We start from the raw sequence: 144,179 nt of genomic DNA, 5'->3' as shown, positions 1-144,179 counted from the left end.
TTTTCTTGTACTTAAGTCGGCATTGTGCCTTTTGTTTTTAATTCCGATGCAATATCTGTGTTTCATCGTCAATATGAAGGTCAGAGGGATACAGTAAACCAGAAGTGAATCATCATAACCTATAACTAGTGTCACAGGAATGGTTCAAAACATAGATAGTAAGTAGAATCAGTTTTCATGTTCTTAAGTCGGCATTGTGCCTTTTCTAATTAATTCCGATGCAATTTCTGTGTTTCTTCGTCATTAAGAAGGTCAGAGGGATACATTAAACCTGAAGTGAAGCATCGGAATCTATAGCTAGTGTCACAGGAATGTTTCAAATCATAGTCAGTAGGAAGAGTGTGTCTTCTTGTACTTAAGTCGGCATTGTGCCTTTTGTATTTAATTCCGATGCAATTTCAGTGTTTCATCGTCAATAAGAAGGTCCAAGGGATACAGTAAACCTGGTGAGGCATCGGAATCTATGACTAGTGTCACAGGAATGGTTCAAAACATAGTCAGTAAGAAGAGTCAGTCTTCTTGTACTTAAGTCGGCTTGTGCCTTTTCTATTTAATTCCGAAGCAATTTATGTGTTTCATCGTCAATAAGAAGGCCCAAGGGATGCAGTACACCTGAAGTGAAGCATCGGAATCTATAACTAGTGTCACAGGAATGGTTCAAAACATAGACCGTAAGAAGAGTCAGTCTTCTTGTACTTAAGTCGGCATTGTGCCTTTTCTATTTAATTCCGATGCAATTTCTGTGTTTCATCGTCAATAAGAAGGTCAGAGGGATACAGTAAACCTGAAGTGAAGAATCGGAATCTATAACTAGTGTCACAGGAATGGTTCAAAGCAAAGTCAGTAAGAAGAGTCAGTCTTCTTGTACTTAAGTCGGCATTGTGCCTTTTCTATTTACTTCCGATGCAATTTCTGTGTTTCATCGTCAATAAGAAGGTCAGAGGAATACAGTAAACCTGAAGTGTAGCATCGGAATCTATAACTAGTGTCAGAGGAATGGTTCAAACATACACAGTAGGAAGAGTCAGTCTTCTTGAACTTAAGTCGGCATTGTGCCTTTCGTATTTAATTCCGATGCAATATCTGTGTTTCATCGTCAATAAGAAGGTCAGAGGGATACAGTAAACCTGAAGTGAAGCATCAGAATCTATACCTAGTGTCACAGGAATGGTTCAAAACATAGACAGTAGGAAGAGTTAGTCTACATGTACTAAAGTCGGCATTGTGCCTTTTGAATTTAATTCCGATGCAATTTCTGTGTTTCATCGTCAATAAGAAGGTCAGAGGGATACAGTAAACCTGAAGTGAAGCATCAGAATCTATAACTAGTGGCACATGAATGGTTTAAATCATAGACAGTATGAAGAGTCAGGCTTCTTGTACGTAAGTCAGCATTGTGCCTTTTCTCTTTAATTCCGATGCAATGGATGTGTTTCATCGTCAATAAGAAGGTCCAAGGGACGCAGTACACCTGAAGTGAAGCATCGGAATCTATAACTAGTGTCACAGGAATGGTTCAAAATATAGACAGTAAGAAGAGTCAGTCCTCTTGTACTTAAGTCGGCATTGTGCCTTTTCTATTTAATTCCGATGCAATTTCTGTGTTTCATCGTCAATACGAAGGTCAGAGGAATACAGTAAACCTGAAGTGAAGCATCGGAATCTATAACTAATGTCACATGAATGGTTCAAAGCATAGACAGTAAGAAGAGTCAGTTTTCTTGTACTTAAGTCGGCATTGTGCCTTTTGTATTTAATTCCGATGCAATATCTGTGTTCCATCGTCAATAAGAGGGTCAGAGGGATACAGTAAACCTGAAGTGAATAATCGGAATCTATAACTAGTGTCACAGGAATGGTTCAAATCATAGATAGTAAGAAGAATCAGTTTTAATGTACTTAAGTCGGCATTGTGCCTTTTCTATTTAAATCCGAGGCAATTTCTGTGTTTCATCGTCAATAAGAAGGTCAGAGGGATACACTAAACATAAAGTGAAGCATCAGAATCTATAACTAGTGTCACAGGAATGGTTCAAATCATAGTCAGTAGGAAGAGTCAGTCTTCTTGAACTTAAGTCGTCATTGTGCCTTTTCTATTTAATTCCGATGCAATTTTTGTGTCTGATCGTCAATAAGAAGGTCTGAGGGATAATGTAAACCTGAAGTGAAGCATCGGAATCTATAAGTGGTGTCACAGGAATGGTTCAAAACATAGTCAGTAAGAAGGTTCAGTCTTCTTGTACTTAAGTCGGCATTGTGCCTTTCGTATTTAATTCCGATGCAATTTCGGTGTTTGATCGTCAATGAGAAGGTCAGAGGGATACAGTAAACCTGAAGTGAAGCATCAGAATCTATAACTAGTGTCACAGGAATGGTTCAAAACATAGACAGTAAGAAGAGTCAGTCTACTTGCACTTAAGTCGGCATTGTGCCTTTTGTATTTAATTCCGATGCAATTTCTGTGTTTCATCGTCAATAAGAAGGTCCAAGGGATAGAGTACACCTGAAGTGAAGCATCGGAATCTATAATTCGAGTCACAGGAATGGTTCAAATCATAGACAGTATGAAGAATCAGGCTTCTTGTACGTAAGTCAGCATTGTGCCTTTTCTCTTTAATTCCGATGCAATGTATGTGTTTCATCGTCAATAACAAGGTCCAAGGGACGCAGTACACCTGAAGTGAACCATCGGAATCTATTACTAGTGTCACAGGAATGGTTCAAAATAGACAGTAAGAAGAGTCAGTCCTCTTGTACTTAAGTCGACATTGTGCCTTTTCTATTTAATTCCGATGCAATTTCTGTGTTTCCTCGTCAATAAGAAGGTCAGAGGGATACAGTAAACCTGAAGTGAAGCATCCGAATCTATAACTAGTGTCACATGAATTGTTCAAAGCATAGACAGTAAGAAGAGTCAGTTTTCTTGTACTTAAGTCGGCATTGTGCCTTTTGTATTTAATTCCGATGCAATATCTGTGTTCCATCGTCAATAAGAAGGTCAGAGGGACACAGCAAACCTGAAGTGAATAATCGGAATCTATAACTAGTGTCACAGGAATGGTTCAAAACATAGATAGTAAGAAGAATCAGTTTTCATGTACTTAAGTCGGCATTGTGCTTTTTCTGTTTAAATCCGATGCAATTTCTGTGTTTGATCGTCAATAAGAAGGTCTGAGGGATAATGTAAACCTGAAGTGAAGCATCGGAATCTATAAGTGGTGTCACAGGAATGGTTCAAAACATAGTCAGTAAGAAGGTTCAGTCTTCTTGTACTTAAGTCGGCATTATGCCTTTTGTATTTAATTCCGATGCAATTTCTGTGTTTCATAGTCAATAAGAAGGTCCAAGGGATACAGTATACCTGAAGTGAGAATTCGGAATCGATACCTAGTGTCACAGGACTGGTTCAAAGCATAGTCAGTAAGAAGAGTCAGTTTTCTTGTACTTAAGTCGGCATTGTGCCTTTTGTATTTAATTCCGATGCAATTTCTGTGTTTTATCGTCAATAAGAAGGTTAGAGGGATACAGTAAACCTGAAGTGAAGCACGGAATCTATAACTAGTGTCACAGGGATGGTTCAAATCATAGACAGTAGGAAGAGTCATTCTTCTTGTACTTAAGGCGGCATTATGCCTTTTGTATTTAATTCCGATGCAATTTCTGTGTTTCATCGTCAATAGGAAGGTCCAAGGGATACAGTAAACCTGAAGTGAGGCATCGGAATCTATAACTAGTGTCACAGGAATGGTTCAAAACAGAGAAAGTTAGAAGAGTCTGTCTTCTGATACTTAAGCCGGCATTGTGCATTTTCTATTTAATTCCGATGCAATTTTTGTCTTTCATCGTCAATAAGAAGGTCAGAGGGATATAGTAAACCTGAAGTTAAGCAGCGGAATCAATAAGTGGTGGCACAGGAATGCTTCAAAACATAGTCAGTAAGAAGAGTCAGTCTTCTTGTACTTAAGTCGGCATTGTGCATTTCGTATTCAATTCCGATGCAATTTCGGTGTTTCATCGTCAATAAGTAGGTCCAAGGGATACAGTAAACCTGAAATGAAGTATCGGAATCTATAACTAGTGTCACAGGAATGGTTCAAAACATAGACTGTAAGAAGAGTCAGTCTTCTTGTACTTAAGTCGGCATTGTGTCTTTTCTATTTAATTCCGATGCAATTTCTGTGTTTCATCGTCAATAACAAGGTCAGAGGGATACAGTAAACCTGAAGTGAAGAATCGGATTCTATTACTTGTGTCACAGGATTGGATCAAAACAAAGTCAGTAAGAAGAGTCAGGCTTCTTGTACTTAAGTCGGCATTGTGCATTTTCTATTTACTTCCGATGCAATTTCTGTGTTTCATCGTCAATAAGAAGGTCAGAGGGATACAGTAAACCTGAAGTGAAGCATCGGAATCTATAACTAGTGTCACAGGAGTGGTTCAAAACATAGACAGTAGGAAGAGTCAGTCTTCTTGTACTTAAGTCGGCATTGTGCCTTTCGTATTTCATTCCGATGCAATTTCTGTGTTTCATCGTCAATAAGAAGGTCAGAGGGATACAGGAAACCTGAAGTGAAGCATCGGAATCAATAAGTGGTGGCACAGGAATGCTTCAAAACATAGTCAGTAAGAAGAGTCAGTCTTCTTGTAGTTAAGTCGGCATTGTGAACTTCGTATTCAATTCCGATGCAATTTCGGTGTTTCATCGTCAATAAGTAGGTCCAAGGGATACAGTAACCCTGAAATGAAGTATCGGAATCTATAACTAGTGTCACAGGAATGGTTCAAAACATAGACAGTAAGAAGAGTCAGTCTTCTTGTACTTAAGTCGGCATTGTGCGTTTTCTATTTAATTCCGATGCAATTTCTGTGTTTCATCGTCAATAGCAAGGTCAGAGGGATACAGTAAACCTGAAGTGAAGAATCGGATTCTATTACTTGTGTCACAGGAATGGTTCAAAACAAAGTCGGTAAGAAGAGTCAGTCTTCCTGTACTTAAGTCGGCATTGTTCATTTTCTATTTACTTCCGATGCAATTTCTGTGTTTCACCGTCAACAAGAAGGTCAGAGGGATACAGTAAACCTGAAGTAAAGCATCGGAATCAATAACTAGTGTCACAGGAGTGGTTCAAAACATAGACAGTAGGAAGAGTCAGTCTTCTTGTACTTAAGTCGGCATTGTGCCTTTCGTATTTAATTCCGATGCAATATCTGTGTTTCATCGTCAATAAGAAGGTCAGAGGAATACAGTAAACCTGAATCTACAACTAGTGTCACAGGAATGGTTCAACACATAGACATTAGGAAGGGTCAGTCTACATGTACTTAAGTCGGCATTGTGCCTTTTGTATTTAATTCCGATGCAATTTCTGTGTTTCATCGTCAATAAGAAGGTCCAAGGGATATAGTACACCTGAAGTGAAGTATCGGAATCTATAATTAGTGTCACAGGAATGGTTCAAATCATAGACAGTAAGAAGAGTCAGGCTTCTTGTACTTAAGTCAGCATTGTGCCTTTTCTCTTTAATTCCGATGCAATTTATGTGTTTCATCGTCAATAAGAAGGTCCAAGGGATGCCGTACACCTGAAGTGAAGCATCGGAATCTATAACTAGTGTCACAGCAATGGTTTAAAACATAGACAGTAAGAAGAGTCAGTCCTCTTGTACTTAAGTCGGCATTGTGCCTTTTCTATTTAATTCCGATGCAATTTCTGTGTATCATCGTCAATAAGAGGGTCAGAGGGATACAGTTAACCTGAAATGAAGCATCGGAATCTATAACTAGTGTCACATGAATGGATCAAAGCATAGACAGTAAGAAGAGTCAGTTTTCTTGTACTTAAGTCGGCATTGTGCCTTTTGTTTTTAATTCCGATGCAATATCTGTGTTTCATCGTCAATAAGAAGGTCAGAGGGATACAGTAAACCTGAAGTGAATCATCATAACCTATAACTAGTGTCACAGGAATGGTTCAAAACATAGGTAGTAAGAAGAATCAGTTTTCATGTTCTTAAGTCGGCATTGTGCCTTTTCTAATTAATTCCGATGCAATTTCTGTGTTTCTTCGTCATTAAGAAGGTCAGAGGGATACATTAAACCTGAAGTGAAGCATCGGAATCTATAGCTAGTGTCACAGGAATGTTTCAAATCATAGTCAGTAGGATGAGTGAGTCTTCTTGTACTTAAGTCGGCATTGTGCCTTTTGTATTTAATTCCGATGCAATTTCAGTGTTTCATCGTCAATAAGAAGGTCCAAGGGATACAGTAAACCTGGTGAGGCATCGGAATCTATGACTAGTGTCACAGGAATGGTTCAAAACATAGTCAGTAAGAAGAGTCGGTCTTCTTGTACTTAAGTCGGCTTGTGCCTTTTCTATTTAATTCCGAAGCAATTTATGTGTTTCATCGTCAATAAGAAGGCCCAAGGGATGCAGTACACCTGAAGTGAAGCATCGGAATCTATAACTAGTGTCACAGGAATGGTTCAAAACATAGACTGTAAGAAGAGTCAGTCTTCTTGTACTTAAGTCGGCATTGTGCCTTTTCTATTTAATTCCGATGCAATTTCTGTGTTTCATCGTCAATAAGAAGGTCAGAGGGATACAGTAAACCTGAAGTGAAGAATCGGAATCTATAACTAGTGTCACAGGAATGGTTCAAAGCAAAGTCAGTAAGAAGAGTCAGTCTTCTTGTACTTAAGTCGGCATTGTGCCTTTTCTATTTACTTCCGATGCAATTTCTGTGTTTCATCGTCAATAAGAAGGTCAGAGGAATACAGTAAACCTGAAGTGTAGCATCGGAATCTATAACTAGTGTCAGAGGAATGGTTCAAAACATACACAGTAGGAAGAGTCAGTCTTCTTGAACTTAAGTCGGCATTGTGCCTTTCGTATTTAATTCCGATGCAATATCTGTGTTTCATCGTCAATAAGAAGGTCAGAGGGATACAGTAAACCTGAAGTGAAGCATCAGAATCAATACCTAGTGTCACAGGAATGGTTCAAAACATAGACAGTAGGAAGAGTTAGTCTACATGTACTAAAGTCGGCATTGTGCCTTTTGAATTTAATTCCGATGCAATTTCTGTGTTTCATCGTCAATAAGAAGGTCAGAGGGATACAGTAAACCTGAAGTTAAGCATCAGAATCTATAACTAGTGGCACATGAATGGTTTAAATCATAGACAGTATGAAGAGTCAGGCTTCTTGTACGTAAGTCAGCATTGTGCCTTTTCTCTTTAATTCCGATGCAATGGATGTGTTTCATCGTCAATAAGAAGGTCCAAGGGACGCAGTACACCTGAGGTGAAGCATCGGAATCTATAACTAGTGTCACAGGAATGGTTCAAAATATAGACAGTAAGAAGAGTCAGTCCTCTTGTACTTAAGTCGGCATTGTGCCTTTTCTATTTAATTCCGATGCAATTTCTGTGTTTCATCGTCAATAAGAAGGTCAGAGGGATACAGTAAACCTGAAGTGAAGCATCGGAATCTATAACTAATGTCACATGAATGGTTCAAAGCATAGACAGTAAGAAGAGTCAGTTTTCTTGTACTTAAGTCGGCATTGTGCCTTTTGTATTTAATTCCGATGCAATATCTGTGTTCCATCGTCAATAAGAAGGTCAGAGGGATACAGTAAACCTGAAGTGAATAATCGGAATCTATAACTAGTGTCACAGGAATGGTTCAAATCATAGATAGTAAGAAGAATCAGTTTTAATGTACTTAAGTCGGCATTGTGCCTTTTCTATTTAAATCCGAGGCAATTTCTGTGTTTCGTCGTCAATAAGAAGGTCAGAGGGATACACTAAACATAAAGTGAAGCATCAGAATCTATAACTAGTGTCACAGGAATGGTTCAAAACATAGACAGTAGGAAGAGTCAGTCTACTTGTACTTAAGTAGGCATTGTGCCTTCTGTATTTTATTCCTATGCAATTTCTGTCTTTCATCGTCAATAAGAAGGTCAGAGGAATACAGTAAACCTGAAGTGAAGCATCGGAATCTCTAACTAGTGTCACAGGATCGGTTCAAAATATAGACAGTAAGAAGAGTCAGTCTTCTTGTAGTTATGTCGGCATTGTGCCTTTTGTATTTAATTCCGATGCACTTTCTGTGTTTGATCGTCAATGAGAAGGTCAGAGGGATACAGTAAACCTGAAGTGAAGCATCAGAATCTATATCTAGTGTCACAGGAATGGTTCAAAACATAGACAGTAAGAAGAGTCAGTCTACTTGTACTTAAGTCGGCATTGTGCCTTTTGAATTTAATTCCGATGCAATTTCTGTGTTTCATCGTCAATAAGAGGGTCAGAGGGATACAGTAAACCTGAAGTGAATCATCGGAATCTATAACTAGTGTCACAGGAATCGTTCAAAACATAGACAGTAGGAAGAGTCAGTCTACATGTACTTAAGTCGGCATTGTGCCTTTTGTATTTAATTCCGATGCAATTTTTGTGTTTCATCGTCAATAAGAAGGTCCCAGGGATACAGTAAACCTGAAGTGAAGAATCGGAATCTATAACTAGTGTCACAGGAATGGTTCAAAGCAAAGTCAGTAAGAGGGTCAGTCTTCTTGTACTTAAGTCGGCATTGTGCCTTTTCTATTTACTTCCGATGCAATTTCTGTGTTTCATCGTCAATAAGAAGGTCAGAGGGATACAGTAAACCTGAAGTGTAGCATCGGAATCTTTAACTAGTGTCACAGGAATGGTTCAAAGCATACACAATAGGAAGAGTCAGTCTTCTTGTACTTAAGTCGGCATTGTGCTTTTCGTATTTAATTCCGATGTAATATCTGTGTTTCATCGTCAATAAGAAGGTCAGAGGGATACAGTAAACCTGAAGTAAAGCATCAGATTCTATAACAAGTGTCACAGGAATAGTTCAAAACATAGACAGTAGGAAGAGTCAGTCTACATGTACTTAAGTCGGCATTGTGCCTTCTGTATTTAATTCCGATGCTACTTTTGTGTTTCATCGTCAATAAGAAGGTCCAAGGGATACAGTAAACCTGAAGTGAAGAATCGGAATCTATAACTAGTGTCACTGGAATGGTTCAAAACATAGTCAGTAAGAAGAGTCAGTCGTCTTGTACTTAAGTCGCCATTGTGCCTTTTCTATTTACTTCCGATGCAATTTCTGTGTTTCATCGTCAATAAGAAGGTCAGAGGGATACAGTAAACCTGAAGTGAAGCATCGGAATCTATAACTAGTGTCACAGGAATGGTTCAAATCATAGACAGTAAGAAGATTCAGTCTTCTTGTACTTAAGTCGGCATAGTGCCTTTTGTATTTAATTCCGATGCAATTTCTGTGTTTCCTCGTCAATAAGAAGGTCCAAGGGATATAGTACACCTGAAGTGAAGCATCGAAATCTATAATTAGTGTCACAGGAATGGTTCAAATCATAGGCAGTAAGAAGAGTCAGGCTTCTTGTACTTAAGTCAGAATTGTGCCTTTTCTCTTTTATTCCGATGCAATTTATGTGTTTCATCGTCAATTAGAAGGTCCAAGGGATGCAGTACACCTGAAGTGAAGCATCAGAATCTATAACTAGTGTCACAGGAATGGTTCAAAACATAGACAGTAAGAAGAGTCAGTCCTCTTGTACTTCAGTCGGCATTAAGCCTTTTCTATTTAATTCCGCTGCAATTTCTGTGTTTCATCGTCAATAAGAAGGTCAGAGGGATACAGTAAACCTGAAGTGATGCATCGGAATCTATAACTAGTGTCAAATGAATGGTTCAAAACATAGACAGTAAGAAGAGTCAGTTTTCTTGTACTTAAGTCGGCATTGTGCCTTTAGTATTTAATTTCGATGCAATATCTGTGTTTCATCGTCAATCAGAAGGTCAGAGGGATACAGTAAACCTGAAGTGAAGCATCGGAATCTATAACTAGTGTCAAATGAATGGTTCAAAACATAGACAGTAAGAAGAGTCAGTTTTCTTGTACTTAAGTCGGTATTGTGCCTTTTGTATTTAATTCCGATGCAATTTCTGTGTTTTATCGTCAATCAGAAGGTCAGAGGGATACAGTAAACCTGAAGTGAAGCACGGAACCTATAACTAGTGTCACAGGGATGGTTCAAAACATAGTCTGTAAGAAGAGTCATTCTTCTTGTACTTAAGTCGGCATTATGCCTTTTGTATTTAATTCTGATGCAATTTCTGTGTTTCATCGTCAATAAGAAGGTCCAAGGGATACAGTAAACCTGAAGTGTGGCATCGGAATCTATAACTAGTGTCACAGGAATTGTTCAAAACAGAGACAGTTAGAAGAGTCAGTCTTCTCGTACTTAGGCCGGCATTTTGCCTTTTTTATTTAATTCTGATGCAATTTCTGTGTTTCATCGTCAATAAGAAGGTCAGAGGGACACAGTAAACCTGAAGTGAAGCATCGGAATCAATAAGTGGTGGCACAGGAATGGTTCAAAACATAGTCAGTAAGAAGAGTCAGTCTTCTTGTACTTAAGTCGGCATTGTGTATTTCGTATTCCATTCCGATGCAATTTCGGTGTTTCATCGTCAATAAGAAGGTCCAAGGGATACAGTAAACATGAAATGAAGTATCGGAATCTATAACTAGTGTCACAGTAATGGTTCAAAACATAGACAGTAAGAAGAGTCAGTCTTCTTGTACTTAAGTCGGCATTGTGCCTTTTCTATTTAATTCCGATGCAATTTCTGTGTTTCATCGTCAATAAGAAGGTCAGAGGGATACAGTAAACCTGAAGTGAAGAATCGGAATCTATAACTAGTGTCACAGGAATGGTTCAAACAAAGTCAGTAAGAAGAGTCAGTGTTCTTGTACGTAAGTCGGCATTGTGCCTTTTCTATTTACTTGCGATGCAATTTCTGTGTTTCATCATCAATAAGAAGGTCAGAGGGATACAGTAAACCTGAAGTGAAGCATCGGAATCTATAACTAGTGTCACAGGAATGGTTCAAAACATAGACAGTAGGAAGAGTCAGTCTTCTTGAACTTAAGTCGGCTTTGTGCCTTTCGTAGTTAATTCCGATGCAATATCTGTGTTTCATCGTCAATAAGAAGGTCAGAGGGATACAGTAAACCTGAAGTGAAGCATCAGAATCTATAACTAGTGTCCCAGGAATGGTTAAAATCATAGACAGAAGGAAGAGTCAGTCTACATGTACTTAAGTCGGCATTGTGCCTTTTGTATTTAATTTCGATGCAATTTTTGTGTTTTATCGTCAATAAGAATGTCAGAGGGATACAGTAAACCTGAAGTGAAGCATGGGAATCTATAACTAGTGTCACAGGAATGGTTAAAAACATTGACAGTAAGAAGAGTCAGTCTTCTTGTACTAAAGTCGGCATTGTGCCTTTTGTATTTAATTCCGATGCAATTTCTGTGTTTCATCGTCAATAAGAAGGTCCAAGGGATACACTAAACCTGAAGTGAAGCATCGGAACCTATAACTAGTGTCACAGGAATCGTTCAAAACATAGTCAGTAAGAAGAGTCAGTCTTCTTGTACTTAAGTCGGCATTGTGCCTTTTCTATTTAATTCCGAAGCAATTTATGTGTTTCATCGTCAATAAGAAGGTCCAAGGGATACAGTAAACCTGAAGTGAAGCATGGGAATCTATAACTAGTGTCACTGGAATGGTTCAAATTATAGTCAGTAAGAAGAGTCAGTCGTCTTGTACTTAAGTCGCCATTGTGCCTTTTCTATTTACTTCCGATGCAATTTCTGTGTTTCATCGTCAATAAGAAGGTCAGAGGGATACAGTAAACCTGAAGTAAAGCATGGGAATCTATAACTAGTGTCACAGGAATGGTTGAAAACATTGACAGTAAGAAGAGTCAGTCTTCTTGTACTAAAGTCGGCATTGTGCCTTTTGTATTTAATTCCGATGCAATTTCTGTGTTTCATCGTCAATAAGAAGGTCCAAGGGATACAGTAAACCTGAAGTGAGGCATCGGAATCTATAACTAGTGTCACAGGAATGGTTCAAAACATAGTCAGTAAGAAGAGTCAGTCGTCTTGTACTTAAGTCGGCATTGTGCCTTTTCTATTTAATTCCGAAGCAATTTATGTGTTTCATCGTCAATAAGATGGTCCAAGGGATGCAGTACACCTGAAGTGAAGCATCGGAATCTATAACGAGTGTCACAGGAATGGTTCAAAGCATAGACCCTAAGAAGAGTCAGTCTTCTTGTACTTAAGTCGGCATTGTGCCTTTTCTATTTAATTCCGATGCAATTTCTGTGTTTCATCGTCAATAAGAAGGTCAGAGGGATACAGTAAACCTGAAGTGAAGCATCGGAATCTATAAGTGGTGTCACAGGAATGGTTCAAAATATAGTCAGTAAGAAGGGTCAGTCTTCTTGTACTTAAGTCGGCATTGTGCCTTTCGTATTTAATTCCGATGCAATTTCGGTGTTTATCGTCAATAAGAAGGTCCAAGGGATACAGTAAACCTGAAGTGAAGCATCGGAATCTCTAACTAGTGACACAGGATCGGTTCAAAATATAGACAGTAAGAAGAGTCAGTCTTCTTGTACTTAAGTCGGCATTGTGCCTTTTCTATTTAATTCCGATGCAATTTCTGTGTTTCATCGTCAATAAGAAGGTCAGAGGGATACAGTAAACCTGAAGTGAAGAATCGGAATCTATAACTAGTGTCATTGGAATGGTTCAAAACAAAGTCAGTAAAAAAAGTCAGTCTTCCTGTACTTAAGTCGGCATTGTGCCTTTTCTATTTACTTCCGATGCAATATCTGTGTTTCATCATCAACAAGAAGGTCAGAGGGATACAGTATACCTGAAGTGAAGCATCGGAATCTATAACTAGTGTCACAGGAATGGTTCAAAACATAGACAGTAGGAAGAGTCAGTCTTCTTGAACTTAAGTCGGCATTGTGCCTTTCGTATTTCATTCCGATGCAATATCTGTGTTTCATCGTCAATAAGAAGGTCAGAGTGATACAGTAAACCTGAAGTGAAGCATCAGAATCTATAACTCGTGTCCCAGGAATGGTTAAAATCATAGACAGTAGGAAGAGTCAGTCTACATGTACTTAAGTCGGCATTGTGCCTTTTGTATTTAATTTCGATGCAGTTTTTGTGTTTTATCGTCAATAAGAAGGTCCAAGGGATACAATAAACCTGAAGTGAAGAATCGGAATCTATAACTAGTGTCACTGGAATGGTTCAAAAGCATAGTCAGTAAGAAGAGTCAGTCGTCTTGTATTTAAGTCGCCATTGTGCCTTTTCTATTTACTTCCGATGCAATTTCTGTGTTTCATCGTCAATAAGAAGGTCAGAGGGATACAGTAAACCTGAAGTGAAGCATGGGAATCTATAACTAGTGTCACAGGAATGGTTGAAAACATTGACAGTAAGAAGAGTCTGTCTACTTGTACTTAAGTCGGCATTGTGCCTTTTCTATTTAATTCCGATGCAATTTCTGTGTTTCATCGTCAATAAGAAGGCAAGAGGGATACAGTAAACCTGAAGTGAAGCATCGGAATCTATAAGTGGTGTCACAGGAATGGTTCAAAACATAGTCAGTAAGAAGGGTCAGTCTTCTTGTACTTAAGTCGGCATTGTGCCTTTCGTATTTAATTCCGATGCAATTTCGGTGTTTATCGTCAATAAGAAGGTCCAAGGGATACAGTAAACCTGAAGTGAAGCATCGGAATCTCTAACTAGTGTCACAGGATCGGTTCAAAATATAGACAGTAAGAAGAGTCAGTCTTCTTGTACTTAAGTCGGCATTGTGCCTTTTCTATTTAATTCCGATGCAATTTCTGTGTTTCATCGTCAATAAGAAGGTCAGAGTGATACAGTAAACCTGAAGTGAAGAATCGGAATCTATAACTAGTGTCATTGGAATGGTTCAAAACAAAGTCAGTAAAAAGAGTCAGTCTTCTTGTACTTAAGTCGGCATTGTGCCTTTTCTATTTACTTCCGATGCAATTTCTGTGTTTCATCATCAACAAGAAGGTCAGAGGGATACAGTATACCTGAAGTGAAGCATCGGAAACTATAACTAGTGTCAGAGGAATGGTTCAAAACATAGACAGTAGGAAGAGTCAGTCTTCTTGAACTTAAGTCGGCATTGTGCCTTTCGTATTTAATTCCGATGCAATATCTGTGTTTCATCGTCAATAAGAAGGTCAGAGGGATACAGTAAACCTGAAGTGAAGCATCAGAATCTATAACTAGTGTCCCAGGAATGGTTAAAATCATAGACAGTAGGAAGAGTCAGTCTACATGTACTTAAGTCGGCATTGTGCCTTTTGTATTTAATTTCGATGCAGTTTTTGTGTTTTATCGTCAATAAGAAGGTCCAAGGGATACAATAAACCTGAAGTGAAGAATCGGAATCTATAACTAGTGTCACTGGAATGGTTCAAAACATAGTCAGTAAGAAGAGTCAGTCGTCTTGTATTTAAGTCGCCATTGTGCCTTTTCTATTTACTTCCGATGCAATTTCTGTGTTTCATCGTCAATAAGAAGGTCAGAGGGATACAGTAAACCTGAAGTGAAGCATGGGAATCTATAACTAGTGTCACAGGAATGGTTGAAAACATTGACAGTAAGAAGAGTTAGTCTACTTGTACTTAAGTCGGCATTGTGCCTTTTCTATTTAATTCCGATGCAATTTCTGTGTTTCATCGTCAATAAGAAGGCCAGGGCGATACACTAAACCTGAAGTGAAGCATCGGAATCTATAACTAGTGTCACAGGAGTGGTTCAAAACATAGACAGTAGGAAGAGTCAGTCTTCTTGTACTTAAGTCGGCATTGTGCCTTTTCTCTTTACTCCGATGCAATATTTGTGTTTCATCGTCAATAAGAAGGTCCAAGGGATATAGTAAACCTGAAGTGAGGCATCGGAATCTATAACTAGTGTCACAGGATGTTTTCAAAACATAGTCAGTAAGAAGAGTCAGTCTTCTTGTACTTAAGTCGGCATTGTGCCTTTTCTATTTAATTCCGAAGCAATTTATGTGTTTCATCGTCAATAAGAAGGTCCAAGGGATGCAGTACACCTTAAGTGAAGCATCGGAATCTATAACTAGTGTCACAGGAATGGTTCAAATCATAGACAGTAAGAAGAGTCAGGCTTCTTGTACTTAAGTCAGCATTGTGCCTTTTCTCTTTAATTCCGATGCAATTTATGTGTTTCATCGTCAATAAGAAGGTCCAAGGGATGCAGTACACCTGAAGTGTAGCATCGGAATCTATAACTAGTGTCACAGGAATGGTTTAAAACATAGACAGTAAGAAGAGTCAGTCCTCTTGTACTTAAGTCGGCATTGTGCCTTTTCTGTTTAATTCCGATGCAATTTCTGTGTTTCATCGTCAATAAGAGGGTCAGAGGGATACAGTAAACCTGAAATGAAGCATCGGAATCTATAACTAGTGTCAGAGGAATGGTTCAAAACATAGATAGTAAGAAGAATCAGTTTTCATGTACTTAAGTCGGCATTGTGCCTTTTCTATGTAATTCCGATGCAATTTCTGTGTTTCATTGTCAATAAGATGGTCAGAGGGATACACTAAACCTGAAGTGAGGCATCGGAATCTAAAGCTAGTGACACAGGAATGGTTCAAATCATAGTCAGTAGGAAGAGTCAGTCTTCTTGTACTTAAGTCTGCATTGTGCCTTTTGTATTTAATTCCGATGCAATTTCTGTGTTTCATCGTCAATAAGAAGGTCTGAGGGATACAGTAAACCTGAAGTGAAGCATCGGAATCTATAAGTGGTGTCACAGGAATGGTTCAAAACATAGTCAGTAAGAAGGGTCAGTCTTCTTGTACTTAAGTCGGCAATGTGCCTTTCGTATTTAATTCCGATGTAATTTCGGTGTTTATCGTCAATAAGAAGGTCCAAGGGATACAGTAAACCTGAAGTGAAGCATCGGAATCTCTAACTAGTGTCACAGGATCGGTTCAAAATATAGACAGTAAGAAGAGTCAGTCTTCTTGTACTTAAGTCGGCTTTGTGCCTTTTCTATTTAATTCCGATGCAATTTCTGTGTTTCATCGTCAATAAGAAGGTCAGAGGGATACAGTAAACCTGAAGTGAAGAATCGGAATCTATAACTAGTGTCATTGGAATGGTTCAAAACAAAGTCAGTAAAAAGAGTCAGTCTTCCTGTACTTAAGTCGGCATTGTGCCTTTTCTATTTACTTCCGATGCAATTTCTGTGTTTCATCGTCAATAAGAAGGTCAGAGGGATACAGTAAACCTGAAGTGAAGCATGGGAATCTATAACTAGTGTCACAGGAATGGTTGAAAACATTGACAGTAAGAAGAGTCAGTCTACTTGTACTTAAGTCGGCATTGTGCCTTTTCTATTTAATTCCGATGCAATTTCTGTGTTTCATCGTCAATAAGAAGGCCAGAGGGATACAGTAAACCTGAAGTGAAGCATCGGAATCTATAAGTGGTGTCACAGGAATGGTTCAAAACATAGTCAGTAAGAAGGGTCAGTCTTCTTGTACTTAAGTCGGCATTGTGCCTTTCGTATTTAATTCCGATGCAATTTCGGTGTTTATCGTCAATAAGAAGGTCCAAGGGATACAGTAAACCTGAAGTGAAGCATCGGAATCTCTAACTAGTGTCACAGGATCTGTTCAAAATATAGACAGTAAGAAGAGTCAGTCTTCTTGTACTTAAGTCGGCATTGTGCCTTTTCTATTTAATTCCGATGCAATTTCTGTGTTTCATCGTCAATAAGAAGGTCAGAGGGATACAGTAAACCTGAAGTGAAGAATCGGAATCTATAACTAGTGTCATTGGAATGGTTCAAAACAAAGTCAGTAAAAAGAGTCAGTCTTCTTGTACTTAAGTCGGCATTGTGCCTTTTCTATTTACTTCCGATGCAATTTCTGTGTTTCATCATCAACAAGAAGGTCAGAGGGATACAGTATACCTGAAGTGAAGCATCGGAATCTATAACTAGTGTCAGAGGATTGGTTCAAAACATAGACAGTAGGAAGAGTCAGTCTTCTTGAACTTAAGTCGGCATTGTGCCTTTCGTATTTAATTCCGATGCAATATCTGTGTTTCATCGTCAATAAGAAGGTCAGAGGGATATAGTAAACCTGAAGTGAAGCATCAGAATTTATAACTAGTGTCCCAGGAATGGTTAAAATCATAGACAGTAGGAAGAGTCAGTCTACATGTACTTAAGTCGGCATTGTGCCTTTTGTATTTAATTTCGATGCAGTTTTTGTGTTTTATCGTCAATAAGAAGGTCCAAAGGATACAATAAACCTGAAGTGAAGAATCGGAATCTATAACTAGTGTCACTGGAATGGTTCAAAACATAGTCAGTAAGAAGAGTCAGTCGTCTTGTATTTAAGTCGCCATTGTGCCTTTTCTATTTACTTCCGATGCAATTTCTGTGTTTCATCGTCAATAAGAAGGTCAGAGGGATACAGTAAACCTGAAGAGAAGCATGGGAATCTATAACTAGTGTCACAGGAATGGTTGAAAACATTGACAGTAAGAAGATTCAGTCTACTTGTACTTAAGTCGGCATTGTGCCTTTTCTATTTAATTCCGATGCAATTTCTGTGTTTCATCGTCAATAAGAAGGCCAGGGGGATACACTAAACCTGAAGTGAAGCATCGGAATCTATAACTAGTGTCACAGGAGTGGTTCAAAACATAGACAGTAGGAAGAGTCAGTCTTCTTGTACTTAAGTCGGCATTGTGCCTTTTCTCTTTACTCCGATGCAATTTCTGTGTTTCATCGTCAATAAGAAGGTCCAAGGGATATAGTAAACCTGAAGTGAGGCATCGGAATCTATAACTAGTGTCACAGGATGTTTTCAAAACATAGTCAGTAAGAAGAGTCAGTCTTCTTGTACTTAAGTCGGCATTGTGCCTTTTCTATTTAATTCCGAAGCAATTTCTGTGTTTCATCGTCAATAAGAAGGTCCAAGGGATGCAGTACACCTTAAGTGAAGCATCGGAATCTATAACTAGTGTCACAGGAATGGTTCAAATCATAGACAGTAAGAAGAGTCAGGCTTCTTGTACTTAAGTCAGCATTGTGCCTTTTCTCTTTAATTCCGATGCAATTTATGTGTTTCATCGTCAATAAGATGGTCCAAGGGATGCAGTACACCTGAAGTGAAGTTTCGGAATCTATAACTAGTGTCACAGGAATGGTTTAAAACATAGACAGTAAGAAGAGTCAGTCCTCTTGTACTTAAGTCGGCATTGTGCCTTTTCTGTTTAATTCCGATGCAATTTCTGTGTTTCATCGTCAATAAGAGGGTCAGAGGGATACAGTAAACCTGAAATGAAGCATCGGAATCTATAACTAGTGTCACATGAATGGTTCAAAGCATAGACAGTAAGAAGAGTCAGTTTTCTTGTACTTAAGTCGGCAATGTGCCTTTTGTATTTAATTCCGATGCAATATCTGTGTTTCATCGTCAATAAGGAGGTCAGAGGGATACAGTAAACCTGAAGTGAATCATCAAAATCTATAACTAGTGTCACAGGAATGGTTCAAAACATAGATAGTAAGACGAATCAGTTTTCATGTACTTAGTCGGCATTGTGCCTTTTCTATGTAATTCCGATGCAATTTCTGTGTTTCATCGTCAATAAGAAGGTCAGAGGGATACACTAAACCTGAAGTGAGGCATCGGAATCTAAAGCTAGTGACACAGGAATGGTTCAAATCATAGTCAGTAGGAAGAGTCAGTCTTCTTGGACTAAAGTCGGCATTGTGCCTTTTGTATTTAATTCCGATGCAATTTCTGTGTTTCATCGTCAATAAGAAGGTCTGAGGGATACAGTAAACCTGAAGTGAAGCATCTGAATCTATAAGTGGTGTCACAGGAATGGTTCAAAACATAGTCAGTAAGAAGGGTCAGTCTTCTTGTACTTAAGTCGGCATTGTGCCTTTCGTATTTAATTCCGATGCAATTTCGGTGTTTATCGTCAATAAGAAGGTCCAAGGGATACAGTAAACCTGAAGTGAAGCATCGGAATCTCTAACTAGTGTCACAGGATCGTTTCAAAATATAGACAGTAAGAAGAGTCAGTCTTCTTGTACTTAAGTCGGCATTGTGCCTTTTCTATTTAATTCCGATGCAATTTCTGTGTTTCATCGTCAATAAGAAGGTCAGAGGGATACAGTAAACCTGAAGTGAAGAATCGGAATCTATAACTAGTGTCATTGGAATGGTTCAAAACAAAGTCAGTAAAAAGAGTCAGTCTTCCTGTACTTAAGTCGGCATTGTGCCTTTTCTATTTACTTCCGATGCAATTTCTGTGTTTCATCATCAACAAGAAGGTCAGAGGGATACAGTATACCTGAAGTGAAGCATCGGAATCTATAACAGGTGTCTCAGGAATGGTTCAAAACATAGACAGTAGGAAGAGTCAGTCTTCTTGAACTTAAGTCGGCATTGTGCCTTTCGTATTTAATTCCGATGCAATATCTGTGTTTCATCGTCAATAAGAAGGTCAGAGGGATACAGTAAACCTGAAGTGAAGCATCTGAATCTATAACTAGTGTCCCAGGAATGGTTAAAATCATAGACAGTAGGAAGAGTCAGTCTACATGTACTTAAGTCGGCATTGTGCCTTTTGTATTTAATTTCGATGCAGTTTTTGTGTTTTATCGTCAATAAGAAGGTCCAAGGGATACAATAAACCTGAAGTGAAGAATCGGAATCTATAACTAGTGTCACTGGAATGGTTCAAAACATAGTCAGTAAGAAGATTCAGTCGTCTTGTATTTAAGTCGCCATTGTGCCTTTTCTATTTACTTCCGATGCAATTTCTGTGTTTCATCGTCAATAAGAAGGTCAGAGGGATACAGTAAACCTGAAGTGAGGCATGGGAAACTATAACTAGTGTCACAGGAATGGTTGAAAACATTGACAGTGGGAAGAGTCAGTCTACTTGTACTTAAGTCGGCATTGTGCCTTTTCTATTTAATTCCGATGCAATTTCTGTGTTTCATCGTCAATAAGAAGGCCAGAGGGATACAGTAAACCTGAAGTGAAGAATCGGAATCTATAACTAGTGTCATTGGAATGGTTCAAAACAAAGTCAGTAATAAGAGTCAGTCTTCTTGTACTTAAGTCGGCATTGTGCCTTTTCTATTTACTTCCGATGCTATTTCTGTGTTTCATCATCAACAAGAAGGTCAGAGGGATACAGTATACCTGAAGTGAAGCATCGGAATCTATAACTAGTGTCACAGGAATGGTTCAAAACATAGACAGTAGGAAGAGTCAGTCTTCTTGAACTTAAGTCGGCATTGTGCCTTTCGTATTTAATTCCGATGCAATATCTGTGTTTCATCGTCAATAAGAAGGTCAGAGGGATACAGTAAACCTGAAGTGAAGCATCAGAATCTATAACTAGTGTCCCAGGAATGGTTAAAATCATAGACAGTAGGAAGAGTCAGTCTACATGTACTTATGTCGGCATTGTGCCTTTTGTATTTAATTTCGATGCAGTTTTTGTGTTTTATCGTCAATAAGAAGGTCCAAGGGATGCAATAAACCTGAAGTGAAGAATCGGAATCTATAACTAGTGTCACTGAAATGGTTCAAAACATAGTCAGTAAGAAGAGTCAGTCGTCTTGTATTTAAGTCGCCATTGTGCCTTTTCTATTTACTTCCGATGCAATTTCTGTGTTTCATCGTCAATAAGAAGGTCAGAGGGATACAGTAAACCTGAAGTGAAGCATGGGAATCTATAACTAGTGTCACAGGAATGGTTGAAAACATTGACAGTAAGAAGAGTCAGTCTACTTGTACTTAAGTCGGCATTGTGCCTTTTCTATTTAATTCCGATGCAATTTCTGTGTTTCATCGTCAATAAGAAGGCCAGAGGGATACACTAAACCTGAAGTGAAGCATCGGAATCTATAACTAGTGTCACAGGAGTGGTTCAAAACATAGACAGTAGGAAGAGTCAGTCTTCTTGTACTTAAGTCGGCATTGTGCCTTTTCTCTTTACTCCGATGCAATTTCTGTGTTTCATCGTCAATAAGAAGGTCCAAGGGATATAGTAAACCTGAAGTGAGGCATCGGAATCTATAACTAGTGTCACAGGATGTTTTCAAAACATAGTCAGTAAGAAGAGTCAGTCTTCTTGTACTTAAGTCGGCATTGTGCCTTTTCTATTTAATTCCGAAGCAATTTATGTGTTTCATCGTCATTAAGAAGGTCCAAGGGATGCAGTACACCTTAAGTGAAGCATCGGAATCTATAACTAGTGTCACAGGAATGGTTCAAATCATAGACAGTAAGAAGAGTCAGGCCTCTTGTACTTAAGTCAGCATTGTGCCTTTTCTCTTTATTTCCGATACAATTTATGTGTTTCATCGTCAATAAGAAGGTCCAAGGGATGCAGAACACCTGAAGTGAAGCATCGGAATCTATAACTAGTGTCACAGGAATGGTTTAAAACATAGACAGTAAGAAGAGTCAGTCCTCTTGTACTTAAGTCGGCATTGTGCCTTTTCTATTTAATTCCGATGCAATTTCTGTGTTTCATCGTCAATAAGAGGGTCAGAGGGATACAGTAAACCTGAAATGAAGCATCGGAATCTATAACTAGTGTCACATGAATGGTTCAAAGCATAGACAGTAAGAAGTGTCAGTTTTCTTGTACTTAAGTCGGCATTGTGCCTTTTCTATGTAATTCCGATTCAGTTTCTGTGTTTCATCGTCAATAAGAAGGTCAGAGGGATACACTAAACCTGAAGTGAGGCATCGGAATCTAAAGCTAGTGACACAGGATTGGTTCAAATCATAGTCAGTAGGAAGAGTCAGTCTTCTTGTACTAAAGTCGGCATTGTGCCTTTTCTATTTAATTCAGATGCAATTTCTGTGTTTCATCGTCAATAAGAAGGTCCAAGGGATACAGTAATCCTGAAGTGAGGCATCGGAATCTATAACTAGTGTCACAGGAATGGTTCAAAACATAGTCAGTAAGAAGAGTCTGTCTTCTTGTACTTAAGTCGGCATTGTGCCTTTTCTATTTAATTCCGAAGCAATTTATGTGTTTCATCGTCAATAAGAAGGTCCAAGGGATGCAGTACACCTGAAGTGAAGCATCGGAATCTATAACGAGTGTCACAGGAATGGTTCAAAACATAGACCGTAAGAAGAGTCAGTCTTCTTGTACTTAAGTCGGCATTGTGCCTTTTCTATTTAATTCCGATGCAATTTCTGTGTTTCATCGTCAATAAGAAGGTCTGAGGGATACAGTAAACCTGAAGTGAAGCATCGGAATCTATAAGTGGTGTCACAGGAATGGTTCAAAACATAGTCAGTAAGAAGGGTCAGTCTTCTTGTACTTAAGTCGGCATTGTGCCTTTCGTATTTAATTCCGATGCAATTTCGGTGTTTATCGTCAATAAGAAGGTCCAAGGGATACAGTAAACCTGAAGTGAAGCATCGGAATCTCTAACTAGTGTCACAGGATCGGTTCAAAATATAGACAGTAAGAAGAGTCAGTCTTCTTGTACTTAAGTCGGCATTGTGCCTTTTCTATTTAATTCCGATGCAATTTCTGTGTTTCATCGTCATTAAGAAGGTCAGAGGGATACAGTAAACCTGAAGTGAAGAATCGGAATCTATAACTAGTGTCATTGGAATGGTTCAAAACAAAGTCAGTAAAAAGAGTCAGTCTTCTTGTACTTAAGTCGGCATTGTGCCTTTTCTATTTACTTCCGATGCAGTTTCTGTGTTTCATCATCAACAAGAAGGTCCGAGGAATACAGTAAACCTGAAGTGTAGCATCGGAATCTATAACTAGTGTCACAGGAATGGTTCAAAACATAGTCAGTAAGAAGAGTCAGTCTTCTTGTACTTAAGTCGGCATTGTGCCTTTTCTATTTAATTCCGAAGCAATTTATGTGTTTCATCGTCAATCAGAAGGTCCAAGGGATGCAGTACACCTGAAGTGAAGCATCGGAATCTATAGCTAGTGTCACAGGAATGATTCAAAACATAGACCGTAAGAAGAGTCAGTCTTCTTGTACTTAAGTCGTCATTGTGCCTTTTCTATTTAATTCCGATGCAATTTCTGTGTTTCATCGTCAATAAGAAGGTCCAAGGGATACAGTAAACCTGAAGTGAGGCATCGGAATCTATAACTAGTGTCACAGGATGTTTTCAAAACATAATCAGTAAGAAGAGTCAGTCTTCTTGTACTTAAGTCGGCATTGTGCCTTTTCTATTTAATTCCGAAGCAATTTATGTGTTTCATCGTCAATAAGAAGGTCCAAGGGATGCAGTACACCTTAAGTGAAGCATCGGAATCTATAACTAGTGTCGCAGGAATGGTTCAAATCATAGACAGCAACAAGAGTCAGGCTTCTTGTACTTAAGTCAGCATTGTGCCTTTTCTCTTTTATTCCGATGCAATTTATGTGTTTCATCGTCAATAAGAAGGTCCAAGGGATGCAGTACACCTGAAGTGAAGCATCGGAATCTATAACTAGTGTCACAGGAATGGTTTAAAACATAGACAGTAAGAAGAGTCAGTCCTCTTGTACTTAAGTCGGCATTGTGCCTTTTCTATTTAATTCCGATGCAATTTCTGTGTTTCATCGTCAATAAGAGGGTCAGAGGGATACAGTAAACCTGAAATGAAGCATCGGAATCTATAACTAGTGTCACATGAATGGTTCAAAGCATAGACAGTAAGAAGAGTCAGTTTTCTTGTACTTAAGTCGGCATTGTGCCTTTTGTATTTAATTCCGATGCAATATCTGTGTTTCATCGTCAATAAGGAGGTCAGAGGGATACAGTAAACCTGAAGTGAATCATCAGAATCTATAACTAGTGTCACAGGAATGGTTCAAAACATAGATAGTAAGAAGAATCAGTTTTCATGTACTTAAGTCGGCATTGTGCCTTTTCTATGTAATTCCGATGCAATTTCTGTGTTTCATCGTCAATAAGAAGGTCAGAGGGATACACTAAACCTGATGTGAGGCATCGGAATCTAAAGCTAGTGACACAGGAATGGTTCAAATCATAGTCAGTAGGAAGAGTCAGTCTTCTTGTAGTAAAGTCGGCATTGTGCCTTTTGTATTTAATTCCGATGCAATTTCTGTGTTTCATCGTCAATAAGAAGGTCCAAGGGATACAGTAAACTTGAAGTGAGGCATCGGAATCTATAACTAGTGTCACAGGAATGGTTGAAAACATAGTCAGTAAGAAGAGTCAGTCTTCTTGTACTTAAGTCGGCATTGTGCCTTTTCTATTTAATTCCGAAGCAATTTATGTGTTTCATCGTCAATAAGAAGGTCCAAGGGATGCAGTACACCTGAAGTGAAGCATCGGAATCTATAACGAGTGTCACAGGAATGGTTCAAAACATAGACCGTAAGAAGAGTCAGTCTTCTTGTACTTAAGTCGGCATTGTGCCTTTTCTATTTAATTCCGATGCAATTTCTGTGTTTCATCGTCAATAAGAAGGTCTGAGGGATACAGTAATCCTGAAGTGAAGCATCGGAATCTATAAGTGGTGTCACAGGAATGGTTCAAAACATAGTCAGTAAGAAGGGTCAGTCTTCTTGTACTTAAGTCGGCATTGTGCCTTTCGTATTTAATTCCGATGCAATTTCGGTGTTTATCGTCAATAAGAAGGTCCAAGGGATACAGTAAACCTGAAGTGAAGCATCGGAATCTCTAACTAGTGTCACAGGATCGGTTCAAAATATAGACAGTAAGAAGAGTCAGTCTTCTTGTACTTAAGTCGGCATTGTGCCTTTTCTATTTAATTCCGATGCAATTTCTGTGTTTCATCGTCAATAAGAAGGTCAGAGGGATACAGTAAACCTGAAGTGAAGAATCGGAATCTATAACTAGTGTCATTGGAATGGTTCAAAACAAAGTCAGTAAAAAGAGTCAGTCTTCTTGTACTTAAGGTGGCATTGTGCCTTTTCTATTTAATTCCGATGCAATTTCTGTGTTTGATCGTCAATGAGAAGGTCAGAGGGATACAGTAAACCTGAAGTGAAGCATCGGAATCAATAAGTGGTGGCACAACAATGGTTCAAAACATAGTCAGTAAGAAGAGTCAGTCTTCTTGTACTTAAGTCGGCATTGAGCATTTCGTATTCAATTGCGATGCAAATTCGGTGTTTCATCGTCAATAAGAAGGTCCAAGGGATACAGTAAACCTGAAATGAAGTATCGGAATCTATAACTAGTGTCACAGGAATGGTTCAAAACATAGACAGTAAGAAGAGTCAGTCTTCTTGTACTTAAGTCGGCATTGTGCCTTTTCTATTTAAATCCGATGAAATTTCTCTGTTTCATCGTCAATAAGAAGGTCAGAGGGATACAGTAAACCAGAAGTGAAGAATCGCATTCTATTACTAGTGTCACAGGAATGGATCAAAACAAAGTCAGTAAGAAGAGTCAGTCCTCTTGTACTTCAGTCGGCATTAAGCCTTTTCTATTTAATTCCGCTGCAATTTCTGTGTTTCATCGTCAATAAGAAGGTCAGAGGGATACAGTAAACCTGAAGTGAAGCATCGGAATCTATAACTAGTGTCAAATGAATGGTTCAAAACATAGACAGTAAGAAGAGTCAGGTTTCTTGTACTTAAGTCGGCATTGTGCCTTTTGTATTTAATTTCGATGCAATATCTGTGTTTCATCGTCAATAAGAAGGTCAGAGGGATACAATAAACCTGAAGTGAATCATCGGAATCTATAACTAGTGTCACAGGAATGGTTAATAACATAGATAGTAAGAAGAATCAGTTTTAATGAACTTAAGTCGGCATTGTGAATTTTCTATTTAATTCCCATGCAATTTCTGTGTTTCATCGTCAATAAGAAGGTCAGAGGGATACACTAAACATGAAGTGAAGCATCGGATACTATAACTAGTGTGACAGGATTGGTTTAAATCATAGTCAGTAGGAAGAGTCAGTCTTCTTGTACTTAAGTCGGCATTGTGAATTTTAAATTTAATTCCGATGCAATTACTGTGTTTCATCGTCAATAAGAGGGTCCAAGGGATACAGTAAACCTGAAGTGAGGCATCGGAATCTATAACTAGTGTCACAGGAATGGTTCAAACATAGTCAGTAAGAAGAGTCAGTCTTCTTGTACTTAAGTCGGCATTGTGCCTTTACTATTTAATTCCGAAGCAATTTATGTGTTTCATCGTCAATAAGAAGGTCCAAGGGATGCAGTACACCTTAAGTGAAGCATCGGAATCTATAACTAGTGTCACAGGAATGGTTCAAATCATAGACAGCAAGAAGAGTCAGGCTTCTTGTACTTAAGTCAGCATTGTGCCTTTTCTCTTTAATTCCGATGCAATTTATGTGTTTCATCGTCAATAAGAAGGTCCAAGGGATGCAGTACACCTGAAGTGAAGCATCGGAATCTATAACTAGTGTCACAGGAATGGTTTAAAACATAGACAGTAAGAAGAGTCAGTCCTCTTGTACTTAAGTCGGCATTGTGCCTTTTCTATTTAATTCCGATGCAATTTCTGTGTTTCATCGTCAATAGGAGGGTCAGAGGGATACAGTAAACCTGAAATGAAGCATCGGAATCTATAACTAGTGTCACATGAATGGTTCAAAGCATAGACAGTAAGAAGAGTCAGTTTTCTTGTACTTAAGTCGGCATTGTGCCTTTTGTATTTAATTCCGGTGCAATATCTGTGTTTCATCGTCATTAAGGAGGTCAGAGGGATACAGTAAACCTGAAGTGAATCATCAGAATCTATAACTAGTGTCACAGGAATGGTTCAAAACATAGATAGTAAGAAGAATCAGTTTTCATGTACTTAAGTCGGCATTGTGCCTTTTCTATGTAATTCCGATGCAATTTCTGTGTTTCATCGTCAATAAGAAGGTCAGAGGGATACACTAAACCTGATGTGAGGCATCGGAATCTAAAGCTAGTGACACAGGAATGGTTCAAATCATAGTTAGTAGGAAGAGTCAGTCTTCTTGTACTAAAGTCGGCATTGTGCCTTTTGTATTTAATTCCGATGCAATTTCTGTGTTTCATCGTCAATAAGAAGGTCCAAGGGATACAGTAAACCTGAAGTGAGGCATCGGAATCTATAACTAGTGTCACAGGAATGGTTCAAAACATAGTCAGTAAGAAGAGTCAGTCTTCTTGTACTTAAGTCGGCATTGTGCCTTTTCTATTTAATTCCGAAGCAATTTATGTGTTTCATCGTCAATAAGAAGGTCCAAGGGATGCAGTACACCTGAAGTGAAGCATCGGAATCTATAACGAGTGTCACAGGAATGGTTCAAAACATAGACCGTAAGAACAGTCAGTCTTCTTGTTCTTAAGTCGGCATTGTGCCTTTAGTATTTAATTCCGATGCAATTTCGGTGTTTATCGGCAATAAGAAGGTCCAAGGGATACAGTAAACCTGAAGTGAAGCATCGGAATCTATAACTAGTGTCACAGGATCGGTTCAAAATATAGACAGTAAGAAGAGTCAGTCTTCGTGTACTTAAGTCGGCATTGTGCCTTTTCTATTTAATTCCGATGCAATTTCTGTGTTTCATCGTCAATAAGAAGGTCAGAGGGATACAGTAAACCTGAAGTGAAGAATCGGAATCTATAACTAGTGTCATTGGAATGGTTCAAAACAAAGTCAGTAAAAACAGTCAGTCTTCTTGTACTTAAGCCGGCATTGTGCCTTTTCTATTTAATTCCGATGCAATTTCTGTGTTTGATCGTCAATGAGAAGGTCAGAGGGATACAGTAAACCTGAAGTGAAGCATCGGAATCAATAAGTGGTGGCACAGGAATGGTTCAAAACATAGTCAGTAAGAAGAGTCAGTCTTCTTGTAGTTAAGTCGGCATTGTGCATTTCGTATTCAATTGCGATGCAAATTCGGTGTTTCATCGTCAATAAGAAGGTCCAAGGGATACAGTAAACCTGAAATGAAGTATCGGAATCTATAACTAGTGTCACAGGAATGGTTCAAAACATAGACAGTAAGAAGAGTCAGTCTTCTTGTACTTAAGTCGGCATTGTGCCTTTTCTATTTAAATCCGATGAAATTTCTCTGTTTCATCGTCAATAAGAAGGTCAGAGGGATACAGTAAACCTGAAGTGAAGAATCGCATTCTATTACTAGTGTCACAGGAATGGATCAAAACAAAGTCAGTAAGAAGAGTCAGTCCTCTTGTACTTCAGTCGGCATTAAGCCTTTTCTATTTAATTCCGCTGCAATTTCTGTGTTTCATCGTCAATAAGAAGGTCAGAGGGATACAGTAAACCTGAAGTGAAGCATCGGAATCTATAACTAGTGTCAAATGAATGGTTCAAAACATAGACAGTAAGAAGAGTCAGGTTTCTTGTACTTAAGTCGGCATTGTGCCTTTTGTATTTAATTTCGATGCAATATCTGTGTTTCATCGTCAATCAGAAGGTCAGAGGGATACAATAAACCTGAAGTGAATCATCGGAATCTATAACTAGTGTCACAGGAATGGTTAAAAACATAGATAGTAAGAAGAATCAGTTTTAATGAACTTAAGTCGGCATTGTGAATTTTCTATTTAATTCCCATGCGATTTCTGTGTTTCATCGTCAATAAGAGGGTCAGAGGGATACACTAAACCTGAAGTGAAGCATCGGATACTATAACTAGTGTGACAGGATTGGTTTAAATCATAGTCAGTAGGAAGAGTCAGTCTTCTTGTACTTAAGTCGGCATTGTGAATTTTAAATTTAATTCCGATGCAATTACTGTGTTTCATCGTCAATAAGAAGGTCCAAGGGATACAGTAAACCTGAAGTGAGGCATCGGAATCTATAACTAGTGTCACAGGAATGGTTCAAACATAGTCAGTAAGAAGAGTCAGTCTTCTTGTACTTAAGTCGGCATTGTGCCTTTACTATTTAATTCCGAAGCAATTTATGTGTTTCATCGTCAATAAGAAGGTCCAAGGGATGCAGTACACCTGAAGTGAAGCATCGGAATCTATAACTAGTGTCACAGGAATGGTTCAAAACATAGACCGTAAGAAGAGTCAGTCTTCTTGTACTTAAGTCGGCATTGTGCCTTTTCTATTTAATTCCGATGCAATTTCTGTGTTTCATCGTCAATAAGACGGTCTGAGGGATACTGTAAACCTGAAGTGAAGCATCGGAATCTATAAGTGGTGTCACAGGAATGGTTCAAAACATAGTCAGTAAGAAGGGTCAGTCTTGTTGTACTTAAGTCGGCGTTGTGCCTTTCGTATTTAATTCCGATGCAATTTCGGTGTTTCATCGTCAATAAGAAGGTCCAAGGGATACAGTAAACCTGAAGTGAAGTATCGGAATCTCTAACTAGTGTCACAGGATCGGTTCAAAACATAGACAGTAAGAAGAGTCAGTCTTCTTGTACTTAAGTCGGCATTGTGCCTTTTGTATTTAATTCCGATGCAATTTCTGTGTTTCATCATCAATAAGAAGGTCCAGGGGATACAGTAAACCTGAAGTGAAGCATGGGAATCTATAACTAGTGTCACAGGAATGGTTCAAAACATAGTCCGTAAGAAGAGTCATTCTTCTTGTACTTAAGTCGGCATTATGCCTTTTGTATTTAATTCTATTGCAATTTCTGTGTTTCATCGTCAATAAGAAGGGCCAAGGGATACAGTAAACATGAAGTGTGGCATCGGAATCTATAACTAGTGTCACAGGAATTGTTCAAAACAGAGACAGTTAGAAGAGTCAGTCTTCTCGTACTTAAGCCGGCATTGTGCCTTTTCTATTTATTTCTGATGCAATTTCTGTGTTTCATCATCAATAAGAAGGTCAGAGGGATACAGTAAACCTGAAGTGAAGCATCGGAATCTTTAACTAGTGTCACAGGAATGGTTCAAAACATAGACAGTAGGAAGAGTCAGTCTTCTTGAACTAAAGTCGGCATTGTGCCTTTCGTATTTAATTCCGATGCAATATCTGTGTTTCATCGTCAATAAGAAGGTCAGAGGGATACAGTAAACCTGAAGTGAAGCATCAGAATCTATAAGTAGTGTCCCAGGAATGGTTAAAATCATAGACAGTAGGAAGAGTCAGTCTACATGTACTTAAGTCGGCATTGTGCCTTTTGTATTTAATTCCGATGCAATTTTTGTGTTTTATGGTCAATAAGAAGGTCCAAGGGATACAGTAAACCTGAAGTGAAGAATCGGAATCTATAACTAGTGTCACTGGAAAGGTTCAAAACATAGTCAGTAAGAAGAGTCAGTCTTCTTGTACTTAAGTCGGCATTGTGCCTCTTCTATTTAATTCCGATGCAATTTCTGTGTTTCATCGTCAATAAGAAGGTCAGAGGGATACTGTAAACCTGAAGTGAAGCATCGGAATCTATAAGTGGTGTCACAGGATTGGTTCAAAACATAGTCAGTAAGAAGGGTCTGTCTTCTTGTACTTAAGTCGTCATTGTGCATTTCGTATTTAATTCCAATGCAATTTCGGTGTTTCATCGTCAATAAAAAGGTCAGAGGGATACACTAAACCTGAAGTTAAGCATCGGAATCTATAACTAGTGTCACAGGAATGGTTCAAAACATAGACAGTTGGAAGAGTTAGTCTTCCTGTACTTAAGTCGGCATTGTGCCTCTTCTATTTAATTCCGATGCAATTTCTGTGTTTTTATCGTCAATAAGAAGGTCCAAGGGATACAGTAAACCTGAAGTGAGGCATCGGAATCTCTAACTAGTGTCACAGGATGGGTTCAAACATAGTCAGTAAGAAGAGTCAGTCTTCTTGTACTAAAGTCGGCATTGTGCCTTTTCTATTTACTTCCGAAGCAATTTATGTGTTTCATCGTCAATAAGAAGGTCCAAGGGATGCAGTACACCTAAAGTGAAGCATCGGAATCTATAACTAGTTTCACAGGAATGGTTCAAAACATAGTCCATAAGAAGAGTCAGTCTTCTTGTACTTAAGTCGGCATTGTGCCTCTTCTATTTAATTCCGATGCAATTTCTGTGTTTCATCGTCAATAAGAAGGTCAGAGGGATACTGTAAACCTGAAGTGAAGCATCGGAATCTATAAGTGGTGTCACAGGATTGGTTCAAAACATAGTCAGTAAGAAGGGTCAGTCTTCTTGTACTTAAGTCGGCATTGTGCATTTCGTATTTAATTCCGATGCAATTTCGGTGTTTCATCGGCAATAAGAAGGTCCAAGGGATACAGTAAACCTGAAGTGAAGCATCGGAATCTCTAACTACTGTCACAGGATCGGTTCAAAACATAGACTGTAAGAAGAGTCAGTCTTCTTGTACTTAAGTCGGCATTGTGCCTTTTCTATTTAAATCCGATGAAATTTCTCTGTTTCATCGTCAATAAGAAGGTCAGAGGGATACAGTAAACCTGAAGTGAAGAATCGCATTCTATTACTAGTGTCACAGGAATGGATCAAAACAAAGTCAGTAAGAAGAGTCAGTCCTCTTGTACTTCAGTCGGCATTAAGCCTTTTCTATTTAATTCCGCTGCAATTTCTGTGTTTCATCGTCAATAAGAAGGTCAGAGGGATACAGTAAAGCTGAAGTGAAGCATCGGAATCTATAACTAGTGTCAAATGAATGGTTCAAAACATAGACAGTAAGAAGAGTCAGGTTTCTTGTACTTAGGTCGGCATTGTGCCTTTTGTATTTAATTTCGATGCAATATCTGTGTTTCATCGTCAATCAGAAGGTCAGAGGGATACAATAAACCTGAAGTGAATCATCGGAATCTATAACTAGTGTCACAGGAATGGTTCAAACATAGTCAGTAAGAAGAGTCAGTCTTCTTGTACTTAAGTCGGCATTGTGCCTTTACTATTTAATTCCGAAGCAATTTATGTGTTTCATCGTCAATAAGAAGGTCCAAGGGATGCAGTACACCTGAAGTGAAGCATCGGAATCTATAACTAGTGTCACAGGAATGGTTCAAAACATAGACCGTAAGAAGAGTCAGTCTTCTTGTACTTAAGTCGGCATTGTGCCTTTTCTATTTAATTCCGATGCCATTTCTGTGTTTCATCGTCAATAAGACGGTCTGAGGTATACTGTAAACCTGAAGTGAAGCATCGGAATCTATAAGTGGTGTCACAGGAATGGTTCAAAACATAGTCAGTAAGAAGGGTCAGTCTTGTTGTACTTAAGTCGGCGTTGTGCCTTTCGTATTTAATTCCGATGCAATTTCGGTGTTTCATCGTCAATAAGAAGGTCCAAGGGATACAGTAAACCTGAAGTGAAGTATCGGAATCTCTAACTAGTGTCACAGGATCGGTTCAAAACATAGACAGTAAGAAGAGTCAGTCTTCTTGTACTTAAGTCGGCATTGTGCCTTTTGTATTTAATTCCGATGCAATTTCTGTGTTTCATCATCAATAAGTAGGTCCAGGGGATACAGTAAACCTGAAGTGAAGCATGGGAATCTATAACTAGTGTCACAGGAATGGTTCAAAACATAGTCCGTAAGAAGAGTCATTCTTCTTGTACTTAAGTCGGCATTATGCCTTTTGTATTTAATTCTGATGCAATTTCTGTGTTTCATCGTCAATAAGAAGGTCCAAGGGATACAGTAAACATGAAGTGTGGCATCGGAATCTATAACTAGTGTCACAGGAATTGTTCAAAACAGAGACAGTTAGAAGAGTCAGTCTTCTCGTACTTAAGCCGGCATTGTGCCTTTTCTATTTAATTCTGATGCAATTTCTGTGTTTCATCATCAATAAGAAGGTCAGAGGGATACAGTAAACCTGAAGTGAAGCATCGGAATCTATAACTAGTGTCACAGGAATGGTTCAAAACATAGACAGTAGGAAGAGTCAGTCTTCTTGAACTTAAGTCGGCATTGTGCCTTTCGTATTTAATTCCGATGCAATATCTGTGTTTCATCGTCAATAAGAAGGTCAGAGGGATACAGTAAACCTGAAGTGAAGCATCAGAATCTATAAGTAGTGTCCCAGGAATGGTTAAAATCATAGACAGTAGGAAGAGTCAGTCTACATGTACTTAAGTCGGCATTGTGCCTTTTGTATTTAATTCCGATGCAATTTTTGTGTTTTATGGTCAATAAGAAGGTCCAAGGGATACAGTAAACCTGAAGTGAAGCATGGGAATCTATAACTAGTGTCACAGGAATGGTTGAAAACATTGACAGTAAGAAGAGTCAGTCTACTAGTACTTAAGTCGGCATTGTGCCTTTTCTATTTAATTCCGATGCAATTTCTGTGTTTCATCGTTAATAAGAAGGTCAGAGGGATACACTAAACCTGAAGTGAAGCATCGGAATCTATAACTAGTGTCACAGGAATGGTTCAAAACATAGACAGTAGGAAGAGTTAGTCTTCTTGTACTTAAGTCGGCATTGTGCCTTTTCTCTTTACTCCGATGCAATTTCTGTGTTTCATCGTCAATAAGAAGGTCCAAGGGATACAGTAAACCTGAAATGAGGCATCGGAATCTATAACTAGTGTCACAGGATGTTTTCAAATCATAGTCAGTAAGAAGAGTCAGTCTTCTTGTACTTAAGTCGGCATTGTGCCTTTTCTATTTAATTGCGAAGCAATTTATGTGTTTCATCGTGAATAAGAAGGTCCAAGGGATGCAGTACACCTTAAGTGAAGCATCGGAATCTATGACTAGTGTCACAGGAATGGTTCAAAACATAGACCGTAAGAAGAATTAGTCTTTTTGTACTTAAGTCGGCATTGTGCCTTTTCTATTTAATTCCGATGCAATTTCTGTGTTTCATCGTCAATAAGAAGGTCAGAGGGATACTGTAAACCTGAAGTGAAGCATCGGAATCTATAAGTGGTGTCACAGGAATGGTTCAAAACATAGTCAGTAAGAAGGGTCAGTCTTCTTGTACTTAAGTCGGCATTGTGCCTTTTCTATTTAATTGCGAAGCAATTTATGTGTTTCATCGTGAATAAGAAGGTCCAAGGGATGCAGTACACCTTAAGTGAAGCACGGAATCAATAACTAGTGTCACAGGGATGGTTCAAAACATAGACAGTAGGAAGAGTCATTCTACTTGTACTTAAGTCGGCATTGTGCCTTTTGTATTTAATTCCGATGCAATTTCTGTGTTTCATCTTCAATAAGAAGGTCCAAGGGATACAGTAAACCTGAAGTGAGGCATCGGAATCTATAACTAGTGTCACAAGATGCGTTCAAAACATAGTCAGTAAGAAGAGTCAGTCTTCTTGTACTTACGTCGGCATTGTGCCTTTTCTATTTAATTCCGAAGCAATTTATTTTATTCATCGTCAATAAGAAGGTCCACGGGATGCAGTACACCTGAAACGAAGCATCGGAATATATAACTAGTTTCACAGGAATGGTTCAAAACATAGACCGTTAGAAGAGTCAGTCTTCTAGTACGTAAGTCGGCATTGTGCCTTTTCTATTTAGTTCCGATGCAATTTCTGTGTTTCATCGTCAATAAGAAGGTCAGAGGGATACTGTAAACCTGAAGTGAAGCACGGAATCAATAACTAGTGTCACAGGGATGGTTCAAAACATAGACAGTAGGAAGAGTCATTCTTCTTGTACTTAAGTCGGCATTGTGCCTTTTGTATTTAATTCCGATGCAATTTCTGTGTTTCATCGTCAATAAGAAGGTCCAAGGGAAACAGTAAACCTGAAGTAAAGCATCGGAATCTATAACTAGTGTCACAGGAATGAATCAAATCATAGACAGTAAGAAGAGTCAGGCTTCTTGCACTTAAGTCAGCATTGTGCCTTTTCTCTTTAATTCTGATGCAATGTATGTGTTTCATCGTCAATAAGAAGGTCCAAGGGATGCAGTACACCTAAAGTGAAGCATCGGAATCTATAACTAGTGTCACAGGAATAGTTCAAAACATAGACAGTAAGAAGAGACAGTGTTCTTGTACATAAGTCGGCATTGTGCCTTTTGTATTTAATTCCGATGCAATTTCTGTGTATTATCGTCAATAAGAAGGTCAGAATGATACAGTAAACCTGAAGTGAAGCACGGAATCTATAACTAGTGTCACAGGAATGGTTCAAAACATAGTCAGTAAGAAGAGTCAGTCTTCTTGTACTTAAGTCGGCATTGTGCATTTCGTATTCCATTCCGATGCAATTTCGGTGTTTCATCGTCAATAAGAAGGTCCAAGGGATACAGTAACCTGAAATGAAGTATCGGAATCTATAACTAGTGTCACAGGAATGGTTCAAAACATAGACAGTAAGAAGAGTTAGTCTTCTTGTACTTAAGTCGGCATTGTGCCTTTTCTATTTAATTCCGATGCAATTTCCTTGTTTCATCGTCAATAAGAAGGTCAGAGGGATACAGTAAACCTGAAGTGAGGAATCGGAATCTATAACTAGTGTCACAGGAATGGTTCAAACAAAGTCAGTAAGAAGAGTCAGTCTTCTTGTACGTAAGTCGGCATTGTGCCTTTTCTATTTACTTGCGATGCAATTTCTGTGTTTCATCGTCAATAAGAAGGTCATAAGGATACAGTAAACCTGAAGTGAAGCATCGGAATCTATAAGTAGTGTCACAGGAATGGTTCAAAACATAGACAGTAGGAAGAGTCAGTCTTCTTGAACTTAAGTCGGCATTGTGCCTTTCGTATTTAATTCCGATGCAATATCTGTGTTTCATCGTCAATAAGAAGGTCAGAGGGATACAGTAAACCTGAAGTGAAGCATCAGAATCTATAACTAGTGTCCCAGGAATGGTTAAAATCATAGACAGTAGGAAGAGTCAGTCTACATGTACTTAAGTCGGCATTGTGCAATTTGTATTTAATTCCGATGCAATTTTTGTGTTTTATCGTCAATAAGAAGGTCCAAGGGATACAGTAAACCTGAAGTGAGGAATCGGAATCTATAACTAGTGTCACTGGAATGGTTCAAAACATAGTCAGTAAGAAGAGTCAGTCGTCTTGTACTTACGTCGCCATTGTGCCTTTTCTATTTACTTCCGATGCAATTTCTGTGTTTCATCGTCAATAAGAAGGTCAGAGGGATACAGTAAACCTGAAGTGAAGCATGGGAATCTATAACTAGTGTCACAGGAATGGTTGAAAACATTGACAGTAAGAAGAGTCAGTCTACTTGTACTTAAGTCGGCATTGTGCCTTTTCTCTTTAATTCCGATGCAATTTCTGTGTTTCATCGTCAATAAGAAGGTCCAACGGATACAGTAAACCTGAAGTGAGGCATCGGAATCTATAACTAGTGTCACAGGATGTTTTCAAACATAGTCAGTAAGAAGAGTCAGTCTTCTTGTACTTAAGTCGGCATTGTGCCTTTTCTATTTAATTCCGAGGCCATTTATGTGTCTCATAGTCAATAAGAAGGTCCAAGGGATGCAGAACACCGTAAGTGAAGCATCGGAATCTATAACTAGTGTCACAGGAATGGTTCAAAACATAGACCGTAAGAAGAGTCAGTCTTTTTGTACTTAAGTCGGCATTGTGCCTTTTCTATCTAATTCCGATGCAATTTCTGTGTTTCATCGTCAATAAGAAGGTCAGAGGGATACTGTAAACCTGAAGTGAAGCATCGGAATCTATAAGTGGTGTCACAGGAATGGTTCAAAACATAGTCAGTAAGAAGGGTCAGTCTTCTTGTACTTAAGTCGGCATTGTGCCTTTTCTATTTAATTCCGAGGCCATTTATGTGTCTCATCGTCAATAAGAAGGTCCAAGAGATGCAGAACACCGTAAGTGAAGCATCGGAATCTATTACTAGCGTCACAGGAATGGTTCAAAACATAGACCGTAAGAAGAGTCAGTCTTCTTGTACTTAAGTCGGCATTGTGCGTTTTGTATTTAATTCCGATGCAATTTCTGTGTTTCATCATCAATAAGAAGGTCCAAGGGATACGGTAAACCTGAAGTGAGAATTCGGAATCGATAACTAGTGTCACAGGAATGGTTCAAAGCATAGTCAGTAAGAAGACTCAGTCTTCTTGTAGTTAAGTCGGCATTGTGCCTTTTGTGTTTATTTCCGATGCAATTTCTGTGTTTTATCGTCAATATGAAGGTCAAAGGGATACAGTAAACCTGAAGTGAAGCACGGAATCAATAACTAGTGTCACAGGGATGGTTCAAAACATAGACAGTAGGAAGAGTCATTCTTCTTGTACTTAAGTCGGCATTGTGCCTTTTGTATTTAATTCCGAAGCAATTTATGTGTTTCATCGTCAATAAAAAGTTCCAAGGGATGCAGTACACCTGAAGTGAAGCATCGGAATCTATAACTAGTGTCACAGGAATGGTTCAAACATAGACAGTAAGAAGAGTCAGTCTTCTTGTACTTAAGTCGGCATTGTGCCTTTTCTATTTAATTCCGATGCAAATTCTGTGTTTCATCGTCAATAAAAAGGTCAGAGAGATACACTAAACCTGAAGTGAAGCATCGGAATCTATAACTAGTGTCACAGGAATGGTTCAAAACATAGACAGGTGGAAGAGTTAGTCTTCTTGTACTTAAGTCGGCATTGTGCCTTTTCTATTTAATTCCGAAGCAATTCATGTGTTTCATCGTCAATAAGAAGGTCCAAGGGATGCAGTACACCTGAAGAGAAGCATCGGAATCTATAACTAGTTTCACAGGAATGGTTCAAAACATAGTCCGTAAGAAGAGTCAGTCTTCTTGTACTTAAGTCGGCATTGTGCCTTTTCTATTTAGTTCCGATGCAATTTCTGTGTTTCATTGTCAATAAGAAGGTCAGAGGGATACCGTAAACCTGAAGTGAAGCATCAGAATCTATAAGTGGTGTCACAGGATTGGTTCAAAACATAGTCAGTAAGAAGGGTCAGTCTTCTTGTACTTAAGTCGGCATTGTGCCTTTCGTATTTATTTCCGATGCAATTTCGGTGTTTCATCGTCAATAAGAAGGTCCAAGGGATACAGAAAACCTGAAGTGAAGCATCGGAATCTCTAACTAGTGTCACAGGATCGGTTCAAAACATTGACAGTAAGAAGAGTCAGTCTTCTTGTACTTATGTCGGCATTGTGCCTTTTGTATTTAATTCCGATGCAATTTCTGTGTTTTATCGTCAATATGAAGGTCAGTGGGATACAGTAAACCTGAAGTGAAGCACGGAATCTATAACTAGTGTCACAGGGATGGTTCAAAACATAGACAGTAGGAAGAGTCATTCTTCTTGTACTGAAGTCGGCATTGTGCCTTTTGTATTTAATTCCGATGCAATATCTGTGTTTCATCGTCAATAAGAAGGTCCAAGGGATACAGCAAACCTGAAGTGAGGCATCAGAATCTATAACTAGTGTCACAGGAATGGTTCAAAACAGAGACAGTTAGAAGAGTCAGTCTCCTTGTACTTATGTCGGCATTGTGCCTTTGCTATTTAATTCCGACGCAATTTCTGTGTTTCATCGTCAATAAGAAGGTCAGAGGGATACAGTAAACCTGAAGTGAAGCATCCGAATCAATAAGTAATGGCACAGGAATGGTTCAAAACATAGTCAGCAAGAAGACTCAGTCTTCTTGTACTTAAGTCGGCATTGTGCATTTCGTATTCAATTCCGATGCAATTTCGGTGTTCCATCGTCAATAAGAAGGTCCAAGGGATACAGTAAACCTGAAATGAAGTATCGGAATCTATAACTAGTGTCACAGGAATGGTTCAAAACATAGACAGTAAGAAGAGTCAGTCTTCTTGTACTTAAGTCGGCATTGTGCCTTTTCTATTTAATTCCGATGCAATTTCTGTGTTCATCATCAATAAGAAGGTCAGAGGGATACAGAAAACCTGAAGTGAAGCATCGGAATCAATAACTAGTGTCACAGGAATGGTTCAAATCATAGACAGTAAGAAGGGTCAGTCTTCTTGTACTTAAGTCGGCATTGTGCCTTTTGTATCTAATTCCGATGAAATTTCTGTGTTTCATCGTCAATAAGAAGGTCAGAGGGATACAGTAAACCTGAAGTGAAGCATCAGAATCTATAACTAGTGTCACAGGAATGGTTCAAAACATAGACAGTAAGAAGAGTCAGTCTACTTGTACTTAAGTCGGCATTGTGCCTTTTGTATTTAATTCCGATGCAATTTCTATGTTTCATCGTCAATAAGAAGGTCCAAGGGATATAGTACACCTGAAGTGAAGCAACAGAATCGATAACTAGTGTCACAGGAATGGTTCAAATCATAGACATTAAGAAGAGACAGGCTTCTTGTACTTAAGTCAGCATTGTGCCTTTTCTCTTTAATGCCGATGCAATTTATGTGTTTCATCGTCAATAACAAGGTCCAAGGGATGCAGTACACCTGAAGTGAAGCATCGGAATCTATAACTAGTGTCACAGGAATGGTTCAAAACATAGACAGTAAGAAGAGTCAGTCTTCTTGTACTTAAGTCGGCATTGTGCATTTCCTATTTAATTCCGATGCAATTTCTGTGTTTCATCGTCAATAAGAACGTCAGAGGGATACAGTAAACCTGCAGTGAAGCATCGGAATCTATAACTAGTGTCACATGAATGGTTCAAAGCATAGTCAGTAAGAAGAGTCAGTCTTCTTGTACTTAAGTCAGCATTGTGCATTTTCTCTTTAATGCCGATGCAATTTATGTGTTTCATCGTCAATAACAAGGTCCAAGGGATGCAGTACACCTGAAGTGAAGCATGGGAATCTCTAACTAGTGTCACAGGATCGGTTCAAAACAATGACAGTAAGAAGAGTCAGTCTTCTTGTACTTATGTCGGCATTGTGCCTTTTGTATTTAATTCCGATGCAATTTCTGTGTTTCATCGTCAATAAGAAGGTCCAAGGGATACAGTAAACCTGAAGTGAGAATTCGGAATCGATAACTAGTGTCACAGGAATGGTTCAAAGCATAGTCAGTAAGAAGAGTCAGTCTTCTTGTACTTAAGTCAGCATTGTGCCATTTGTATTTAATTCCGATGCAATTTCTGTGTTTTATCGTCAATAAGAAGGTCCAAGGGATACAGTAAACCTGAAGTGAGGCATCGGAATCTATAACTAGTGTCACAGGAATGGTTCTAAACAGAGACAGTTAGAAGAGTCAGTCTTCTTGTACTTATGTCGGCATTGTGCCTTTTCTATTTAATTCCGATGCAATTGCTGTGTTTCATCGTCAATAAGGAGGTCAGAGGGATACAGTAAACCTGAAGTGAAGCATCGGAATCAATAAGTGGTGGCACAGGAATGGTTCAAAACATAGTCAGCAAGAAGAGTCAGTCTTCTTGTACTTAAGTCGGCATTGTGCATTTCGTATTCAATTCCGATGCTATTTCGGTGTTTCATCGTCAATAAGAAGGTCCAAGGGATACAGTAAACCTGAAATGAAGTATCGGAATCTATAACTAGTGTCACAGGAATGGTTCAAAACATAGACAGTAAGAAGAGTCAGTCTTCTCGTACTTAAGTCGGCATTGTGCCTTTTCTATTTCATTCCGATGCAATTTCAGTGTTTCATCATCAATAAGAAGGTCAGAGGGATATAGTAAACCTGAAGTGAAGCATCGGAATCTATGACTAGTGTCACAGGAATGGTTCAAATCATAGACAGTAAGAAGAGTCAGTCTTCTTGTACTTAAGTCGTCATTGTGCTTTTGTATTTAATTCCGATGAAATTTCTGTGTTTCACCGTCAATAAGAAGGTCAGAGGGATACAGTAAACCTGAAGTGAAGCATCAGAATCTGTAACTAGTGTCACAGGAATGGTTCAAAACATAGCCTGTAAGAAGAGTCAGTCTACTTGTACTTAAATCAGCATTCCTTTTTGTATTTAATTCCGATGCAATTTCTGTGTTTCATCGTCAATTGGAAGGTCCAAGGGATACAGTACACCTGAAGTGAAGCATCGGAATCTATAACTAGTGTCACAGGAATGGTTCAAATCATAGACAGTAAAAAGAGTCTGGCTTCTTGTACTCAAGTCGGCATTGCGCCTTTTGTCTTTAATGCCGATGCAATTTATGTGTTTCATCGTCAATAAGAAGGACCAAGGGATGCAGTACACCTGAAGTGAAGCATCGGAATCTATAACTAGTGTCACAGGAATGGTTCAAACATAGACAGTAAGAAGAGTCAGTCTTCTTGTACTTAAGTCGGCATTGTGAATTTTCTATTTAATTCCGATGAGATTTCTGTGTTTCATCGTCAATAAGAAGGTCAGAGGGATACAGTAAACCTGAAGTGAAGCATCGCAATCTATAACTAGTGTCACATGAATGGTTCAACGCATAGACAGTTTAGAAGAGTCAGTTTTCTTGTACTTAAGTCGGCATTGTGCCTTTTGTATTTAATACCGATGCAATAACTGTGTTTCATCGTCAATAAGAAGGTCAGAGGGATACAGTAAACCTGAAGTGTATCATCGGAATCTATAACTAGTGTCACAGGAATGGTTCAAAACATAGATAGTAAGAACAATCAGTCTTCTTGTACTTAAGTCGGCATTGTGCCTTTTGTATTTAATTCCGATGCAATTTCTGTGTTGTATCGTCAATATGAAGATCAGAGGGATACAGTAAAACTGAAGTGAAGCACAGAATCTATATCTAGTGACACAGGGATGGTTCAAAACATAGACAGTAGGAAGAGTCATTCTTCTTGTACTTAATTCGGCATTGTGCCTTTTGTATTTAATTCCGATGCAATTTCTGTGTTTCAACGGCAATAAGAAGGTCCAAGGGATACAGTAAACCTGAAGTGAGGCATCGGAATCTATAACTAGTGTCACAGGAATGGTTCTAAACAGAGACAGTTAGAAGAGTCAGTCTTCTTGTACTTAAGTCGGCATTGTGCCTTTTCTCTTTATTTCCGATGCAATTTCTGTGTTTCATCGTCAATAAGAAGGTCCAAGGGATACAGTAAACCTGAAGTAAAGCACGGAATCTATATCTAGTGTCACAGGGATGGTTCAAAACATAGACAGTAGGAAGAGTCATTCTTCTTGTACTTAAGTCGGCATTGTGCCTTTCGTATTTTTCCGATGCAATTTCTGTGTTTCATCGTCAATAAGAAGGTCCAAGGGATACAGTAAACCTGAAGTGAGGCATGGGAATCTATAACTAGTGTCACAGGAATGGTTCTAAACAGAGACAGTTAGAAGAGTCAGTCTTCTTGTATTTAAGTCGGCATTGTGCTTTCCTATTTAATTCCGATGCAATTTCTGTGTTTCATCGTCAATAAGAAGGTCAGAGGGATACTGTAAACCTGAAGTGAAGCATCGGAATCTATAAGTGGTGTCACAGGAATGGTTCAAAACATAGTCAGTAAGAAGGGTCAGTCTTCTGGTACTTAAGTCGGCATTGTGCCTTTTGTAGTTAATTCCGATGCAATTTTTGGGTTTCATCATCAATAAGAAGGTCCAAGGGATACAGTAAACCTGAAGTGAGAATTCGGAATCCATAACTAGTGTCACAGGAATGGTTCAAAGCATAGTCAGTAAGAAGAGTCAGTCTTCTTGTACTTAAGTCGGCATTGTGCCTTTTGTATTTAATTCCGATGCAATTTCTGTGTTATATCGTCAATATGAAGGTCAGAGGGATACAGTAAACCTGAAGGGAAGCATCAGAATCTATAACTAGTGTCACAGGAATGGTTCAAAACATAGACTATAAGAAGAGTCAGTCTACTTGTACTTAAGTCATCATTGTGCCTTTTGTATTTAATTCCGATGCAATTTCTGTGTTTCATCGTCAATAAGACGGTCCAAGGGATACAGTACACCTGAAGTGACGCATCGGAATCTATAACTAGTGTCACAGGAATGGTTCAAATCATAGACAGTAAGAAGAGTCAGGCTTCTTGTACTCAAGTCAGCACTGTGCCTTTTCTCTTTTAATGCCGATGCAAATTATGTGTTTCATCGTCAATAATAAGGTCCAAGGGATGCAGTACACCTGAAGTGAAGCATCGGAATCTGTAACTAGTGTCACAGGAATGGTTCAAAGCATAGTCAGTAAGAAGAGTCAGTCTTCTTGTACTTAAGTCGGTATTGTGCCTTTTGTATGTAATTCCGATACAAGTTCTGTGTTCCATCGTCAATAAGAAGGTCCAAGGGACACAGTAAACCTGAAGTGAGGCATCGGAATCTATAACTAGTGTCACAGGTATGTTTCTAATCAGAGACAGTTAGAAGAGTCAGTCTTCTTGTACTTAAGTCGGCATTGTGCCTTTTCCATTTAATTCCGATGCAATTTCTGTGTTTCATCATCAATAACAAGGTCAGAGGGATACAGTAAACCTGAAGTGAAGCATCGGAATCTATAACTAGTGACACAGAAAAGGTTCAAATCGTAGACAGTAAGAAGAGTCAGTCTTCTTGTACTTAAGTCGGCATTGTGCCTTTTGTATTTAATTTCGATGAAATTTCTGTGTTTCATCGACAATAAGAAGGTCAGAGGGATACAGTAAACCTGAAGTGAAGCATCAGAATCTATAACTAGTGTCACAGGAATGGTTCAAAACATAGACTATAACAAGAGTCAGTCTTCTTGTACTTAAGTCGGCATTGTGCATTTCGTATTCAATTCCGATGCTATTTCGGTGTTTCATCGTCAATAAGAAGGTCCAAGGGATACAGTAAACCTGAAACGAAGTATTTGAATCTATAACTAGTGTCACAGGAATGGTTCAAAACATAGACAGTAAGAAGAGTCAGTCTTCTCGTACTTAAGTCGGCATTGTGCCTTTTCTATTTCATTCCGATGCAATTTCGGTGTTTCATCATCAATAAGAAGGTCAGAGGGATATAGTAAACCTGAAGTGAAGCATCGGAATCTATAACTAGTGTCACAGGAATGGTTCAACTCATAGACAGTAAGAAGAGTCAGTCTACTTGTACTTAAGTCGGCATTGTGCTTTTGTATTTAATTCCGATGAAATTTCTGTGTTTCATCGTCAATAGGAAGGACCAAGGGATGCAATACACCTGAAGTGAAGCATCGGAATCTATAACTAGAGTCACAGGAATGGTTCAAAACATAGACAGTAAGGAGAGTCAGTCTTCTTGTACTTAAGTCGGCATTGTGAATTTTCTATTTAATTCCGATGCAATTTCTGTGTTTCATCGTCAATAAGAAGGTCAGAGGGATACAGTAAACCTGAAGTGAAGCATCGCAATCTATAACTAGTGTCACATGAATGGTTCAACGCATAGACAGTTTAGAAGAGTCAGTTTTCTTGTACTTAAGTCGGCATTGTGCCTTTTGTATTTAATTCCGATGCAATATCTGTGTTTCATCGTCAATAAGAAGGTCAGAGGGATACAGTAAACCTGAAGTGTATCATCGGAATCTATAACTAGTGTCACAGGAATGGTTCAAAACATAGTTAGTAAGAACAATCAGTCTTCTTGTACTTAAGTCGGCATTGTGCCTTTTGTATTTAATTCCGATGCAATTTCTGTGTTATATCGTCAATATGAAGATCAGAGGGATACAGTAAAACTGAAGTGAAGCACAGAATCTATATCTAGTGACACAGGGATGGTTCAAAACATAGACAGTAGGAAGAGTCATTCTTCTTGTACTTAATTCGGCATTGTGCCTTTTGTATTTAATTCCGATGCAATTTCTGTGTTTCATCGTCAATAAGAAGGTCCAAGGGATACAGTAAACCTGAAGTGAGGCATCGGAATCTATAACTAGTGTCACAGGAATGGTTCTAAACAGAGACAGTTAGAAGAGTCAGTCTTCTTGTACTTAAGTCGGCATTGTGCCTTTTCTCTTTAATTCCGATGCAATTTCTGTGTTTCATCGTCAATAAGAAGGTCCAAGGGATACAGTAAACCTGAAGTAAAGCACGGAATCTATATCTAGTGTCACAGGGATGGTTCAAAACATAGACAGTAGGAAGAGTCATTCTTCTTGTACTTAAGTCGGCATTGTGCCTTTCGTATTTTTCCGATGCAATTTCTGTGTTTCATCGTCAACAAGAAGGTCCAAGGGATACAGTAAACCTGAAGTGAGGCATGGGAATCTATAACTAGTGTCACAGGAATGGTTCTAAACAGAGACAGTTAGAAGAGTCAGTCTTCTTGTATTTAAGTCGACATTGTGCTTTTCTATTTAATTCCGATGCAATTTCTGTGTTTCATCGTCAATAAGAAGGTCAGAGGGATACTGTAAACCTGAAGTGAAGCATCGGAATCTATATGTGGTGTCACAGGAATGGTTCAAAACATAGTCAGTAAGAAGCGTCAGTCTTCTGGTACTTAAGTCGGCATTGTGCCTTTCGTATTTAATTCCGATGCAATTTCGGTGTTTTATCGTCAATAAGGAGGTCCAAGGGATACAGTAAACCTGAAGTGAAGCATCGGAATCTCTAACTAGTGTCACAGGATCGGTTCAAAACAATGACAGTAAGAAGAGTCAGTCTTCTCGTACTTATGTCGGCATTGTGCCTTTTGTAGTTAATCCCGATGCAATTTTTGGGTTTCATCATCAATAAGAAGGTCCAAGGGATACAGTAAACCTGAAGTGAGAATTCGGAATCCATAACTAGTGTCACAGGAATGGTTCAAAACATAGTCAGTAAGAAGAGTCAGTCTTCTTGTACTTAAGTCGGCATTGTGCCTTTTGTATTTAATTCCGATGCAATTTCTGTGTTATATCGTCAATATGAAGGTCAGAGGGATACAGTAAACCTGAAGTGAAGCATCAGAATCTATAACTAGTGTCACAGGAATGGTTCAAAACATAGACTATAAGAAGAGTCAGTCTACTTGTACTTAAGTCGTCATTGTGCCTTTTGTATTTAATTCCGATGCAATTTCTGTGTTTCATCGTCAATAAGACGGTCCAAGGGATACAGTACACCTGAAGTGACGCATCGGAATCTATAACTAGTGTCACAGGAATGGTTCAAATCATAGACAGTAAGAAGAGTCAGGCTTCTTGTACTCAAGTCAGCATTGTGCCTTATCTCTTTTAATGCCGATGCAATTTATGTGTTTCATCGTCAATAATAAGGTCCAAGGGATGCAGTACACCTGAAGTGAAGCATCGGAATCTGTAACTAGTGTCACAGGAATGGTTCAAAGCATAGTCAGTAAGAAGAGTCAGTCTTCTTGTACTTAAGTCGGCATTGTACCTTGTGTATTTAATTCCGATACAATTTCTGTGTTCCATCGTCAATAAGAAGGTCCAAGGGATACAGTAAACCTGAAGTGAGGCATCGGAATCTATAACTAGTGTCACAGGTATGGTTCTAATCAGAGTCAGTCTTCTTGTACTTAACTCGGCATTGTGCCTTTTCCATTTAATTCCGATGCAATTTCTGTGTTTCATCATCAATAACAAGGTCAGAGGGATACAGTAAACCTGAAGTGAAGCATCGGAATCTATAACTAGTGACACAGGAAAGGTTTAAATCGTAGACAGTAAGAAGAGTCAGTCTTCCTGTACTTAAGTCGGCATTGTGCCTTTTGTATTTAATTTCGATGAAATTTCTGTGTTTCATCGACAATAAGAAGGTCAGAGGGATACAGTAAACCTGAAGTGAAGCATCAGAATCTATAACTAGTGTCACAGGAATGGTTCAAAACATAGACTATAAGAAGAGTCAGTCTACCTGTACTTAAGTCGGCATTGTGCCTTTTGCATTTAATTCCGATGCAATTTCTGTGTTTCATCATCAATAAGACGGTCCAAGGGATACAGTACAGCTGAAGTGAAGCATCGGAATCTATAACTTGTGTCACAGGAATGGTTCAAATCATAGACAGTAAGAAGAGTCAGGCTTCTTGTACTCAAGTCAGCATTGTGCCTTTTCTCTTTTAATGCCGATGCAATTTATGTGTTTCATCGTCAATAATAAGGTCCAAGGGATGCAGTACACCTGAAGTGAAGCATCGGAATCTGTAACTAGTGTCACAGGAATGGTTCAAAACATAGACAGTAAGATTAGTCACTCTTCTTGTACTTAAGTTGGCATTGTGCATTTTCTATTCAATTCCGATGCAATTTCTGTGTTTCATCGTCAATAAGAAAGTCAGAGGGATACAGTAAACCTGAAGTAAAGCATCGGAATCTATAACTAGTGTCACAGGAATGGTTCAAAACATAGATAGTAAGAAGAATCAGTTTTCATGTACTTAAGTCTTCATTGGGCCTTTTATATTTAATTCCGATGCAATTTATGAGTTTCATCGTCAATAAGAAGGTCAGAGGGATACACTAAACCTGAAGTGAAGCATCGGAATCTATAACTAGTGTCACAGGAATGGTTCAAAACATAGACAGTTGGAAGAGTCAGTCTTCTTGTACTTAAGTCGGCATTGTGCCTTTTGTATTTAATTCTGATGCAATTTCTGTGTTTCATCGTCAATTAGATGGTGTAAGGGATACAGTAAACCTGAAGTGAGGCTTCGGATTCTATAACTAGTGTCACAGGAACGGTTCATAGCATAGTCAGTAAGAGGAGTCAGTCTTGTTGTACTTAAGTCGGCATTGTGCCTTTTCTATTTAATTCCGAAGCAATTTATGTGTTTCATCGTCAATAAGGAGGTCCTAGGGGTGCAGTACACCTGAAGTGAAGCATCGGAATCTATAACTAGTGTCACAGGAATTTTTCAAAACATAGACAGTAATAAGAGTCAGTCTTCTTGTACTTAAGTCGGCATTGTGCCTTTTCTATTTAATTCCGATGCAATATCTGTGTTCCATCGTTAATAAGAAGGTCAGAGGGATACAGTAAACCTGAAGTGAATCATCGGAATCTATAACTAGTGTCACAGGAATGGTTCAAAACATAGATAGTAAGAAGAATCAGTAATCATGTACTTAAGTCGTCATTGTGCTTTTCTATTTAATTCCGATGCAATTTCTGTGTTTCATCGTCAATAAGAAGGTCAGAGGGATACACTAAACCTGAAGTGAAGCATCGGAATCTACAACTAGTGTCACAGGAATGGTTCAAAACATAGACAGTAGGAAGAGTCAGACTTCTTGTACTTAAGTCGGCATTGTGCCTTTTGTATTTAATTCCGATGCAATATCTGTGTTTCATCGACAATAAGAAGGTCCAAGGGATACAGTAAACACATAGTGAAGCATCTGAATCAAAAACTTGTCTCACAGGAAATGTTCAAAACATAGTCTTTAAGAAGAGTCAGTCTTCTTGTACTTAAGTTGGCATTGTGCCTTTTCTATTTAATTCCGATGCAATTTCTGTGTTTCGTCGTCAATAGGAAGGCACAAGTAATACAGTAAACCTGAAGTGAGAATTCGGAAACGATAACTAGTGTCACAGGAATTGTTCAAAGCATAGTCAGTAAGAAGAGTCAGTCTTCTTGTACTTAAGTCGGCATTGTGCCTTTTGTATTTAATTCCGATGCAATTTCTGTGTTATATCGTCAATATGAAGGTCAGAGGGATACAGTAAATCTGAAGTGAAGCACGGAATCTCTATCCAGTGTCACAGGGATGGTTCAAAACATAGACAGTAGTAAGAGTCATTCGTCTTGTACTTAAGTCGGCATTGTGCCTTTCGTATTTTTCCGATGCAATTTCTGTGTTTCATCGTCAATAAGAAGGTCCAAGGGATACAGTAAACCTGAAGTGAGGCATGGGAATCTATAACAAGTGTCACAGGAATGGTTCTAAACAGAGACAGTTAGAAGAGTCAGTCTTCTTGTATTTAAGTCGGCATTGTGCTTTTCTATTTAATTCCGATGCAACTACTGTGTTTCATCGTCAATAAGAAGGTCAGAGGGATACTGTAAACCTGAAGTGAAGCATCGGAATCTATAAGTGGTGTCACAGGAATGGTTCAAAACATAGTCAGTAAGAAGGGTCAGTCTTCTGGTACTTAAGTCGGCATTGTGCCTTTCGTATTTAATTCCGATGCAATTTCGTTGCTTTATCGTCAATAAGGAGGTCCAAGGGATACAGTAAACCTGAAGTGAAGCATCAGAATCTCTAACTAGTGTCACAGGATCGGTTCAAAACAATGCCAGTAAGAAGAGTCAGTCTTCTTGTACTTAAGTCGGCATTGTGCCTTTTGTATTTAATTCCGATGCAATTTCTTTGTTATATCGTCAATATGAAGGTCAGAGGGATACAGTAAACCTGAAGTGAAGCAACAGAATGTATAACTAGTGTCACAGGAATGGTTCAAAACATAGACTATAAGAAGAGTTAGTCTACTTGTACTTAAGTCGGCATTGTGCCTTTTGTATTTAATTCCGATGCAATTTCTGTGTTTCATCGTCAATAAGACGGTCCAAGGGATACAGTACACCTGAAGTGAAGCATCGGAATCTATAACTAGTGTCACAGGAATGGTTCAAATCATAGACAGTAAGAAGAGTCAGGCTTCTTGTACTCAAGTCAGCATTGTGCCTTTTCTCTTTTAATGCCGATGCAATTTATGTGTTTCATCGGCAATAATAAGGTCCAAGGGATGCAGTACACCTGAAGTGAAGCATCGGAATCTGTAACTAGTGTCACAGGGATGGTTCAAAGCATAGTCAGTAAGAAGAGTCAGTCTTCTTGTACTTAAGTAGGCATTGTGCCTTTTGTATTTAATTCCGATACAATTTCTGTGTTCCATCGTCAATAAGAAGGTCCAAGGGATACAGTAAACCTGAAGTGAGGCATCGGAATCTATAACTAGTGTCACAGGTATGGTTCTAATCAGGGACAGTTAGAAGAGTCAGTCTTCTTGTACTTAAGTCGGCATTGTGCCTTTTCCATTTAATTCCGATGCAATTTCTGTGTTTCATCATCAATAACAAGGTCAGAGGGATACAGTAAACCTGAAGTGAAGCATCGGAATCTATAACTAGTGACACAGGAAAGGTTCAAATCGTAGACAGTAAGGAGAGTCAGTCTTCTTGTACTTAAGTCGGCATTGTGCCTTTTGTATTTAATTTCGATGAAATTTCTGTGTTTCATCGTCAATAAGAAGGTCAGAGGGATACAGTAAACCTGAAGTGAAGCATCAGAATCTATAACTAGTGTCACAGGAATGGTTCAAAACATAGACTATAAGAAGAGTCAGTCTACTTGTACTTAAGTCGGCATTGTGCCTTTTGTCTTTAATTCCGATGCAATTTCTGTGTTTCATCGTCAATAAGACGGTCCAAGGGATACAGTACACCTGAAGTGAAGCATCGGAATCTATAACTAGTGTCACAGGAATGGTTCAAATCATAGACAGTAAGAAGAGTCAGGCTTCTTGTACTCAAGTCAGCATTGTGCCTTTTCTCTTTTAATGCCGATGCAATTTATGTGTTTCATCGTCAATAATAAGGTCCAAGGGATGCAGTACACCTGAAGTGAAGCATCGGAATCTGTAACTAGTGTCACAGGAATGGTTCAAAACATAGACAGTAAGATTAGTCACTCTTCTTTTACTTAAGTTGGCATTGTGCATTTTCTATTCAATTCCGATGCAATTTCTGTGTTTCATCGTCAATAAGAAAGTCAGAGGGATACAGTAAACCTGAAGTGAAGCATCGGAATCTATAACTAGTGTCACAGGAATGGTTCAAAACATAGATAGTAAGAAGAATCAGTTTTCATGTACTTAAGTCGGCATTGGGCCTTTTATATTTAATTCCGATGCAATTTATGTGTTTCATCGTCAATAAGAAGGTCAGAGGGATACACTAAACCTGAAGTGAAGCATCGGAATCTATAACTAGCGTCACAGGAATGGTTCAAAACATAGACAGTGGGAAGAGTCAGTCTTCTTGTACTTAAGTCGGCATTGTGCCTTTTGTATTTAATTCCGATGCAATTTCTGTGTTTCATCGTCAATTAGAAGGTTTAAGGAATACAGTAAACCTGAAGTGAGGCTTCGGAATCTATAACTAGTGTCACAGGAACGGTTCAAAGCATAGTCAGTAAGAGGAGTCAGTCTTCTTGTACTTAAGTCGGCATTGTGCCTTTTCTATTTAATTCCGAAGCAATTTATGTCTTTCATCGTCAATAAGTTGGTCCTAGGGATGCAGTACACCTGAAGTGAAGCATCGGAATCTATAACTTATGTCACAGGAATTTTTCAAAACATAGACAGTAATAAGAGTCAGCCTTCTTGTACTTTAGTCGGCATTGTGCCTTTTCTATTTAATTCCGATGCAATATCTGTGTTTCATCGTTAATAAGAAGGTCAGAGGGATACAGTAAACCTGAAGTGAATCATCGGAATCTATAACTAGTGTCACAGGAATGGTTCAAAACATAGATAGTAAGAAGAATCAGTATTCATGTACTTAAGTCGGCATTGTGCTTTTCTATTTAATTCCGATGCAATTTCTGTGTTTCATCGTCAATAAGAAGGACAGAGGGATACACTAAACCTGAAGTGAAGCATCGGAATCTACAACAAGTGTCACAGGAATGGTTCAAAACATAGACAGTAAGAAGAGTCAGACTTCTTGTACTTAAGTCGGCATTGTGCCTTTTGTATTTAATTCCGATGCAATATCTGTGTTTCATCGACAATAAGAAGGTCCAAGGGATACAGTAAACATATAGTGAAGCATCTGAATCAAAAACCTGTCTCACAGGAAATGTTCAAAACATAGTCTTTAAGAAGAGTCAGTCTTCTTGTACTTAAGTTGGCATTGTGCCTTTTCTATTTAATTCCGATGCAATTTCTGTGTTTCGTCGTCAATAGGAAGGCACAAGTAATACAGTAAACGTGAAGTGAGAATTCGGAAACGATAACTAGTGTCACAGGAATTGTTCAAAGCATAGTCAGTAAGAAGAGTCAGTCTTCTTGTACTTAAGTCGGCATTGTGCCTTTTGTATTTAATTCCGATGCAATTTCTGTGTTATATCGTCAATATGAAGGTCAGAGGGATACAGTAAACATGAAGTGAAGCATCGGAATCAATAAGTGGTGGCACAGGAATGGTTCAAAACATAGACAGTAAGAAGAGTCAGTCTTCTTGTACTTAAGTCGGCATTGTGCCTTTTCTATTTAATTCCGATGCAATTTCTGTGTTTCATCATCAATAAGAAGGTCAGAGGGATACAGTAAACTTGAAGTGAAGCATCGGAATCTATCACTAGTGTCACAGGAATGGTTCAAATCATAGACAGTAAGAAGAGTCAGTCTTCTTGTACTTAAGTCGGCATTGTGCCTTTTGTATTTAATTCCGATGAAATTTCGGTGTTTCATCGTCAATAAGAAGGTCAGACGGATACAGTAAACCTGAAGTGAAGCATCAGAATCTATAACTAGTGTCACAGGAATGGTTCAAAGCATAGACAGTAAGAAGAGTCAGTCTACTTGTACGTAAGTCGGCATTGTGCCTTTTGTATTTAATTCCGATGCAATTTCTGTGTTTCATCGTCAATAAGACGGTCCAAGGGATACAGTACACCTGAACTGAAGCATCGGAATCTATAACTAGTGTCACAGGAATGGTTCAAATCATAGACAGTAAGAAGAGTCAGGCTTCTTGTACTCAAGCCAGCATTGTGCCTTTTCTCTTTAATGCCGATGCAATTTATGTGTTTCATCGTCAATAAGAAGGTCCAAGGATGCAGTACAACTGAAGTGAAACATCGGAATCTACAACTAGTGTCACAGGAATGGTTCAAAACATAGACAGTAAGAAGAGTCAGTCTTCTTGTACTTAAGTTGGCATTGTACGTTTTCTATTCAATTCCGTTGCAATTTCTGTGTTTCATCGTCAATACGAAGGTCAAAGGGATAAAGTAAACCTGAAGTGAAGCATCGGAATCTATAACTAGTGTCACAGGAATGGTTCAAAACATAGATAGTAAGAAGAATCAGTTTTCATGTACTTAAGTCGGCATTGGGCATTTTCTATTTAATTCCGATGCAATTTCTGTGTTTCATCGTCAATAAGAAGGTCCGAGGGATACATTAAACCTGAAGTCATGCATCGGAATCTATAACTAGTGTCACAGGAATGATTCAAAAGCATAGACAGTAGGAAGAGTCAGTCTTCTTGTACTTAAGTCGGCATTGTGCCTTTTGTATTTAATTCCGATGCAATTTCTGTGTTTCATCGTCAATAAGGAGGTCCAAGGGATACAGTAAACCTGAAGTGAGGCTTCGGAATCTAAAACTAGTGTCACAGGAACGGTTCAAAGCATAGTCAGTAAGAGGAGTCAGTCTTCTTGTACTTAAGTCGGCATTGTGCCTTTTCCATTTAATTCCGAAGCAATTTATGTGTTTCATCGTTGATAAGGAGGTCCAAGGGATGCAGTACACCTGAAGTGAAGCATCGGAATCTATAACTAGTGTCACAGGAATGGTTCAAATCATAGACAGTAAGAAGAGTCAGGCTTCTTGTACTCAAGTCAGCATTGTGCCTTTTCTCTTTAATGCCTATGCAATTTATGTGTTTCATCGTCAATAAGAAGGTCCAAGGATGCAGTACACCTGAAGTGAAACATCGGAATCTTTAACTAGTGTCACAGGAATGATTCAAAAGCATAGACAGTAGGAAGAGTCAGACTTCTTGTACTTAAGTCGGCATGGTGCCTTTTGTATTTAATTCCGATGCAATATCTGTATTTCATCGACAATAAGAAGGTCCAAGGGATACAGTAAACATACAGTGAAGCATCGAAATCTAAAACTTGTCTCACAGGAATTGATCAAAACATAGTCTTTAAGAAGAGTCAGTCTTCTTGTACATAAGTTGGCATTGTGCCTTTTCTATTTAATTCCGATGCAATTTCTGTGTTTCGTCGTCAATAGGAAGGCACAAGTAATACAGTAAACCTGAAGTGAGAATTCGGAAACGATAACTAGTGTCACAGGAATTGTTCAAAGCATAGTCAGTAAGCAGAGTCAGTCTTCTTGTACTTAAGTCGGCATTTTGCCTTTTGTATTTAATTCCGATGCAATTTCTGTGTTATATCGTCAATATGAAGGTCAGAGGGATACAGTAAACCTGAAGTGAAGCATCGGAATCAATAAGTGGTGGCACAGGAATGGTTCAAAACATAGACAGTAAGAAGAGTCAGTCTTCTTGTACTTAAGTCGGCATTGTGCCTTTTCTATTTAATTCCGATGCAATTTCTGTGTTTCATCGTCAATAAGACGGTCCAAGGGATACAGTACACCTGAACTGAAGCATCGGAATCTATAACTAGTGTCACAGGAATGGTTCAAATCATAGACAGTAAGAAGAGTCAGGCTTCTTGTACTCAAGTCAGCATTGTGCCTTTTCTCTTTAATGCCTATGCAATTTATGTGTTTCATCGTCAATAAGAAGGTCCAAGGATGCAGTACACCTGAAGTGAAACATCGGAATCTTTAACTAGTGTCACAGGAATGGTTCAAAACATAGACAGTAAGAAGAGTCAGTCTTCTTGTACTTAAGTTGGCATTGTACATTTTCTATTCAATTCCGTTGCAATTTCTGTGTTTCATCGTCAATAAGAAGGTCAAAGGGATAAAGTAAACCTGAAGTGAAGCATCGGAATCTATAACTAGTGTCACAGGAATGGTTCAAAACATAGATAGTAAGAAGAATCAGTTTTCATGTACTTAAGTCGGCATTGGGCCTTTTCTATTTAATTCCGATGCAATTTCTGTGTTTCATCGTCAATAAGAAGGTCAGAGGGATACATTAAACCTGAAGTCATGCAATGGAATCTATAACTAGTGTCACAGGAATGGTTCAAAAGCATAGACAGTAGGAAGAGTCAGTCTTCTTGTACTTAAGTCGGCATTGTGCCTTTTGTATTTAATTCCGATGCAATTTCTGTGTTTCATCGTCAATAAGGAGGTCCAAGGGATACAGTAAACCTGAAGTGAGGCTTCGGAATCTAAAACTAGTGTCACAGGAACGGTTCAAAGCATAGTCAGTAAGAGGAGTCAGTCTTCTTGTACTTAAGTCGGCATTGTGCCTTTTCTATTTAATTCCGAAGCAATTTATGTGTTTCATCGTTAATAAGGAGGTCCAAGGGATGCAGTACACCTGAAGTGAAGCATCGGAATCTATAACTAGTGTCACAGGAATTTTTTCAAAACATAGACAGTAATAAGAGTCAGTCTTCTTGTACTTAAGTCGGCATTGTGCCTTTTCTATTTAATTCCGATGCAATATCTGTGTTTCATCGTCAATAAGAAGGTCAGAGGGATACAGTAAACCTGAAGTGAATCATCGGAATCTATAACTAGTGTCACAGGAATGGTTCAAAACATAGATAGTAAAAAGAATCAGTTTTCATGTACTTAAGTCGGCATTGTGCCTTTTCTATTTAATTCCGATGCAATTTCTGTGTTTCATCGTCAATAAGAAGGTCAGAGGGATACACTAAACCTGAAGTGAAGCATCGGAATCTACAACTAGTGTCACAGGAATGGTTCAAAACATAGACAGTAGGAAGAGTCAGACTTCTTGTACTTAAGTCGGCATTGTGCCTTTTGTATTTAATTCCGATGCAATATCTGTGTTTCATCGACAATAAGAAGGTCCAAGGGATACAGTAAACATATAGTGAAGCATCGAAATCTAAAACTTGTCTCACAGGAAATGTTCAAAACATAGTCTTTAAGAAGAGTCAGTCTTCTTGTACTTAAGTTGGCATTGGGCCTTTTCTATTTAATTCCGATGCAATTTCTGTGTTTCGTCGTCAATAGGAAGGCACAAGTAATACAGTAAACCTGAAGTGAAGCATCGGAATCTAAAACCGGTGTCACATATTAGGTTCAAAACATAGAGAGTAACAAGAGCCAGTCATCTTGTATTTGAGTCGGCATAGTGCCTTTTGTATTTAATTCCGAAGCAATTTATGTGTTTCATCGTCAATAAGAAGGTCAGAGGGATACTGTAAACCTGAAGTGAAGCATCGGAATCTATAAGTGGTGTCACAGGAATGGTTAAAAACATAGTCAGTAAGAAGGGTCAGTCTTCTTGTACTTAAGTCGGCATTGTGCCTTTCGTATTTAATTCCGATGCAATTTCGGTGTTTTATCGTCAATAAGGAGGTCCAAGGGATACACTAAACCTGAAGTGAAGCATTGGAATCTACAACTAGTGTCACAGGAATGGTTCAAAACATAGACAGTAGGAAGAGTCAGACTTCTTGTACTTAAGTCGGCATGGTGCCTTTTGTATTTAATTCCGATGCAATATCTGTATTTCATCGACAATAAGAAGGTCCAAGGGATACAGTAAACATACAGTGAAGCATCGAAATCTAAAACTTGTCTCACAGGAATTGATCAAAACATAGTCTTTAAGAAGAGTCAGTCTTCTTGTACATAAGTTGGCATTGTGCCTTTTCTATTTAATTCCGATGCAATTTCTGTGTTTCGTCGTCAATAGGAAGGCACAAGTAATACAGTAAACCTGAAGTGAAGCATCGGAATCTAAAACCGGTCTCACAGGATAGGTTCAAAACATAGAGAGTAACAAGAGCCAGTCATCTTGTATTTGAGTCGGCATAGTGCCTTTTGTATTTAATTCCGATGCAATTTATGTGTTTCATCGTCAATAAGAAGGTCAGAGGGATACACTAAACCTGAAGTGAAGCATCGGAATCTATAACTAGTGTCACAGGAATGGTTCAAAACATAGACAGTTGGAAGAGTCAGTCTTCTTGTACTTAAGTCGGCATTGTGCCTTTTGTATTTAATTCCGATGCAATTTCTGTGTTTCATCGTCAATTAGAAGATTTAAGGGATACAGTAAACCTGAAGTGAGGCTTCGGAATCTATAACTAGTGTCACAGGAACGGTTGAAAGCATAGTCAGTAAGAGGAGTCAGTCTTCTTGTACTTAAGTCGGCATTGTGCCTTTAATATTTAATTCCGAAGCAATTTATGTGTTTCATTGTCAATAAGGAGGTGCTAGGGATGCAGTACACCTGAAGTGAAGCATCGGCATCTATAACTAGTGTCACAGGAATTTTTCAAAACATAGACAGTAATAAGAGTCAGTCTTCTTGTACTTAAGTCGGCATTGTGCCTTTTCTATTTAATTCCGATGCAATATCTGTGTTTCATCGTTAATAAGAAGGTCAGAGGGATACAGTAAACCTGAAGTGAATCATCGGTATCTATAACTAGTGTCACAGGAATGGTTCAAAACATAGATAGTAAGAAGAATCAGTTTTCATGTACTTAAGTCGGCATTGTGCCTTTTCTATTTAATTCCGATGCAATTTGTGTGTTTCTTCGTCAATAAGAATGTCAGAGGGATACACTAAACCTGAAGTGAAGCATCGGAATCTACAACTAGTGTCACAGGAATGGTTCAAAACATAGACAGTAGGAACAGTCAGACTTCTTGTACTTAAGTCGGCATTGTGCCTTTTGTATTTAATTCCGATGCAATATCTGTGTTTCATCGACAATAAGAAGGTCCAAGGGATACAGTAAACATATAGTGAAGCATCGGAATCAAAAACTTGTCTCACAGGAAATGTTCAAAACGTAGTCTTTAAGAAGAGTCAGTCTTCTTGTACTTAAGTTGGCATTGTGCCTTTTCTATTTAATTCCGATGCAATTTCTGTGTTTCGTCGTCAATAGGAAGGCACAAGTAATACAGTAAACCTGAAGTAAAGCATCGGAATCTAAAACCGGTCTCACAGGAAAGGGTTAAAACATACAGAGTAACAAGAGCCAGTCATCTTGTATTTGAGCCGGCATAGTGCCTTTTGTATTTAATTCCGATGCAATTTATGTGTCTCATCGTCAATAAGAAGGTCAGAGGGATACTGTAAACCTGAAGTGAAGCATCGGAATCTATAAGTGGTGTCACAGGAATGGTTCAAACATAGTCAGTAAGAAGGGTCAGTCTTCTTGTACTTTAGTCGGCATTGTGCCTTTCGTATTTAATTCCGATGCAATTTCGGTGTTTTATCGTCAATAAGGAGGTCCAAGGGATACAGTAAACCTGAAGTGAAGCATCGGAATCTCTAACTAGTGTCACAGGATCGGTTCAAAACAATGACAGTAAGAAGAGTCAGCCTTCTTGTACTTATGTCGGCATTGTGCCTTTTGTATTTAATTCCGATGCAATTTCTGTGTTTCATCATCAATAAGAAGGTCCAAGGGATACAGTAAACCTGAAGTGAGAATTCGGAATCGATAACTAGTGTCACAGGAATGGTTCAAAGCATAGTCGGTAAGAAGAGTCAGTCTTCTTGTACTTAAGTCGGCATTGTGCTTTTTGTATTTAATTCCGATGCAATTTCTGTGTTATATTGTCAATATGAAGGTCAGAGGGATACAGTAAACCTGAAGTGAAGCACGGAAACTATATCTAGTGTCACAGGGATGGTTCAAAACATAGACAGTAGGAAGAGTCATTCTTCTTGTACTTAAGTCGGCATTGTGCCTTTTGTATTTAATTCCGATGCTATTTCTGTGTTCCATCGTCAATAAGAAGGTCCAAGGAATACAGTAAACCTGAAGTGAGGCATCGGAATCTATAACTAGTGTAACAGGAATGGTTCTAAACAGAGACAGTTAGAAGAGTCAGTCTTCTTGTACTTAAGTCGGCATTGTGCCTTTTCTATTTAATTCCGATGCAATTTCTGTGTTTCATCGTCAATAAGAAGGTCAGAGGGATACAGTAAACCTGAAGTGAAGCATCGGAATCAATAAGTGGTGGCACAGGAATGGTTCAAAGCATAGTCAGTAAGAAGAGTCAGTCTTCTTGTACTTAAGTCGGCATTGTGCATTTCGTTTTCAATTCCGATGCAATTTCTGTGTTATATTGGCAATATGAAGGTCAGAGGGATACAGTAAACCTGAAGTGAAGCACGGAATCTATATCTAGTGTCACAGGGATGGTTCAAATCATAGACAGTAAGAAGAGTCAGTCTTCTTGTACTTAAGTTGGCATTGTGCTTTTTCTATTCAATTCCGATGCAATTTCTGTGTTTCATCGTCAATAAGAAGGTCAGAGGGATACAGTAAACCTGAAGTGAAGCATCGGAATCTATAACTAGTGTCACAGGAATGGTTCAAATCATAGACAGTAAGAAGAGTCAGCCTTCTTGTACTTAAGTCGGCATTGTGCCTTTTGTATTTAATTCCGATGAAATTTCTGTGTTTCATCGTCAATAAGAAGGTCAGAGGGATACAGTAAACCTGAAGTGAAGCATCAGAATCTTAAACTAGTGTCACAGGAATGGTTCAAAAGATAGACAGTAAGAAGAGTCAGTCTACTTGTACTTAAGTCGGCATTGTGCCTTTTGTATTTAATTCCGATGCAATTTCTGTGTTTCATCGTCAATAAGACGGTCCAAGGGATACAGTACACCTGAAGTGAAGCATCGGAATCTATAACTAGTGTCACAGGAATGGTTCAAATCATAGACAGTAAGAAGAGTCAGTCTGCTTGTACTTAAGTTGGCATTGTGCTTTTTCTATTCAATTCCGATGCAATATCTGTGTTTCATCGTCAATAAGAAGGTCAGAGGGATACACTAAACCTAAAGTGAAGCATCGGAATCTACAACTAGTGTCACAGGAATGGTTCAAAACATAGACTGTAGGAAGAGTCAGACTTCCTGTACTTAAGTCGGCATTGTGCCTTTTGTATTTAATTCCGATGCAATATCTGTGTTTCATCGACAATTAGATGGTCCAAGGGATACAGTAAACATATAGTGAAGCATCGGAATCTAAAACTTGTCTCACAGGAAATGTTCAAAACATAGTCTTTAAGAAGTGTCAGTCTTCTTGTACTTAAGTTGGCATTGTGCCTTTTCTATTTAATTCCGATGCAATTTCTGTGTTTCGTCGTCAATAGGAAGGCACAAGTAATACAGGAAACCTGAAGTGAAGCATCGGAATCTAAAACCGGTTTCACAGGAAAGGTTCAAAACATAGAGAGTAACAAGAGCCAGTCATCTTGTATTTGAGTCGGCATAGTGCCTTTTGTATTTAATTCCGATGCAATTTATGTGTTTCATCGTCAAAAAGAAGGTTAGAGGGATACAGTAAACCTGAAGTGAAGCATCGGAATCAATAACTAGTGTCACAGGAATGTTTCAAATCATAGAGAGTAGGAAGAGTCTGTCTTCTTGTACTTAAGTCTGCATTGTGCCTTTTGTGTTTAATTCCGATGCATTTTCTGTGTTTCATCATCTATAAGAAGGTCAGAGGGATACAGTAAACCTGAAGTGAAGCATCGGAATCTATAACTAGTGTCACAGGAATGGTTCAAAACATAGTCAGTAAGAAGAGTCAGCCTTCTTGTACTTAGTTCGGCATTGTGCCTTTTTATTTAATTCCGATGCAATTTCTGTGTTTCTTCGTCCATAAGAAGGTCCAAGGGATACAGTAAACCTGAAGTAAAGCATCGGAATCTATATCTAGTGTCACAGAAATGGTTCAAAACATAGTCAGTAAGAAGAGTCAGTCTTCTCGTACTTCAGTCGGCATTGTGCATTTTCTATTTAATTCCGATGCAATTTCTGTGTTTCATGGTCAATAAGAAAGTCCAAGGGATACATTAAACCTGAAGTGAAGCATCGGAATGTATAACTAGTGTCACAGGTATGGTTCAGATCATAGACAGTAGGAAGAGTCAGTCTCCTTGTACTTGACTCGGCATTGTACCTTTTGTATTTATTTCCGATTCAATTTCTGTGTTTCATCGTCAATAAGAAGGTCAGAGGGATACAGAAAACCTGAAGTGAATCATCGGAATCTATAACTAGTGTCACAGGAATGGTTCAAAACATAGATAGTAAGAAGAATCAGTTTTCATGTACTTAAGTCGGCATTGTGCCTTTTCTATTTAATTCCGATGCAATTTCTGTGTTTCATCGTCAATAAGAAGGTCAGAGGGATACACTAAACCTGAAGTGAAGCATCGGAATCTACAACTAGTGTCACAGGAATGGTTCAAAACATAGACAGTAGGAAGAGTCAGACTTCTTGTACTTAAGTCGGCATTGTGCCTTTTGTATTTAATTCCGATGCAATATCTGTGTTTCATCGACAATAAGAAGGTCCAAGGGATACAGTAAACATATAGTGAAGCATCGAAATGTAAAACTTGTCTCACAGGAAATGTTCAAAACATAGTCTTTAAGAAGAGTCAGTCTTCTTGTACTTAAGTTTTCATTGTGCCTTTTCTATTTAATTCCGATGCAATTTCTGTGTTTCGTCGTCAATAGGAAGGCACAAGTAATACAGTAAACCTGAAGTGAAGCATCGGAATCTAAAACCGGTGTCACAGGATAGGTTCAAAACATAGAGAGTAACAAGAGCCAGTCATCTTATATTTGAGTCGGCATAGTGCTTTTTGTATTTAATTCCGATGCAATTTATGTGTTTCATCGTCAATAAGAAGGTCAGAGGGATACTGTAAACCTGAAGTGAAGCATCGGAATCTATAAGTGGTGTCACAGGAATGGTTCAAAACATAGTCAGTAAGAAGGGTCAGTATTCTTGTACTTAAGTCGGCATTGTGCCTTTCGTATTTAATTCCGATTCAATTTCGGTGTTTTATCGTCAATAAGGAGGTCCAAGGGATACACTAAACCTGAAGTGAAGCATTGGAATCTACAACTAGTGTCACAGGAATGGTTCAAAACATAGACAGTAGGAAGAGTCAGACTTCTTGTACTTAAGTCGGCATGGTGCCTTTTGTATTTATTTCCGATGCAATATCTGTATTTCATCGACAATAAGAAGGTCCAAGGGATACAGTAAACATACAGTGAAGCATCGAAATCTAAAACTTGTCTCACAGGAATTGATCAAAACATAGTCCTTAAGAAGAGTCAGTCTTCTTGTACTTAAGTTGGCATTGTGCCTTTTCTATTTAATTCCGATGCAATTTCTGTGTTTCGTCGTCAATAGGAAGGCACAAGTAATACAGTAAACCTGAAGTGAGAATTCGGAAACGATAACTAGTGTCACAGGAATTGTTCAAAGCATAGTCAGTAAGAAGAGTCAGTCTTCTTGTACTTAAGTCGGCATTGTGCCTTTTGTATTTAATTCCGATGCAATTTCTGTGTTATATCGTCAATATGAAGGTCAGAGGGATACAGTAAACCTGAAGTGAAGCATCGGAATCAATAAGTGGTGGCACAGGAATGGTTCAAAACATAGACAGTAAGAAGAGTCAGTCTTCTTGTACTTAAGTCGGCATTGTGCCTTTTCTATTTAATTCCGATGCAATTTCTGTGTTTCATCATCAATAAGAAGGTCAGAGGGATACAGTAAACTTGAAGTGAAGCATCGGAATCTATCACTAGTGTCACAGGAATGGTTCAAATCATAGACAGTAAGAAGAGTCAGTCTTCTTGTACTTAAGTCGGCATTGTGCATTTTGTATTTAATTCCGATGAAATTTCGGTGTTTCATCGTCAATAAGAAGGTCAGACGGATACAGTAAACCTGAAGTGAAGCATCAGAATCTATAACTAGTGTCACAGGAATGGTTCAAAGCATAGACAGTAAGAAGAGTCAGTCTACTTGTACGTAAGTCGGCATTGTGCCTTTTGTATTTAATTCCGATGCAATTTCTGTGTTTCATCGTCAATAAGACGGTCCAAGGGATACAGTACACCTGAACTGAAGCATCGGAATCTATAACTAGTGTCACAGGAACGGTTCAAAGCATAGTCAGTAAGAGGAGTCAGTCTTCTTGTACTTAAGTCGGCATTGTGCCTTTTCTATTTAATTCCGAAGCAATTTATGTGTTTCATCGTTAATAAGGAGGTCCAAGGGATGCAGTACACCTGAAGTGAAGCATCGGAATCTATAACTAGTGTCACAGCAATTTTTTCAAAACATAGACAGTAATAAGAGTCAGTCTTCTTGTACTTAAGTCGGCATTGTGCCTTTTCTATTTAATTCCGATGCAATATCTGTGTTTCATCGTCAATAAGAAGGTCAGAGGGATACAGTAAACCTGAAGTGAATCATCAGAATCTATAACTAGTGTCACAGGAATGGTTCAAAACATAGATAGTAAGAAGAATCAGTTTTCATGTACTTAAGTCGGCATTGTGCCTTTTCTATTTAATTCCGATGCAATTTCTGTGTTTCATCGTCAATAAGAAGGTCAGAGGGATACACTAAACCTGAAGTGAAGCATCGGAATCTACAACTAGTGTCACAGGAATGGTTCAAAACATAAACAGTAGGAAGAGTCAGACTTCTTGTACTTAAGTCGGCATTGTGCCTTTTGTATTTAATTCCGATGCAATATCTGTGTTTCATCGACAATTAGAAGGTCCAAGGGATACAGTAAACATATAGTGAAGCATCGAAATCTAAAACTTGTCTCACAGGAAATGTTCAAAACATAGTCTTTAAGAAGAGTCAGTATTCTTGTACTTAAGTTGGCATTGTGCCATTTCTATTTAATTCCGATGCAATTTCTGTGTTTCGTCGTCAATAGGAAGGCACAAGTAATACAGTAAACCTGAAGTGAAGCATCGGAATCTAAAACCGGTGTCACAGGATAGGTTCAAAACATAGAGAGTAACAAGAGCCAGTCATCTTGTATTTGAGTCGGCATAGTGCCTTTTGTATTTAATTCCGATGCAATTTATGTGTTTCATCGTCAATAAGAAGGTCAGAGGGATACTGTAAACCTGAAGTGAAGCATCGGAATCTATAAGTGGTGTCACAGGAATGGTTCAAAACATAGTCAGTAAGAAGGGTAAGTCTTCTTGTACTTAAGTCGGCATTGTGCCTTTCGTATTTAATTCCGATGCAATTTCGGTGTTTTATCGTCAATAAGGAGGTCCAAGGGATACACTAAACCTGAAGTGAAGCATTGGAATCTACAACTAGTGTCACAGGAATGGTTCAAAACATAGACAGTAGGAAGAGTCAGACTTCTTGTACTTAAGTCGGCATGGTGCCTTTTGTATTTATTTCCGATGCAATATCTGTATTTCATCGCCAATAAGAAGGTCCAAGGGATACAGTAAACATACAGTGAAGCATCGAAATCTAAAACTTGTCTCACAGGAATTGATCAAAACATAGTCCTTAAGAAGAGTCAGTCTTCTTGTACTTAAGTTGGCATTGTGCCTTTTCTATTTAATTCCGATGCAATTTCTGTGTTTCGTCGTCAATAGGAAGGCACAAGTAATACAGTAAACCTGAAGTGAGAATTCGGAAACGATAACTAGTGTCACAGGAATTGTTCAAAGCATAGTCAGTAAGAAGAGTCAGTCTTCTTGTACTTAAGGTGGCATTGTGCCTTTTGTATTTAATTCCGATGCAATTTCTGTGTTATATCGTCAATATGAAGGTCAGAGGGATACAGTAAACCTGAAGTGAAGCATCCGAATCAATAAGTGGTGGCACAGGAATGGTTCAAAACATAGACAGTAAGAAGAGTCAGTCTTCTTGTACTTAAGTCGGCATTGTGCCTTTTCTATTTAATTCCGATGCAATTTCTGTGTTTCATCATCAATAAGAAGGTCAGAGGGATACAGTAAACTTGAAGTGAAGCATCGGAATCTATCACTAGTGTCACAGGAATGGTTCAAATCATAGACAGTAAGAAGAGTCAGTCTTCTTGTACTTAAGTCGGCATTGTGCATTTTGTATTTAATTCCGATGAAATTTCGGTGATTCATCGTCAATAAGAAGGTCAGACGGATACAGTAAACCTGAAGTGAAGCATCAGAATCTATAACTAGTGTCACAGGAATGGTTCAAAGCATAGACAGTAAGAAGAGTCAGTCTACTTGTACGTAAGTCGGCATTGTGCCTTTTGTATTTAATTCCGATGCAATTTCTGTGTTTCATCGTCAATAAGACGGTCCAAGGGATACAGTACACCTGAACTGAAGCATCGGAATCTATAACTAGTGTCACAGGAATGGTTCAAATCATAGACAGTAAGAAGAGTCAGGCTTCTTGTACTCAAGTCAGCATTGTGCCTTTTCTCTTTAATGCCGATGCAATTTATGTGTTTCATCGTCAATAAGAAGGTCCAAGGATGCAGTACACCTGAAGTGAAACATCGGAATCTATAACTAGTGTCACAGGAATGGTTCAAAATATAGACAGTAAGAAGAGTCAGTCTTCTTGTACTTAAGTTGGCATTGTACATTTTCTATTCAATTCCGTTGCAATTTCTGTGTTTCATCGTTAATAAGGAGGTCCAAGGGATGCAGTACACCTGAAGTGAAGCATCGGAATCTATAACTAGTGTCACAGGAATGGTTCAAAACATAGATAGTAAGAAGAATCAGTTTTCTTGTACTTAAGTCGGCATTGGGCCTTTTCTATTTAATTCCGATGCAATTTCTGTGTTTCATCGTCAATAAGAAGGTCAGAGGGATACATTAAACCTGAAGTCATGCATCGGAATCTATAACTAGTGTCACAGGAATGGTTCAAAAGCATAGACAGTAGGAAGAGTCAGTCTTCTTGTACTTAAGTCGGCATTGTGCCTTTTGTATTTAATTCCGATGCAATTTCTGTGTTTCATCGTCAATAAGGAGGTCCAAGGGATACAGTAAACTTGAAGTGAGGCTTCGGAATCTAAAACTAGTGTCACATGAACGGTTCAAAGCATAGTCAGTAAGAGGAGTCAGTCTTCTTGTACTTAAGTCGGCATTGTGCCTTTTCTATTTAATTCCGAAGCAATTTATGTGTTTCATCGTTAATAAGGAGGTCCAAGGGATGCAGTACACCTGAAGTGAAGCATCGGAATCTATAACTAGTGTCACAGCAATTTTTTCAAAACATAGACTGTAATAAGAGTCAGTCTTCTTGTACTTAAGTCGGCATTGTGCCTTTTCTATTTAATTCCGATGCAATATCTGTGTTTCATCGTCAATAATAAGGTCAGAGGGATACAGTAAACCTGAAGTGAATCATCAGAATCTATAACTAGTGTCACAGGATTGGTTCAAAACATAGATAGTAAGAAGAATCAGTTTTCATGTACTTAAGTCGGCATTGTGCCTTTTCTATTTAATTCCGATGCAATTTCTGTGTTTCATCGTCAATAAGAAGGTCAGAGGGATACACTAAACCTGAAGTGAAGCATCGGAATCTACAACTAGTGTCACAGGAATGGTTCAAAACATAAACAGTAGGAAGAGTCAGACTTCTTGTACTTAAGTCGGCATTGTGCCTTTAGTATTTAATTCCGATGCAATATCTGTGTTTCATCGACAATAAGAAGGTCCAAGGGATACAGTAAACATATAGTGAAGCATCGAAATCTAAAACTTGTCTCACAGGAAATGTTCAAAACATAGTCTTTAAGAAGAGTCAGTATTCTTGTACTTAAGTTGGCATTGTGCCATTTCTATTTAATTCCGATGCAATTTCTGTGTTTCGTCGTCAATAGGAAGGCACAAGTAATACAGTAAACCTGAAGTGAAGCATCGGAATCTAAAACCGGTGTCACAGGATAGGTTCAAAACATAGAGAGTAACAAGAGCCAGTCATCTTGTATTTGAGTCGGCATAGTGCCTTTTGTATTTAATTCCGATGCAATTTATGTGTTTCATCGTCAATAAGAAGGTCAGAGGGATACTGTAAACCTGAAGTGAAGCATCGGAATCTATAAGTGGTGTCACAGGAATGGTTCAAAACATAGTCAGTAAGAAGGGTCAGTCTTCTTGTCCTTAAGTCGGCATTGTGCCTTTCGTATTTAATTCCGATGCAATTTCGGTGTTTTATCGTCAATAAGGAGGTCCAAGGGATCCACTAAACCTGAAGTGAAGCATTGGAATCTACAACTAGTGTCACAGGAATGGTTCAAAACATAGACAGTAGGAAGAGTCAGACTTCTTGTACTTAAGTCGGCATGGTGCCTTTTGTATTTAATTCCGATGCAATATCTGTATTTCATCGACAATAAGAAGGTCCAAGGGATACAGTAAACATACAGTGAAGCATCGAAATCTAAAACTTGTCTCACAGGAATTGATCAAAACATAGTCTTTAAGAAGAGTCAGTCTTCTTGTACTTAAGTTGGCATTGTGCCTTTTCTATTTAATTCCGATGCAATTTCTGTGTTTCGTCGTCAATAGGAAGGCACAAGTAATACAGTAAACCTGAAGTGAAGCATCGGAATCTAAAACCGGTCTCACAGGATAGGTTCAAAACATAGAGAGTAACAAGAGCCAGTCATCTTGTATTTGAGTCGGCATAGTGCCTTTTGTATTTAATTCCGATGCAATTTATGTGTTTCATCGTCAATAAGAAGGTCAGAGGGATACACTAAACCTGAAGTGAAGCATCGGAATCTATAACTAGTGTCACAGGAATGGTTCAAAACATAGACAGTTGGAAGAGTCAGTCTTCTTGTACTTAAGTCGGCATTGTGCCTTTTGTATTTAATTCCGATGCAATTTCTGTGTTTCATCGTCAATTAGAAGATTTAAGGGATACAGTAAACCTGAAGTGAGGCTTCGGAATCTATAACTAGTGTCACAGGAACGGTTCAAAGCATAGTCAGTAAGAGGAGTCAGTCTTCTTGTACTTAAGTCGGCATTGTGCCTTTTCTATTTAATTCCGAAGCAATTTATGTGTTTCATTGTCAATAAGGAGGTGCTAGGGATGCAGTACACCTGAAGTGAAGCATCGGAATCTATAACTAGTGTCACAGGAATTTTTCAAAACATAGACAGTAATAAGAGTCAGTCTTCTTGTACTTAAGTCGGCATTGTGCCTTATCTATTTAATTCCGATGCAATATCTGTGTTTCATCGTTAATAAGAAGGTCATAGGGATACAGTAAACCTGAAGTGAATCATCGGTATCTATAACTAGTGTCACAGGAATGGTTCAAAACATAGATAGTAAGAAGAATCATTTTTCATGTACTTAAGTCGGCATTGTGCCTTTTCTATTTAATTCCGATGCAATTTGTGTGTTTCTTCGTCAATAAGAATGTCAGAGGGATACACTAAACATGAAGTGAAGCATCGGAATCTACAACTAGTGTCACAGGAATGGTTCAAAACATAGACAGTAGGAACAGTCAGACTTCTTGTACTTAAGTCGGCATTGTGCCTTTTGTATTTAATTCCGATGCAATATCTGTGTTTCATCGACAATAAGAAGGTCCAAGGGATACAGTAAACATATAGTAAAGCATCGGAATCAAAAACTTGTCTCACAGGAAATGTTCAAAACGTAGTCTTTAAGAAGAGTCAGTCTTCTTGTACTTAAGTTGGCATTGTGCCTTTTCTATTTAATTCCGATGCAATTTCTGTGTTTCGTCGTCAATAGGAAGGCACAAGTAATACAGTAAACCTGAAGTAAAGCATCGGAATCTAAAACCGGTCTCTCAGGAAAGGTTCAAAACATAGAGAGTAACAAGAGCCAGTCATCTTGTATTTGAGCCGGCATAGTGCCTTTTGTATTTAATTCCGATACAATTTATGTGTCTCATCGTCAATAAGAAGGTCAGAGGGATACTGTAAACCTGAAGTGAAGCATCGGAATCTATAAGTGGTGTCACAGGAATGGTTCAAACATAGTCAGTAAGAAGGGTCAGTCTTCTTGTACTTTAGTCGGCATTGTGCCTTTCGTATTTAATTCCGATGCAATTTCGGTGTTTTATCGTCAATAAGGAGGTCCAAGGGATACAGTAAACCTGAAGTGAAGCATCGGAATCTCTAACTAGTGTCACAGGATCGGTTTAAAACAATGACAGTAAGAAGAGTCAGCCTTCTTGTACTTATGTCGGCATTGTGCCTTTTGTATTTAATTCCGATGCAATTTCTGTGTTTCATCATCAATAAGAAGGTCCAAGGGATACAGTAAACCTGAAGTGAGAATTCGGAATCGATAACTAGTGTCACAGGAATGGTTCAAAGCATAGTCAGTAAGAAGAGTCAGTCTTCTTGTACTTAAGTCGGCATTGTGCCTTTTGTATTTAATTCCGATGCAATTTCTGTGTTATATTGTCAATATGAAGGTCAGAGGGATACAGTAGACCTGAAGTGAAGCACGGAATCTATATCTAGTGTCACAGGGATGGTTCAAAACATAGACAGTAGGAAGAGTCATTCTTCTTGTACTTAAGTCGGCATTGTGCTTTTTGTATTTAATTCCGATGCAATTTCTGTGTTCCATCGTCAATAAGAAGGTCCAAGGAATACAGTAAACCTGAAGTGAGGCATCGGAATCTATAACTAGTGTAACAGGAATGGTTCTAAACAGAGACAGTTAGAAGAGTCAGTCTTCTTGTACTTAAGTCGGCATTGTGCCTTTTCTATTTAATTCCGATGCAATTTCTGTGTTTCATCGTCAATAAGAAGGTCAGAGGGATACAGTAAACCTGAAGTGAAGCATCGGAATCAATAAGTGGTGGCACAGGAATGGTTCAAAGCATAGTCAGTAAGAAGAGTCAGTCTTCTTGTACTTAAGTCGGCATTGTGCATTTCGTACTCAATTCCGATGCAATTTCTGTGTTATATTGGCAATATGTAGGTCAGAGGGATACAGTAAACCTGAAGTGAAGCACGGAATCTATATCTAGTGTCACAGGGATGGTTCAAATCATAGACAGTAAGAAGAGTCAGTCTTCTTGTACTTAAGTTGGCATTGTGCTTTTTCTATTCAATTCCGATGCAATTTCTGTGTTTCATCGTCAATAAGAAGGTCAGAGGGATACAGTAAACCTGAAGTGAAGCATCGGAATCTATAACTAGTGTCACAGGTATGGTTCAAATCATAGACAGTAAGGAGAGTCAGCCTTCTTGTACTTTAGTCGGCATTGTGCCTTTTGTATTTAATTCCGATGAAATTTCTGTGTTTCATCGTCAATAAGAAGGTCAGAGGGATACAGTAGACCTGAAGTGAAGCATCAGAATCTAAAACTAGTGTCACAGGAATGGTTCAAATCATAGACAGTAAGAAGAGTCAGTCTTATTGTACTTAGGTTGGCATTGTGCTTTTTCTATTCAATTCCGATGCAATTTCTGTGTTTCATCGTCAATAAGAAGGTCAGAGGGATACAGTAAACCTGAAGTGAAGCAATGGAATCTATAACTAGTGTCACAGGAATGGTTCAAAACATAGACAGTAGAAGAGTCAGTCTTCTTGTACTTAAGTCGGCATTGTGCCTTTTGTATATAGTTCCGATTCTATTTCTGTTTCTCATCGTCTATAAGAAGGTCCAAGGGATACAGTAAACCTGAAGTGAGGCATCGGAATCTATAACTAGTGTCACAGGAACGGTTCAAAGCATAGTCAGTAAGAAGAGTCAGTCTTCTTGTACTTAAGTCGGCATTGTGCCTTTTCTATTTAATTCCGAAGCAATTTATGTGTTTCATCGTCAATAAGAAGGTCCTAGGGATGCAGTACACCTGAAGTGAAGCATCGGAATCTATAACTAGTGTCACAGGAATTTTTCAAAACATAGACAGTAATAAGAGTCAGTCTTCTTGTACTTAAGTCGGCATTGTGCCTTTTCTATTTAATTCCGATGCAATTTCTGTGTTTCATCGTCAATAAGAAGGTCAGAGGGATACACTAAACCTAAAGTGAAGCATCGGAATCTACAACTAGTGTCACAGGAATGGTTCAAAACATAGACAGTAGGAAGAGTCAGACTTCCTGTACTTAAGTCGGCATTGTGCCTTTTGTATTTAATTCCGATGCAATATCTGTGTTTCATCGACAATTAGATGGTCCAAGGGATACAGTAAACATATAGTGAAGCATCGGAATCTAAAACTTGTCTCACAGGAAATGTTCAAAACATAGTCTTTAAGAAGTGTCAGTCTTCTTGTACTTAAGTTGGCATTGTGCCTTTTCTATTTAATTCCGATGCAATTTCTGTGTTTCGTCGTCAATAGGAAGGCACAAGTAATACAGGAAACCTGAAGTGAAGCATCGGAATCTAAAACCGGTCTCACAGGAAAGGTTCAAAACATAGAGAGTAACAAGAGCCAGTCATCTTGTATTTGACTCGGCATAGTGCCTTTTGTATTTAATTCCGATGCAATTTATGTGTTTCATCGTCAAAAAGAAGGTTAGAGGGATACAGTAAACCTGAAGTGAAGCATCGGAATCAATAACTAGTGTCACAGGAATGTTTCAAATCATAGAGAGTGGGAAGAGTCTGTCTTCTTGTACTTAAGTCTGCATTGTGCCTTTTGTGTTTAATTCCGATGCATTTTCTGTGTTTCATCATCAATAAGAATGTCAGAGGGATACAGTAAACCTGAAGTGAAGCATCGGAATCTATAACTAGTGTCACAGGAATGGTTCAAAACATAGTCAGTAAGAAGAGTCAGCCTTCTTGTACTTAGTTCGGCATTGTGGCTTTTTATTTAATTCCGATGCAATTTCTGTGTTTCATCGTCCATAAGAAGGTCCAAGGGATACAGTAAACCTGAAGTAAAGCATCGGAATCTATATCTAGTGTCACAGAAATGGTTCAAAACATAGTCAGTAAGAAGAGTCAGTCTTCTCGTACTTGAGTCGGCATTGTGCATTTTCTATTTAATTCCGATGCAATTTCTGTGTTTCATCGTCAATAAGAAAGTCCAAGGGATACATTAAACCTGAAGTGAAGCATCGGAATGTATAACTAGTGTCACAGGTATGGTTCAGATCATAGACAGTAGGAAGAGTCAGTCTCCTTGTACTTGACTCGGAATTGTACCTTTTGTATATATTTCCGATTCAATTTCTGTGTTTCATCGTCAATAAGAAGGTCAGAGGGATACAGAAAACCTGAAGTGAAGCATCGGAATCTATTACTAGTGTCACAGGAATGGTTCAAAGCATAGACATCAGGAAGAGTCATTCTTCTTGTACTAAAGTCGGCATTGTGCCTTTTCTATTTAATTCCGATGCAAATTCTGTGTTTCATCGTCAATAAGAAGATCAGAGGGATACAGTATACCTGAAGTGAAGCATCGGAATCTATAACTAGTGTCACAGGAATGGTTCAAAACATAGACAGTAAGGAGAGACAGTCTTCTTGTACTTAAGTCGGCATTGTGCTTTTCCTATTTAATTCCGATGCAATTTCTGTGTTTCATCGTCAATAAGAAAGTCCGAGGGATACAGTAAACCTGAAGTGAAGCATCGGAATCTATAACTAGTGTCACATGAATGGTTCAAACATAGACAATAGGAAGGGTCAGTCTTCTTGAACTTAAGTCGGCATTGTGCCTTATCTATTTAATTCCGATGCGATTTCTGTGTTTCGTCGTCAATAAGAAGGTCCAAGCGATACAGTAAACCTGAAGTGAAGCATCGGAATCTATAGCTAGTGTCACAGGAATGTTTCAAACATAGGCAGCAAGAAGAGTCACTCCTCTTGTACTTAAGTTGTCATTGTGCTTTTTGTATCTAATTCCGATGTAATATCTGTGTTTCATCGTCAATACGAAGGTCAGAGGGATACAGTAAACCTGAAGTGAAGCAGCGGAATCTATAACTAGTGTAACAGGAATGGTTCAAAACATAGACAGTTGGAAGAGTCAGTCTTCTTGTACTTAAGTCGGCATTGTACCTTATCTATTTAATTCCGATGCAATTTCTATGTTTCGTCGTCAATAAGAAAGTCCAAGGGAGACAGTAAACCTGAAGTGAAGCATCGGAATCTATAACTAGTGTCACAGGAATGGTTCAAACCATAAACTGTAAGATGAGTCAGTCTTCTTGAACATAAGTCGGCATTGTGCCTTTTGTATTTATTTCCGATGCAATTTCTGTGTTTCATCGTCAATAAGAAGGTCCATGGGATACAGTAAACCTGAAGTGATGCATCGGAATCTATAACTAGTGTCACAGGAATGGTTCAAATCATAGAGAGTAGGAAGAGTCAGTCTTCTTCTACTTAAGTCTGCATTGTGCCTTTTGTGTTTAATTCCGATGCAGTTTCTATGTTTCATCGTCAATAAGAAGGTCAGAGGGATACAGTAAACCTAAAGTGAAGCATCGGAATCTATAACTAGTGTCACAGGAATGGTTCAAAACATAGTCAGTAAGAATAGTCAGTCTTCTTGTACTTAATTCGGCATTGTGCCTTTTTATTTAATTCCCATGCAATTACTGTGTTTCATCGTCCATAAGAAGGTCCAAGGGATACAGTAAACCTGAAGTGAAGCATCGGATTCTATATCTAGTGTCACAGAAATGGTTCAAAACATAGTCAGTAAGAAGAGTCAGTCTTCTTGTACTTAAGCCCGCATTGTGCCTTTTCTATTTAATTCCGATGCAATTTCTGTGTTTCATCGTCAATAAGAAGGTCCAAGAGATACAGTAAACCTGAAGTGAAGCATCGGAATGTATAACTAGTGGCACAGGAATGGTTCAAAAGATAGACAGTAGGAAGTGTCAGTCTCCTTGTACTTGAGTCGGCATTGTGCTTTTTGTATTTATTTCCGATGCAATTTCTGTGTCTCATCGTCAATAAGAAGGTCAGAGGGACACAGTAAACCTGAAGTGAAGCGTCGGAATTTATAACTAGTGTCACAGGAATGGTTCAAAACATAGACATTAGGAAGAGTCATTCTTCTTGTACTTAAGTCGGCATTGTGCCTTTTCTATTTAATTCGGATGCAATTTCTGTGTTTCATCGTCAATAAGAAGGTCCAAGGGATACAGTACACCTGAAGTGAAGCATCGGAATCTATAACTAGTGTCACAGGAATGGTTCAAAACATAGACAGTAAGAAGAGTCAGTCTTCTTGTACTTAAGTCGGCATTGTGCATTACGTATTCAATTCCGATGCAATTTCTGTGTTATATCGTCAATATGAACGTCAGAGGGATACAGTAAACCTGAAGTGAAGCACGGAATCTATATCTAGTGTCACAGGGATGGTTCAAAACATAGACAGTAGGAAGAGTCATTCTTCTTGTACTTAAGTCGGCATTGTGCCTATTGTATTTAATTCCGATGCAATTTCTGTGTTTCATCGTCAATAAGAAGGTCCAAGGGATACAGTAAACCTGAAGTGAGGCATCGGAATCTATAACTAGTGTCACAGGAATGGTTCTAAACAGAGACAGTTAGAAGAGTCAGTCCTCTTGTACTTAAGTCGGCATTGTGCCGTTTCTCTTTAATTCCGATGCAATTTCTGTGTTTCATCGTCAATAAGAAGGTCCAAGGGATACAGTAAACCTGAAGTAAAGCACGGAATCTATATCTAGTGTCACAGGGATGGTTCAAAACATAGACAGTAGGAAGAGTCATTCTTCTTGTACTTAAGTCGGCATTGTGCCTTTTGTATTTATCCGATGCAATTTCTGTGTTTCATCGTCAATAAGAATGTCCAAGGGATACAGTAAACCTGAAGTGAGGCATCGGAATCTATAACTAGTGTCACAGGAATGGTTCTAAACAGAGACATTTAGAAGAGTCAGTCTTCTTGTACTTAAGTCGGCTTTGTGCCTTTTCTATTTAATTTCGATGCAATTTCTGTGTTTCATCGTCAATATGAAGGTCAGAGGGATACAGTAAACCTGAAGTAAAGAATCGGAATCAATAAGTGGTGGCACAGGAATGGTTCAAAACATAGTCAGCAAGAAGAGGTAGTCTTCTTGTACTTAAGTCGGCATTGTGCATTTCGTGTTCAATTCCGATGCAATTTCGGTGTTTTATCGTCAATAAGAAGGTCCAAGGGATATAGTAAACCTGAAATGAAGTATCGGAATCTATAACTAGTGTCACAGGAATGGTTCAAAAAATAGTCAGTAAGAATAGTCAGTCTTCTTGTACTTAATTCGGCATTGTGCCTTTTTATTTAATTCCCATGCAATTACTGTGTTTCATCGTCCATAAGAAGGTCCTAGGGATACAGTAAACCTGAAGTGAAGCATCGGAATCTATATCTAGTGTCACAGAAATGGTTCAAAACGTAGTGAGTAAGAAGAGTCAGTCTTCTTGTCCTCAAGTCCGCATTGTGCCTTTTCTATGTAATTCCGATGAAATTTCTGTCTTTCATCGTCAATAAGAAGGTCCAAGGGATACAGTAAACCTGAAGTGAAGCATCGGAATGTATAACTAGTGGCACAGGAATGGTTCAAAAGATAAACAGTAGGAAGAGTCAGTCTCCTTGTACTTGAGTCGGCATTGTGCCTTTTGTATTTATTTCCGATGCAATTTCTGTGTTTCATCGTCAATAAGAAGGTCAGAGGGACACAGTAAACCTGAAGTGAAGCATCGGAATTTATAACTAGTGTCACAGGAATGGTTCAAAACATAGACATTAGGAAGAGTCATTCTTCTTGTACTTAAGTCGACATTGTGCCTTTTCTATTTAATTCCGATGCAATTTCTGTGTTTCATCGTCAATAAGAAGGTCCAAGGGATACAGTACACCTGAAGTGAAGCATCGGAATCTATAACTAGTGTCACAGGAATGGTTCAAAACATAGACAGTAAGAAGAGTCATTCTTCTTGTACTTAAGTCGGCATTGTGCCTTTTCTATTTAATTCCGATGCAATTTCAGTGTTTCATCGTCAATTTGAAGGTACGAGGGATACAGTGAACCTGAAGTGAAGCATCGGAATCTATAACTAGTGTCACAGGAATGGTTCAAAACATAGACAGTCGGAAGAGTCAGTCTTCTTGTACTTAAGTCGGCATTGTACCTTATCTATTTCATTCCGATGCAATTTCTGTCTTTCGTCGTCAATAAGAAAGTCCAAGGGAGACAGTAAACCTGAAGTGAAGCATCGGAATCTATAACTAGTGTTACAGGAATGGTTCAAAACATAAACTGTAAGATGAGTCAGTCTTCTTGTACAAAAGTCGGCATTGGGCCTTTTGTATTTAATTCCCATGCAATTTCTGTGTTTCATCGTCAATAAGAAGGTCCAAGGGATACAGTAAACCTTAAGTGAAGCATCGGAATCTATAACATAGAGTCACAGGAATGGTTCAAAACATAGACAGTAATAAGAGTCAGTCTTCTTGTACTTAAGTCGGCATTGTGCCTTTTGTATTTAATTCCGATGCAATTTCTGTGTTTCATCGTCAATAAGAAGGTTAGGGGGATACAGTAAACCTGAAGTGATGCATCGGAATCTGTAACTAGTGTCACAGGAATGGTTCAAATCATAGAGAGTAGGAAGAGTCAGTCTTCTTGTACTTGAGTCTGCATTGTGCCTTTTGTGTTTAATTCCGATGCAGTTTCTGTGTTTCATCGTCAATAAGAAGGTCAGAGGGATACAGTAAACCTAAAGTGAAGCATCGGAATCTATAACTAGTGTCACAGGAATGGTTCAAATAATAGTCAGTAAGAATAGTCAGTCTTCTTGTACTTAATTCGGCATTGTGCCTTTTTATTTAATTCCCATGCAATTACTGTGTTTCATCGTCCATAAGAAGGTCCAAGGGATACAGTAAACCTGAAGTGAAGCATCGGAATCTATATCTAGTGTCACAGAAATGGTTCAAAACGTAGTGAGTAAGAAGAGTCAGTCTTCTTGTCCTCAAGTCCGCATTGTGCCTTTTCTATGTAATTCCGATGAAATTTCTGTCTTTCATCGTCAATAAGAAGGTCCAAGGGATACAGTAAACCTGAAGTGAAGCATCGGAATGTATAACTAGTGGCACAGGAATGGTTCAAAAGATAAACAGTAGGAAGAGTCAGTCTCCTTGTACTTGAGTCGGCATTGTGCCTTTTGTATTTATTTCCGATGCAATTTCTGTGTTTCATCGTCAATAAGAAGGTCAGAGGGACACAGTAAACCTGAAGTGAAGCATCGGAATTTATAACTAGTGTCACAGGAATGGTTCAAAACATAGACATTAGGGAGAGTCATTCTTCTTGTACTTAAGTCGACATTGTGCCTTTTCTATTTAATTCCGATGCAATTTCTGTGTTTCATCGTCAATAAGAAGGTCCAAGGGATACAGTACACCTGAAGTGAAGCATCGGAATCTATAACTAGTGTCACAGGAATGGTTCTAAACATAGACAGTAAGAAGAGTCATTCTTCTTGTACTTAAGTCGGCATTGTGCCTTTTCTATTTAATTCCGATGCAATTTCTGTGTTTCATCGTCAATTTGAAGGTACGAGGGATACAGTGAACCTGAAGTGAAGCATCGGAATCTATAACTAGTGTCACAGGAATGGTTCAAAACATAGACAGTAAGAAGAGTCAGTCTTCTTGTACTTAAGTCGGCATTGTGCCTTTTCTATTTAATTCCGATGCAATTTCTGTGTTACATCGTCAATAAGAACGTCAGAGGGATACAGTAAACCTGAAGTGAAGGATCGGAATCTATAACTAGTGTCACAGGAATGGTTCAAAACATAGACAATAGGAAGGGTAAGTCTTCTTGAACTTAAGTCGGCATTGTGCCTTTTATATTTAATTCCGATGCAATTTCTGTGTTTCGTCATCGATAATAATGTCCAAGGGTACAGTAATCCTGAAGTGAAGCATCGGAATCTATAATTAGTGTCACAGGAATGTTTCAAAACATAGACAGCAAGAAGAGTCAGTCGTCTTGTACTTAAGTCGGCATTGTGCTTTTTGTATCTAAATCCGATGTAATTTCTGTGTTTCATCGTCAATAAGAAGGTCCAAGGGATACAGTAAAGCTGAAGTGAAGCATCGGAATCTATAACTAGTGTCACAGGAATGGTTCAAAACATAGACAATAGGAAGGGTAAGTCTTCTTGAACTTAAGTCGGCATTGTGCCTTTTATATTTAATTCCGATGCATTTTCTGTGTTTCGTCATCAATAATGAGGTCCAAGGGTACAGTAATCCTGAAGTGAAGCATCGGAATCTATAACTAGTGTAACAGGAATGGTTCAAAACATAGACAGTAAGATGAGTCAGTCTTCTTGTACATAAGTCGGCATTGTGCCATTTCGTATTTAATTCCGATGCAATTTCTGTGTTTCATCGTCAATAAGAAGGTCCAAGGGATACAGTAAAGCTGAAGTGAAGCATCGGAATCTATAACTAGTGTCACAGGAATGGATCAAAACATAGACAGTAATAAGAGTCAGTCCTCTTGTACTTAAGTCGGCATTGTGCCTTTTGTATTTAATTCCGATGCAATTTCTGTGTTTCATCGTCAATAAGAAGGGTAGAGGGATACAGTAAACCTGAAGTGAAGCATCGGAATCTATAACTAGTGTCACAGGAATGGTTCGTATCATAGAGAGAAGGAAGAGTCAGTCTTCTTGTACGTAAGTCTGCATTGTGCCTTTTGTATTTAATTCCGATGCAATTTCTGTGTTTCATCGTCAATAAGAATGTCCAAGGGATACAGTAACCCTGAAGTGAAGCATCGGAATCTATAACTAGTGTCACAGGAATGGTTCAAAACATAGACAATAGGAAGGGTCAGTCTTCTTGAACTTAAGTCGACATTGTGCCCTTTCTATTTAATTCCGATGCAATATCTGTGTTTCGTCGTCAATAAGAAGGGTCTAAGGGATACAGTAAACCTGAAGTGAAGCATCGTAATCTATATCTCGTGTCACAGAAATGGTTTAAATCATAGTCAGTAACAAGAATCAGTCTTCTTGTACGTAAGACGGCATTCTGCCTTTTCTATTTAATTCCGATGCAATTTCTGTGTTTCCTCGTCAATAGGAAGGTCCAAGGGATACAGTAAACCTGAAGTGAAGCATCGTAATCTATAACTAGTGTCACAGGTATGTTTCAAAGCATAGACAGCAAGAAGAGTCAGTCCTCTTGTACTTAAGTCGGCATTGTGCTTTTTGTATTTAATTCCGATGCAATTTCAGTCTTTCATCGTCAATAAGAAAGTCAGAGGGATACAGTAAATCTGAAGTGAAGCAGCGGAATCTATAACTAGTGTCACAGGAATGGTTCAAAACATAGACAGTAGGAAGAGTCAGACTTCTTGTACTTAAGTAGGCATTGTGCCTTTTCTTTTTAATTCCGATGCAATTTCTGTGTTTCATCGTCAATAAGAAGGTCAGAGGTATACAGTAAACCTGAAGTGAAGCATCGGAATCTATAACTAGTGTCACAGGAATGGTTCAAATCATAGACAGTAATAAGAGTCAGTGTTCTTGTACTTAAGTCGGCATTGTGCCTTTTGTATTTAATTCCGATGCAATTTCTGTGTTTCATCGTCAATAAGAAGGTTAGAGAGATACAGTAACCCTGAAGTGAAGCATCGGAATCTATACCTAGTGTCACAGGAATGGTTTAAAACATAGTTAGTAAAAAGAGTCATTCTTCTTGTACTTAATTCGGCATTGTGCGTTTTTATTTAATTCCGATGCAATTTCTGTGTTTCATCGTCCATACGATGCTCCAAGGTATACAGTAAACCTGAAGTGAAGCATCGGAATCTATATGTAGTGTCACAGAAATGGTTCAAATCATAGTCAGTAAGAATAGGCAGTCTTCTCGTACTTAAGTCGGCATTGTGCATTTTCTATTTAATTCCGATGCAATTTCTGTGTTTCATCGTCATTAAGAAAGTCCAAGGGATACAGTAAACCTGAAGTGAAGCATCGGAGTGTATAAATAGTGTCACAGGAATGGTTCAAATCATAGAGAGTAGGAAGAGTCAGTCTCCTTGTACTTGAGTCGGCATTGTGCCTTTTGTATTTATTTCTGATTCAATTTCTGTGTTTCATCGTCAATAAGAAGGTCAGAGGGATACAGAAAACCCGAAGTGAAGCATCAGAATCTATTACTAGCGTCACAGGAATGGTTCAAACCATAGACATTAGGAAGAGTCATTCTTCTTGTACTTAAGTCGGCATTGTGCCTTTTCTATTTCATTCCGATGCAATTTCTGTGTTTCATCGTCAATAAGAAAGTCAGGGGGATACATTAAACCTGAAATGAAGCAACGGTATCTATAACTAGTGTCACAGGAATGTTTCAAAACATAGACAATTGGAAGGGTCCGTCTTCTTGAACTTAAGTCGGCACTGTGCCTTTTCTATTTAATTCCGATGCAATTTCTGAGTTTCGTCGTCAATAAGAAGGTCCAAGGGATACAGTAAACCTGAAGTGAAGCATCGGAATCTATAACTAGTGTCACAGGAATGTTTCAAGACATAGACTGCAAGAAGAGTCAGTCCTCTTGTACTTAAGTCGGCATTGTGCCTTTTGTATTAATTCCGATGCAATTTCTGTGTTTCATCGTCAATAAGAAGGTTAGGGGGATACAGTAAACCTGAAGTGATGCATCGGAATCTATAACTAGTGTCACAGGAATGGTTCAAATCATAAAGAGTGGGAAGAGTCATTCTTCTTGTACTTAAGTCTGCATTGTGCCTTTTGTGTTTAATTCCGATGCAGTTTCTGTGTTTCATCGTCAATAAGAAGGTCAGAGGGATGCAGTAAACCTGAAGTGAAGCATCGGAATGTATAACTAGTGGCACAGGAATGGTTCAAAAGATAGACAGTAGGAAGTGTCAGTCTCCTCGTACTTGAGTCGGCATTGTGCCTTTTGTATTTATTTCCGATGCAATTTCTGTGTTTCGTCATCAACAATAAGGTCCAAGGGTACAGTAAACCTGAAGTGAAGCATCGGAATCTATATCTAGTGTCACAGAAATGTTTCAAAAGATAGTCAGTAAGAAGAGTCAGTCTTCTTGTACTTAAGTCCGCATTGTGCCTTTTCTATTTAATTCCGATGCAATTTCTGTGTTTCATCGTCATTAAGAAGGTCCAAGGGATACAGTAAACCTGAAGTGAAGCATCGGAATGTATAACTAGTGGCACAGGAATGGTTCAAAAAATAGACAGTAGGAAGAGTCAGTCTCCTTGTACTTGAGTCGGCATTGTGCCTTTTGTATTTATTTCCGATGCAATTTCTGTGTTTCATCGTCAATAAGAAGGTCAGAGGGACACAGTAAACCTGAAGTGAAGCATCGGAATTTATAACTAGTGTCACAGGAATGGTTCAAAACATAGACATTAGGAAGAGTCATTCTTCTTGTACTTAAGTCGGCATTGTGCCTTTTCTATTTAATTCCGATGCAATTTCTGTGTTTCATCGTCAATAAGAAGGTCCAAGGGATACAGTACACCTGAAGTGAAGCATCGGAATCTATAACTAGTGTCACAGGAATGCTTCAAATCATAGACAGTAAGAAGAGTCATTCTTCTTGTACTTAAGTAGGCATTGTCCCTTTTCTATTTAATTCCGATGCAATTTCTGTGTTTCATCGTCACTATGAAGGTAAGAGGGATACAGTAAACCTGAAGTGAAGCATCGGAATCTATAACTAGTGTCACAGGAATGGTTCAAAACATAGACAGTAAGAAGAGTCAGTCCTCTTATACTTAAGTCGGCATTGTGCTTTTTCTATCTAATTCCGATGCAATATCTGTGTATCATCGTCAATAAGAGCGTCAGAGGGATACAGTAAACCTGAAGTGAAGCATCGGAATCTATAACTAGTGTCACAGGAATGGTTCAAAACATAGACAATAGGAAGGGTAAGTCTTCTTGAACTTAGGTCTGCATTGTGCCTTTTCTATTTAATTCCGATGCAATTTCTGTGTTTCGTCATCAATAATAAGATCCAAGGGTACAGTAAACCTGAAGTGAAGCATCGGAATCTATAATTAGTGTCACAGGAATGTTTCAAAACATAGACAGCAAGAAGAGTCAGTCCTCTTATACTTAAGTCGGCATTGTGCTTTTTGTATCTAATTCCGATGCAATATCTGTGTATCATCGTCAATAAGAAGGGTAGAGGGATACAGTAAACCTGAAGTAAAGCATCTGAATCTATAACTAGTGTCACAGGAATGTTTCAAAGCATAGACAGCAAGAAGAGTCAGTCCTCTTGTACTTAAGTCGGCATTGTGCTTTTGTATTTAATTCCGATGCAATAATGGTCTTTCATCGTCAATAAGAAAGTCAGAGGAATACAGTAAATCTTAAGTGAAGCAGCGGAATGTATAACTAGTGTCACAGGAATGGTTCAAAACATAGACAGTAGGAAGAGTCAGACTCCTTGTACTTAAGTAGGCATTGTGCCTTTTCTATTTAATTCCGATGCAATTTCTGTGTTTCTTCGTCAATAAGAAGGTCAGAGGGATACAGTAAACCTGAAGTGAAGCATCGGAATCTATAACTAGTGTCACAGGAATGGTTCAAAACATAGACAGTAATAAGAGTCAGTGTTCTTGTACCTAAGTCGGCATTGTGCCTTTTGTATTTAATTCCGATGCAATTTCTGTGTTTCATCGTCAATAAGAAGGTCCAAGGGATACAGTACACCTGAAGTGAAGCATCGGAATCTATAACTAGTGTCACAGGAATGCTTCAAATCATAGACAGTAAGAAGAGTCATTCTTCTTGTACTTAAGTCGGCATTGTCCCTTTTCTATTTAATTCCGATGCAATTTCTGTGTTTCATCGTCACTATGAAGGTAAGAGGGATACAGTAAACCTTAAGTGAAGCATCGGAATCTATAACTAGTGTCACAGGAATGGTTCAAAACATAGACAGTAAGAGGAGTCAGTCTTCTTGTACTTAAGTCGGCATTGTGCCTTTTCTATTTAATTCCGATGCAATTTCTGTGTTTCATCGTCAATAAGAGCGTCAGAGGGATACAGTAAACCTGAAGTGAAGCATCGGAATCTATAACTAGTGTCACAGGAATGGTTCAAAACATAGACAATAGGAAGGGTAAGTCTTCTTGAACTTAAGTCTGCATTGTGCCTTTTCTATTTAATTCCGATGCAATTTCTGTGTTTCGTCATCAATAATAAGATCCAAGGGTACAGTAAACCTGAAGTGAAGCATCGGAATCTATAATTAGTGTCACAGGAATGTTTCAAAACATAGACAGCAAGAAGAGTCAGTCCTCTTATACTTAAGTCGGCATTGTGCTTTTTGTATCTAATTCCGATGCAATATCTGTGTATCATCGTCAATAAGAAGGGTAGAGGGATACAGTAAACCTGAAGTAAAGCATCTGAATCTATAACTAGTGTCACAGGAATGTTTCAAAGCATAGACAGCAAGAAGAGTCAGTCCTCTTGTACTTAAGTCGGCATTGTGCTTTTGTATTTAATTCCGATGCAATTTCGGTCTTTCATCGTCAATAAGAAAGTCAGAGGAATACAGTAAATCTTAAGTGAAGCAGCGGAATGTATAACTAGTGTCACAGGAATGGTTCAAAACATAGACAGTAGGAAGAGTCAGACTCCTTGTACTTAAGTAGGCATTGTGCCTTTTCTATTTAATTCCGATGCAATTTCTGTGTTTCTTCGTCAATAAGAAGGTCAGAGGGATACAGTAAACCTGAAGTGAAGCATCGGAATCTATAACTAGTGTCACAGGAATGGTTCAAAACATAGACAGTAATAAGAGTCAGTGTTCTTGTACCTAAGTCGGCATTGTGCCTTTTGTATTTAATTCCGATGCAATTTCTGTGTTTCATCGTCAATAAGAAGGTCCAAGGGATACAGTAAACCTGAAGTGAAGCATCGGAATCTATAACTAGTGTCACAGGAATGCTTCAAATCATAGACAGTAAGAAGAGTCATTCTTCTTGTACTTAAGTAGGCATTGTCCCTTTTCTATTTAATTCCGATGCAATTTCTGTGTTTCTTCGTCAATAAGAAGGTCAGAGGGATACAGTAAACCTGAAGTGAAGCATCGGAATCTATATCTAGTGTCACAGAAATGGTTTAAAACATAGTCAGTAAGAATAGTCAGTCTTCTCGTACTTAAGTCGGCATTGTGCATTTTCTATTTAATTCCGATGCCATTTCTGTGTTTCATCGTCAATAAGAGAGTCCAAGGGACACAGTAAACCTGAAGTGAAGCATCGGAATGTATAACTAGTGTCACAGGAATGGTTCAAAACATAGACAATTGGAAGGGTCAGTCTTCTTGAACTTAAGTCGGCACTGTGCCTTTTCTATTTCATTCCGATGCAATTTCTGTGTTTCGTCGTCAAAAAGAAGGTCCAAGGGATACAGTAAACCAGAAGTGAAGCATCGGAATCTATTACTAGTATCACTGGAATGTTTCAAAACATAGAGAGCAAGAAGAGTCAGTCCTCTTGTACTTAAGTCGGCATTGTGCTTTTTGTATCTAATTCCGATGCAATATCTGTGTTTCATCGTCAATAAGAAGGTCAGAGGGATACAGTAAACCTGAAGTGAAGCATCGGAATCAATAACTAGTGTCACAGGAATGGTTCAAAACATAGACAGTAGGAAGTGTCAGTCTACTTGTACTTAAGTCGGCATTGTGCGTTTTCTATTTAATTCCGATGCAATTTTTGTGTTTCGTCGTCAATAAGAAAGTCCAAGGGATACAGTAAACCTGAAGTGAAGCATTGGAATCTATAACTAGTGTCACAGGAATGGTTCAAAACATAGACAGTAATATGAGTCAGTCTTCTTGTACATAAGTCGGCATTGTGCCTTTTGTATTTAATTCTGATGCAAATTCTGTGTTTCATCGTCAATAATAAGGTCCAAGGGATACAGTAAAGCTGAAGTGAAGCATCGGAATCTATAACTAGTGTCACAGGAATGGTTCAAAACATAGACAGTAATAAGTGTCAGTCTTCTTGTACTTAAGTCTTCATTGTGCCTTTTCCATTTAATTCCGATGCAATTTCTGTGTTTCATTGTCAATAATATGGTTAGAGGGATACAGTAAACCTCAAGTGAAGCATCGGATTCTATAACTAGTGTCACAGGAATGGTTCAATTCATAGAGAGTAGTCTTCTTGTACTTAAGTCCGCATTGTGCCTTTTGTATATAATTCCGATGCAATTTCTGTGTTTCATCGTCAATAAGAAGGTCCAATTGATACAGTAAAGCTGAAGTGAAGCATCGTTATCTATATCGAGTGTCACGGAAATGGTTCAAAACATAGTCAGTAAGAAGAGTCAGTCTTTTTGTACGGATGTCGGCATTCTGCCTTTTCTATTTAATTCCGATGCAATATCTGTGTTTCATCGTCAATAAGAAGGTCCAAGGGATACAGTAAACCTTAAGTGAAGCATCGGAATGTATAACTAGTGTCACAGGAATGGTTCAAAACATAGACAGTAGGAAGAGTCAGTCTTCTTGTACTTGAATCGGCAATGTGCCTTTTGTATTTATGTCCGATGCAATTTCAGAGTTTTATCGTCAATAAGAAGGTCAGAGGGATACAGTAAACCTGAAGTGAAGCATCGGAATCTATAACCAGTGTCACAGGACTGGTTAAAAAATGGACAGTAAGAATAGTCAGTCTTCTTGTACTTATGTCGGCATTGTGCCTTTTTCTATTTAATTCCGATGCAATTTCTGTGTATCATCCTCAATAAGAAGGTCAGACGGATATAGTAAACCAGAAGTGAAGGATCGGAATCTATAACTAGTGTCACAGGAATGGTTCAAAGCATAGACAATACAAAGGGTCAGTCCTCTTGTACTTAAGTCGGCATTGTGCCTCTTGTATTTAATTCCGATGCAATTTCTTTGTTTCGTCGTCAATAAGAAGGTCCAAGGGATACAGTAAATCTGAAGTGAAGCATCGGAATCTATAACTAGTGTCACAGCAATGGTTCAAAGCATAGACAGTAAGAAGAGTCAATCTTCTTGTACTTAAGTCTGCATTATGCATTTTGTATTTAATTCCGATGCAATTTCTGTGTTTCATCGTCGATAAGAAGATCCAAGGATTACAGTACAACTGAAGTGAAGCATCGGAATCTATAACTAGTGTCACAGGAATGGTTCAAATCATAGAGAGTAGGAAGAGTCTGTCTTCTTGTACTTAAGTCTGCATGTGCCTTTTGTGTTTAATTCCGATGCAATTTCTGTGTTTCATCGTCAATAAGAAGGTCAGAGGGATACAGTAAACCTGAAGTGAAGCATCGGAATCTATAACTAGTGTCACAGGAATGGTTCAAAACATAGTCAGTAAGAAGAGTCAGTCATCTTGTACTTAATTCGGCATTGTGCCTTTTTATTTAATTCCGATGCAATTTCTGTGTTTCATCGTCCATACGAAGGTCCAAGGGATACAGTAAACCTGAAGTGAAGCATCGGAATCTATATCTAGTGTCACAGAAATGGTTTAAAACATAGTCAGTAAGAATAGTCAGTCTTCTCGTACTTAAGTCGGCATTGTGCATTTTCTATTTAATTCCGATGCAATTTCTGTGTTTCATCGTCAATAAGAGAGTCCAAGGGATACAGTAAACCTGAGGTGAAGCATCGGAATGTATAACTAGTGTCACAGGAATGGTTCAAAACATAGACAATTGGAAGGGTCAGTCTTCTTGAACTTAAGTCGGCACTGTGCCTTTTCTATTTAATTCCGATGCAATTTCTGCGTTTCGTCGTCAAAAAGAAGGTCCAAGGGATACAGTAAACTAGAAGTGAAGCATCGGAATCTATAACTAGTGTCACAGGAATGTTTCAAAACATAGACAGCAAGAAGAGTCAGTCCTCTTGTACTTAAGTCGGCATTGTGCTTTTTGTATCTAATTCCGATGCAATATCTGTGTTTCATCGTCAATAAGAAGGTCAGAGGTATACAGTAAACCTGAAGTGAAGCATCGGAATCAATAACTAGTGTCACAGGAATGGTTCAAACATAGACAGTAGGAAGTGTCGGTCTACTTGTACTTAAGTCGGCATTGTGCCTTTTCTATTTAATTCCGATGCAATTTTTGTGTTTCGTCGTCAATAAGAAAGTCCAAGGGATACAGTAAACCTGAAGTGAAACATTGGAATCTATAACTAGTGTCACAGGAATGGTTCAAAACATAGACAGTAATATGAGTCAGTCTTCTTGTACATAAGTCGGCATTGTGCCTTTTGCATTTAATTCCGATGCAAATTCTGTGTTTCATCGTCAATAAGAAGGTCCAAGGGATACAGTAAAGCTGAAGTGAAGCATCGGAATCTATAACTAATGTCACAGGAATGGTTCAAATCATAGACAGTAATAAGTGTCAGTCTTCTTGTACTTAAGTCGGCATTGTGCCTTTTCCATTTAATTCCGATGCAATTTCTGTGTTTCATTGTCAATAAGATGGTTAGAGGGATACAGTAAACCTCAAGTGAAGCATCGGAATCTATAACTAGTGTCACAGGAATGGTTCATATCATAGAGAGTAGGAACAGTCAGTCTTCTTGTACTTAAGTCCGCATTGTGCCTTTTGTATATAATTCCGATGCAATTTCTGTGTTTCATCGTCAATAAGAAGGTCCAAGGGATACAGTAAAGCTGAAGTGAAGCATCGTTATCTATATCTAGTGTCACGGAAATGGTTCAAAACATAGTCAGTAAGAAGAGTCAGACTTTTTGTACGGTAGTAGGCATTCTGCCTTTTCTATTTAATTCCGATGCAATATCTGTGTTTCATCGTCAATAAGATGGTCCAAGGGATACAGTAAACCTGAAGTGAATCATCGGAATCTATAACTAGTGTCACAGGAATGGTTCAAAACATAGACAGTAGGAAGAGTCAGTCTACATGTAGTTAAGTCGGCATTGTGCCTTTTGTATTTAATTCCGATGCAATTGCTGTATTTCACCGTCATTATGAATGTCAGAGGGATACAGTACCTGAAGTGATGCATCAGAATCTATAACTAGTGTCCCAGGAATGGTTCAAAACATAGACAGTAAGAAAAGTCAGTCTACTTGTACTTAAGTTGGCATTGTGCCTTTTGTATTTAATTCCGATGCAATTTCTGTGTTTCATCGTCAATAAAAAGGTCCAAGGGATACAGTACACCTGAAGTAAAGCATCGGAATGAATAACTAGTGTCACAGGAATGGTTCAAATCATAGACAGTAAGAAGAGTCAGTCTTCTTGTACTTAAGTCAGCATTGTGCCTTTTCTATTTAATTCCGATGCAATTTCTGTGTGTTATCGTCAATAAGAAGGTCAGAGGGATACAGTAAACCTGAAGTGAAGCATCGGAATCTATAACCAGTGTCACAGGACTGGTTAAAAAATGGACAGTAAGAATAGTCAGTCTTCTTGTACTGAAGTCGGCATTGTGCCTTTTGTATTTAATTCCGATGCAATTTCTGTGTTACATCGTCAATAAGGAGGTCCAAGGGATACAGGTAACATATAGTGAAGCATCGGAATCTAAAACTGGTCTCACAGGAAATGTTCACATTATAATCGTCAATAAGGAGGTACAAGGGATACAGGTAACATATAGTGAAGCATCGGAATCTAAAACTGGCCTCACAGGAAGTGTTCACAACATAGTCTGTAACAAGAGTCAGTCTTCTTGTACTTATGTCGGCATTGTGACTTTTTCTATTTAATTCCGATGCAATTTCTGTGTATCATCCTCAATAAGAAGGTCAGTCGGATATAGTAAACCCGAAGTGAAGGATCGGAATCTATAACTAGTGTCACAGGAATGGTTCAAAGCATAGACAATACGAAGGGTCAGTCCTCTTGTACTTAAGTCGGCATTGTGCCTCTTGTATTTAATTCCGATGCAATTTCTTTGTTTCGTCGTCAATAAGAAGGTCCAAGGGATACAGTAAATCTGAAGTGAAGCATCGGAATCTATAACTAGTGTCACAGGAATGGTTCAAAACATAGACAGTAATATGAGTCAGTCTTCTTGTACATAAGTCGGCATTGTGCCTTTTGCATTTAATTCCGATGCAAATTCTGTGTTTCATCGTCAATAAGAAGGTCCAAGGGATACAGTAAAGCTGAAGTGAAGCATCGGAATCTATAACTAATGTCACAGGAATGGTTCAAATCATAGACAGTAATAAGTGTCAGTCTTCTTGTACTTAAGTCGGCATTGTGCCTTTTCCATTTAATTCCGATGCAATTTCTGTGTTTCATTGTCAATAAGATGGTTAGAGGGATACAGTAAACCTCAAGTGAAGCATCGGAATCTATAACTAGTGTCACAGGAATGGTTCATATCATAGAGAGTAGGAACAGTCAGTCTTCTTGTACTTAAGTCCGCATTGTGCCTTTTGTATATAATTCCGATGCAATTTCTGTGTTTCATCGTCAATAAGAAGGTCCAAGGGATACAGTAAAGCTGAAGTGAAGCATCGTTATCTATATCTAGTGTCACGGAAATGGTTCAAAACATAGTCAGTAAGAAGAGTCAGACTTTTTGTACGGTAGTAGGCATTCTGCCTTTTCTATTTAATTCCGATGCAATATCTGTGTTTCATCGTCAATAAGATGGTCCAAGGGATACAGTAAACCTGAAGTGAATCATCGGAATCTATAACTAGTGTCACAGGAATGGTTCAAAACATAGACAGTAGGAAGAGTCAGTCTACATGTAGTTAAGTCGGCATTGTGCCTTTTGTATTTAATTCCGATGCAATTGCTGTATTTCACCGTCATTATGAATGTCAGAGGGATACAGTACCTGAAGTGATGCATCAGAATCTATAACTAGTGTCCCAGGAATGGTTCAAAACATAGACAGTAAGAAAAGTCAGTCTACTTGTACTTAAGTTGGCATTGTGCCTTTTGTATTTAATTCCGATGCAATTTCTGTGTTTCATCGTCAATAAAAAGGTCCAAGGGATACAGTACACCTGAAGTAAAGCATCGGAATGAATAACTAGTGTCACAGGAATGGTTCAAATCATAGACAGTAAGAAGAGTCAGTCTTCTTGTACTTAAGTCAGCATTGTGCCTTTTCTATTTAATTCCGATGCAATTTCTGTGTGTTATCGTCAATAAGAAGGTCAGAGGGATACAGTAAACCTGAAGTGAAGCATCGGAATCTATAACCAGTGTCACAGGACTGGTTAAAAAATGGACAGTAAGAATAGTCAGTCTTCTTGTACTGAAGTCGGCATTGTGCCTTTTGTATTTAATTCCGATGCAATTTCTGTGTTACATCGTCAATAAGGAGGTCCAAGGGATACAGGTAACATATAGTGAAGCATCGGAATCTAAAACTGGTCTCACAGGAAATGTTCACATTATAATCGTCAATAAGGAGGTACAAGGGATACAGGTAACATATAGTGAAGCATCGGAATCTAAAACTGGCCTCACAGGAAGTGTTCACAACATAGTCTGTAACAAGAGTCAGTCTTCTTGTACTTATGTCGGCATTGTGACTTTTTCTATTTAATTCCGATGCAATTTCTGTGTATCATCCTCAATAAGAAGGTCAGACGGATATAGTAAATCGGAAGTGAAGGATCGGAATCTATAACTAGTGTCACAGGAATGGTTCAAAGCATAGACAATACGAAGGGTCAGTCCTCTTGTACTTAAGTCGGCATTGTGCCTCTTGTATTTAATTCCGATGCAATTTCTTTGTTTCGTCGTCAATAAGAAGGTCCAAGGGATACAGTAAACCGGAAGTGAAGCATCGGAATCTATAACTAGTGTCACAGGAATGGTTCAAAACATAGACAGTAAGAAGAGTAAGTATTCTTGTACTTATGTCGGCATTGTGCCTTTTGTATTTAATTCCGATGCAATTTCTGTGTTTCATCGTCAATAAGAAGGTCAGAGGGATACAGTAAACCTGAAGTGAAGCATCGGAATCTATAACTAGTGTCACAGGAATGGTTCAAAACATAGACAGTAAGAAGAGTCAGTCTTCTTGTACTTAAGTCGGCATTGTGCCTTTCCAATTTAATTCCGATGCAATTTCTGTGTTTCATCGTCAATAAGAAAGTCAGAGGGATACAGTAAACCTGAAGTGAAGTATCGGAATCTGTAACTAGTGTCACAGGAGTGTTTCAAAACATAGACAGCAAGAAGAGTCAGTCCTCTTGTACTTAAGTCGGCATTGTGCTTTTTGTATCTAATTCCGATGCAATATCTGTGTTTCATCGTCAATAAGAAGGTCAGAGGGATACAGTAAACCTGAAGTGAAGCATCGGAATATATAACTAGAGTCACAGGAATGGTTCAAAACACAGACAGTAGGAAGTGTCAGTCTTCTTGTACTTAAGTCGGCATTGTGCATTTTCTATTTAATTCCGATGCAATTTTTGTGTTTCGTCGTCAATAAGGAAGTCCAAGGGATTCAGTAAACCTGAAGTGAAGCATCGGAATATATAACTAGAGTCACAGGAATGGTTCAAAACATAGAAAGTAATAAGAGTCAGTCTTCTTGTACTTAAGTCGGCATTGTGCCTTTTGTTTTTAATTCCGATGCAATTTCTGTGTTTCATCGTCAATAAGAAGGTTAGAGGGATACAGTACACCTGAAGTGAAGCATCGGAATGAATAACTAGTGTCACAGGAATGGTTCAAATCATAGAGAGTAGGAAGAGTCAGTCTTCTTGTACTTAAGTCCGCATTGTGCCTTTTGTATTTAATTCCGTTTCAATTTCTGTGTTTCATCGTCAATAAGAAGGTCCAAGGGATACAGTGAACCTGAGGTGAAGCATCGTTATCTATATCTAGTGTCACAGAAATGATACAAAACATAGTCAGTAAGATGAGTCAGTCTTTTTGTACGTAAGTCGGCATTCTGCCTTTTCTATTTGATTCCGATGCAATATCTGCGTTTCATCGTCAATAAGAAGGTCCAAGGGATACAGTAAACCTGAAGTGAAGCATCGGAATGTATAACTAGTGTCACAGGAATGGTTCAAAACATAGACAGTAGGAAGAATCAGTCTTCTTGTACTTGAGTAGGCATTGTGCGTTTTGTATTTATTTCCGATGCAATTTCTGTGTTTCATCGTCAATAAGAAGGTCAGAGGGATACAGTAAACCTGAAGTGAAGCATCGGGATCTATAACTAGTGTCACAGGAATAATTCAAAACATAGACATTAGAAAGAGTCATTCGTCTTGTACTTAAATCGGCATTGTGCCTTTTGTATTTAATTCCGATGGAATTTCTGTGTTTCATCGTCAATAAGAAGGTTAGAGGGATACAGTAAACCTGAAGTGAAGCATCGGAATCTATAACTAGTGTCACAGGAATGGTTCAAATCATAGAGAGTAGGAAGAGTCTGTCTTCTTGTACTTAAGTCTGCATGTGCCATTTGTGTTTAATTCCGACGCAATTTCTGTGTTTCATCGTCAATAAGAAGGTCAGAGGGATACAGTAATCCTGAAGTGAAGCATCGGAATCTATAACTAGTGTCACAGGAATGGTTCAAATCATAGAGAGTAGGAAGAGTCTGTCTTCTTGTACTTAAGTCTGCATGTGCCTTTTGTGTTTTTATTCCGATGCAATTTCTGTGTTTCCTCGTCCATACGAAGGTCCAAGGGATACAGTAAACCTGAAGTGAAGCATTGGAATCTATATCTAGTGTCACAGATATGGTTCAAAATATAGTCAATCTTCTCGTACTTAAGTCGGCATTGTGCATTTTCTTTTTAATTCCGAAGCAACTTCTGTGTTTGATCGTCAATAAGAAAGTCCAAGGGATACAGTAAACCTGAAGTGAAGCATCGGAATGTATAACTAGTGTCACAGGAATGGTTCAAATCATAGAGAGTAGGAAGAGTCAGTCTCCTTGTACTTGGGTCGGCATTGTGCCTTTTGTATTTATTTCTGATTCAATTTCTGTGTTTCTTCGTCAATAAGAAGGTCAGAGGGATACAGAAAACCTGAAATGAAGCATCGGAATCTACTGCTAGTGTCACGGGAATGGTTCAAAACATAGACATTAGGAAGAGTCATTCTTCTTGTACTAAATTCGGCATTGTGCCTTTTCTATTTCATTCCGATGCAATTTCTGTGTTTCATCGTCAATAAGAAAGTCAGAGGGATACAGTAAACCTGAAGTGAAGCATCGGTATCTATAACTAGTGTCACAGGAATGGTTGAAAACATAGACAATAGGAAGGGTCAGTCTTCTTGAACTTAAGTCGGCACTGTGCCTTTTCTATTTAGTTCCGATGCAATTTTTGTGTTTCGTCGTCAATAAGAAGGTCCAAGGGATACAGTAAACCTGAAGTGAAGCATCGGAATCTATAACTAGTGTCACAGGAATGGTTCAAAACATAGACAGTAAGATGAGTCAGTCTTCTTGTACATAAGTCGGCATTGTGCCTTTTGTATTTAATTCCGATGCAAATTCTTTGTTTCATCGTCAATAAGAAGGTCCAAGGGATACAGTAAAGCTGAAGTGAAGCATCGGAATCTATAACTAGTGTCACAGGAATGGTTCAAAATATAGACAGTAATGAGAGTCAGTCTTCTTAAACTTAAGTCGGCATTGTGCCTAATCCATTTAATTCCGATGCCATTTCTGTGTTTCATCGTCATTAAGATGGTTAGAGGGATACAGTAAACCTCAAGTGAATCATCGGAATCTATAAGTAGTGTCACAGGAATGGTTCAAATCATAGAGAGTAGGAAGAGTCAGAATTCTTGTACTTAAGTCCGCATTGTGCCTTTTGTATTTAATTCCGATGCAATTTCTGTGTTTCATCGTCAATAAGAAGGTCCCAGGGAAACAGTAAACCTGAAGTGAAGCATCGTTATCTATATCTAGTGTCACAGAAATGGTTCAAAACATAGTCAGTAAGAAGAGTCAGTTTTTTTGTATGGAAGTCGGCATTCTGCCTTTTCTATTTAATTCCGATGCAATATCTGTGTTTCATCGTCAATAAGAAGGTCCAAGGGATACAGTAAACCTGAAGTGAAGCATCGGAATGTATAACTAGTGTCACAGGAATGGTTCAAAACATAGGCAGTAAGAAGAGTAAGTCTTCTTGTACTTTAGTCGGCATTGTGCCTTTTGTATTTAATTCCGATGCAATTTCTGTGTTTCATCGTCAATAAGAAGGTCAGAGGGATACAGTAAACCTGAAATGATGCATCGGAATCTATAACTAGTGTCACAGGAATGGTTCAAAACATAGACAGTAAGAACAGTCAGTCTTCTTGTACTTAAGTAGGCATTGTGCCTTTCCAATTTAATTCCGATGCAATTTCTGTGTTTCATCGTCAATAAGAAAGTCAGAGGGATACAGTAAACCTGAAGTGAAGCATCGGAATGTATAACTAGTGTCACAGGAATGGTTCAAAACATAGACAGTAGGAAGAATCAGTCTTCTTGTACTTGAGTAGGCATTGTGCGTTTTGTATTTATTTCCGATGCAATTTCTGTGTTTCATCGTCAATAAGAAGGTCAGAGGGATACAGTAAACCTGAAGTGAAGCATCGGGATCTATAACTAGTGTCACAGGAATAATTCAAAACATAGACATTAGAAAGAGTCATTCGTCTTGTACTTAAATCGGCATTGTGCCTTTTGTATTTAATTCCGATGGAATTTCTGTGTTTCATCGTCAATAAGAAGGTTAGAGGGATACAGTAAACCTGAAGTGAAGCATCGGAATCTATAACTAGTGTCACAGGAATGGTTCAAATCATAGAGAGTAGGAAGAGTCTGTCTTCTTGTACTTAAGTCTGCATGTGCCATTTGTGTTTAATTCCGACGCAATTTCTGTGTTTCATCGTCAATAAGAAGGTCAGAGGGATACAGTAATCCTGAAGTGAAGCATCGGAATCTATAACTAGTGTCACAGGAATGGTTCAAATCATAGAGAGTAGGAAGAGTCTGTCTTCTTGTACTTAAGTCTGCATGTGCCTTTTGTGTTTTTATTCCGATGCAATTTCTGTGTTTCCTCGTCCATACGAAGGTCCAAGGGATACAGTAAACCTGAAGTGAAGCATTGGAATCTATATCTAGTGTCACAGATATGGTTCAAAATATAGTCAATCTTCTCGTACTTAAGTCGGCATTGTGCATTTTCTTTTTAATTCCGAAGCAACTTCTGTGTTTGATCGTCAATAAGAAAGTCCAAGGGATACAGTAAACCTGAAGTGAAGCATCGGAATGTATAACTAGTGTCACAGGAATGGTTCAAATCATAGAGAGTAGGAAGAGTCAGTCTCCTTGTACTTGGGTCGGCATTGTGCCTTTTGTATTTATTTCTGATTCAATTTCTGTGTTTCTTCGTCAATAAGAAGGTCAGAGGGATACAGAAAACCTGAAATGAAGCATCGGAATCTACTGCTAGTGTCACAGGAATGGTTCAAAACATAGACATTAGGAAGAGTCATTCTTCTTGTACTAAATTCGGCATTGTGCCTTTTCTATTTCATTCCGATGCAATTTCTGTGTTTCATCGTCAATAAGAAAGTCAGAGGGATACAGTAAACCTGAAGTGAAGCATCGGTATCTATAACTAGTGTCACAGGAATGGTTGAAAACATAGACAATAGGAAGGGTCAGTCTTCTTGAACTTAAGTCGGCACTGTGCCTTTTCTATTTAGTTCCGATGCAATTTTTGTGTTTCGTCGTCAATAAGAAGGTCCAAGGGATACAGTAAACCTGAAGTGAAGCATCGGAATCTATAACTAGTGTCACAGGAATGGTTCAAAACATAGACAGTAAGATGAGTCAGTCTTCTTGTACATAAGTCGGCATTGTGCCTTTTGTATTTAATTCCGATGCAAATTCTTTGTTTCATCGTCAATAAGAAGGTCCAAGGGATACAGTAAAGCTGAAGTGAAGCATCGGAATCTATAACTAGTGTCACAGGAATGGTTCAAAATATAGACAGTAATGAGAGTCAGTCTTCTTAAACTTAAGTCGGCATTGTGCCTAATCCATTTAATTCCGATGCCATTTCTGTGTTTCATCGTCATTAAGATGGTTAGAGGGATACAGTAAACCTCAAGTGAATCATCGAAATCTATAAGTAGTGTCACAGGAATGGTTCAAATCATAGAGAGTAGGAAGAGTCAGAATTCTTGTACTTAAGTCCGCATTGTGCCTTTTGTATTTAATTCCGATGCAATTTCTGTGTTTCATCGTCAATAAGAAGGTCCCAGGGAAACAGTAAACCTGAAGTGAAGCATCGTTATCTATATCTAGTGTCACAGAAATGGTTCAAAACATAGTCAGTAAGAAGAGTCAGTTTTTTTGTATGGAAGTCGGCATTCTGCCTTTTCTATTTAATTCCGATGCAATATCTGTGTTTCATCGTCAATAAGAAGGTCCAAGGGATACAGTAAACCTGAAGTGAAGCATCGGAATGTATAACTAGTGTCACAGGAATGGTTCAAAACATAGGCAGTAAGAAGAGTAAGTCTTCTTGTACTTTAGTCGGCATTGTGCCTTTTGTATTTAATTCCGATGCAATTTCTGTGTTTCATTGTCAATAAGAAGGTCAGAGGGATACAGTAAACCTGAAATGATGCATCGGAATCTATAACTAGTGTCACAGGAATGGTTCAAAACATAGACAGTAAGAACAGTCAGTCTTCTTGTACTTAAGTAGGCATTGTGCCTTTCCAATTTAATTCCGATGCAATTTCTGTGTTTCATCGTCAATAAGAAAGTCAGAGGGATACAGTAAACCTGAAGTGAAGCATCGGAATCTATAACTAGTGTCGCAGGAATGGTTCAAAACATAGACAATAGGAAGGGTCAGTCTTCTTGAACTTAAGTCGGCATTGTGCCTTTTCTATTTAATTCCGATGCAATTTCTGTGTTTCGTCGTCAATAAGAAGGTCCAAGGGATACAGTAAACCTGAGGTGAAGCATCGGAATCTATAACTAGTGTCACAGGAATGGTTCAAACTTAGACAGTAGGATGAGTCAGTCTTCCTGTATATAAGTCGGCATTGTTTCCTTTGTATTTAATTCCGATGCAAATTCTGTGTTTCATCGTCAATAAGAAGGTCCAAGGGATACAGTAAAGCTGAAGTGAAGCATACGAATCTATAACTAGTGTCACACGAATGGTTCAAATCATAGAAAGTAATAAGAGTCAGTCTTCTTGTACTTCAGTCGGCATTGTGCCTTTTCTATTTAATTCCGATGCAATTTCTGTGTTTCATGGTCAGTAAGAATGTTAGAGGGATATAGTGAACCTGAAGTGAAGCATCGGAATCTATAACTAGCGTCACAGGAATGGTTCAAAACATAGACAGTAAGAAAAGTCAGTATACTTGTACTTAAGTCGGCATTGTGCCTTTTGTATTTAATTCCGATGCAATTTCTGTGTTTCATCGTCAATAAAAAGGTCCAAGGGATACAGTACACCTGAAGTGAAGCATCGGAATGAATAACTAGTGTCACAGGAATGGTTCAAATCATAGTCAGTATGAAGAGTCAGTCTTCTTGTACTTAAGTCAGCATTGTGCCTTTTCTATTTAATTCCGATGCAATTTCTGTGTTTTATCGCCAATAAGAAGGTCAGAGGGATACAGTAAACCTGAAGTGAAGGATCGGAATCTATAACTAGTGTCACAGGAATGGTTCAAATCATAGAGAGTGGGAAGAGTCAGTCTCCTTGTACTTGAGTCGGCATTGTGCCTTTTCTATTTATTTCTGATTCAATTTCTGTGTTTCATCGTCAATAATAAGGTCAGAGGGATACAGAAAACCTGAAGTGAAGCATCGGAATCTATTACTAGTGTCACAGGAATGGTTCAAAACATAGACATTAGGAAGAGTCATTCTTCTTGTACTAAAGTCGGCATTGTGCCTTTTCTATTTCATTCCGATGCAATTTCTGTGTTTCATCGTCAATAACAAAGTCAGAGGGATACAGTAAACCTGAAGTGAAGCATCGGAATCTATAACTAGTGTCACGGGAATGTTTCCAAACATCGACAGCTAGAAGAGTCAGTCCTCTTGTACTTAAGTCGGCATTGTGTTTTTTGTATCTAATTCCGATGCAATATTTGTGTTTCATCGTCAATACGAAGGTCAGAGGGATACAGTAAACCTGAAGTGAAGCATCGGAATCTATAACTAGTGTCACAGGAATGGTTCAAAACATAGACAGTAGGAAGAGTCAGTCTTCTTGTACTTAAGTCGGCATTGTGCCTTTTCTATTTAAGTCCGATGCAATTTCTGTGTTTCGTTGTCAATAAGAAAGTCCAAGAGATTCAGATAACCAGAAGTGAAGCATCGGAATCTATAACTAGTGTCACAGGAATGGCTCAAAACATAGACAGTAAGATGAGTCAGTCTTCTTGTACATAAGTCGGCATTGTGACTTTTGTATTTAATTCCGATGGAATTTCTGTGTTTCATCGTCAATAAGAAGGTCCAAGGGATACAGTAAACCTGAAGTGAAGCATCGGAATCTATAACTAGTGTCACAGGAATGGTTCAAAACATAGACAGTAATAAGAGTCAGTCTTCATGTACTTAAGTCTTCATTGTGCCATTTCTATTTAATTCCGATACAATTTCTGTGTTTCCTCGTCAATAAGAAGGTCCAAGAGATACAGTAATCCTGAAGTGAAGCATCGGAATCTATAACTAGTGTCACAGGAATGTATCCAAACATAGACAGCAAGAAGAGTCAGTCCTCTTGTACTTAAGTCGGCATTGTGCTTTTTGTATCTAATTCCGATGCAATTTCTGTGATTCATCGTCAATAAGAAGGTCAGAGGGATACAGTAAACCTAAAGTGAAGCATAGGAATCTATAACTAGTGTCACAGGAATGGTTCAAAACATAGACAGTAATAAGAGTCAGTCTTCTTGTACTTAAGTCGGCATTGTGCCTTTTGTATTTAATTCCGATGCAATTTCTGTGTTTCATCGTCAATAACAAGGTTAGAGGGATACAGTAAACCTGAAGTGAAGCATCGGATCTATAACTAGTGTCTCATTAATAGTTCAAATCATAGAGAGTAGGAAGAGTCAGTCTTCTTGTACTTAAGTCTGCATTGTGCCTTTTGTGTTTAATTCCGATGCAATTTCTGTGTTTCATCGTCAATAAGAAGGTCAGTGGGATACAGTAAACCTGAAGTGAAGCATCGGAATCTATAACTAGTGTCACAGGAATAATTCAAAACATAGACATTAGGAAGAGTCAATCTTCTTGTACTTAAGTCGGCATTGTGCCTTTTCTATTTAATTCCGATGCAATTCCTCTGTCTCATCGTCAATAAGAAGGGTAGAGGGATACAGTAAACCTTAAGTGAAGCATCGTTATCTATATCTAGTGTCACAGAAATTGTTTAAAACATAGTCAGTAAGAAGAGTCAGTCTTTTTGTACGTAAGTCGGCATTCTGTCTTTTCTATTTAATTCCGATGCAATATCTGTGTTTCATCGTCAATAAGAAGCCCCAAGGAATACAGTAAACCTGAAGTGAAGCATCGAAATGTATAACTAGTGTCACAGGAATGGTTCAAAACATAGACAGTAGGAAGAGTCAGACTTCTTGTACTTGAGTAGGCATTGTGCCTTTTGTATTTATTTCCGATGCAATTTCTGTGTTTCATCGTCAATAAGAAGGTCACAGGGATACAGTAAACCTGAAGTGAATCATCGGAATCTATAACTAGTGTCACAGGAATGGTTCAAACCATAGATAGTAGGAACAGTCAGTCTACATGTACTTAAGTCGGCATTGTGCCTTTTGTATTTAATTCCGATGCAATTGCTGTATTTCATCGTCATTAGGAAGGTCAGAGGGATACAGTAAACCTGAAGTGAAGCATCAGAATCTATAACTAGTGTCAGAGGAATGGTTCAAAACATAGACAGTAAGAAGAGTCAGTCTACTTGTACTTAAGACGGCAATGTGCCTTTTGTATTTAATTCCGAAGCAATTTCTGTGTTTCATCATCAATAAAAAGGTCCAAGGGATACAGTAAACCTGAAGTGAAGCATCGGAATCTATAACTAGTGTCACAGGAATGGTTCAAAACATAGACAGTAAGATGAGTCAGTCTTCATGTACATAAGTCGGCATTGTGCCTTTTGTATTTAATTCCGATGCAATTTCTGTGTTTCATCGTCAATAAGAAGGTCCAAGGGATACAGTACAGCTGAAGTGAGGCATCGGAATCTATAACTAGTGTCACAGGAATGGTTCAAAACATAGACAGTAATAAGAGTCAGTGTTCTTGTACTTAAGTCGGCATTGTGCCTTTTGTATTTAATTCCGATGCAATTTCGGTGTTTCATCGTCAATAAGAAGGTTAGAGGGATACAGTAAACCTGAAGTGAAGAATCGGAATCTATAACTAGTGTCACAGGAATGGTTCAAATCATAGAGACTAGGAAGAGTCAGTCTTCTTGTACTTAATTCGGAATTGTGCCTTTTTATTTAATTCCGATGCAATTTCTGTGTTTCATCGTCCATAAGACGGTCCAAGGGATACAGTAAACCTGAAGTGACGCATCGGAATCTATATCTAGTGTCACAGAAATGGTTCAAAACATAGTCAGTAAGAAGAGTCAGTCTTTTTGTACGTAAGTCGGCATTCTGCCTTTTCTATTTAATTCCGACGCAATATCTGTGTTTCATCGTCAATAAGAAGGTCCAAGGGATACAGTAAACCTGAAGTGAAGCATCGGAATGTATAACTAGTGTCACAGGAATGGTTCAAATCATAGACAGTAAGAATAGTCTGTCTACTTGTACTTAAGTCGGCATTGTGCCTTTTGTATTTAATTCCGATGCAATTTCTGTGTTTCATCGTCAATAAGAAGGTCAGAGGGATACTGTAAACCTGAAGTGAAGCATCGGAATCTATAACTAGTGTCACAGGAATGGTTCAAAACATAGACAGTAAGAAGAGTCAGTCTTCTTGTACTTAAGTCGGCATTGTGCCTTTCCAATTTAATTCCGATGCAATTTCTGTGTTTCATCGTCAATAAGAAAGTCAGAGGGATACAGTACACCTGAAGTAAAGCATCGGAATGAATAACTAGTGTCACAGGAATGGTTCAAATCATAGACAGTAAGAAGAGTCAGTCTTCTTGTACTTAAGTCAGCATTGTGCCATTTCTATTTAATTCCGATGCAATTTCTGTGTGTTATCGTCAATACGAAGGTCAGAGGGATACAGTAAACCTGAAGTGAAGCATCGGAATCTATAACCAGGGTCACAGGACTGGTTAAAAAATGGACAGTAAGAATAGTCACTCTTCTTGTACTGAAGTCGGCATTGTGCCTTTTGTATTTAATTCCGATGCAATTTCTGTGTTACATCGTCAATAAGGAGGTCCAAGGGATACAGGTAACATATAGTGAAGCATCGGAATCTAAAACTGGTCTCACAGGAAATGTTCACATTATAATCGTCAATAAGGAGGTACAAGGGATACAGGTAACATATAGTGAAGCATCGGAATCTAAAACTGGCCTCACAGGAAGTGTTCACAACTTAGTCTGTAACAAGAGTCAATCTTCTTGTACTTATGTCGGCATTGTGCCTTTTTCTATTTAATTCCGATGCAATTTCTGTGTATCATCCTCAATAAGAAGGTCAGACGGATATAGTAAACCAGAAGTGAAGGATCGGAATCTATAACTAGTTTCACAGGAGTGGTTCAAAGCATAGACAATACGAAGGGTCAGTCCTCTTGTACTTAAGTCGGCATTGTGCCTCTTGTATTTAATTCCGATGCAATTTCTGTGTTTCATCGTCGATAAGAAGGTCCAAGGGATACAGTACAACTGAAGTGTAGCATCGGAATCTATAACTAGTGTCACAGGAATAGTTCAAACATAGACAGTAAGAAGAGTCAGTCTACTTGTAATTACGTCGGCATTGTGCCATTTGTATTTAATTCCGATGAAATTTCTCTGTTTCATCGTCAATAAGAAGGTCCAAGGGATACAGTAAACCGGAAGTGAGGCTTCGGAATCTATAACTAGTGTCACAGGAATGGTTCAAAACATAGACAGTAAGAAGAGTAAGTCTTCTTGTACTTATGTCGGCATTGTGCCTTTTGTATTTAATTCCGATGCAATTTCTGTGTTTCATCGTCAATAAGAAGGTCAGAGGGATACAGTAAACCTGAAGTGAAGCATCGGAATCTATAACTAGTGTCACAGGAATGGTTCAAAACATAGACAGTAAGAAGAGTCAGTCTTCTTGTACTTAAGTCGGTATTGTGCCTTTCCAATTTAATTCCGATGCAATTTCTGTGTTTCATCGTCAATAAGAAAGTCAGAGGGATACAGTAAACCTGAAGTGAAGCATCGGAATATATAACTAGAGTCACAGGAATGGTTCAAAGCACAGACAGTAAGAAGCGTCAGTCTTCTTGTACTTAAGTCGGCATTGTGCATTTTCTATTTAATTCCGATGCAATTTTTGTGTTTCGTCGTCAATAAGGAAGTCCAAGGGATTCAGTAAACCTGAAGTGAAGCATCGGAATATATAACTAGAGTCACAGGAATGGTTCAAAACATAGAAAGTAATAAGAGTCAGTCTTCTTGTACTTAAGTCGGCATTGTGCCTTTTCTTTTTAATTCCGATGCAATTTCTGTGTTTCATCGTCAATAAGAAGGTTAGAGGGATACAGTACACCTGAAGTGAAGCATCGGAATGAATAACTAGTGTCACAGGAATGGTTCAAATCATAGAGAGTAGGAAGAGTCAGTCTTCTTGTACTTAAGTCCGCATTGTGCCTTTTGTATTAAATCCGTTGCAATTTCTGTGTTTCATCGTCCATACGAAGGTCCAAGGGATACAGTAAACCTGAAGTGAAGCATCGGAATCTATATCTAGTGTCACAGATATGGTTCAGAATATAGACAATCTTCTCGTACTTAAGTCGGCATTGTGCATTTTCTTTTTAATTCCGAAGCAACATCTGTGTTTGATCGTCAATAAGAAAGTCCAAGGGATACAGTAAACCTGAAGTGAAGCATCGGAATGTATAACTAGTGTCACAGGAATGGTTCAAATCATAGAGAGTAGGAAGAGTCAGTCTCCTTGTACTTGAGTCGGCATTGTGTCTTTTGTATTTATTTCTGATTCAATTTCTGTGTTTCTTCGTCAATAAGAAGGTCAGAGTGATACAGAAAACCTGAAATGAAGCATCGGAATCTATTGCTAGTGTCACAGGAATGGTTCAAAACATAGACATTAGGAAGAGTCATTCTTCTTGTACTAAATTCGGCATTGTGCCTTTTCTATTTCATTCCGATGCAATTTCTGTGTTTCATCGTCAATAAGAAAGTCAGAGGGATACAGTAAACCTGAAGTGAAGCATCGGTATCTATAACTAGTGTCACAGGAATGGTTCAAAGCATAGACAATAGGAAGGGTCAGTCTTCTTGAACTTAAGTCGGCACTGTGCCTTTTCTATTTAATACCGATGCAATTTTTGTGTTTCGTCGTCAATAAGAAGGTCCAAGGGATACAGTAAACCTGAAGTGAAGCATCGGAATCTATAACTAGTGTCACAGGAGTGTTCAAAACATAGACAGTAAGATGAGTCAGTCTTCTTGTACATAAGTCGGCATTGTGCCTTTTGTATTTAGTTCCGATGCAAATTCTGTGTTTCATCGTCAATAAGAAGGTCCAAGGGATACAGTAAAGCTGAAGTGAAGCATCGGAATCTATAACTAGTGTCACAGGAATGGTTCAAAATATAGACAGTAATAAGAGTCAGTCTTCTTAAACTTAAGTCGGCATTGTGCCTAATCCATTTAATTCCGATGCCATTTCTGTGTTTCATCGTCAATAAGATGGTTAGAGGGATACAGTAAACCTCAAGTGAAGCATCGGAATCTATAAGTAGTGTCACAAGAATGGTTCAAATCATAGAGAGTAGGAAGAGTCAGAATTCTTGTACTTAAGTCCGCATTGTGCCTTTTGTATTTAATTCCGATGCAATTTCTGTGTTTCATCGTCAATAAGAAGGTCCAAGGGATACAGTAAACCTGAAGTGAAGCATCGTTATCTATATCTAGTGTCACAGAAATGGTTCAAAACATAGTCAGTAAGAAGAGTCAGTCTTTTTGTACGGAAGTCGGCATTCTGCCTTTTCTATTTAATTCCGATGCAATATCTGTGTTTCATCGTCAATAAGAAGGTCCAAGGGATACAGTAAACCTGAAGTGAAGCATCGGAATGTATAACTAGTGTCACAGGAATGTTTCAAAACATAGACAGTAGGAAGAGTCAGTCTTCTTGTACTTGAGTCGGCATTGTGCCTTTTGTATTTATTTCCGATGCAATTTCTGTGTTTCATCGTCAATAAGAAGGTCAGAGGTATACAGTAAACCTGAAGTGAAATATCGGAATGTATAACTAGTGTCACAGGTATGTTTCAAAACATAGGCAGTAAGAAGAGTAAGTCTTCTTGTACTTAAGTCGGCATTGTGCCTTTTGTATTTAATTCCGATGCAATATCTGTGTTTCATCGTCAATAAGAAGGTCCAAGGGATACAGTTAACCTGAAGTGAAGCATCGGAATGTATAACTAGTGTCACAGGAATGTTTCAAAACATAGACAGTAGGAAGAGTCAGTCTTCTTGTACTTGAGTCGGCATTGTGCCTTTTCTATTTAATTCCGATGCAATTTCTGTGTTTCGTCGTCAATAAGAAGGTCCAAGGGATACAGTAAACCAGAAGTGAAGCATCGGAATCTATAACTAGTGTCACAGGAATGGTTCAAACATAGACAGTAAGATGAGTCAGTCTTCTTGTACATAAGTCGGCATTGTGCCCGTTGTATTTAATTCCGATGCAAATTCTGTGTTTCATCGTCAATAAGAAGGTCCAAGGGATACAGTAAAGCTGAAGTGAAGCATCCGAATCTATAACTAGTGTCACACGAATGGTTCAAAACATAGAAAGTAATAACAGTCAGTCTTCTTGTACTTCAGTCGGCATTGTGTCTTTTCTATTTAATTCCGATGGAATTTCTGTGTTTCATGGTCAGTAAGAAGGTTAGAGGGATATAGTGAACCTGAAGTGAAGCATCGGATTCTATAACTAGTGTCACAGGAATGGTTCAAAACATAGACAGTAAGAAAAGTCAGTATACTTGTACTTAAGTCGGCATTGTGCCTTTTGTATTTAATACGATGCAATTTCTGTGTTTCATCGTCAATAAAAAGGTCCAAGGGATACAGTACACCTGAAGTGAAGCATCGGAATGAATAACTAGTGTCACAGGAATGGTTCAAATCATAGTCAGTAAGAAGAGTCAGTCTTCTTGTACTTAAGTCAGCATTGTGCCTTTTCTATTTGATTCCGATGCAATTTCTGTGTTTTATCGTCAATAAGAAGGTCAGAGGGATACAGTAAACCTGAAGTGAAGCATCGGAATCTATAACTAGTGTCACAGGAATGGTTCAAATCATAGAGAGTAGGAAGTGTCAGTCTTCTTGTACTTAAGTCCGCATTGTGCCTTTTGTATTTAATTCCGATGCAATTTCTGTGTTTCATCGTCAATAAGAAGGTCCAAGGGATACAGTAAACCGGAGGTGAAGCATCGTTATCTATATCTAGTTTCACAGAAATGGTTCAAAACATAGTCAGTAAGAAGAGTCAGTCTTTTGTACGTAAGTCGGCATTCTGCTTTTTCTATTTCATTCGGATGCAATATCTGTGTTTCATCGTCAATAAGAAGGTCCAAGGGATACAGTAAACCTGAAGTGAAGCATCGGAATGTATAACTAGTGTCACAAGAATGGTTCAAAACATAGACAGTAGGAAGAATCAGTCTTCTTGTACTTGAGTAGGCATTGTGCCTTTTGTATTTATTTCCGATGCAATTTCTGTGTTTCATCGTCAATAAGAAGGTCAAAGGGATACAGTGAACCTGAAGTGAAGCATGGGAATCTATAACTAGTGTCACAGGAATAATTCAAAACATAGACATTAGGAAGAGTCATTCGTCTTGTACTTAAATCGGCTTTGTGCCTTTTGTATTTAATTCCGATGCAATTTCTGAATTTCATCGTCAATATGAAGGTTAGAGGGATACAGTAAACCAGAAGTGAAGCATCGGAATCTATAACTAGTGTCACAGGAATGGTTCAAATCATAGAGAGTAGGAAGAGTCTGTCTTCTTGTACTTAAGTCTGCATGTGCCTTTTGTGTTTAATTCCGATGCAATTTCTGTGTTTCATCGTCAATAAGAAGGTCAGAGGGATACAGTAAACCTGAAGTGAAGCATCGGAAACTATAACTAGTGTCACAGGAATGGTTCAAAACATAGTCAGTAAGAAGAGTCAGTCTTCTTGTACTTAATTCGGCATTGTGCATTTTTATTTAATTCCGATGCCATTTCTGTGTTTCATCTTCCATACGAAGGTCAGAGGGATACAGTAAACCAGAAGTGAAGCATCGGAATCTATAACTAGTGTCACAGGAATGGTTCAAATCATAGAGAGTAGGAAGAGTCTGTCTTCTTGTACTTAAGTCTGCATGTGCCTTTTGTGTTTAATTCCGATGCAATTTCTGTGTTTCATCGTCAATAAGAAGGTCAGAGGGATACAGTAAACCTGAAGTGAAGCATCGGAAACTATAACTAGTGTCACAGGAATGGTTCAAAACATAGTCAGTAAGAAGAGTCAGTCTTTTGTACGTAAGTCGGCATTCTGCTTTTTCTATTTCATTCGGATGCAATATCTGTGTTTCATCGTCAATAAGAAAGTCCAAGGGATACAGTAAACCTGAAGTGAAGCATCGGAATGTAAACCTAGTGTCACAGGAATAGTTCAAATCATAGAGAGTAGGAAGAGTCAGTCTCCTTGTACTTGAGTCGGCATTGTGCCTTTTCTATTTATTTCTGATTCAATTTCTGTGTTTCATCGTCAATAAGAAGGTCAGAGGGATACAGAAAACCTAAAGTGAAGCATCGGAATCTATTACTAGTGTCACAGGAATGGTTCAAAACATAGACATTAGGAAGAGTCATTCTTCTTGTACTAAAGTCGGCATTGTGCCTTTTCTATTTCATTCCGATGTAATTTCTGTGTTTCATCGTCAATAACAAAGTCAGAGGGATACAGTAAACCTGAAGTGAAGCATCGGTATCTATAACTAGTGTGACAGGAATGGTTCAAAACATAGACAATAGGAAGGGTCAGTCTTCTTGAAGTTAAGTCGGCACTGTGCCTTTTCTATTTAATTCCGATGCAATTTCTGTGTTTCGTCGTCAATAAGAAGGTCCAAGGGATACAGTAAACCTGAAGTGAAGCATCGGAATCTATAACTAGTGTCACAGGAATGTTTCAAAACATAGACAGCAAGAAGAGTCAGTCCTCTTGTACTTAAGTCGGCATTGTGCTTTTTGTATCTAATTCCGATGGAATATCTGTGTTTCATCGTCAATAAGAAGGTCAGAGGGATACAGTAAACCTGAATTGAAGCATCGGAATCTATAACTAGTGTCACAGGAATGGTTCAAAACATAGACAGTATTAAGTGTCAGTCTACTTGTACTTAAGTCGGCATTGTGCCTTTTCCATTTAATTCCGATGCAATTTCTGTGTTTCATCGTCAATAAGATGGTTAGAGGGATACAGTAAACCTCAAGTGAAGCATCGGAATCTATAACTTGAGTCACAGGAATGGTTCAAATCATAGAGAGTAGGAAGAGTCAGTCTTCTTGTACTTAAGTCCGCATTGTGCCTTTTGTATTTAATTCCGATGCAATTTCTGTGTTTCATCGTCAATAAGAAGGTCCAAGGGATACAGTAAACCTGAGGTGAAGCATCGTTATCTATATCTAGTGTCACAGAAATGGTTCAAAACATAGTCAGTAAGAAGAGTCAGTCTTTTGTATGTAAGTCGGCATTCTGCCAATTTCTATTTGATTCGGATGCAATTTCTGTGTTATATCGTCAATAAGAAGGTCAGAGGGATACAGTAAACCTGAAGTGAAGCATCGGAATCTATAACTAGTGTCACAGGAATGGTTCAAAACATAGACAGTAGGAAAAGTCAGACTACATGTACTTAAGTCGGCATTGTGCCTTTTGTATTTAATTGAGATGCAATTGCCGTATTTCACCGTCATTAGGAAGGTCAGAGGGATACAGTAAACCTGAAGTGAAGCATCAGAATCTATAACTAGTGTCACAGGAATGGTTCAAAACATAGACAGTAAGAAGAGTCAGTCTACTTGTACTTAAGTCGGCATTGTGCCTTTTGAATTTAATTCCGATGCAATTTCTGTGTTACATCGTCAAGAAGGAGGTCCAAGGGATACAGGTAACATATAGTGAAGCATCGGAATCTAAAACTGGTCTCACAGGAAATGTTCACATTATAATCGTCAATAAGGAGGTCCAAGGGATACAGGTAACATATAGTGACGCATCGGAATCTAAAACTGGTCTCACAGGAAATGTTCACAACATAGTCTGTAACAAGAGTCAGTCTTCTTGTACTTAAGTCGGCATTGTGCCTTTTTCTATTTAATTCCGATGCAATTTCTGTGTATCATCCTCAATAAGAAGGTCAGACGGATACAGTAAACCAGAAGTGAAGGATCGGAATCTATAACTAGTGTCACTGGAATGGTTCAAAGCATAGACAATACGAAGGGTCAGTCCTCTTGTACTTAAGTCGGCATTGTGCCTCTTGTATTTAATTCCGATGCAATTTCTGTGTTTCATCGTCAATAAGAAGGTTAGAGGGATACAGTAAACCTGAAGTGAAGCATCGGAATCTATAACTAGTGTCACAGGAATGGTTCAAATCATAGAGGGTAGGAAGAGTCTGTCTTCTTGTACTTAAGTCCGCATTGTGCCTTTTGTATTTAATTCCGATGCAATTTCTGTGTTTCATCGTAAATAAGAAGGTCCAAGGGATACAGTTAACCTGAGGTGAAGCATCGTTATCTATATCTAGTGTCACAGAAATGGTTCAAAACATAGTCAGTAAGAAGAGTCAGTCTTTTTGTACGTAAGTCAGCATTCTGCCTTTTCTGTTTAATTCCGATGCAATATATGTGTTTCATCGTCAATAAGAAGGTCCAAGGGATACAGTAAACCTGAAGTGAAGCATCGGAATGTATAACTAGTGTCACAGGAATGGTTCAAAACATAGACAGTAAGAAGAGTCAGTCTTCAAGTACTTAAGTCGGCATTTTGCCTTTGTATTTAATTCCGATGCAATTGCTTTATTTCATCGTCATTCGCAAGGTCAGAGGGATACAGTAAACCTGAAGCGAAGCATAAGAATCTATAACTAGTGTCACAGGAATGGTTCAAAACATAGACAGTAAGAAGGGTAAGTCTACTTGTACTTAAGTCGGGATTGTGCCTTTTGTATTTTATTCCGATGCAATTTCTGTGTTTCATCGTCAATAAAAAGGTCCAAGGGATACAGTACACCTGAAGTGAAGCATCGGAATGAATAACTAGTGTCACAGGAATGGTTCAAAACATAGACAGTAAGAAGAATCAGTCTTCTTGTACTTAAGTCAGCATTGTGCCTTTTCTATTTAATTCCGATGCAATTTCTGTGTTTTATCGTCAATAAGAAGGTCAGAGGGATACAGTAAACCTGAAGTGAAGCATCGGAATCTATAACTAGTGGCACAGGAATGGTTCAAATCATAGAGAGTAGGAAGAGTCAGTCTTCTTGTACTTAATTCGGCATTGTGCCTTTTTATGTAATTCCATTGCAATATCTGTGTTTCATCGTCCATAAGAAGGTCCAAGGGATACTGTAAACCTGAAGTGACGCATCGGAATCTATATCTAGTGTCATTGAAATGGTTCAAATCATAGTCAGTAAGAAGAGTCAGTCTTCTCGTACTTAAGTCGGCATTGTGCAATTTCTATTTAATTCCGATTCAATTCCTGTGTTTCATCGTCAATAAGAAAGTCCAAGGGATACAGTAAACCTGAACTGAAGCATCGGAATGTATAACTAGTGTCACAGAAATGGTTCAAAACATAGTCAGTAAGAAGAGCCAGTCTTTTTGTACGTAAGTCGGCATTCTGCCTTTTCTATTTAATTCCGATGCAATATCTGTGTTTCATCGTCAATAAGAAGATCCAAAGGATACAGTAAAGCTGAAGTGAAGCATCGGAATGTATAACTAGTGTCTCAGGAATGGTTCAAAACATAGACAGTAGGAAGAGATTCTTCTTGTACTTGAGTAGGCATTGTGCCTTTTGTATTTATTTCCGATGCGATTTCTGTGTTTCATCGTCAATAAGAAGGTCACAGGGATACAGCAAACCTGAAGTGAAGCATCGGAATCTATAACTAGTGTCACAGGAATAATTCAAAACATAGACATTAGGAAGAGTCATTCTTCTTGTACTTAAGTCGGCATTGTGCCTTTTCTATTTAATTCCGATGCAATTTCTGTGTTTCATCATCAATACGAAGGTCAGAGGGATACAGTAAACCTGAAGTGAATCATCGGAATCTTTAACTAGTGTCACAGGAATGTTTCAAAACATAGACAGCAAGAAGAGTCAGTCCTCTTGTACTTAAGTCGGCAATGTGCTTTTTGTATCTAATTCCGATGCAATATCTGTGTTTCATCGTCAATAAGATGGTCAGAGGGATACAGTAAACCTGAAGTGAAGCAGCGGAATCTATAACTAGTGTCACAGGAATGGTTCAAAACATAGACAGTAGGAAGAGTCAGTCTTCTTGTACTTAAGTCGGCATTGTGCCTTCTCTATTTAATTCCGATGCAATTTCTATGTTTCGTCGTCAATAAGAAAGTCCAAGGGATACAGTAAACCTGAAGTGAAGCATCGGAATCTATAACTAGTGTTACAGGAATGGTTCAAAACATAGACAGTAAGATGAGTCAGTATTCTTGTACATAAGTCGGCATTGTGCCTTTTGTATTTAATTCCGATGCAATTTCTGTGTTCCATCGTCAATAAGAAGGTCCAAGGGATACAGTAAAGCTGAAGTGAAGCATCGGAATCTATTACTAGTGTCACAGGAATGGTTCAAAACATAGACAGTAATAACAGACAGTCTTCTTGTACTTAAGTCGGCATTGTGCCTTTTGTATTTAATTCCGATGCAATTTCGGTGTTTCATCGTCAATAAGAAGGTTAGAGGGATACAGTAAACCTGAAGTGATGCATCGGAATCTATACCTAGTGTCACAGGAATGGTTCAAATCATAGAGAGTAGGAAGAGTCAGTCTTCTTGTACTTAAGTATGCATTGTGCCTTTTGTATTTCATTCCGATGCAATTTCTGTGTTTCATCAACAATAAGAAGGTCCAAGGGATACAGTAAACCTGAAGTGAAGCATTGGAATCTATAACTAGTGTCACAGGAGTGGTTCAAAACATAGACAATAGGAAGGGTCAGTCTTCTTGAACTTAAGTCGGCATTGTGCCTTTTCTATTTAATTCCAATGCAATTTCTGTGTTTCGTCGTCAATAAGAAGGTCCAAGGGATACAGTAAACCTGAAGTGAAGCATCGGAATCTATAACTAGTGTCACAGGAATGTTTCCAAACATCGACAGCTAGAAGAGTCAGTCCTCTTGTACTTAAGTCGGCATTGTGCTTTTTGTATCTAATTCCGATGCAATATTTGTGTTTCATCGTCAATACGAAGGTCAGAGGGATACAGTAAACCTGAAGTGAAGCATCGGAATCCATAACTAGTGTCACAGGAATGGTTCAAAACATAGACAGTAGGAAGAGTCAGTCTTCTTGTACTTAAGTCGGCATTGTGCCTTTTCTATTTAAGTCCGATGCAATTTCTGTGTTTCGTCGTCAATAAGAAAGTCCTAGGGATTCAGATAACCTGAAGTGAAGCATCGGAATCTATAACTAGTGTCACAGGAATGGCTCAAAACATAGACAGTAAGATGAGTCAGTCTTCTTGTACATAAGTCGGAATTGTGCCTTTTGTATTTAATTCCGATGCAATTTCTGTGTTTCATCGTCAATAAAAAGGTCCAAGGGATACAGTACACCTGAAGTGAAGCACGGAATGAATAACTAGTGTCACAGGAATGGTTCAAATCATAGTCAGTAAGAAGAGTCAGTCTTCTTGTACTTAAGTCAGCATTGTTTCTTTTCTATTTAATTCCGATGCAATTTCTGTGTTTTATCGTCAATAAGAAGGTCAGAGGGATACAGTAAACCTGAAGTGAAGCATCGGAATCTATAACTAGTGTCACAGGAATGGTTCAAATCATAGACAGTAAGAAGAGTCAGTCTTCAAGTACTTAAGTCGGCATTTTGCCTTTGTATTTAATTCCGATGCAATTGCTTTATTTCATCGTCATTCGCAAGGTCAGAGGGATACAGTAAACCTGAAGCGAAGCATAAGAATCTATAACTAGTGTCACAGGAATGGTTCAAAACATAGACAGTAAGAAGGGTAAGTCTACTTGTACTTAAGTCGGGATTGTGCCTTTTGTATTTTATTCCGATGCAATTTCTGTGTTTCATCGTCAATAAAAAGGTCCAAGGGATACAGTACACCTGAAGTGAAGCATCGGAATGAATAACTAGTGTCACAGGAATGGTTCAAAACATAGACAGTAAGAAGAATCAGTCTTCTTGTACTTAAGTCAGCATTGTGCCTTTTCTATTTAATTCCGATGCAATTTCTGTGTTTTATCGTCAATAAGAAGGTCAGAGGGATACAGTAAACCTGAAGTGAAGCATCGGAATCTATAACTAGTGGCACAGGAATGGTTCAAATCATAGAGAGTAGGAAGAGTCAGTCTTCTTGTACTTAATTCGGCATTGTGCCTTTTTATGTAATTCCGATGCAATATCTGTGTTTCATCGTCCATAAGAAGGTCCAAGGGATACTGTAAACCTGAAGTGACGCATCGGAATCTATATCTAGTGTCATTGAAATGGTTCAAATCATAGTCAGTAAGAAGAGTCAGTCTTCTCGTACTTAAGTCGGCATTGTGCAATTTCTATTTAATTCCGATTCAATTCCTGTGTTTCATCGTCAATAAGTAAGTCCAAGGGATACAGTAAACCTGAACTGAAGCATCGGAATGTATAACTAGTGTCACAGAAATGGTTCAAAACATAGTCAGTAAGAAGAGCCAGTCTTTTTGTACGTAAGTCGGCATTCTGCCTTTTCTATTTAATTCCGATGCAATATCTGTGTTTCATCGTCAATAAGAAGGTCCAAAGGATACAGTAAAGCTGAAGTGAAGCATCGGAATGTATAACTAGTGTCTCAGGAATGGTTCAAAACATAGACAGTAGGAAGAGACTCTTCTTGTACTTGAGTAGGCATTGTGCCTTTTGTATTTATTTCCGATGCGATTTCTGTGTTTCATCGTCAATAAGAAGGTCACAGGGATACAGCAAACCTGAAGTGAAGCATCGGAATCTATAACTAGTGTCACAGGAATAATTCAAAACATAGACATTAGGAAGAGTCATTCTTCTTGTACTTAAGTCGGCATTGTGCCTTTTCTATTTAACTCCGATGCAATTTCTGTGTTTCATCATCAATACGAAGGTCAGAGGGATACAGTAAACCTGAAGTGAATCATCGGAATCTATAACTAGTGTCACAGGAATGTTTCAAAACATAGACAGCAAGAAGAGTCAGTCCTCTTGTACTTAAGTCGGCAATGTGCTTTTTGTATCTAATTCCGATGCAATATCTGTGTTTCATCGTCAATAAGATGGTCAGAGGGATACAGTAAACCTGAAGTGAAGCAGCGGAATCTATAACTAGTGTCACAGGAATGGTTCAAAACATAGACAGTAGGAAGAGTCAGTCTTCTTGTACTTAAGTCGGCATTGTGCCTTCTCTATTTAATTCCGATGCAATTTCTATGTTTCGTCGTCAATAAGAAAGTCCAAGGGATACAGTAAACCTGAAGTGAAGCATCGGAATCTATAACTAGTGTCACAGGAATGGTTCAAAACATAGACAGTAAGATGAGTCAGTATTCTTGTACATAAGTCGGCATTGTGCCTTTTGTATTTAATTCCGATGCAATTTCTGTGTTCCATCGTCAATAAGAAGGTCCAAGGGATACAGTAAAGCTGAAGTGAAGCATCGGAATCTATTACTAGTGTCACAGGAATGGTTCAAAACATAGACAGTAATAACAGACAGTCTTCTTGTACTTAAGTCGGCATTGTGCCTTTTGTATTTAATTCCGATGCAATTTCGGTGTTTCATCGTCAATAAGAAGGTTAGAGGGATACAGTAAACCTGAAGTGATGCATCGGAATCTATAACTAGTGTCACAGGAATGGTTCAAATCATAGAGAGTAGGAAGAGTCAGTCTTCTTGTACTTAAGTATGCATTGTGCCTTTTGTATTTCATTCCGATGCAATTTCTGTGTTTCATCAACAATAAGAAGGTCCAAGGGATACAGTAAACCTGAAGTGAAGCATCGGAATCTATAACTAGTGTCACAGGAGTGGTTCAAAACATAGACAATAGGAAGGGTCAGTCTTCTTGAACTTAAGTCGGCATTGTGCCTTTTCTATTTAATTCCAATGCAATTTCTGTGTTTCGTCGTCAATAAGAAGGTCCAAGGGATACAGTAAACCTGAAGTGAAGCATCGGAATCTATAACTAGTGTCACAGGAATGTTTCCAAACATCGACAGCTAGAAGAGTCAGTCCTCTTGTACTTAAGTCGGCATTGTGCTTTTTGTATCTAATTCCGATGCAATATTTGTGTTTCATCGTCAATACGAAGGTCAGAGGGATACAGTAAACCTGAAGTGAAGCATCGGAATCTATAACTAGTGTCACAGGAATGGTTCAAAACATAGACAGTAGGAAGAGTCAGTCTTCTTGTACTTAAGTCGGCATTGTGCCTTTTCTATTTAAGTCCGATGCAATTTCTGTGTTTCGTCGTCAATAAGAAAGTCCTAGGGATTCAGATAACCTGAAGTGAAGCATCGGAATCTATAACTAGTGTCACAGGAATGGCTCAAAACATAGACAGTAAGATGAGTCAGTCTTCTTGTACATAAGTCGGAATTGTGCCTTTTGTATTTAATTCCGATGCAATTTCTGTGTTTCATCGTCAATAAAAAGGTCCAAGGGATACAGTACACCTGAAGTGAAGCACGGAATGAATAACTAGTGTCACAGGAATGGTTCAAATCATAGTCAGTAAGAAGAGTCAGTCTTCTTGTACTTAAGTCAGCATTGTTTCTTTTCTATTTAATTCCGATGCAATTTCTGTGTTTTATCGTCAATAAGAAGGTCAGAGGGATACAGTAAACCTGAAGTGAAGCATCGGAATCTATAACTAGTGTCACAGGAATGGTTCAAATCATAGAGAGTAGGAAGTGTCAGTCTTCTTGTACTTAAGTCCGCATTGAGCCTTTTGTATTTAATTCCGATGCAATTTCTGTGTTTCATCGTCAATAAGAAGGGCCAAGGGATACAGTAAACCTGAGGTGAAGCATCGTTATCCATATCTAGTGTCACAGAAATGGTTCAAAACATAGTCAGTAAGAAGAGTCAGTCTTTTGTACGTAAGTCGGCATTCTGCCTTTTCTATTTGATTCGGATGCAATTTCTGTGTTTTATCGTCAATAAGAAGGTCAGAGGGATACAGTAAACCTGAAGTGAAGCATCGGAATCTATAACTAGTGTCACAGGAATGGTTCAAAACATAGACAGTAGGAAAAGTCAGACTACATGTACTTAAGTCGGCATTGTGCCTTTTGTATTTAATTGAGATGCAATTGCCGTATTTCACCGTCATTAGGAAGGTCAGAGGGATACAGTAAACCTGAAGTGAAGCATCAGAATCTATAACTAGTGTCACAGGAATGGTTCAAAACATAGACAGTAAGAAGAGTCAGTCTACTTGTACTTAAGTCGGCATTGTGCCTTTTGTATTTGATTCCGATGCAATTTCTGTGTTTCATCGTCAATAAAAAGGTCCAAGGGATACAGTACACCTGAAGTAAAGCATCGGAATGGATAACTAGTGTCACAGGAATGGTTCAAATCATAGACAGTAAGAAGAGTCAGTCATCTTGTACTTAAGTCGGCATTGTGCCTTTTGAATCTAATTCCGATGCAATTTCTGTGTTACATCGTCAAGAAGGAGGTCCAAGGGATACAGGTAACATATAGTGAAGCATCGGAATCTAAAACTGGTCTCACAGGAAATGTTCACATTATTATCGTCAATAAGGAGGTCCAAGGGATACAGGTAACATATAGTGACGCATCGGAATCTAAAACTGGTCTCACAGGAAATGTTCACAACATAGTCTGTAACAAGAGTCAGTCTTCTTGTACTTAAGTCGGCATTGTGCCTTTTTCTATTTAATTCCGATGCAATTTCTGTGTATCATCCTCAATAAGAAGGTCAGACGGATACAGTAAACCAGAAGTGAAGGATCGGAATCTATAACTAGTGTCACTGGAATGGTTCAAAGCATAGACAATACGAAGGGTCAGTCCTCTTGTACTTAAGTCGGCATTGTGCCTCTTGTATTCAATTCCGAAGCAATTTCTGTGTTTCATCGTCAATAAGAAGGTTAGAGGGATACAGTAAACCTGAAGTGAAGCATCGGAATCTATAACTAGTGTCACAGGAATGGTTCAAATCATAGAGGGTAGGAAGAGTCTGTCTTCTTGTACTTAAGTCCGCATTGTGCCTTTTGTATTTAATTCCGATGCAATTTCTGTGTTTCATCGTCAATAAGAAGGTCCAAGGGATACAGTTAACCTGAGGTGAAACATCGTTATCTATATCTAGTGTCACAGAAATGGTTCAAAACATAGTCAGTAAGAAGAGTCAGTCTTTTTGTACGTAAGTCAGCATTCTGCCTTTTCTATTTAATTCCGATGCAATATATGTGTTTCATCGTCAATAAGAAGGTCCAAGGGATACAGTAAACCTGAAGTGAAGCATCGGAATGTATAACTAGTGTCACAGGAATGGTTCAAAACATAGACAGTAAGAAGAGTCAGTCTTCAAGTACTTAAGTCGGCATTTTGCCTTTGTATTTAATTCCGATGCAATTGCTTTATTTCATCGTCATTCGCAAGGTCAGAGGGATACAGTAAACCTGAAGCGAAGCATCAGAATCTATAACTAGTGTCACAGGAATGGTTCAAAACATAGACAGTAAGAAGGGTAAGTCTACTTGTACTTAAGTCGGGATTGTGCCTTTTGTATTTTATTCCGATGCAATTTCTGTGTTTCATCGTCAATAAAAAGGTCCAAGGGATACAGTACACCTGAAGTGAAGCATCGGAATGAATAACTAGTGTCACAGGAATGGTTCAAAACATAGACAGTACGAAGAATCAGTCTTCTTGTACTTAAGTCAGCATTGTGCCTTTTCTATTTAATTCCGATGCAATTTCTGTGTTTTATCGTCAATAAGAAGGTCAGAGGGATACAGTAAACCTGAAGTGAAGCATCGGAATCTATAACTAGTGGCACAGGAATGGTTCAAATCATAGAGAGTAGGAAGAGTCAGTCTTCTTGTACTTAATTCGGCATTGTGCCTTTTTATGTAATTCCGATGCAATATCTGTGTTTCATCGTCCATAAGAAGGTCCAAGGGATACTGTAAACCTGAGGTGACGCATCGGAATCTATATCTAGTGTCATTGAAATGGTTCAAATCATAGTCAGTAAGAAGAGTCAGTCTTCTCGTACTTAAGTCGGCATTGTGCAATTTCTATTTAATTCCGATGCAATTCCTGTGTTTCATCGTCAATAAGAAAGTCCAAGGGATACAGTAAACCTGAACTGAAGCATCGGAATGTATAACTAGTGTCACAGAAATGGTTCAAAACATAGTCAGTAAGAAGAGCCAGTCTTTTTGTACGTAAGTCGGCATTCTGCCTTTTCTATTTAATTCCGATGCAATATCTGTGTTTCATCGTCAATAAGATGGTCCAAGGGATACAGTAAAGCTGAAGTGAAGCATCGGAATGTATAACTAGTGTCTCAGGAATGGTTCAAAACATAGACAGTAGGAAGAGATTCTTCTTGTACTTGAGTAGGCATTGTGCCTTTTGTATTTGTTTCCGATGCGATTTCTGTGTTTCATCGTCAATAAGAAGGTCACAGGGATACAGCAAACCTGAAGTGAAGCATCGGAATCTATAACTAGTGTCACAGGAATAATTCAAAACATAGACATTAGGAAGAGTCATTCTTCTTGTACTTATGTCGGCATTGTGCCTTTTCTATTTAATTCCGATGCAATTTCTGTGTTTCATCATCAATACGAAGGTCAGAGGGATACAGTAAATCTGAAGTGAATCATCGGAATCTATAACTAGTGTCACAGGAATGTTTCAAAACATAGACAGCAAGAAGAGTCAGTCCTCTTGTACTTAAGTCGGCAATGTGCTTTTTGTATCTAATTCCGATGCAATATCTGTGTTTCATCGTCAATAAGAAGGTCAGAGGGATACAGTAAACCTGAAGTGAAGCAGCGGAATCTATAACTAGTGTCACAGGAATGGTTCAAAACATAGACAGTAGGAAGAGTCAGTCTTCTTGTACTTAAGTCGGCATTGTGCCTTCTCTATTTAATTCCGATGCAATTTCTATGTTTCGTCGTCAATAAGAAAGTCCAAGGGATACAGTAAACCTGAAGTGAAGCATCGGAATCTATAACTAGTGTCACAGTAATGGTTCAAAACATAGACAGTAAGATGAGTCAGTATTCTTGTACATAAGTCGGCATTGTGCCTTTTGTATTTAATTCCGATGCAATTTCTGTGTTCCATCGTCAATAAGAAGGTCCAAGGGATACAGTAAAGCTGAAGTGAAGCATCGGAATCTATTACTAGTGTCACAGGAATGGTTCAAAACATAGACAGTAATAACAGACAGTCTTCTTGTACTTAAGTCGGCATTGTGCCTTTTGTATTTAATTCCGATGCAATTTCGGTGTTTCATCGTCAATAAGAAGGTTAGAGGGATACAGTAAACCTGAAGTGATGCATCGGAATCTATAACTAGTGTCACAGGAATGGTTCAAATCATAGAGAGTAGGAAGAGTCAGTCTTCTTGTACTTAAGTATGCATTGTGCCTTTTGTATTTCATTCCGATGCAATTTCTGTGTTTCATCAACAATAAGAAGGTCCAAGGGATACAGTAAACCTGAAGTGAAGCATCGGAATCTATAACTAGTGTCACAGGAGTGGTTCAAAACATAGACAATAGGAAGGGTCAGTCTTCTTGAACTTAAGTCGGCATTGTGCCTTTTCTATTTAATTCCAATGCAATTTCTGTGTTTCGTCGTCAATAAGAAGGTCCAAGGGATACAGTAAAACCTGAAGTGAAGCATCGGAATCTATAACTAGTGTCACAGGAATGTTTCCAAACATCGACAGCTAGAAGAGTCAGTCCTCTTGTACTTAAGTCGGCATTGTGCTTTTTGTATCTAATTCCGATGCAATATTTGTGTTTCATCGTCAATACGAAGGTCAGAGGGATACAGTAAACCTGAAGTGAAGCATCGGAATCTATAACTAGTGTCACAGGAATGGTTCAAAACATAGACAGTAGGAAGAGTCAGTCTTCTTGTACTTAAGTCGGCATTGTGCCTTTTCTATTTAAGTCCGATGCAATTTCTGTGTTTCGTCGTCAATAAGAAAGTCCTAGGGATTCAGATAACCTGAAGTGAAGCATCGGAATCTATAACTAGTGTCACAGGAATGGCTCAAAACATAGACAGTAAGATGAGTCAGTCTTCTTGTACATAAGTCGGCATTGTGACTTTTGTATTTAATTCCGATGCAATTTCTGTGTTTTATCGTCAATAAGAAGGTCAGAGGGATACAGTAAACCTGAAGTGAAGCATCGGAATCTATAACTAGTGTCACAGGAATGGTTCAAAACATAGACAGTAAGAAGAGTCAGTCTACTTGTACTTAAGTCGGCATTGTGCCTTTTGAATCTAATTCCGATGCAATTTCTGTGTTACATCGTCAAGAAGGAGGTCCAAGGGATACAGGTAACATATAGTGAAGCATCGGAATCTAAAACTGGTCTCACAGGAAATGTTCACATTATAATCGTCAATAAGGAGGTCCAAGGGATACAGGTAACATATAGTGACGCATCGGAATCTAAAACTGGTCTCACAGGAAATGTTCACAACATAGTCTGTAACAAGAGTCAGTCTTCTTGTACTTAAGTCGGCATTGTGCCTTTTTCTATTTAATTCCGATGCAATTTCTGTGTATCATCCTCAATAAGAAGGTCAGACGGATACAGTAAACCAGAAGTGAAGGATCGGAATCTATAACTAGTGTCACTGGAATGGTTCAAAGCATAGACAATACGAAGGGTCAGTCCTCTTGTACTTAAGTCGGCATTGTGCCTCTTGTATTCAATTCCGAAGCAATTTCTGTGTTTCATCGTCAATAAGAAGGTTAGAGGGATACAGTAAACCTGAAGTGAAGCATCGGAATCTATAACTAGTGTCACAGGAATGGTTCAAATCATAGAGGGTAGGAAGAGTCTGTCTTCTTGTACTTAAGTCCGCATTGTGCCTTTTGTATTTAATTCCGATGCAATTTCTGTGTTTCATCGTCAATAAGAAGGTCCAAGGGATACAGTTAACCTGAGGTGAAACATCGTTATCTATATCTAGTGTCACAGAAATGGTTCAAAACATAGTCAGTAAGAAGAGTCAGTCTTTTTGTACGTAAGTCAGCATTCTGCCTTTTCTATTTAATTCCGAAGCAATATATGTGTTTCATCGTCAATAAGAAGGTCCAAGGGATACAGTAAACCTGAAGTGAAGCATCGGAATGTATAACTAGTGTCACAGGAATGGTTCAAAGCATAGACAGTAAGAAGAGTCAGTCTTCAAGTACTTAAGTCGGCATTGTGCCTTTGTATTTAATTCCGATGCAATTGCTGTATTTCATCGTCATTAGCAAGGTCAGAGGGATACAGTAAACCTGAAGTGAAGCGTCAGAATCTATAACTAGTGTCACAGGAATGGTTCGAAACATAGACAGTAAGAAGGGTCAGTCTACTTGTACTTAAGTCGGGATTGTGCCTTTTGTATTTTATTCCGATGCAGTTTCTGTGTTTCATCGTCAATAAAAAGGTCCAAGGGATACAGTACACCTGAAGTGAAGCATCGGAATGGATAACTAGTGTCACAGGAATGGTTCAAATCATAGACAGTAAGAAGAATCAGTCTTCTTGTACTTAAGTCAGCATTGTGCCTTTTCTATTTAATTCCGATGCAATTTCTGTGTTTTATCGTCAATTAGAAGATCAGAGGGATACAGTAAACCTGAAGTGAAGCATCGGAATCTATAACTAGTGGCACAGGAAAGATTCAAATCATAGAGAGTAGGAAGAGTCAGTCTTCTTGTACTTAATTCGGCATTGTGCCTTTTTATTTAATTCCGATGCAATATCTGTGTTTCATCGTCCATAAGAAGGTCCAAGGGATACAGTAAACCTGAAGTGACGCATCGGAATCTATATCTAGTGTCATAGAAATGGTTCAAATCATAGTCAGTAAGAAGAGTCAGTCTTCTCGTACTTAAGTCGGCATTGTGCAATTTCTATTTAATTCCGATGCAATTCCTGTGTTTCATCGTCAATAAGAAACTCCAAGGGATACAGTAAACCTGAACTGAAGCATCGGAATGTATAACTAGTGTCACAGGAATGGTTCAATACATAGAAAGTAATAAGAGTCAGTCTTCTTGTACTTAAGTCGGCATTGTGCCTTTTGTATTTAATTCCGATGCAATTTCTGTGTTTCATCGTCAATAAGAAGGTTAGAGGGATACAGTAAACCTGAAGTGAAGCATCGGAATCTATAACTAGTGTCACAGGAATGGTTCAAATCATAGAGAGTAAGAAGAGTCAGTCTTCTTGTACTTAAGTCCGCATTGTGCCTTTTGTATTTAATTGCGATGCAATTTCTGTGTTTCATCGTCAATAAGAAGGTCCATGGGATACAGTAAACCTGAAGTGAAGCATCGTTATCTATATCTAGTGTCACAGAAATGGTTCAAAACATAGTCAGTAAGAAGAGCCAGTCTATTTGTACGTAAGTCGGCATTCTGCCTTTTCTATTTAATTCCGATGCAATATCTGTGTTTCATCGTCAATAAGAAGGTCCAAGGGATACAGTAAAGCTGAAGTGAAGCATCGGAATGTATAACTAGTGTCTCAGGAATGGTTCAAAACATAGACAGTAGGAAGAGATTCTTCTTGTACTTGAGTAGGCATTGTGCCTTTTGTATTTATTTCCGATGCGATTTCTGTGTTTCATCGTCAATAAGAAGGTCACAGGGATACACTAAACCTGAAGTGAAGCATCGGAATCTATAACTAGTGTCACAGGAATAATTCAAAACATAGACATTAGGAAGAGTCATTCTTCTTGTACTTAAGTCGGCATTGTGCCTTTTCTATTTAATTCCGATGCAATTTCTGTGTTTCATCATCAATACGAAGGTCAGAGGGATACAGTAAATCTGAAGTGAATCATCGGAATCTATAACTAGAGTCACAGGAATGTTTCAAAACATAGACAGCAAAAAGAGTCAGTCCTCTTGTACTTAAGTCGGCAATGTGCTTTTTGTATCTAATTCCGATGCAATATCTGTGTTTCATCGTCAATAAGACGGTCAGAGGGATACAGTAAACCTGAAGTGAAGCAGCGGAATCTATAACTAGTGTCACAGGAATGGTTCAAAACATAGACAGTAGGAAGAGTCAGTCTTCTTGTACTTAAGTCGGCATTGTGCCTTCTCTATTTAATTCCGATGCAATTTCTATGTTTCGTCGTCAATAAGAAAGTCCAAGGGATACAGTAAACCTGAAGTGAAGCATCGGAATCTATAACTAGTGGCACAGGAATGGTTCAAAACATAGACAGTAAGATGAGTCAGTATTCTTGTACATAAGTCGGCATTGTGCATTTTGTATTTAATTCCGATGCAATTTCTGTGTTTCATCGTCAATAAGAAGGTCCAAGGGATACAGTAAAGCTGAAGTGAAGCATCGGAATCTATTACTAGTGTCACAGGAATGGTTCAAAACATAGACAGTAATAAGAGTCAGTCTTCTTGTACTTAAGTCGGCATTGTGCCTTTTGTATTTAATTCCGATGCAATTTCGGTGTTTCATCGACAATAAGAAGGTTAGAGGGATACAGTAAACCTGAAGTGATGCATCGGAATCTATAACTAGTGTCACTGGAATGGTTCAAATCATAGAGAGTAGGATGAGTCAGTCTTCTTGTACTTAAGTATGCATTGTGCCTTTTGTATTTAATTCCAATGCAATTTCTGTGTTTCATCAACAATAAGAAGGTCCAAGGGATACAGTAAACCTGAAGTGAAGCATCGGAATCTATAACTAGTGTCACAGGAGTGGTTCAAATCATAGACAATAGGAAGGGTCAGTCTTCTTGAACTTAAGTCGGCATTGTGCCTTTTCTATTTAATTCCGATGCAATTTCTGTGTTTAGTCGTCAATAATAAGGTCCAAGGGATACAGTAAGCCTGAAGTGAAGCATCGGAATCTATAACTAGTGTCACAGGAATGTTTCCAAACATCGACAGCTAGAAGAGTCAGTCCTCTTGTACTTAAGTCGGCATTGTGCTTTTTGTATCTAATTCCGATGCAATATTTGTGTTTCATCGTCAATACGAAGGACAGAGGGATACAGTAAACCTGAAGTGAAGCATCGGAATCTATAACTAGTGTCACAGGAATGGTTCAAAACATAGACAGTAGGAAGAGTCAGTCTTCTTGTACTTAAGTCGGCATTGTGCCTTTTCTATTTAAGTCCGAGGCAATTTCTGTGTTTCGTCGTCAATAAGATAGTCCAAGGGATTCAGATAACCTGAAGTGAAGCATCGGAATCTATAACTAGTGTCACAGGAATGGCTCAAAACATAGACAGTAAGATGAGTCAGTCTTCTTGTACATAAGTCGGCATTGTGACTTTTGTATTTAATTCCGATGGAATTTCTGTGTTTCATCGTCAATAAGAAGGTCCAAGGGATACAGTAAACCTGAAGTGAAGCATCGGAATCTATAACTAGTGTCACAGGAATGGTTCAAAACATAGACAGTAATAAGAGTCAGTCTTCATGTACTTAAGTCTTCATTGTGCCTTTTCTATTTAATTCCGATACAATTTCTGTGTTTCCTCGTCAATAAGAAGTCCAAGGGATACAGTAAACCTGAAGTGAAGCATCGGAATCTATAACTAGTGACACAGGAATGTATCAAATCATAGACAGTAATAAGAGTCAGTCTTCTTGTACTTAAGTCGGCATTGTGCCTTTTGTATTTAATTCCGATGCAATTTCTGTGTTTCATCGTCAATAAGAAGGTTAGAGGGATACAGTAAACCTGAAGTGATGCATCGGAATCTATAACTAGTGTCACAGGAATGGTTCAAATCATAGAGAGTAGGAAGAGTCAGTCTTCTTGTACTTAAGTATGCATTGTGCCTTTTGTATTTCATTCCGATGCAATTTCTGTGTTTCATCAACAATAAGAAGGTCCAAGGGATACAGTAAACCTGAAGTGAAGCATCGGAATCTATAACTAGTGTCACAGGAGTGGTTCAAAACATAGACAATAGGAAGGGTCAGTCTTCTTGAACTTAAGTCGGCATTGTGCCTTTTCTATTTAATTCCAATGCAATTTCTGTGTTTCGTCGTCAATAAGAAGGTCCAAGGGATACAGTAAACCTGAAGTGAAGCATCGGAATCTATAACTAGTGTCACAGGAATGTTTCCAAACATCGACAGCTAGAAGAGTCAGTCCTCTTGTACTTAAGTCGGCATTGTGCTTTTTGTATCTAATTCCGATGCAATATTTGTGTTTCATCGTCAATACGAAGGTCAGAGGGATACAGTAAACCTGAAGTGAAGCATCGGAATCTATAACTAGTGTCACAGGAATGGTTCAAAACATAGACAGTAGGAAGAGTCAGTCTTCTTGTACTTAAGTCGGCATTGTGCCTTTTCTATTTAAGTCCGATGCAATTTCTGTGTTTCGTCGTCAATAAGAAAGTCCTAGGGATTCAGATAACCTGAAGTGAAGCATCGGAATCTATAACTAGTGTCACAGGAATGGCTCAAAACATAGACAGTAAGATGAGTCAGTCTTCTTGTACATAAGTCGGCATTGTGACTTTTGTATTTAATTCCGATGCAATTTCTGTGTTTTATCGTCAATAAGAAGGTCAGAGGGATACAGTAAACCTGAAGTGAAGCATCGGAATCTATAACTAGTGTCACAGGAATGGTTCAAATCATAGAGAGTAGGAAGTGTCAGTCTTCTTGTACTTAAGTCCGCATTGAGCCTTTTGTATTTAATTCCGATGCAATTTCTGTGTTTCATCGTCAATAAGAAGGTCCAAGGGATACAGTAAACCTGAGGTGAAGCATCGTTATCCATATCTAGTGTCACAGAAATGGTTCAAACATAGTCAGTAAGAAGAGTCAGTCTTTTGTACGTAAGTCGGCATTCTGCCTTTTCTATTTGATTCGGATGCAATTTCTGTGTTTTATCGTCAATAAGAAGGTCAGAGGGATACAGTAAACCTGAAGTGAAGCATCGGAATCTATAACTAGTGTCAAAGGAATGGTTCAAAACATAGACAGCAGGAAAAGTCAGACTACATGTACTTAAGTCGGCATTGTGCCTTTTGTATTTAATTGAGATGCAATTGCCGTATTTCACCGTCATTAGGAAGGTCAGAGGGATACAGTAAACCTGAAGTGAAGCATCAGAATCTATAACTAGTGTCACAGGAATGGTTCAAAACATAGACAGTAAGAAGAGTCAGTCTACTTGTACTTAAGTCGGCATTGTGCCTTTTGAATCTAATTCCGATGCAATTTCTGTGTTACATCGTCAAGAAGGAGGTCCAAGGGATACAGGTAACATATAGTGAAGCATCGGAATCTAAAACTGGTCTCACAGGAAATGTTCACATTATAATCGTCAATAAGGAGGTCCAAGGGATACAGGTAACATATAGTGACGCATCGGAATCTAAAACTGGTCTCACAGGAAATGTTCACAACATAGTCTGTAACAAGAGTCAGTCTTCTTGTACTTAAGTCGGCATTGTGCCTTTTTCTATTTAATTCCGATGCAATTTCTGTGTATCATCCTCAATAAGAAGGTCAGACGGATACAGTAAACCAGAAGTGAAGGATCGGAATCTATAACTAGTGTCACTGGAATGGTTCAAAGCATAGACAATACGAAGGGTCAGTCCTCTTGTACTTAAGTCGGCATTGTGCCTCTTGTATTCAATTCCGAAGCAATTTCTGTGTTTCATCGTCAATAAGAAGGTTAGAGGGATACAGTAAACCTGAAGTGAAGCATCGGAATCTATAACTAGTGTCACAGGAATGGTTCAAATCATAGAGGGTAGGAAGAGTCTGTCTTCTTGTACTTAAGTCCGCATTGTGCCTTTTGTATTTAATTCCGATGCAATTTCTGTGTTTCATCGTCAATAAGAAGGTCCAAGGGATACAGTTAACCTGAGGTGAAACATCGTTATCTATATCTAGTGTCACAGAAATGGTTCAAAACATAGTCAGTAAGAAGAGTCAGTCTTTTTGTACGTAAGTCAGCATTCTGCCTTTTCTATTTAATTCCGAAGCAATATATGTGTTTCATCGTCAATAAGAAGGTCCAAGGGATACAGTAAACCTGAAGTGAAGCATCGGAATGTATAACTAGTGTCACAGGAATGGTTCAAAGCATAGACAGTAAGAAGAGTCAGTCTTCAAGTACTTAAGTCGGCATTGTGCCTTTGTATTTAATTCCGATGCAATTGCTGTATTTCATCGTCATTAGCAAGGTCAGAGGGATACAGTAAACCTGAAGTGAAGCGTCAGAATCTATAACTAGTGTCACAGGAATGGTTCGAAACATAGACAGTAAGAAGGGTCAGTCTACTTGTACTTAAGTCGGGATTGTGCCTTTTGTATTTTATTCCGATGCAGTTTCTGTGTTTCATCGTCAATAAAAAGGTCCAAGGGATACAGTACACCTGAAGTGAAGCATCGGAATGGATAACTAGTGTCACAGGAATGGTTCAAATCATAGACAGTAAGAAGAATCAGTCTTCTTGTACTTAAGTCAGCATTGTGCCTTTTCTATTTAATTCCGATGCAATTTCTGTGTTTTATCGTCAATTAGAAGATCAGAGGGATACAGTAAACCTGAAGTGAAGCATCGGAATCTATAACTAGTGGCACAGGAAAGATTCAAATCATAGAGAGTAGGAAGAGTCAGTCTTCTTGTACTTAATTCGGCATTGTGCCTTTTTATTTAATTCCGATGCAATATCTGTGTTTCATCGTCCATAAGAAGGTCCAAGGGATACAGTAAACCTGAAGTGACGCATCGGAATCTATATCTAGTGTCATAGAAATGGTTCAAATCATAGTCAGTAAGAAGAGTCAGTCTTCTCGTACTTAAGTCGGCATTGTGCAATTTCTATTTAATTCCGATGCAATTCCTGTGTTTCATCGTCAATAAGAAACTCCAAGGGATACAGTAAACCTGAACTGAAGCATCGGAATGTATAACTAGTGTCACAGGAATGGTTCAATACATAGAAAGTAATAAGAGTCAGTCTTCTTGTACTTAAGTCGGCATTGTGCCTTTTGTATTTAATTCCGATGCAATTTCTGTGTTTCATCGTCAATAAGAAGGTTAGAGGGATACAGTAAACCTGAAGTGAAGCATCGGAATCTATAACTAGTGTCACAGGAATGGTTCAAATCATAGAGAGTAAGAAGAGTCAGTCTTCTTGTACTTAAGTCCGCATTGTGCCTTTTGTATTTAATTGCGATGCAATTTCTGTGTTTCATCGTCAATAAGAAGGTCCATGGGATACAGTAAACCTGAAGTGAAGCATCGTTATCTATATCTAGTGTCACAGAAATGGTTCAAAACATAGTCAGTAAGAAGAGCCAGTCTATTTGTACGTAAGTCGGCATTCTGCCTTTTCTATTTAATTCCGATGCAATATCTGTGTTTCATCGTCAATAAGAAGGTCCAAGGGATACAGTAAAGCTGAAGTGAAGCATCGGAATGTATAACTAGTGTCTCAGGAATGGTTCAAAACATAGACAGTAGGAAGAGATTCTTCTTGTACTTGAGTAGGCATTGTGCCTTTTGTATTTATTTCCGATGCGATTTCTGTGTTTCATCGTCAATAAGAAGGTCACAGGGATACACTAAACCTGAAGTGAAGCATCGGAATCTATAACTAGTGTCACAGGAATAATTCAAAACATAGACATTAGGAAGAGTCATTCTTCTTGTACTTAAGTCGGCATTGTGCCTTTTCTATTTAATTCCGATGCAATTTCTGTGTTTCATCATCAATACGAAGGTCAGAGGGATACAGTAAATCTGAAGTGAATCATCGGAATCTATAACTAGAGTCACAGGAATGTTTCAAAACATAGACAGCAAAAAGAGTCAGTCCTCTTGTACTTAAGTCGGCAATGTGCTTTTTGTATCTAATTCCGATGCAATATCTGTGTTTCATCGTCAATAAGACGGTCAGAGGGATACAGTAAACCTGAAGTGAAGCAGCGGAATCTATAACTAGTGTCACAGGAATGGTTCAAAACATAGACAGTAGGAAGAGTCAGTCTTCTTGTACTTAAGTCGGCATTGTGCCTTCTCTATTTAATTCCGATGCAATTTCTATGTTTCGTCGTCAATAAGAAAGTCCAAGGGATACAGTAAACCTGAAGTGAAGCATCGGAATCTATAACTAGTGGCACAGGAATGGTTCAAAACATAGACAGTAAGATGAGTCAGTATTCTTGTACATAAGTCGGCATTGTGCATTTTGTATTTAATTCCGATGCAATTTCTGTGTTTCATCGTCAATAAGAAGGTCCAAGGGATACAGTAAAGCTGAAGTGAAGCATCGGAATCTATTACTAGTGTCACAGGAATGGTTCAAAACATAGACAGTAATAAGAGTCAGTCTTCTTGTACTTAAGTCGGCATTGTGCCTTTTGTATTTAATTCCGATGCAATTTCGGTGTTTCATCGACAATAAGAATGTTAGAGGGATACAGTAAACCTGAAGTGATGCATCGGAATCTATAACTAGTGTCACTGGAATGGTTCAAATCATAGAGAGTAGGATGAGTCAGTCTTCTTGTACTTAAGTATGCATTGTGCCTTTTGTATTTAATTCCAATGCAATTTCTGTGTTTCATCAACAATAAGAAGGTCCAAGGGATACAGTAAACCTGAAGTGAAGCATCGGAATCTATAACTAGTGTCACAGGAGTGGTTCAAATCATAGACAATAGGAAGGGTCAGTCTTCTTGAACTTAAGTCGGCATTGTGCCTTTTCTATTTAATTCCGATGCAATTTCTGTGTTTAGTCGTCAATAATAAGGTCCAAGGGATACAGTAAGCCTGAAGTGAAGCATCGGAATCTATAACTAGTGTCACAGGAATGTTTCCAAACATCGACAGCTAGAAGAGTCAGTCCTCTTGTACTTAAGTCGGCATTGTGCTTTTTGTATCTAATTCCGATGCAATATTTGTGTTTCATCGTCAATACGAAGGACAGAGGGATACAGTAAACCTGAAGTGAAGCATCGGAATCTATAACTAGTGTCACAGGAATGGTTCAAAACATAGACAGTAGGAAGAGTCAGTCTTCTTGTACTTAAGTCGGCATTGTGCCTTTTCTATTTAAGTCCGAGGCAATTTCTGTGTTTCGTCGTCAATAAGATAGTCCAAGGGATTCAGATAACCTGAAATGAAGCATCGGAATCTATAACTAGTGTCACAGGAATGGCTCAAAACATAGACAGTAAGATGAGTCAGTCTTCTTGTACATAAGTCGGCATTGTGACTTTTGTATTTAATTCCGATGGAATTTCTGTGTTTCATCGTCAATAAGAAGGTCCAAGGGATACAGTAAACCTGAAGTGAAGCATCGGAATCTATAACTAGTGTCACAGGAATGGTTCAAAACATAGACAGTAATAAGAGTCAGTCTTCATGTACTTAAGTCTTCATTGTGCCTTTTCTATTTAATTCCGATACAATTTCTGTGTTTCCTCGTCAATAAGAAGTCCAAGGGATACAGTAAACCTGAAGTGAAGCATCGGAATCTATAACTAGTGACACAGGAATGTATCAAATCATAGACAGTAATAAGAGTCAGTCTTCTTGTACTTAAGTCGGCATTGTGCCTTTTGTATTTAATTCCGATGCAATTTCTGTGTTTCATCGTCAATAAGAAGCTTAGAGGGATACAGTAAACCTGAAGTGAAGCATCGGAATCTATAACTAGTGTCTCAGGAATAGTTCAAATCATAGAGAGTAGGAAGAGTCTGTCTTCTTGTACTTAAGTCTGCATTGTGCCTTTTGTGTTTAATTCCGATGCAATTTCTGTTTTTCATCGTCAATAAGAAGGTCAGTGGGATACAGTAAACCTGAAGTGAAGCTTCGGCATCTATAACTAGTGTCACAGGAATGGTTCAAAACATAGTCAGTAAGAAGAGTCAGTCTTCTTGTACTTAATTCGGCATTGTGCCTTTTTATTTAATTCCGATGCAATTTCTGTGTTTCATCGTCCATAAGAAGGTCCAAGGGATACAGTAAACCTGAAGTGACGCATCGGAAACTATATCTAGTGTCACAGAAATGGTTCAAAACATAGTCAGTAAGAAGTGTCAGTCTTCTCGTACTTAAGTCGGCATTGTGCAATTTCTATTTAATTCCGATGCAATTTCTGTGTTTCATCGTCAACAAGAAAGTCCAAGGGATACAGTAAAATTGAAGTGAAGCATCGGAATGTATAACTAGTGTCACAGGAATGGTTCAATACATAGAAAGTAATAAAAGTCAGTCTTCTTGTACTTAAGTCGGCATTGTGCCTTTTGTATTTAATTCCGATGCAATTTCTCTGTCTCATCGTCAATAAGAAGGGTAGAGGGATACAGTAAACCTTAAGTGAAGCATCGTTATCTATAGCTAGTGTCACAGAAATGGTTCAAAACATAGTCAGTAAGAAGAGTCAGTCTTTTTGTACGTAAGTCGGCATTCTGTCTTTTCTATTTAATTCCGATGCAATATCTGTGTTTCATCGTCAATAAGAAGCCCCAAGGGATACAGTAAACCTGAAGTGAAGCATCGAAATGTATAACTAGTGTCACAGGAATGGTTCAAAACAAAGACAGTAGGAAGAGTCAGTCTTCTTGTACTTGAGTAGGCATTGTGCCTTTTGTATTTATTTCCGATGCAATTTCTGTGTTTCATCGTCAATAAGAAGGTCACAGGGATACAGTAAAATTGAAGTGAAGCATCGGAATCTATAACTAGTGTCACAGGAATAATTCAAAACATAGACATTAGGGAGAGTCATTCTTCTTGTACTTAAGTCGGCATTGTGCCTTTTCTATTTAATTCCGATGCAATTTCTGTGTTTCATTGTCAATACGAAGGTCAGAGGGATACAGTAAACCTGAAGTGAATCATCGGAATCTATAACTAGTGTCACAGGAATGGTTCAAAACATAGACAGTAGGAACAGTCAGTCTACATGTACTTAAGTCGGCATTGTGCCTTTTGTATTTAATTCCGATGCAATTGCTGTATTTCATCGTCATTAGGAAGGTCAGAGGGATACAGTAAACCTGAAGTGAAGCATCAGAATCTATAACTAGTGTCAGAGGAATGGTTCAAAACATAGACAGTAAGAAGAGTCAGTCTACTTGTACTTAAGTCGGCAATGTGCCTTTTGTATTTAATTCCGAAGCAATTTCTGTGTTTCATCGTCAATAAAAAGGTCCAAGGGATACAGTAAACCTGAAGTGAAGCATCGGAATCTATAACTAGTGTCACAGGAATGGTTCAAAACATAGACAGTAAGATGAGTCAGTCTTCATATACATAAGTCGCCATTGTGCCTTTTGTATTTAATTCCGATGCAATTTCTGTGTTTCATCGTCAAAAAGAAGGTCCAAGGGATACAGTAAAGCTGAAGTGAGGCATCGGAATCTATAACTAGTGTCATAGGAATGGTTCAAAACATAGACAGTAATAAGAGTCAGTGTTCTTGTACTTAAGTCGGCATTGTGCCTTTTGTATTTAATTCCGATGCAATTTCGGTGTTTCATCGTCAATAAGAAGGTTAGAGGGATACAGTAAACCTGAAGTGAAGAATCTGAATCTATAACTAGTGTCACAGGAATGGTTCAAATCATAGAGACTAGGAAGAGTCAGTCTTCTTGTACTTAATTCGGAATTGTGCCTTTTTATTTAATTCCGATGCAATTTCTGTGTTTCATCGTCAATAAGAAGGACCAAGTGATACAGTAAACCTGAAGTGAAGCACCGGAATCTATAAGTAGTGTCACAGAAATGGTTCATAACATAGACAATAGGAAGGGTCAGTCTTCTTGAACTTAAGTCGGCATTGTGCCTTTTCTATTTAATTCCGATGCAATTTCTGTGTTTCGTCGTCAATGAGAAGGTCAGAGGGATATAGTAAACCTGAAGTGAATCATCGGAATCTATAACTAGTGTCACAGGAATGGTTCAAAACAAAGACAGTTGGAAGAGTCAATCTACATGTACTTAAGTCGGCATTGTGCCTTTTGTGTTTAATTCCGATGCAATTGCTGTATTTCATCGTCATTAGGAAGGTCAGAGGGATACAGTAAACCTGAAGTGAAGCATCAGTATCTATAACTAGTGTAACAGGAATGGTTCAAAACATAGACAGTAGGAAGAGTCAGTCTACTTGTACTTAAGTCGGCATTGTGCCTTTTGTATTTAATTCCGATACAATTTCTGTGTTTCATCGTCAATAAAAAGGTCCAAGGGATACAGTACATCTGAAGTGAAGCATCGGAATGAATAACTAGTGTCAAAGGAATGGTTCAAAACATAGACAGTAAGAACAGTCAGTCTTCTTGTACTTAAGTTGGCATTGTGCCTTTTGCATTTAATTCCGATGCAATTTCTTTGTTTCATCGTCGATAAGAAGGTCCAAGGGATACAGTAAACCTGAAGTGAAGCACCGGAATCTATAACTAGTGTCACAGGAATAGTTCAAACATAGACAGTAAGAAGAGTCAGTCTACTTGTACTTAAGTCGGCATTGTGCCTTTTGAATTTAATTCCGATGAAATTTGTCTGTTTCATCGTCAATAAGAAGATCCAAGGGATACAGTAAATCGGAAGTGAAGCATCGGAATCTATAACTAGTGTCACAGGAATGGTTCAAAGCATAGAATGTAAGAAGAGTAAGTCTTCTTGTACTTAAGTCGGCATTGTGCCTTTTGTGTATAATTCCGATGCAATTTCTGTGTTTCATCGTCAATAAGAAGGTCAGCGGGATACAGTAAACCAGAAGTGAAGCATCGGAATCTATAACTAGTGTCACAGGAATGGTTCAAAACTTAGACCGTAAGAAGAGTCAGTCTTCTTGTACTTAAGTCGGCATTGTGCCTTTCCTATTTAATTCCAATGCAATTTCTGTGTTTCATCGTCAATAAGAAAGTCAGAGGGATACAGTAAACCTGAAGTGAAGCATCGGAATCTATAACTAGTGTCACAGGAATGTTTCAAAACATAGACAGCAAGATGAGTCAGTCCTCTTGTACTTAAGTCGGCAATGTGCTTTTTGCATCTACTTCCGATCCAATATCTGTGTTTCATCGTCAATACGAAGGTCAGAGGAATACAGTAAACCTGAAGTGAAGCAGCGGAATCTATAACTAGTGTCACAGGTATGGTTCAAAACATATACAGTAGGAAGAGTCAGTCTTCTTGTACTTAAGTCGGCATTGTGCCTTTTCTATTTAATTCCTATGCAATTTCTGTGTTTCGTCGTCAATAAGAAAGTCCAAGGGATAAATTAAACCTGAAGTGAAGCATCGGAATCTAAAACTAGTGTCACAGGAATGGTTCAAACATAGACAGTAATAAGAGTCAGTCTTCTTGTACTTAAGTGGGCACTGTGCCTTTTGTATATAATTCCCATGCAATTTCTGTGTTACATCGTCAATAAGAAGGTTACAGGGATACAGTAAACCTGAAGTGAAGCATCGGAATCTATAACTAGTGTCACAGGAATGGTTCAAATTATAGAGAGTAGGAAGAGTCAGTCTTCTTGTACTTAAGTCTGCATTGTGCCTTTTGTATTTAATTCCGATGCAATTTCTGTGTTTCATCGTCAATAAGAAGGACCCAGGGATACAGTAAACCTGAAGTGAAGCATCGGAATCTATAACTAGTGTCACAGAAATGGTTCAAAACATAGACAATAGGAAGGGTCAGTCTTCTTGAACTTAAGTCGGCATTGTGACTTTTCTATTTAATTCCGATGCAATTTCTGTGTTTCGTCGTCAATGAGAAGGTCAGAGGGATACAATAAACCTGAAGTGAAGCATCGGAATCTATAACTAGTGTCACAGGAATTGTTAAAACATAGACATTAGGAGGAGTCATTCTTCTTGTACTTAAGTGGGCATTGTGCCTTTTGTATTTAATTCCGATGCAATTTCTGTGTTTCATCGTCAATAAGAAGGTTACAGGGATACAGTAAACCTGTAGTGAAGCATCGGAATCTGTAACTAGTGTCACAGTAATGGTTCAAATCATAGAGTGTAGGAAGAGTCAGTCTTCTTGGACTAAAGTCTGCATTGTGCTTTTGTATTTAATTCCGATGCAATTTCTGTGTTTCATCGTCAATACGAAGGTCAGAGGAATACATTAAACCTGAAGTGAAGCAGCGGAATCTATAACTAGTGTCACAGGAATGGTTCAAAACATAGACAATAGGAAGGGTCAGTCTTCTTGAACTTATGTCGGCATTGTGCCTTTTCTACTTAATTCCGATGCAATTTCTGTGTTTCGTCATCAATAAGAAGGTCAGAGGGCTACAGTAAACCTGAAGTGAAGTAGCGGAATCTATAACTAGTGTCACAGGAATGGTTCAAACATAGACAGTAGGAAGAGTCAGTCTTCTTGTACTTAAGTCGGCATTGTGCCTTTTGTATTTAATTTCGATGGAAGTTCTGTGTTGCATAGTCAATAAGAAGGTCCGAGGGATACAGTAAACCTGAAGTGAAGCATCGGAATCTACAACTAGTGTCACAGGAATGGTTCAAAACATAGACAGTAATAAGAGTCAGTCTTCATGTACTGAAGTCGGCATTGTGACTTTTGTATTTAATTCCGATGCAATTTCTGTGTTTCATCGTCAATAGGAAGGTTAGAGGGACACAGTAAACCTGAAGTGAAGAATCGGAATCTATAACTAGTGTCACAGGAATGGTTCCAATCATAGAGAGTAGGAAGAGTCAGTCCTCTTGTACTTAAGTCTGCATTGTGCCTTTTGTATTTAATTCCGATTCCATTTCTGTGTTCATCGTTAATAAGAAGGTCCAAGGGATACAGTAAACCTGAAGTGAAGCATCGGAATCTATAACTAGTGTCACAGGAATGGTTCAAAGCATAGTCAGAAAGAAGAGTCAGTCTTCTTGTACATAATTCGGCATTGTGCCTTTTTATTTAATTCCGATGCAATTTCTGTGTTTCATCGTCCATACGAAGGTCCAAGGGATACAGTAAACCTGAAGTGAAGCATCGTAATCTATATCTAGTGTCACAGAAATGGTTCAAAACATAGTCACTAAGAAGAGTCAGTCTTCTTGTACGTAAGTCGCCATTCTGCCTTTTCTATTTAATTACGATGCAATTTCTGTGTTTCCTCGTCAATTAGAAGGTCCAAGGGATACAGTAAACCTGAAGTGAAGCATCGGAATCTATAACTAGTGTCACAGGAATGTTTCAAATCATAGACAGCAAGAAGAGTCAGTCCTCTTGTACTCATGTCGGCATTGTGCTTTTTGTATCTAATTCCGATGCATTTTCTGTGTTTCATTGTCAATAAGGAGGTCAGAGGGATACAGTAAACCTGAAGTGAAGCATCGGAATCTATAACTAGTGTCACGGGAATGGTTCAAAACATAGACAGTAGTAAGAGTCAGACTTCTTGTACTTCAGTCGGCATTGTGCCTTTTCTATTTAATTCCAATGCAATTTCTGTGTTTCATCGTCTATAAGAAGGTCAGAGGGATACAGTAAACCTGAAGTGAAGCATCGGAATCTATAACTAGTGTCACAGGAATGGTACAAACATAGTCAGTAAGTAGAGTCAGTCTTCTTGTACTTAATTCGGCATTGTGCCTTTTTATTTAAATCCGATGCAATTTCAGTGTTTCATCGTCCATAAGAAGGTCCAAGGGATACAGTGAACCTGAAGTGAAGCATCGGAATGTATAACTAGTGTCACAGGAATGGTTCAAATCATAGAGAGTAAGAAGAGTCAGTCTTCTTGTACGTAAGTCGACATTGTGCCTTTCCTATTTAATTCCGATGCAATTTCTGTGTCTCATCATCAATAAGAAGGTCAGAGGGATACAGAAAACCTGAAGTGAAGCATCGGAATCTATTACAAGTGTCACAAGAATGGTTCAAAACATACACATTAGGAAGAGTCATACTTCTTGTACTAAAGTCGGCATTGTGCCTTTTCTATTCAATTCCGATGGAATGTCTGTGTTTCATCGTCAATAACAAGGTCAGAGGGATACAGTATACCTGAAGTGAAGCATCGGAATCTATAACTAGTGTCACAGGAATAGATCAAACATAGACAGTAAGAAGAGTCAGTCTTCTTGTACTTAAGTCGACATTGTACCTTTCCTATTTAATTCCGATGCAATTTCTGTGTTTCATCGTCAATAAGAAAGTCAGAGGGATACAGTAAACCTGAAGTGAAGCATCGGAATCTGTAACTAGTGTCACAGGAATGGTTCAAAACATAGACAATAGGAAGGGTCAGTCTTCTTGAACTTAAGTCGGTATTGTGCCTTACCTATTTAATTCCGAAGCAATTTCTGTGTTTCGTCGTCAATAAGAAGGTCAGAGGGATACAGTAAACCGGAAGTGAAGCAGCTGAATCTATAACTAGTGTCGCAGGAATGGTTCAAACATAGACAGTAGGAAGATTCAGTCTTCTTGTACTTGAGTGGGCATTGTGCCTTTTCTATTTAATTCCGATGCAATTTCTGTGTTTCGTCGTCAATAAGAAAGTCCAAGGGATACAGTAGACCTGATGTGAAGCATCGGAATCTATAACTAGTGTCACATGAGTGGTTCAAAACATAGACTGTAAGATGAGTCAGTCTTCTTGTACATAAGTCGGCATTGTGCCTTTTGTATTTAATTCCGATACAATTTCTGTGTTTCCTCGTCAATAAGAAGGTCCAAGGGATACAGTAAATTTGAAGTGAAGCATCGGAATCTATAACTAGTGTCACAGGAATGGTTCAGAACATGTACAGTAATAAGAGTCAGTCTTCTTGTACTTAAGTCGGCATTGATCCTTTTGTATTTAATTCCGATGCAATATCTGTGTTTCATCGTCAATAAGAAGGTTAGAGGGATTCAGTAAACCTGAAGTGAAGCATCGGAATCTAAAACTTGTGTCACAGGAATGGTTCAACCATAGAGAGTAGGAAGAGTCACTCTACTTGTACTTAAGTCCGCATTGTGCCTTTTGTATTTAAATCCGATGCAATTTCTGTGTTTCATCGTCAATAAGAAGGTCCAAGGGATAGAGTAAACCTGAAGTGAAGCATCGGAATCTATAACTAGTGTCACAGGAATGGTTCTAAATATAGTCAGTAAGAAGAGTCAGTCTTTTTGTACGTAAGTCGGCATTCTGCCTTTTCTATTTAATTCCGATGCAATATCTGTGTTTCATCGTCAATAAGAAGGTCCAAGGGATACAGTAAACCTGAAGAGAAACACCGGAATGTATAACTCGTGTCACAGGAATGGTTCAAAAAATAGACAGTAGGAAGAGTCAGTCTTCTTGTACTTGAGTCGGCATTGTGCTTTTGTATTTATTTCCGATGCAATTTCTGTGTTTCATCGTCAATAAGAAGGTCAGAGGGATACAATAAACCTGAAGTGAAGCATCGGAATCTATAACTAGTGTCACAGGAATGGTTCAAAACATAGACTTTAGGAAGAGTCATTCTTCTTGTACTTAAGTCGGCATTGTGCCTTTTCTTTTTAATTCCGATGCAATTGCTGTATTTCATCGTCATTAGGAAGGTCAGAGGGATACAGTAAACCTGAAGTGAAGCATCAGAATCTATAACTAGTGTCACAGGAATGGTTCAAATCATAGACCGTAAGAAGAGTCAGGCTACTTGTACTTAAGTCGGCACTGTGCCTTTGGTATTTAATTCCGATGCAATTTCTGTGTTACATCGTCAATAAGGAGGTCCAAGGGATACAGGTAACATGTAGTGAAGCAACAGAATCTAAAACTGGTCTCACAGGAAATGTTCACAACATAGTCTGTAACAAGAGTCAGTCTTCTTGTACTTAAGTTGGCATTGTGCCTTTTTCTATTTAATTCCGATGTAATTTCTGTGTATCATCGTCAACAAGAAGGTCAGAGTGATACAGTAAACCAGAAGTGAAGGATCGGAATCTAAAACTAGTGTCACAGGAATGGTTCAAAACTTAGACAATAGGAAGGGTCTGTCCTCTTGTACTTAAGTCGTCATTGTGCCTTTTGTATTTAATTCCGTGCAATTTCTTTGTTTCGTCGTCAATAAGAAGGTCCAAGGGATGCAGTAAATCTGAAGTGAAGCATCGGAATCTATAACTAGTGTCACAGGAGTAGTTCAAACATAGACAGTAAGAAGAGTCAGTCTACTTTTACTTAAGTCGGCATTGTGCCTTTTGTATTTAATTCCGATGCAATTTCTCTGTTTCATCGTCAATAAGAAGGTCAGAGTGATACAGTAAACCTGAAGTGAATCATCGGAATCTATAACTAGTGTCACAGTAATGGTTCAAAACATAGACGGTAAGATGAGTCAGTCTTCTTGTACGCAAGTCGGCATTGTGCCTTTTCTATTTAATTCCGATGCAATTTCTGTGATTCATCGTCAATATGAAGGTCCAAGGGATACAGTAAACCTGAAGTGAAGCATCGTAATGTATAACTAGTGTGACAGGAATGGTTCAAAACATGGACAGTAAGAAGAGTCAGTCTTCATGTACTTCTGTCGGCATTGTGTCTTTTCTATTTAATTCCGATGCAATTTCTGTGTTTCATCTTCAATAGGAAGGTCAGAGGGATACAGTAAACCTGAAGTGAAGCATCGGAATCTATAACTAGTGTCACAGGAATGGTTCAAAACATAGACAGTAAGAAGAGTCAGTCTTCTTGTACTTAAGTCGGCATTGTGCCTTTTGTATTTAATTCCGATGCAATTTCTTTGTTTCGTTGTCAATAAGAAGATCCCAGGGATACAGTAAACCTGAAGTTAAGCATCGAAATCTATAACTAGTGTCACAGAAATGGTTCAAAGCATTGTCAGTAAGAAGAGTCAGTGTTCTTGTACTTAAGTCGGCATTGTGCCTTTTGTATTTAATTCCGATGCAATTTCTTTGTTTCGTCGTCAATAAGAAGGTCCAAGGGATACAATAAACCTGAAGTGAAGCATCGGAATCCATAACTAGTGTCACAGAAATGGTTCATAACATAGACAGTAGGAAGAGTCAGTCTTCTTCTACTTGAGTCGGCGTTGTGCCTTTTGTATTGAATTCCGACGCAATTTCTGTGTTTCATCGGCAATAAGAAGGTTAGGGGGATACAGTAAACCGGACGTGAAGCATCGGAATCTAAAACTACTGTCACAGGAATGGTTCAAAACATAGTCAGTAAGAAGAGTCAGTCTTCTTGTACTTAATTCGGCATTGTGCCTTTTTATTTTATTCCGATGCAATTTCTGTGTTTCATCGTCAATAAGAAGGACCAAGGGATACAGTAAACCTGAAGTGAAGAATCGGAATCAATAACTAGTGTCACAGAAATGGTTCAAAACATTGTCAGTAAGAAGAGTCAGTCTTCTTGTACTTAAGTCGGCATTGTGCCTTTTTTATTTAATTCCGAAGCAATTTCTGTGTTTCATCGTCAATAAGAAGGTCAGAAGGATACAGTAAACCTGAAGTGATGGATCGGAATGTATTACTAGTGTCACAGGAATGGTTCAAAACATCGTCAGTAGGAAGTGTCTGTCTTCTTGTACTTGAGTATGCATTGTGCGTTTTCTATTTAATTCCGATGCAATTTCTGTGTTTCATCGTCAATAAGAAGGTCAGAGGGATACTGTAAACCTAAGGTGAAGCATCGGAATCTATAACTAGTGTCACAGGAATGGTTCAAATCATAGACAGTAAGAAGAGTCAGTCCTCTTGTACTTAAGTCGGCATGGTGCCATTTCTATTTACTTCCGATGCAATTTCTGTGTTTCGTCGTCAATAGGAAGGTCCAAGGGATACAGTAAACTTGAACTGAAGCATCGGAATCTATACCTAGTGTCAGAGGAATGGTTCAGAACATAGACAGTAAGATGAGTCAGTCTTCTTGTACATAAGTCGGCATTGTGCGTTTTGTATTTAATTCCGATGCAATATCAGTGTTTCATCGTCAATACGAAGGTCAAGGGATACAGTAAACCTGAAGTGAAGCATCGGAATCCATAACTAGTGTCACAGGAATGGTTCAAAACATAGACAGTAATAAGAGTCAGTCTTCTTGTACTTAAGTCGGCAATGAGCCTTTTGTATTTAATTCCGATGCAATTTCTGTGTTTCATCGTCAATAAGAAGGTCAGAGGGATACAGTAAACCTGAAGTGAAGCATCGGAATCTATAACTAGTGTCACAGGAATGGTTCAAAACATAGTCAGTAAGAAGAGTCAGTCTTCTTGTACCTAAGTCGGCATTGGGCCTTTTCTATTTAATTCCGATGCAATTTCTGTGTTTCATCGTCAATAAGAAGGGCACAGGGATAAGGTAAACCTGAAGTGAAGCATCGGAATGTATAACTAGTGTCACAGGAATGGTTCAAAACATAGACAGTAGGAAGAGTCAGTCTTCTTGTATTTGAGTCAGCATTGTGCATTTTGTATTTATTTCCGATGCAATTTCTGTGTTTCATCGTCAATAAGAAGGTCAGAGGGATACAGTAAACCTAAGGTGAAGCATCGTAATCTATAACTAGTTTCACAGGAATGGTTCAATTCATAGACAGTAGGAAAAATCAATCGTTTTGTACTTAAGTCGGCATTGTGCCTTTTATATTTAATTCCGATGCAATTTCTGTGTTTCATCGTCAATAAGAAGGTCCAAGGGGTACAGTAAACCTGAAGCGAAGCATCGGAATCTATAACTAGTGTCACAGGAATGGTTATAAAATAGACAGTAAGAAGAGTCAGTCTTCTTGTATTTAAGTCGGCATTGTGCCTTTTGTATTTAATTCCGTTGCAATTCCTGTGTTTCGTCGTCAATATGAAGGTCCGAGGGATACAGTAAACCTGAAGTGAAGCATCGGAATCTATAACTAGTGTCAGAGGAATGGTTTAAAACATAGAGACTAAGATGAGTCAGTCTTCTTGTACATAAGTCGGCATTGTGCCTTTTGTATTTAATTCCGATGCAATTTTTGTGTTTCATCGTCAATAAGAAGGTCAGAGGGATACAGTAAACCTGACGTGAAGCATCGGAATCTATATCTATTGTCACAGGAATGGTTCGAAACATACACAGTAATTTGAGTGAGTCCTCTTGTACTTAAGTCGGCATTGTGCCTTTTCTCTTCAATTCCGATTCAATTTCTGTGTTTCATCGTCAATAAGAAGGTCAAAGGGGTACAGTAATCCTGAAGTGAAGCATCGGAATCTATAACTAGTGTCAGAGGAATGGTTCAAAACATAGACAGTACGATGAGTCAGTCTTCTTGTACTTGAGTCGGCATTGTGCTTTTGTATCTAATACCGATGCAATTTCTGTGTTTCATGATCAATTAGAAGGTCAGAGGGATACAGTAAACTTGAAGTGAAGCATCGGAATCTATAACTAGTGTCACAGGAATGGTTCAAAACATAGACAGTAGGAAGAGTCAGTCTTCTTGTACTTAAGTCGGCATTGTGCCTTCGCTATTTAGTTCCGATGCAATTTTATGTGTTTCGTCGTCAATACGAAGGTCCAAGGGATACAACAGACCTGAAGTGAAGAATCGGAATCAATAACTAGTGTCAGAGGAATCGTTCAGAACATGGACAGTAAGATGAGTCAGTCTTCTTGTACATAAGTCGGCATTGTGCGTATTGCATTTAATTCCGATGCAATTTCTGTGTTTCATCGTCAATAAGAAGGTCCAAGGGATACAGTAAACCTGAAGTGAAACATCGGAATCCATAACTAGTGTCACAGTAATGGTTCAAGACATAGTCAATAAGAAGAGTCAGTCTTCTTGTACTTCAGTCGGCATTGTGCCTTTTCTATTTAGTTCCGATGCAATTTCTGTGTTTCATCGTCAATAAGAAGGTCAGAGGGATACGGTAAACCTGAAGTGAAGCATCGGAATGTATAACTAGTGTCACAGGAATCGTTCAAAACATAGACAGTAGTAGGAGTCAGTCTTCTTCTACTTGAGTCGGCATTGTGCATTTTGTGTTAATTTCCGATGCAATTTCTGTGTTTCATCGTCAATACGAAGGTCAGAGGGATACAGTAACCCTGAAGTGAACATTGGAAACTATAACTAGTGTCACAGGAATGGTTCGAAACGTAGACAGTAGGACGAGTCAGTCTTCTTGTACTTAAGTTGGCATTTGCTTTTTGTATTTATTTCCGATGCAATTTCTGTGTTTCATCGTCAATAAGAAGGTCAGAGGGACACAGTAAACCTGAATTGAAGCATCGGAATGTATAACTAGTGTCACAGGAATGATTCAAACATAGACAGTAGGAAGAGTCAGTTGTCTTGTACTTAAGTCGGCATTGTGGCTTTTCTAATTAATTCCGATGCAATTTCTGTGTTTCATCGTCAATAAGAAGGTCAGATGGATACAGTAAACCTGAAGTGAAGAATCGGATTATATAACTAGTGTCACAGGAATGGTTCAATCATAGAGAGTAGGAAGAGTCTGTCTTCTTGGACTTAAGTCGGCATTGTGCCTTTAGTATTTAATTCCGATGCAATTTCTGTGTTTCATCGTCAATAAGAAGGTCCAAGGGATACAGTAAACCTGAAGTGAGGCATCGGAATCTATAACTAGTGTCACAGGAATGGTTCAAAACATAGTCAGTAAGAAGAGTCAGTCTTCTTGCAGTTAAGTCGGCATTGTGCCTTTACTATTTAATTCCGATGCAATTTCTGTATTTCATCGTCAATAAGAAGGTCCAAGGGATGCAATACACCTGAAGTGAAGCATCGGAATCTATAACTAGAGTCACAGAAATGGTTCAAAAATAGACAGTAAGATGAGTCAGTCTTCTTGTACTTAAGTCGGCATTGTGCCTTTTCTATTTAACTCCGATGCAATTTCTGTGTTTCATCGTCAATAAGAAGGTCAGAGGGATACAGTAAACCTGAAGTGAAGCATCGGAATCTATAAGTGGTGTCACAGGAATGCTTCCAACAAAGTCAGTAAGAAGAGTCAGTCTTCTTGTACTTAAGTCGGCATTGTGCCTTTCGTATTTAATTCCGATGCAATTTCGGTGTTTCATCGTCAATAAGAAGGTCGAAGGGATACAGTACCCCTGAAGTGAAGCATCGGAGTCTATAACTAGTGTCACAGGAATGGTTTAAATCATAGACAGTAAGAAGAGTCAGTCTTCTTGTACTTAAGTCGGCATTGTGCCTTTTCTATTTAATTCCGATGCAATTTCTGTGTTTCATCGTCAATAAGAAGGTCAGAGGGATACAGTAAACCTGAAGTGAAGCATCGGAATCTATAATTGGTGTCACAGGAATGGTTCCAACAAAGTCATTAAGAAGAGTCAGTCTTCCTGTACTTAAGTCGTCATTGTGCCTTTCCTATTTAATTCCGATGCAATTTCGGTGTTTCATCGTCAATAGAAAGGTCCAAGGGATACAGTAAACCTGAAGTGAAGCATCGGAATCTATAACTAGTGTCACAGGAATGGTTCAAATCATAGACAGTAGGAAGAGTCATTCGTTTTGTACTTAAGTCGGCTTTGTGCCTTTTATATTTAATTCCGATTCAATTTCTGTGTTTCATCGTCAATAAGAAAGTCAGAGGGATACAGTAAACCTGAAGTGAAGCATCGGAATCTATAACTAGTGTCACAGGAATGGATAAAAAATAGACAGTAAGAAGAGTCAGTCTTCTTGTATTTAAGTCGGCATTGTGCCTTTTGTATTTAATTCCGAAGCAATTTCTGTGTTTCATCATCAATAAGAAGGTCAGAGGGATTCAGTAAACCTGAAGTGAAGCATCGGAATCTATAACTAGTGTCACAGGAATGGTTCAAACATAGTCAGTAAGAAGAGTCAGTCTTCTTTATCTTAATTCGGCATTGTGCCTTTTTATTGAATTACGATGCAATTTCTGTGTTTCATCGTCAATAAGAAGGTCCAAGACATACAGTAAACCTGAAGTGAAGCGTCGGAATCTATAACTAGTGTCACAGGAATAGTTCAAAACATAGACAGTAATAAGAGTCAGTCTTCTTGTACTTAAGTCAGCAATGTGCCTTTTGTATTTAATACCGATGCAATTTCTGTGTTTCATCGTCAATAAGATGGTCAGAGGGATACAGTAAACCTGAAGTGAAGCATCGGAATCTATAACTAGTGTCACAGGAATGGTTCAAAAC

Source organism: Schistocerca serialis, chromosome 11 (genome assembly GCF_023864345.2).
Source record: "Schistocerca serialis cubense isolate TAMUIC-IGC-003099 chromosome 11, iqSchSeri2.2, whole genome shotgun sequence".
NCBI classification, from domain to species: domain Eukaryota; kingdom Metazoa; phylum Arthropoda; class Insecta; order Orthoptera; family Acrididae; genus Schistocerca; species Schistocerca serialis.
This window is presented reverse-complemented; position numbering follows the sequence as displayed.